Here is a 144,179-nt window from a genome sequence, read left to right as displayed (position 1 = left end):
AAACAGGTTTTTTTCCAGTTCCTGAGACTACATGTTCCAAATGAAGGTGGTTGATTGGTGGAGTACAGTTGCCAGGACAAAAAATTGCATGAACTTCGGGTTGAAATGCAGCTGTAGTCATTGAAACTGTTGGAGAATGTCACATGACACCTGTTTTCCACAGTGGGCCTAATGTAAGAACTATTCTATGTTGTCCTAAGGTATAATCAACACTGATATCAGCCTTTAGGGCAACACAGTCAAACCATCGGACAGAAAAAAGTCAGTTGATTGATTCCAAGCTCCCTCTCAGTGCATTATTTACCACAGTAGGTTTACTACAGTGACATTGTGGCTTTGATTGAACAGTAGGAATGTCATGTCATGGTCAGTGTTCTCCATGAAGAGCTCCTCCTTAAGCTTACAGTAATGTCAGGAATAGAGTTTATGTGACTGAAGAGTATGTACAGTCAAGAGATTGTGCAATATGGGTAGGAGGGTTTCAAACTGTTTTCAGTGCCTATTATTTATGGAGTTCAAGATTATGGAGTTATGAATGAAGGTGGATTCATTATGGTGTATTTAATCAGAATGAGGGTATCAGTGCAATTTCCCATCTCTGTTTGCTTCAGTGTATGCAGGTCAGAGGTGAATAGGACTTGTGCCTTTTTGAGCAGCATAGGACAGAGATTTTCAGAGGTGGAAGTGGGGTGGTAGGTGTCTTTTTCCCGGCAGAAAAATCAAGGAATTGTTAATTTACCTCTAAGGATTCTCACTCGATCACGGTTCCAGGTCTGGGTCCTTAGAATGGACTCCAGTAATGTTTAATTCACATGTTAAATTAGGATTGGATCTAAAGAGCTTTCAGTCCAAATTTTGTATTTACATCTTAAAGTGGATGGCTTTGTTTGAAAGCTCTCGAAGGAACCTCCATATGAATCCTGGAAAAACAATGAGTTTCTAATAATGTAATCTCGGATAACTGTTTCCAGCTATTGGCTGCTACTGCACAAGTGTGAGAGGTGACTGTATATTTGACCTATGCTGAAGTACAATCCTAAACCTGCATCTCGTTGCATCTCATGGAGCTGAGTTGACTGTTTCTAAATCCTTCCCCTTCCCCTGCAGCTGTCAGTCACTAGGATACAGGGGAGGGTGTCACCAGGGGTCACCGCTGATTCTGTCTGACATGTCTTTCTGCCATTTTCACAGCGTGGGTGTCCTTCCTCCAGCTGCTTGAGGTCGTCTGTGATTTCAGAAAGATGGAGGAAAGGGGCAGGATTTCAGTCAGTTCAGCTGCAGGCAGTGCAGTGGAATGTTTAATTGAAATAATAATAGTTTAATAATTTATAATTATGTAGACAAATTAATCAAATAGTTTGATAAAATATTCAGAAGATCAACTTTGCTATGTTTGTAGAGTTTTCAGCTACATCTCATGGTCTTCTCCAGAGTTTCCATTAGTGTCATCAACTGTCCAAACTGTGGATCAAAGTGGTTTTAAATGGAGGGAGGATGGTGATTTCTGGTAAACTCTGTCTCTGATATTAAACAGATTGAATTTTCTCCAGACTCTTGGTCGACTGATGTGGTGTCACATGTGACGTCCTGATGATGTCATGCACTACAATGCCAGTCTTCTTCAGTCTTCATGTCACATGATGAAAACAGAGGCATATCCATGACACAGACAGTATGCAATGATGTACACCATGAGATGTGGTTGAGAACTATGTAAAGTCAGCAGATTATTTTTTTATTACACAATACAACTCAAAGGTCAAAGCATGAACTTTCACTAAAATGTTGGACAGTTGGTTTGTCCCATCTGCCGACACCAGGGTGCTGCTGGGACATTGTCCCTGATGTGTGACGTGTCTGTGGACGGTTACAGATCATAGAGGTGCTGCTGCGCAAACAATGTAACATGTTGACTGAGAGCAGAACGGCTGTGTTTGTTTTTTTGCTTCTCATGTATTTTGCCAAAATTTGAGTAATGTTATATCATAGTATTTATTATAGTATTTTATATATCTTCCTCGTGCCAGTAATTTAAACCTTTGCTTATGCATCGTGACGCTCTCTGAAAAACAATCTTTAATTAGATTTGCACACAAACTTCACTTTCCCAACCACACAAGCCGTTTAATCACAAACAGGACCGTTTATTTACATGAAACTTTAAACTGGCGTATAGTGGACCTTTAACCTTTAACCTGCATGAATAAGCACAGTTACACTGAAACTACCAAAGGCTTACATGGACGTGGCTATTCAAATTTAGCCAGTCATGCTAAACAGATTCAAATGTTTAGGTTTTTTGGGGGCTGTGTGCACTTAAAAACACTCATATTTTTCAATATATGGGTTTCTCTTTTTCTTCAAACTTGTTTACAGGGATAGGCCATTGCTATTGTTTACACATAGGACTATACTCTGTACTATAAAGTTGTGTGGTGTATATCTGTACCGATATAATCAAATCTATGTACTGTAGATGTAAATCAGAGTAATATGTGGTTGAAACCTGAAATAAATCTGAAGAAATTGCTGTACAAAGTGTTTATTTAGGAAGCATTCTTTTATAGCTGAGGGAAACAAAGATGAGTGCAAGTTAGATTCAGTATTTAACAAAGAAAACTTAATATTTACATGACATAAACCAATAAGTTTGAATATAGATAACTCACAATGTTTCCTTCAATGCAGGTAAAAAATTAAATGTGGGGCAAAATAACCCACTTGTTTTTATTTTATTTGTTAATAGCAACTTGATTGAGAGCAAATATTATCAAAGTGCCTTAAACACAATTTTAAGTAGATATTCCAAATGCTTCTTTTCTCAAGATTGCGTAGGACATACAAATGTGATCTTAAAGCTACTATCATTTTGGTTTGGAGAGTGTTTGGAAGAGAGATCCTGGATCTGGAACCTGCAGATTCTGATGATCCTGAATGAATCCTCTGGTGTGTGCTGGGCAGATTCTGCTTTGCTTAGTTTATAATCCATCTTTCTGTCTGATGACCTCTAGATGTTGGCTCCATGAAAAGAGTGTGCAACTGTCCAACATCCATCCATCCATGGGCTTTACCTCTTATCCTTTGAGGCCCACAGGAGAGAGAGCCGGGGCCAATCCCAGCTGGCATTGGGTGAGAGGCAGCGACACCCTGGACAAGTCGCCAGCGAATCACACGACAAACATACAAGAGACAAACAGCCAGTAACACTCACATTCACTCCTACATTCAATATAGAGTCTCCGAATAACCTAATCCCAATCTACAGGGGTTTGGACTGTGTGAGGAAGCCGGACAAAACCCACATAGACCATAGACACGGGGACAACATGCACACTCCACACAGAAAGACCACGGCCAAACTGGGATTCGAACCGGCAGTCTTCTTGCTGTGAGGGGCCAGCCCTACTCACCAAATCAAGGATGATCAAATCAGGCCAAAACATGGTGCAACATCCACATACGACAATGTACATTCACCTGTTTATGTTCCATGAAGTCATGATCATATTGATACTATTAACGTATTGATAATGTATGGATTATTATATTCAGAATTGTTCATAACATATGTTATATGTGCACTTTACTGGCCACAAGTAATGGATAATCACTGTCCATATCCACATACAGCATTTAGAGTTCTTGATTCCTCTTATATTCTGAACGTATGGTGCTCACACAAGTAATGTAGGTTAAAACTGGAAAAGTCTGGCACCTATGGCTTAGGGTGGACTATGAGCGTCAGTCCCCCTCAAGATCTAAATCTGAATATCTGAGATCCTGCTGAAAGAGCTCCTCCTGCAGCCTTGCCAGCGCAGCCAGAGGTTCTTCTTTGAAGGGGGATTCATGCTGAGAGGGAATTTTGGAGATGTAGCCTTGATCCGAGCCACTGTTTGGACCCTTTCCACTGGGAACCAGAACCTCATCCTCCTCCATCTCCACAGGCAGGGAGCGGCCGATGTCAGACGGAGGGAGATAATCACTCCTCATGTTTGCACCTGAGGATTCTGAAGGGTTTGAGTTGTGAGAGTTCTGTCGGGCCGAGCTTCTCAGGTCCAACTGAGCAGAGGGTTGGCTTCTTTGCAGCAAGGAATCATCTTCATCATCCTCAGTGGGAACTTGACCCAGTGGTTCTCCCTCAAGCGATAGCCAGTTCTGTCTTGGCAATGGGGGATTGTGTAAAACAGGCTCAACTATGTAGACAGATCCTGGACTGGGGCGGTGAGGGTGCATGTGATCTGTTAACACTTCATCCAGGTCTGATGGATACTGATGGTTGTACTCAGGGTTTACTTCTAGTGTTAGTTCCATCACTGATGACAGTGGATGCTGGCAGCTCAGTTCGGGTGTGAGGACGTAAATACTGTCACAATTTTCAGTGATTTCTACCTCATGGATGCAGACAGGAGGGCCGTCTCTGATTAGAGGAACACACTGTAGGACTGGAGGGATCTGCAGCTGCTCAATCAGCAGGTTGGCATCAGTCATGACCTCCTCCTCATCATCCACACACTCCCTCTCAAACCAATCAGGATTCTCCAACTGGTAGGCCTGGAAATTGTCGATGGCGTTCTTCAGGGCTCTGCCCGAGGGACAGTTGAAATACTCGTCTCCGCCAATGCCCTCGATGTGGTTGACCTGACCTGGCTGGTACTTTTCGATGTCCACAATGCGGAAGTACAGCTCTTCAAAATGCTTCATCAGCTTGTATTTGACCGTGATGTCGAAAAACGATGGTATGTCTTGTTCGCTGCTGATGTCATCGAAGTATGCTGCCATGTACTTGCCCTGCATGCCTGCCTGGTGCATGTCTGGTAGGAAAAGGTGGAGAAAGGGGGTGAGCATGTCATCTGTGGGGGAGAGGAGGTCCTCCTTCAGCGTCACCCGACCTTGACCACACAACGCCCTCCACTTTGCCTGAACGCCTTGAGAGCACAGCACCAGAATTTTGTCAGACGGATTTTTCAGCTGTTGCCGTTGCCACTCCAGCCAGCGGAGGCGACCCACCATGCCAACCGAGGTGGAGTCTAGCAGGTCTACCAGCACCTTGGCGCCACACTTGACCTGGAGGAAGGCGCAGAGCTTTAGCACTATGTCCCTGTAGAGGTAGTGGTCCTGGGAGTAGATGACCAGCACTTTGGGAGGCTGTTCAAGCTGATGCTGTGCCACTTTGAAACCAGGCAGAGGTGCTGCAGTATCACGAATTTTGCCTGAAAGAGAAATCGACCAATAACTGTCAAGGCACAAATCAAAAGTAGGTAATTGAAGTTAGCACTTAATGAAGAGCGAGCCGAAACTGAATGTATTCGGAACTGACCTGGCTCCCTGCAGAGGACACATGAAATAACTGCCGTCACTACACACGTCAACAGAAACATCAGGATGACATATGTGTACGAGGGAACACCGGGGATGGCTGGATCTTTCGGTTTAACTGTTGGAAAAAAAGTGTTCATTGATTAGCTGATGCCATGAAAGAGACCACTAGTTACCATTTTCAAATGTTAATTTTCATGGCAAATTTTTGATTGTGCAATCCCACATTTTACAGGTGTCTTTCACTGTTATGTCGGGAGGAATTAGCCATTTTAATGTGTATTTCCAGGGGAGCCATCAAAACTGTGATTGTTTTAAAGAAGTACAAACAAGCAAGAGGTTTCTTATTTTGCCTATAGCAGAATAATAATGAATGCAGCCAGATCATTGTCCATCACTGACACTGTGGAAATTAAGTAAGTGTAATGTAATTACTAAACATACCAGTAAAATAACAAATTATCAGTCTCATAAAACTATTTGACAAATATTCTTTGCTGTTAAACAGTGATTTTTAAGATTTTTTATGGTCAAAGGTTGAGGTCACTGTGACCTCACGCCTGTCTCAACAATAACTTCAACAAAACCTTGATTGAATTCCTTTGAATTTGGCAAACCACTCATTCATTTAGACTACAGGGTGAAGTGATACGAATTTTTGGTCATCGGTTACATAAATCATGTTTTTGGCTTTAACTCTAGAATTCATATCGTAATTATGACAACTATGGATAAATGTCTGACAAATACATAATTCACCATGTATCACAATATATAAGTTCACATATGTTTTGGTTAACTGTGTAGAGCCAGATCTCAGACAAACAAATGATATTCACCGCAGCCTCAGCTGTATTTGCTTTTCGGCAAATGTTGGCATGATAACCTGCTCAACCAGAATAGCAATCAGGAGAGTGCATACCTCCACCAAGGCCCAACAGTCCCCTTATGAATCCACATTTGAATTCTCTAAATACAGACTTTTATTTGGATCTACACTAAATTACACACACGTATAAATATCGGTCCTCCAAACAAGCCAGGTTTTTTCCATCAAGTACCATGAATTGTTTTCTGGTAAATCTATGAAAATGTCAACAAAAATGCCCTATCTGGCAATGTTAAAGAAAGAGATAGAAAGTTCCTGGATCTGCCATTTTGTCAAGAAATTAAAGGGTTCTTTCTTGGCCAATACACTTCCCTTCAAACAAGTTTCAATAAAATCTGTTCAGTGTTTTTTTGCGTACTCCTGCTAAGCTACTTAGGTTAACATGGAAAACATATTAAAATGGTCATTGTACCCATGTTAGCCTTTAGATATTTAGTTTACCTATTTCCCCTTACCAGCTAGTTCCTCTAAATGTTGTCTCATTTCTCTCCCTTCAGTCTTAATCCCTCACATTCAACGAACAAGGAAGAGATAAGGTCAAGGAGGAATTAAGGAAACACATATTTTGATAAAGGTGACTTCCTGGACTTAAAAGTGACAGAAAGATCACTGCTCAGGGGGCTTGAACCTGTTCTGTAAGACCTGATTGTCCATGTTGTCATTCTGAATGTACAGTAGAAAAAGTTGTTGCTAATAGAAATCTATAAACATGCCAAAGTCTACAAGAAGTTTCGATCACAGGTGGCTGTATATCCTGGTATAAACTGAACAGCCACTGTAGATGTTTTCAAGAAACAGGGAAAGATCTTTCTGTACTGGCACCGATCAAGTACTTTGTTTTTATCTATTTAGTCAGAGCACACTTCCTCTTTGTAGCCAGCCTGTGGTCCAGACGTAAGGAATGAGGTTTATCTCCTTTCATGGAGATACTGCTGTCAGATAATGGTTTTCAAATACTAAAAGAAATATGGGAATGCTCTTCTTTTTTGACATGAAAATCTCTGACTAAGGTGAAGTTTAAGTACTGTGGAATAGGTGACAAGATAATGCTGTCTCAGCTGAAGTGAATCAATTCTTTATCACAATCTGAACTGTTAGTTTTGTTATTATTCTGACTGTGCTTTTTTCAATCTGGAGGTCCAGCGATACTTCTTGACCATGTTGTGAGTCTCAGCAACGTGGGATTACAATCACCAGATGGAATGTTCAGTCACTGTCCCGCTCGGCCATGATACTGATATTTCAAATCTGCCAACATACCGTCACAAATTTGCAGAGTTGTTTCCTGACGGGTACAGTCGTTGCCACACTGTGGGAAAAGAGGTTTGACCTGCAGGGAAGAATAAGGTCATGTTAACTCAACAGAGAAGGCGGAGGAGACCGTGGGAGCACCCAGCAGAGCATAGTTGAAAAGATTTACCTGAACGTCGAACTGGCAGCAGGATCTCGGCCATTTATCAAGGCTGAATGTCGCATTCAGAGTTGTGCGATTGGCCTGGAAGACAGTGAATAGTTACTGCAAGATTCTGTGAGAACATTTATCAGGAAAAGTATTAAATTATTTGAATGCAACATGCTGTGAATAAAGAAAGCATATGCAAATAGACAAAACACAGGAGAATTAAGAAAATCTATTTTGACGACACATGCACAGTCAATACTCAGACAACTTGCAGCACATTTGTCGTGTGTATTTGCAGTGCATGAGTTTTTCTGATGTTGCAGTGCACTGAGCCCCCATTTCAAGTTAACGGGGAATTATGGTATTTTTTACCCTGCTGTCACAGGGCTATATAAATATATATATATATAATAAAAGGCTCCAAAAGTTTCCGTTAGTACCATTCATACGACATTTATAAACATAGGGTACAGGCTGACAAACAGCATATGATTATATACAGTAGGCAGAGATGAGTCTTAGCTGAAATGTCACTAATAATGAACTGTAGCAAATGATGTACTCTGAATACATCTGAATAAAATTTAACACACCAGAGACAACAGTGCTGGAAAGCCAGATTTACTATGTGTGCGCCTGTGCGGTTCTAGTTGTTTGTAAAGTCTAATGAGCAGTCTGTTCCATGATCAGCAGAAAAACGCTGCAAGAAACAGTTTCCTGCTCTGTGAAGTAACGAAAAAAAACTGGGGTAAAAAGTAGGTTAAGATACAAAGCACAGGATGTTTTAATGAGCACCTACATTTCCTCCTGTTCTAGGTCAAATCGCTGAAAAACGAAAACTGCATTCGTCTTCTGTAAGAGACGGAGGCGGCCTACTGCGCAAGTACCCTTCAAATACTTTGTGCCATGTGGGTTTACCTTGTTTACGCGGTCTGTATGTTGATCACCGGAGCAGCTCACAATAACGATGTACTCCTCACACAGTGCGTCGGGCCTGAAGCTGAAAGCCAGCTCAGACCTGTCCCCGGCTGCTGGGACCTTAACCAGACTGATGTTCGCCCGCCACAGAGTCCCTACAACGCAGACCACAGGACCACGTGTTAGAAACGGTCTGTGTGATTCAGTCACTCACCCTGAACGTGGGGGGGGGGGGGTGTCGGTCACTCACCTCTCTCTATGCAAAATTGGGTCATCTGCATGGTGGGATCTTTACAATCTGAGAAAAAAACAGAAGCAGAGAATCATCAAAGTCATGAAGACTGAAAGGTGTGCAAATGAGGTAAAGATGAAACCACAAGCACTGGTTTCTTTACTCTCCCTGGAACTTACAGTAGTTGTTTTGAAAATTGTGCTTTTGAGATGCACTTGTTATTATTTACAGACCTACATGCTGACTGTCTTGGTTTTACAGATATTTCACATTTCTCTGTTAAGCCAACCCTGTATAATACTATATCTTCCAATCAACCATTTGAAAAATGGTCTATCTCATGTTAAAGAAAGAATAAATCCAGACCAGCACAATTTTTTTTTTATCACCCTGACGTCTTGAGGTAAACTGACCTCTGAGAAATCTTGCTTGCAATCAAACAGACAAACAAAAAAACTGACTGGGGGGAAACCATGACGTCATAAGCTGAGGTTAGCTACGCAGCAAGAAAGGAAAAACAACACCAGCAACACAAGTGGCCCAGTATGTCGCTGTTCTTTGAAGTTTCATGATCAAAGTAGTATGCACCTACATATAGTGGCTGAACAACCCATGTACTTTCTTACATGTCTTTCTTACTAACCAGTAATTAAACAAGAAGTCCACCTGGGTGCAAGTACAACTGGTTTTCAATGGTAATCAGAGGCAGGGCTGTGAATGGTTTAATACTGGTTATTCCCTAAACACACCTATTAGTCATTATTATGAACCATGCACTTGACTCTTTTCTCTGCTGTTGATCTAGAAAAAAAGTGCATTTGGACGTGTGTACTTGCTTTATGAACTTTAGACCATGAGCTTAGATTGTTTTTGAGGAATTTAAGGAATAAGGGCAATCTCTAAGAAATCATTGCCCCCCTTTTCATTAATATTCAACTTTATGCAGAAAGGTGATCAACTAGTTACATAGTCACAGAGGCCAGGATGATGAGTCCTGGCCTCTGTGTCCGCAGCAACAACTAAAATGCTGCCTTCCACATCAACTCACCAGGAACAATGACCTCCTTACTGATGTCGTAGTCGCTGTGGCCCACCTCAGGTTTTGGGATGTTGAACACAGATACCCGGTAACACTTACCAGGCTCCAACATCACCATGTTAGCTGAGAAGGACCACTGGAAACAAGAAACAGGCAATTACACTTTGACAAACTGTGAGCATGGATTACTATGTTACGCTGGTCATCCAAAATCAGGTCTTTCTCTCTAATCTGTAGCATTTAATGTTGAGTGTCTGCTGATCTGGTTAATCTGAGATTATATATAATTTTAAAATGTGAACTGAAAAGTTTCCAGTACTGAAGGTGAGAATTAAAAGTATGACTGAGTTCTTGGTCCTACACCTTTAACTTTGATCAGATAAATTCCGTCCTTTCTTCCTTTCTATCTTCTACAAATCCATCCATCCATCCTCCCACCCACCCATCCATCCAGGAGCAGCTATCATCCCTCTGGATGTCCAAAATCCTCGTTGAGCTCAGCCACATTATGGACAAATGTCATTTTGTCAGCTTCAAACTGCATTGCATTCTTTCTGTCTCTACCCAAAGCTCATGACCAGGAGGGAACTAATCACTGATCGCTTAATTCAAAACATCAATATGCAAAGGCAATAATACCATGGAGATGAAAATGAAACATACAGATCTGAAAATATGCACTATCAATGTTTCCAGAAATTTTGGAAACAATCTGAAAAATGATTTGGACCCACCAACCTTTTCCCCTGACGGACTTCTCATCGGGAGTTTGCCTTTGAAGGAATATCGAACACACAGGTTCTGATTTGTGGACATCACCAGAACATGAAGCTCTGTGGCCTTTAGGTAATTGATGCTTCCTGAGAAAAGAACATAGCAGAGTCACATTCTGTCTCACTGCTACTCAGACCCATCAAACAGCTTCGTTGTGATGTCAAGTCACGTGACCAGTGCGATAGAAGCCTGACGAATCAGCGAAGGCTACATCGTGCCCTTCCAGACGAAAACGTGGCCATCAGCATTTACAAACTTCTACGTTTTAGCAGCTCTAAAACTCTGAGTCGATGTTTTTTTCAATTGAAAATATACCAGTATGGATGTAGCCTCATCTGACCCCTCCCCCTCCACAGAGAACCTATGGCGGCTCTCTAAAGGTCCCTATGCTCCCTTTGAAGGACACATTCTAAGCTTCTAAGTGAACGTGAACACAGTTTGCAGTTTCAGCAAATTATACACTAACAAAAACATAATAATGAATATCACATTCAATTTCAGCGGATATATCCCAGTAAACCCTACACACTGGACCTTTAGCTATAGGATTCAAGTCATCATCATAACTTAAGTGTTTAATTGTTTAATCAAGTGTTTGATTTAAATAGTCATCATCAAACACTAATTTTGATTTATGAATCTGAAATTCTATCAATGACTAACTCACCATCATCCTTTATCTTCCAGTTGGCGTCCAGTACAGGCTGCAGGTGTCCTGCCTCGTCCCGCCTGGTGGCAACAGACACCTGCAGCTCCTCTGGACTGCTGGGAGTGTAGTTGTTAAGGTCCAGCCAACTTATGTCCATACAGTTACCTGCACACACACACACACACACACACACACACACACACACACACACACACACACACACCTTTATAAAGAACGGCCCTGTTTACATGCAGCTCGGAATGAACAAGAGCAGCATCTACTCACTTGTCGTGACGGTACACCACAACCCCTGTGGCAGAAGAAAAAGAAGGATTGTATATTATCATTCCTACAAATACACTGTACATTTCACTGTATTTCCAACATTTGAGCATTGGCACAAAGTCTGTTATTAAACAGTAAGCCCTGCTGAGTATCAGCAACCAAGGCGCTTAACACGATTAAGGATTTCATCTTCTTCCAGATTCTGCTTAATCTATTGTGACTACGAATGTTTTTTATTTATTTTTTACAGATTTGTATTATTCTTTACCCAATCTACTGTTACAGTTTGTATTAATTACCTGTGTCCCTCTTATTTATTCTCCTTTATCTCCTCCTTTGTTGTTTCAATATTTGTTTATTTTTGTTCACAATATCTACTGTTGCTGTTTTTTTTATCTTTTTCAAAAATAAAAAAAGTTACGTGGCTGTCACTTAAACTGTAACTATTCTGTATTTAACATTAACATTACTTTGTATGTTTTATTTCTGTTCCAGATTTTATCCATTGTTGTTGTTTTTTCTTTTTCATGGCACTCATAATAAATATTACACTTTATCTGTTGTGACTATCGTTATATTACTGTATTTTTAGTTTTTTCCGATTTTCCCCACATTATCTGTTGTTGCTGTTTTTCTTCTTTATCAGAAAAAAAAATCACATACCTCCTATCCTCCATATTTAACGACATTCTCTTTGTGTTTTTTTGTTTTTGGCCTTATTCTCTTCTACTTAAAAAATGGTAACTTTCCAGAGATAAAACCCACATTGGCACTGTTGATGTTCCTTGGTATATAATAATGGACTATAAAAGATCATTGAGAAACAGAGTGTTGAAGTTGAACTTGAAGAGCTGGAGTTACCTGTGTGGAGCAGTTGAGGGGGGGCCATGTCAACACCTTCACGGAGGACGACAGACCCAGACACAGCCACAGCAGAACTCCTCTGAGAATCATCTTCTGTCTCACTGATCCTCTCTCAGATTCGATCAGTAAAACGCCATGAGAAAAAGAAGTTACCGACTAACTGCGAGTTAAATTCAATGTGTCAGCACCATGAGAATGTGTCGACTGGAGGTGGATGAATGTAAAACTTCCTGTTCGAGGAAATAACCTGTTAACTGTAAGTTACCTCATGCTGCCTTCACAGCACATGGGAAATCACAAAACTTCTGGCAGGTGCTGCGTTTGATTGTTCACTTAATCACTGATGATCGCCTGATGCATAACATTTTAATGAATGTCTGACGGATTTGAAAAAAAGTGGGGACAAAACTTTGAAACCTCGTGAAATATGCACGATTGGAAGGTGGGTTATTTAAGGTCGGGGTGTTTGAAAACTTATGTCTGTCCTTTGTATTATGTCAAAAGTTTCCCCTGATCAAGGAAAACAAGCAAGCTTAACACAAACTCAACAATCCATTATACCCTTAGAATGGGCATCTTAAAATTAGTTTGGCCATCTTTCCATCCTTCAGACCAGTCAAAGACACCGAGAGCTCACTGGAGGACAGAGACTCTTACAAAATCCTACAATAAAAATCTGACAATAACCCTACCTCACTTCATCTATCTCAATAAATGGTTAGATGGCTCTTGAATGTGTAAAAAAAATTACTACTTGAACTAGTTTTAGTAAATTCAGCAGGTTTACCATTTCATAGTCTTTTTTACACACAGTAGTCTGTACCCAAACCAATTTCCAATTCTAAATATTCCCCTCACAGACATTACTATCACTAAATGTAAGTAATAACTTTGCGCATAATAAAAAGCTAGAAGAATACAGTCTCAGTATTATGTGTTCCTGTTGTAAAAAACACTTGAAACCTGCAGGATTTAGTCTGCGATATTTTTCCTACGGACCCAAATGCACCATGGAGAGTTTACTCAGGTCTCTTCCTGGTTGTGTGGGCTCACACCTTCGAAGTACAGACCTCATGGACTGTGACGCACAGGTGCACTGTGATACATTCACCACTAGGTGGCACAGGAACACAGTCTCGTTCACTTCAATCTGTTGTGTCTGTGCTGTAGCCAGTGTACATACAGTTTTTTGTTACCCTGCATAACAGTTTAGTGTGTGTGTGTGTGTGTGTGGGTGTGTGTGAGTCTTGACCTCTTCAGGTTTAACCGAAATGCTTCTGCTATAAGCTTTTTAAATTGCCTGCAATCACAAGCAGACAGCTGTAATAGAGTTTAGCCAAAATGTGATATCGCTGTATCTGTCTACACCAGAAGAAAAAAACCAAAATATTGTGGATTGGCTCAAGAGGCTGATTCATCATCAGGCGATAGCTGATGGCTCCAAGAATGATGATTGATCGATGATCTGAGGAACAAAGTTTCCAAGATGTCTGCTAATAATAGAGGATCTAAAACTTATTGAAATGATTCCCAATCATATGATGTTATTGATGTTAAGTGACATTGTGCAGAAATCACAGTGAAGTAAGAAAAAAATGCATGTTTCCATGTATCTCTGCATCCTAAAAATAATGATTGTATGGAAAGAATTATTTCGTTATGACATATATATTATATATATGAGATATATATATCGTATATCATCATGATGTCAGACAATAATGTCATATAATAGATTAATGCATTCATTTTTGCAACCAATACGTTTTGCGACAAAATCTACAGCCTACAGACCAAAAATTTAGCATCATATGGTATAAATGTAAATATGATGACATCATTATGTCATTTTTACATTGTAAAAGTTAGCATTGCCTGACTGGAGTATAAACAACGTGCACAAGTTATGGCTCCCTACTCTGATGCTTTTCAAATTTTAGTTGTGATTTGTTTTTTTTTTCTAATCTGGACAAACTAATCCCTGAGGTTTCTAAACTTCTTTGTAGTGACATCATCATATTCACAGAATTGATGTGAGCCCCATTTAAACAAGATGGTTCTACAAATAATAAACTGGTATCATCCTGTAGTATCCTCTTTGAAATGCATTTGTCAGCCTCATAAACCAACCATCACTAAATCAAAGAGAAGTCAGTCCCTCATGTCTTCATCCCGACACCTGGATCTGACAGTTTAATCCGCCACACCTGGATTAAAGGGCCCTCCGCCTGCAGGGACAGTACTGTACCATGGCGGCCGTGGACCGAAACAAAGCTCACTGACAGCAGAGGAAAGCTGAGTATCAGTCATGGATCAGTGTGGGCCTGCAGCAGCAGAGCAGGGGGCCTCTCCACGGAGGTATGAGCAGCAGAACGGCTGCTGGCTCACATCAAAAAAGGAAACTGCGCCTGGCTCTGCTGGATGAGGGCGGCCCCCAGTGAGTCCAGGTGTGTGTTTACAGATGTTTGAGCCGCTCAAACGGAGATCAGACCTACCAGAGATAAGATGAAGCTTCTTTTCACAGGAGGTGGGAATGTGGACAGTCAGTGACAACATGTGGTGGTGCCGTGACACGCCGATTTGTACCGAACAGGCTCCTCGAGCACAGGTCAGTGAGATGACGGTGAACTAGAAACGCTGTCCCATGCTACCACCAAACATCTGTTACCGCATGGGAGCAAAACACAAGGCGCCTGGGTTGCTATGTTCCAATCCAGTTCCAATCCCATGTCTCTGGATCAGGTTTGGATACGAATTCGAAAAAGCAGAACCTTTCAAATACAACATACTTTACAAAAAACACCACTAACTGATCAGTTGATGATAAAAACACAGTAAACCTAATCCAATATAAATTATGTTGTGGTGGATATTGATCAGTAGGCTGATCGTGGATTACAACACAATATGCCTATTCACATATATATTACTATTATTGGGAAGATCTCTATCATTATAACTGTCATTACTGCTTCCTTCATCTCTGTCAGACATGTTCGTATGTATGCAAAACCTTAATACACCTCTTCATTTGGGTAAGATGCTGTTTTTCTCATCAGTGTTGTAAATGTTGTTGTTTTGTTCAGTTACTTGCAGCATCGATTGCCCTCCTGTCCGTCCTGGGATCCTCCCATGTGGCTCTCTGAGGATTTCTTTGAGGTTTTTCCCAATCCTTGCTGAGGGTTGAGGGAAGAAGATGTTGCACACCCGTTAAGCCCTTTGATACAAATTGTGATTTGTGAATATGAGATATCCAAAGGAATTTTATTGTTTGTTTGATTTGACTCTAAACAAGGTAATGCTGGAGCACATGTGGTGAAGTGCTCCCTTCGCAAGGATCTTAAAAACCCAGACTTCCACCATTTCTGGGAATCACTTGTTAGCCTGAACCAGATGAACTAAGACTTCAAAAGAATATCAGATGAGCAGGTCAGGCAGGAATTGTGAATGTCATGGTTTTGTCTTCCTAGTGTGATTTTTGCCTTTTGAGTGTTTTCAGTTTAATAATTTGTACCGCCTCGTGTTTCATGTTTACCCCTGTGTTTATGTTTGTTTATGAGTTGTGTCTGTGTGTCATGTTTGCCCACTCCCTGTGTTCTGTTGTAAAGAAATCCCATTTTTTTTATCAATATTAATTGGAATGTAGTAGAGTTCCCTTAAATGCAATCAAGCTGAACAGATCTATAAATGATTCCCTGGGAAAGTTGGGAGAATTATACATTTGAGGATCCATTCTATTTAACAAGAAATTCCCCATTTTTAATTTATTGGTCAAATTTTGCTCATTTATTTCCTCTGTCTAGTCTTAACAATTTGTCAATGTTAAAATGTAAAGGATTGGAGGGACGGCGGAGCAGCGACATGTGAAGACGTGTCTTGGTGGGCTCTGCTTAGATTGAACATTTACTTAATATTCCTCCTCTCCTTCTCGTCCTTTCCGGTGCGAAAGTGTCTCTAAAGTGCCAGGTCCCTCGAATTAGTCGCTTTTTATTTATTTCTAAGCTGCTCAGAATGCCTAAATGTCAAAAGCCGAAGTCAGGGCCGGACGCCACGGACTCGCCTGATGTTGATCCGACCGCGGAAGCAAGTTCAGGGCCGGGTCTCGGGGCAATCATGGCGGCCATTAAGCAGTCGGAGCGGAGTGTGCTCACCAAGATCGAATCGTCTGTGACAGCGGCTGCAGATAAACTGCACAAGGAAATAGACAGCTTGGCAAGTGACTTAAAGAAAGAAATCCTGAAGGTGCGCGCAGAGTTTACGAGGGTGACGGAAGAAATTCGGAAAGAAAACGTCACATTCTCAACTCGCATTGGTGATCTCGAGGAGGAAGCTAATGGTCAGGCTAACCGAGTTATAGCACTTGAAGCTAAAGTTAATATGCTGTCTACACAAGTCGCCCGGCTGACAGATAAGACCGATGATTTGGAGTCCTGGCAGCGGCGAGATAACTGCAGGCTGATTGGAGTGGAAGAGGGACTCGGAAACATCCGACCGGAGAGTGCCGTGGCCGAATTGCTGAAGGAAGCGCTGGCCCTCGACTACACGCCGACGCTCGATCGTGCGCACCGGGGCCTGCAGCCGCGACCAAAGGATGGGGATGCCCCGAGGCCAATAATCATCAAGTTCCACTACTTTCAGGAGAAGGTGGATATTCTTCGAAAGGCCATGGGTGCAGGTCCCATCACTCACAAAGGCAAGCGTTTCTACATCTACCCAGATTACTCAGCCGCCGTCAGAAAAAAGAGGGCCGCTTTCACCGAGGTGAGGGGATTGCTTCGCCGGTGTGCGGGCGTGAAGTACGGTCTCCTTTTTCCAGCCACACTGAAGATCACGGGCCCAGCTGGCGAGCGGGGATCTTTCGACGACCCGGTCAAGGCAAAGCACTACATCGAGACCAATCTGCACCCACGGGAGATGGAGGGAGAGTGAGAGTTAATTCACGGGGCCATAACAGGTATCATATGCTGCGTGTTAATATTGCACTAGTCTGCACATGCTGAGTTTTTTTTTTTTTTTTTTTTTTGTTGACTGATGGTCGTCACCACACTGCAGTTGGATGCATTTTATGTTTGGACTATGGACAAGTTTAAGTGACATTTTTCAGTCATCTGAGGAATATAAATGAAAATGTAAAAAATTTGTTTAATTCACCCACCACAAGCAGTACTAATTCTAGTTGATTTTACTCTCTTTTTTTTTCTGGTGGGGTAATCTTCCAACTGTAAATGTTAAGAACCTTATCAGCCTGTGAACAAATGGTGCCAGCACACACGCAGCAAGAATAGTATCGAGAGGAAAGCCCTTTTACATTTTGTTCTGCCTTTGCAGAGTTCATGCAAGAGTTTAAGTTAGTGTAGACGTGTTATATGCTTAGAAGAGAGAGGAGAGTTTTCAGGGCAGTCTCAGGTTTAAGGAAGACCAGCCCGGGAGTCCAGGATGGTAAGGGGTTTATATATGTCTATTTGTTTGTTTTTGTCCGTTTTCTTTTGGTTTCATTTGTGGTTTATGGTTTGACTCAAACATGCACTAAAGTACTCAGATATAGCCAACATGCAGGACCGGTTCACTACAGACTGTTGCTCTATGATTCTGAATAATGCAAATAATCAACAAGGAGCAATTTCGTTCATTAGCTGGAACGTCAAAGGCCTGAATAACATGGTTAAACGGAGCAAAATATTTAGTCATCTGAAATCACTAAAACCTGATGTAATATTGCTACAGGAGACACATTTAAATATTAATTCCCAAAAAAGACTAAGTTGTAAATGGATTGGACAAATATATCATTCACGTTTTAATTACAAAGCCAGGGGAACAGCAATCCTGATTAGAAAGGGGATCCCATTTGAACACTCTGAAGTAATATCAGATGCTAATGGCAGATATATTATTGTAGTGGGCAAGCTATTTAATACACCAGTAATATTGGCTAACATTTATGGACCAAACTGGGACAATGCACAATTCTTTCTTAATTTTTTTTCAACTCTTCCGGACCTTAATTCCTACAAGTTAATTTTAGGTGGGGACTTCAACTGCGTCCTTCATACCCAGCTAGACAGGTCAAGTGTAAGGGCAAATAATACTCTCTCATCAGCCGCAGTGGTTATTAATTCCCTCCTCTACTCTTATGGCTTATCAGACCCCTGGCGGACAAAAAATCCAACTACGAAGCAATTCTCCTTCTTTTCCTCCGTTCATCATAGTTATTCCAGGATTGATTATTTCATTGTCGATAACCAGCTACTCCCCTTAATTTCCAGCAGTAAATATCACAGTATAGTGCTATCAGACCACAGCCCAGTACAGATGGATCTAGTTTTTCCAGCCAATGTAGCGCCTCAACGAACTTGGCGGCTTGACCCCCAGCTACTTTTATGTACACATTTTAGAACATTTTTCAACAATCAGATTGACTTCTTTTTGGAAATTAATGATACTCAGGATGTTTCAAGGGGAATTTTATGGGAGTCTATGAAAGCCTATATTAGGGGCCAAGTTATCTCTTATGTGGCACATAGGAATAAGCAGCGTTCCAAACAACTTAAAGAGCTTGCTGACAAAATTGCAGATATTGATAGGCGTTATGCTCTTTCGCCTACACCAGATCTTTTTAAGGAGAAATTACTGTTGCAAACTGAATTCAATAAGCTTATGACATGGAAAGCCGAGAAAAATATTTTTAAATCCAGACAGGTATATTATGAGCATGGAGATAAAGCGGGGAGACTCCTTGCACTTCAACTTAAACAGCAGTCAACTGCACAAATTATCCCAGGAATTAATACAGGCGCTGACTCGATATCTCGCAGTCCCAGAGTCATTAATGACCAGTTTAAGCAATATTATTCTACTCTATATCAGTCAGAGGTAGATGGTAGCTCATCTGAGATTTACTCGTTTCTTGATTCTCTTGATACCCCAAGGCTTTCTCCAGATGCTCAGTCATCTCTAGAGCAGCCATTGTCGCTTGAGGAAATAACGAGTGCCATCAGATTGTCTCGAACAGGAAGGGCGCCAGGTCCGGACGGATTCCCCACAGAGTTTTACAAGGAATTTTCTTCAAAACTCGCACCTATTCTGAAATCAGTCTATGATGAATCTTTGGCTAATGGAAGATTGCCGCAAACGCTTACCCAGGCCACAATTTCAGTTTTACTAAAAAAAGATAAGGATCCTGTACAGTGTAGCTCATATAGGCCAATAAGTCTTTTGTGCTGTGATTATAAAATTTTAACTAAAACTCTTGCAAAACGATTAGACCCTGTTATTCCTACCATTATTAATGAGGACCAAACAGGCTTCATTCCTGGGCGGCAATCATTTTTTAATGTGAGAAGATTATTTAATGTGTTATTTTCCCCCCATTCAACAGTACAACCTGAAGTTATTCTAAGCCTTGACGCTGAAAAGGCGTTTGACAGAATTGAATGGACCTATCTTTTCGCAGCTTTAGAAAAATTTGGAATGGGGCCAACTTTTTGTAAGTGGATCAAAGTCTTATATTCAACACCCATGGCGGCAGTCAGGACAAATGGCCTGATTTCGGAATATTTTCCGCTCCACAGAGGTACAAGACAGGGTTGCTGTCTGTCGCCTTTTCTGTTTGATATTGCGATAGAACCACTGGCGATTGCTATTAGATCAGATGACAGGATAAAAGGTATATCCAGGGGTGAAACAAACCATAAAACTTTGCTTTATGCTGATGATCTGCTTTTGCAAATATCAGACCCAACTGAGAGCATGCCCTAACTTCTCCACTGGTTGCAAAAATTCAGTAGCATATCGGGGTATAAAGTTAATTTGTCAAAATCTTTATTATTTCCACTGAATAATCTGGCAAAACAGATCACTTATGAAAATTTGCCTTTTAAAATTGAAAATGACAAATTTACTTATCTGGGAATAGAAATAGCAGGTTCAATTAAAGCTATTTTTCAGTATAACTTTAGGTCGATTTTGGACCGTACCACAACTGATTTGGATAGGTGGTCAAATCTCCCACTCTCATTGGCAGGGCGGATAAATGTAGTGAAGATGACTGTAATGCCCAGGTTTCTTTATTTATTCCAAATGATTCCCATTTTTCTCCCAAAATCCTATTTTGCTCGGCTGGATCGCTTTATTTCTGTGTTCATATGGAATAAAAAACCTGCACGTATAAAGAAGGCAAGCCTGGAGAGAGTGAAATCTGATGGTGGTTTGGGTTTACCTAATTTTTTATTTTACTATTGGGCAGCTAATATTGTCAAGCTGACATATTGGATTACCATGTTCGCAGATAAGGAGGGTCCGGTCTGGACTGATATGGAAATCGGAGCTACACTCCCAGTTTCTCCGATTTCGGTCCTAACTGCCCCTCTCACAGTAAATATCAAAGCACCTGTACTGAACTCAAATTTGGTGGTCCAAAATTCGATTAAGATCTGGCGTCAGTTCAGAAAACATTTTAATTTGACAAATATATGTAGCTTCTCTCCAATAATGTTTAATTATCTTTTTGCACCATCTCAAATAGATCAGGCATTTGCAGTTTGGCACAGAAGGGGCTTGGTCTACTTTCAGGATCTCTTTACCGATGATGGCTTTGCATCATTTAAATTTTTATGTGAAGATCATAATCTACCAAAGTCTCATTACTTCAGATATCTTCAGGCTCGTAGTTTTGCCTCTAAATTTTTCCCGGGGTACCCATCCCCACCCTCTAAAGATTTACTGTATTCAGTGCTCAATGTTAATCCACTCAATAAAGGAGCAATATCAAAAATATATGCTTTAATTCTGGATGGCTGCCCTCATTCGTGGGACAAAATTAAGGCAGCATGGGAGGGAGAGGTTGGAGAAGTAATACCAGAAGACACCTGGAAAAATACCATACAGCGTATACACACATCTTCTTTCTGTATCAGACATGGCTTGATTCAATTTAAGGTTGTCCACAGGTTGCATTATTCTAACGATAGACTGTCTAAATTATACCCTAATGTTACACCAAACTGTCCTAGATGTCAATATTCTCCTGTTTCTTTGGGACACATGTTTTGGTCATGTCCATCTTTGTATGGCTTCTGGTCTTCAGTCTTCCAATCACTCAGCAATATCTGGCAAAACACTGCAACCTGACCCTTTGATAGCTATCTTTGGTGTAGTAAGGGATGAGCTAAAGCTGTCCCGTCTCCATAAAAATGCAATTGCCTTTGCATCATTGCATGCCCGACGTGAGATTTTGCTGAATTGGAAGGGGAAGAATCCTCCTGCTTATGTTCATTGGATTAGAGAGGTTATGTTGGGATTGGCTTTGGAAAAAATTAGATATACAGTACACGGGTCGGAGGTTAAATACGACAGAACCTGGTCACAGTTCATGACACACATCAAGAGCTTGCCTTTTGCCTGAATCCTTGTTCTTATTTAATATGTATTTATCTTTCCCTCTTTCCTTCTCTGATTGCCGTCCTAGTCTTCTCAATGCTTATGTTCTGACTGTTGGGACTTTTTTCTTATGTTAAAGGTCCTGGATGTTGGTGTTATGAACATAATGATCAACATAGATTGGTTTGAGTCTTTTTTTCTTTTTTTTTTTAAATTGATTTATTTATTATTATATATATATATATTTTTTTTTTCCTTTGGCCTGTCTCTTTTTTGTATTTGTCTATATTTGCTTTCTTCTTTTGGTGTTCTGTCTGTCAGTGTGATACGTGAGTGTTTTTGTGGATTTATTTGTTGGGATGCCATCTGGTTGGGGTGGGGGGCGGGTGCGCAACTTTTGTAAGAAATGCATAACTAATGATGTAAATGTTTTCAACATGGAAAAATGATAAATAAAGTTGTAAAAAAAAAAAAAAGAAGTGTAAAGATCGGAATAAGGAACAAATGGAAAACCTCGGGCCTACAAGAAATTCACCAAAATGTAAGAAAAACAGCCTTTTATTGGATTAAATCTAAAGCGACAAAGCAGATTTTAAACAATTCTTATTCTTAAAGCGACATGAAAAAGGAAATAATGGTGAATTAGGACACCAACACATGTTTGTCATTTTGAATATTAAATAATGTTCCAACCCTTTAAAAAAAAAATTAAAAAAAAAAAAAAAAATGTAAAGGATTTTCAATAAAAAATTGAGCAGCTGGACCACATCATAGCCCTTTTGATCCTTTATTAGTCTATTTTATTCATAACTTGATCATTGTTTTACTCTAGTCAAGTAAAAAAGAATTGAAATATGAGACGAATACACAGTATTTGTCCCGGCTCTGGGCAGGTTTGTTTTGTGAAGTTATGCTTCCAGAAAATAATACAGGGCACTGACGTCTTATGGAGTAGTGCACTCCCTGATACAGTCACGACAGATCCTCGAGTGTCTGTCCTATTTATTTTCCTTTTTCAGAGGAAGATAAATGTGTTCCATAAATGGCGACCTCGTCCTGCAAATGAAAGAAGTAATGAGCTCTCTTTTTCCACATGTGAAAGGAGCATCTGGGTGAAAATAGTGATCTGACATTTCCCCTTAATGGACGTTTTTATTTCAGAGTGGCACTTGACACAAACAGAGAGCACTTGTGTCGTCATCGCAACTTGTCTCTTCTGTTGCTGTGTTTGTCATATTTTTGCTCCATCTGGCTCGGGAAATTATGGCCGGTGGTGGACACATGATGGGTAGAGCACGACACAGGTGGAGGAGGTGCAGCGATGTTATTAATAACCTGTATAGACAAGAATACAATCCTGTTTCAGCAAAACAACTTGTTGAAACAGAAAAAAATCAACAACTGGATTTTAGAAAAAAAATTGACAACAGCTTGTGATGAAATATTCGAAAGAGTAGAACTCGAGGTGCAAACTTTGAAGCAGGGGCGGCGCGTCCCATTGGGCAAGTCGGGCAGTTGCCCAGGGCCTCGGCCGCCAGGGGGCCTCGTCGTTTTACAATTTTTTTTTTTTTTTTAATAATTCAAATAAATCACTTGTCATTGCACATGCATGTGACTGGAATGTAATGTTTCTAGGGGTGTTCTTAATTTGTTGGGTCTCATACTGTCAGCTGCCAGAGTTGCCACAGGAACGAGCTCTGATTTCCCTGTGTGTCTCTGAGCGAATGAGAGCGGGCGGAGCCCCGGCTCCTGTGTGTGTGTGTGTGCTGTCTTGACACACACACACACTCACCCGCACAACACTGTACAGTGAGCCGCTGCAGAGCCGCGGGTTGCCGACCCCTGGCTACGGCGAAAGAACGATTTGTTTACAGTTCCACCGTTAAAGGGAAGCGGACGTCCTAACATTAGTTCCGCGGCTTCACAGTACATTTCACAGGAACGAGCTCTGATCTCCCTGTGTGTCTCTGAGCGAATGAGAGCGGGCGGAGCCCCTGGCTCCTGTGTGTGTGTGTGTGTGTGTGTGTGTGTGTGTTTGTGTGTGTGTGGATACTCTCTCTCACACAGACAGACACACACAAACTCACTCAATCGCATGTCTCCCTTTCTCTCTCTCTCTCACACACACACACACACACATAGGGTTGCAAAATTCCGGAAATATTCAAAGTTGGAAACTTTCCATGGGAATTAACGGGAATATACGGGAATTGATGGGAATTAATGGGAATTAACGGGAATAAACTGGAAATGTTGTGGGTAATTTATACTAACTGTATTTACCTTGTCATATACAGACATTAATATAAACATTTTGTTGTGTCATAGGCTGATTTGAGCCCTGAGGAAACTTTGGGCACTTGAATATATGCCTCTGCATCTTTGTGGCATTCTTAACCAGGGGCGGCTCCTGGCATAGGCGAAGTAGGCGGTTGCCTAGGGCGCAAAATGCCGAGAGGGCGGCACAAGGGACTGATTTATCATGACGTGACACATGCAATATAAACCAAAACATTCACATCACAACATCATCTTCTAAACCCGGGGACGCACCGGAGATAGAAGCGCAGCGAGGCGCCACGAAAGCTGTCCGCTTCCTTTCCGCGCCCATGTTAAATAATTGGGCTGTTCGCACCGGCAGCGTTGTGCCGGGAAGCTGCGGGCAGCGCCGCGGCCGGCTCGCGATCTGCAGCGATGGTTCCGGGGTCTGTTCTATTGTTTTTCGCTCGCTGCGAGCAAATCGGGCCGGAAAACACACTGAAAATTGATATATTTCAAACGATCTATCATGTCACTACAGATATGATGTCGGAAATGGCAACAGAGTTGTAAGTGCTGTTGTGGCGATCTCAGGGTATTCTGCCGTGACTTTAATCCAGGACACTGGCAGAGTTGTTTTCTCAAACATACTTTAAGGGCCGCCGTCATTTGTGATCTCGGGCAGCTGATCTTTTCCTTAAACAGACCTGCTGGATTCACCTGGTTTGTTGACAAATGGGTCCGACAAATACCGTGCTGGTTTGTGGTCGGCGAAAAAGTGACGTGACCGAGACGAGCGTCTTGACATGCATAAAGCATGAGTCATAACGCAGAGGATCCGGTAATTTTTCAAAATAAAACGGTTTTATTTTGAAAAACTACCGGATAATAGATAAAACAGAAAACATGTAAAATGTTTATTCTTTCTGTGCGGCCCGGTACCAAATGACCCACAAATGGGCCTGTTGCCCTGTTGATTACAATAAATAGGTCTAAAAAATATATGTATTGTGTTTGACTGTCCAGTACTGTTCATATTCATTACATTTAAAAAGCAGACATAAAGGTAACTTAAAAGTTACTTTCCCTAGTAACTAATTACTTTTGATATACAGTAACTGGTGGGGTAAATCAATTACTTTTAAAAGAAGTGACTAGTAACTGTAACTAATTACTAATTTTCAGTAACTTGCCAAACACTGCTTAATCCACACATTTGTCAGTTGTCTCTAAACAGACAGAAACACACAAGCACATACTCTCTTGTGTGTGTGTGTGGGGAGGCGTGTTAGACTGTGATAAGAGTTGAAGATGAGTCAAAAAAGGATTAAATTATCAGGTGCACGATTCAGAAAGCGCAGCAAAGTAGGGGAGGAGAAGAAAGAACAATATAGAGGTAGAATCACCCCAATTCATCATTAATGTTTATTTTTGTCGACATGACATGATATGCTGTCAGTACAGCTGAGTTCAGACTTTTTATATTTTTATTATATATTTTTATTATTTTTTATAGCTTACAATTTTGTCTGCCTGTGTGTGCATCTGTATACAGTCCAAAAGTTCTTGGGGATGCATGACAATTTGCGTGTGTATGTTGGGGGGGGCGCCATTCTGAAACCCCGCCTAGGGCGCCAACATTGCCAGGGCCGGCCCTGTTCTTAACATAGGTCTTTGCACAGTATTTGCAAATGTACACAGCCTTTCCTTCTACATTTAATGGGGTGAAATGTCTCCACATATGAGAGAGTGCACGTGGCATTGTTCTTTAGAATAAGATGAGAACAAAGTTTGTAAAAAAACACTAATGCAATACCAGAGATATAAATTGTTAGCCAAACAATTGGAATCGTCTGTAAAAATATTTTATAATTGATCGATAAATTAATAGAAATAGGCTAGATGAACAGATGAACACTACAGCAGGCCTCAGTAGCCCTGCTGTAGTGAGCAGGATGCTAGGAATGATCTGTGCATGTGATGGAAGAATGCTCAGTGGAGGGTTGAAATTCAACGTGCAGTGTGTGCTGCATTCCAAACATCTTTAAAATAGTGTTTTGAATTATGTTTTTATTGCTCAGCGTTTAATTTGCATAGTTTTTTTTTTTCAAAATTCCCAAAAATCCCCGAGCTTAATATGCCTGTGGAAAGTTTCCTGAAAGTTTCCGGAAATTTACCGGAAACTTTCCGCCCCTTTGCAACCCTACACACACATAGTCAAAATAGATGTTAAAGTCAGCCGTTTTGCTGTAAAGTTAATCATTATGAAGTAAATAATTGTTTAGTTGTTTCTATTCACAATAAATGTCAGTTTCACACTACATGGCTCATTAAGTGTGTGTGTGTCTGGATGGGTGTGGGGTTGGAGGGGATTGGTGCTTTGGTGGGTGGGATTGTTTGTTTGGTTTTTTTGAAGGGGGGGGGCCTCAAAATTGTTCTTTGCCCAGGGCCTCCAATTAGCCAGAACCGCCCCTGCTTTGAAGGCACCAGAGTTTCAAACAATCATGCATTTCTGCCTTCAAATGCAAGACCACCAAACGCCTGTGAAAATAACAGCTCCACCAGAGAGTGGAGGAGGCTGGTGTTAAAATAATCCATCACCCGTCCTGCAGAAGCAACATCTGCGCTGTGATAATCTATGTGTGAGATAGAGACTCATATCTCCACACTGCCTACATGCTCCCGTTCAGTGAAATGACACAGCAAAGGATATTTCAAAATCTTGAATAAATATTAAAAACTACAAACTGAGCAGCCACTTATCCTGAAAACGGATGATGAGCAGCAGAAGTCTTGGGGGGGGGGGGGGATCTGCCCCCTCAAACATCTCTGAAACTGAACAGAGCTCATTCCTCTGACAAAGCCTGTTTCAAGCTCGAATTATTTATGTCAGGTTGCTGCTGATTTACATTATGTGATAAGATGCATAATAGTCAGTAAACATGAGGGTGATAATGTAATCTCCAATGTCGGCCTCCCTCAGAGTCAGTCACAATCACACTTGCTTTAGCTACTGGATAAAGGTCCGGGCTGCCTATTCTTAGCCGTTTTGAGTCCAGACAGTCCTGTTGGTTTGCTGAGACTCTCACAGTTGACTAGGATGTTGTCACCATGAAGTTAGTAGATAAGTTGTTGGTGCTGGTTGATGTTTCGGTGTGGGCACTGGATGAAGTCTTTTTTCATCCAACCTATTTTTAGAATACTTTGTTTCATGGTTTTAACAGTTCTCCCACTTCTTCCCACCCTCGGTCTCATCCCATTGAAGTGTCTCCAGAAATGGCTCCCCAGGCATACCAGGCCTACATTGTCATGGTTACAATACTAAATGTGTGGTTAAGCTCATGGATTTTGGCACTACAACAACTTGGATAGGTTTAGGAAATGATCATTATCAAAGTAAATGCTTTCCTAATGTAAGAATCTCTGTCACCATGGTTACAGCAATAAACCTGCATGTTAGCCTGAGGACCAGATATTGTTAACACAACAATGAATATGGGTTTGAAATGGGGAACAACTGGTCTCTTGTGTAAAAGTATATATTTCCCCATCCATCTACTCTTACTGCCTCATTAAGTAGTCTCAGTCATGGAGGGCCTCAAGGGTCTGTTTATTTTCTATTTCCATGCTACTGTGAAGTCTTTTATCTCCATGTTTTGATATATATTTTTGATTTGTTATGATGATGACACTCAGAAGTGTATAGACTGTGAGAAGCTCACATCATTCTCACATGTTATTGTTTTTGTAGCACATCGACACTGGCATCGGCCCTTATCACCAGAAACCCTCATAACACCTTCTTCGGTGTCTGACTGTATGTAAGGCACTGCTTTTTCATCCTGACATATTTGGATTCTATTTTTATTTTACAGTTTTGCGTCTGTTTTGTGTTCTCCTCTGAATTATTTGCAGAATATATACAAGGGGTCCAGACGGAGAAAGTCTGGAAGATCTCCAGATAATCTCTGGAGTTTTTAAGACACATATTGGTACAGTAAATGTTGTTGGCTCCTTTAAAACAACTGACTTTAATCTCCCACTACTCCCTCTTGTCAACAGGATTATAGTAAGAAAACTAGATAATTTAATTTATTTGAGGTGAGTCTGCTGTTGTTGCGTTTTTCAAAGCAATCATTGCTGTTTTCAATGAGGCGCTGCAGTGAAACAGACATGCATCTGAACATGCAAATTATTTTCCCTCCACTCTCCTGGCCATCTTGGAAAATCGTTTTAAAATGCTCTACAAAAAAATCCCCCTTAATTTTGAAGATATTTACTAAATCACATATTGAAATGCTGACATTATAATTCATAACAGACTCAATTGCCCATGTTGCCTTGCTCTGTTCGAAGTGTCACTTACCTATTGATAAAAAACGTTATTTCATTAAGTGCTTTAAATTGCTTTACAGTATAGGTCAAAATGTCAGTTTTGTAAATGCCAGTTTTTTCTTATTTGTTAATACAGATAACCATTACCATACTCTTTACAATCACAATTCCCAATCTGTTTGCAACAACAAATTCCATACAAATTATGACAAATACTAAAATAAAAAAAGTTTGTCCAGCTGGATGTCTACGTACATTTCTGACCTCATCCTGACCAGTTTTAAGATTGAGGATGTTTTCTTTTCATATAAGATTTAGTCTTTGATTCCAAACAACGATGTAAATATGGAAACTGTGCAAGACTGGAGGCTGAAATTCAATGATTATACCTTTCTGGAGAAACCACAGATAAGGCCCCAGCAGATTTTCCTCTGAACTTATTGGACCCCCTGAAGGAACCTGTGCGCCAGGTGGTGCAGAGGGAAGTAAATGCCTCAGGAAATCTTCTCTTCCATCTCCAGCCCTTCTGCAGAACGACGTTGATCCAGAGGAGAGTGTAACTGGCAGCTCAGCTGGTCCCGTTGTCCACAGTGTTTACAGCTAATGGAAACATGCAGCTTATCAGCGCGTTATGTAAAAATAGGAATGCCAGAGGGGCTGTGGGCCTCAGAAGTCTGCAGTTACTTAACTGACTTACCTGCACATGTTAAATCCAGTGACTCTGTATCACATCTGGTCCCACTTCACAGGAAATGGTCAATTTGAAATATTGTGAATCAACACCTGTTACTTCTGAAGCACTGTGATATACTTGATGAGAAAAGAGCTCAGATGTGGTCTTGCAAGGGAACCTACCAGACCTGACAAATAAATCAACAACAACAAACCGTCTACTTTTTAATTAAATGGGAAATGGTTTTGTATTTATATAGCGCTTTTCTTGACCACCACTCAAAGCGCTTTACAGTACAGTTTTACATTCATCCATTCACACACACATTCATACAGTGCATCTAATCGCAGCACTTTGTTATTCTATGGGGGGCCATTCAGGGTTCAGCATCTTGCCCAAGGACACTTCGGCATGCAGATGGGTCAGACTGGGGATCGAACTGCCGACCTTCAGGTTGGAGGACGACCACTCTACCCCTCAGCCACAGCTGCCTAATTTCAATTATCACTCCTGGTCGGCTCGTCTTAGTAAGTTACTATCAGTGACGATGTGTCCAAGTGTAACAGTAGATGCATCAACCTTCTTGTATGTCCCCATCTTGTACGCATTAAATGACTAACAGTGGTACCAGAGGAAAGGTCAAAGGTCACCCAAAATGTAAAGAATAATTTTCTTGAGACTGTGAATACACAAGTAACATTTCAAAACAACTTGGCGTTTGAGCCCAAAGTGCTGAATGGACGATGAGAACATTGGTGATCATTTCACTTTTCACTGAGATTGTCAACAATGCAACCTTCAGGTTGGTAAATTCAATTTTCACCTGAATATTTCACAAAATAAGTAAAATGCAAACAAAGAAAGAATCAGAGACCTTCTCTTCAGTTTGTGTCAGGTGCTTAGCTACAGCCCTGACTTCACATACTGTATTGGAACAAAGACCTGAGAAAGTAGGTAATGGGCAGGTCCACAGAAAGCAAGGAACTGGGATTCAGTGGTGCTGTATTATCTGTAAATATTCCAAAGTATATATCATCTGTAATTCACTGAGCAGATGATAAGCCTGTTTGTCAGATAATGACTCTCCAAAGAAATGTTTTAAAGTTCTTATAAGCTTTTAAAATACAATCCATTTTGTTTGTTGTCTATTGTCCACTGAATTGTTTAAAGCAGGATAACATTTCCCCTCTATACTTTCCATGCAGCTCCATTAACCATCTTATGAACTTGTCAGTCTAGTTAAACTAGTTCCACCTCCAGCATTATGTGAGTAAAATGCTCATTATATTGATAGTGAAAGTCAAGTCAAAGTCAACTTTATTGTCAGACAAAACATATAAGTACGCAACATAATAAGTACTCCAAACAAAGTACACAGTACGACATGGTATGCAGTCAGAAGGTACAAGGTGGATTGGATGAGAGTATAGTGCAAACTGGAATAGTGCAAGAGAACCCTGTGGCTTTTAGAATTGATTTTAACATCATATGCTTGGTTTATAAATTACTTACTGGCCCTAGTTCCTCATCCCTTATGCCCCTGCTCTTCAATCTGCTAAGCAGCTGTCGCTCTGTGTACCCGAGACAAGACAGAGGGAGGTCGAGCTGTCACTGGCTGGAAATAACCTTCCTTTATCAGACAAGCTTTACCTCATAAAGGGCCTCTTAATTAGACCTCATCCATTATCAATCAATCAAGTTTTATTTGTATAGCCCATATTCACAAATCACAATTCGTCTCATAGGGCTTTAACATGGTGTGACATCCTCTGTCCTTAACCCTCAACAAGAAAAACTACTAAAAACCTTTTTAACAGGTAAAAATATGTAGAAACCTCAGAGAGAGCCGCATGTGAGGGATCCCTCTCCCAGGACGGACAGAAGTGCAATAGATGTCAAGTGTTAAGAAAACATCATCAGGATTAAAGTTTTTAGCAGCATCGATGAGGGTAAACATTTTTTCAATACTATATGTGAAGCAGTCCTGCTGCAATCATAGTCTCTGGTCAGCAGCAAGATCACGATCCAGCATCAGGATGGGATCCACTATAGTCCACAGTTATTGTCCACTGCCGCCAGTTAGAATCCATTATCAGCTGCCGCCTCGGTCGTGGTCCACCATCAGCCGATGCCAGCGCGACAAAGGATCCTCCATTACCACTACGATCAGCAGGCACGATACAGAATCCACCGAACTGGATCCACCATTGCGAGCTCTGACGCGCGATCCACAATCATATCCATGGTGCGGCCACAGCTGTGGCCCTGCATCCGTGGGCGCTAAGGCACAGAAACTCCGGGAAAGGGGTCAAGTTAGTAACATGTACTGATGAGATAAGAATTACCTTGATGTGTTAGGGATGGAGAAAAGGAAGGAGAAGCAGGAAAGAGAAGCTCCGTGTGTCTTGTGTCATAAATTCCACTAATTAGCTCTAACTATAAGCTTTATCAAAAAGGAAGGTTTTGAGTCTACTTTTAAACGAACAGAGCGTGTCTGCTTCCCTAACTGAAAGTGAGAGATTATTCCATAGCAGTGGGGCTTGATGGCTAAAAGCTCTGGCTCCTACTCTACTTTTAAAGACTTTAGGGACGACAAGTAAACCTGAATTCTGGGATCGGAGTGCTCTAGTAGGTTGATATGGTATTAACATCTCTTTAAGGTAAAAAGGTGCCATATTATTAAGGGCCTTGAAGGTGAGGAGGAGAATTTTAAATTCTATTCTTGATTTAACAGGAAGCCAGTGTAGCGATGCTAATACTGGAGAAATATGCTCTCTTTTCTTGGTTCTCGTCAGGACACGTGCTGCGGCATTTTGGACCAGCTGCAGAGTCTTTAACGACTTACTGCTGGAGCCTAATATTGAATTACAGTAGTCCAGTCTCGATGTAACAAAGGCGTGGACTAGTTTTTCTGCATCTTTTTGCGAAAGGACATGTCTGATTTTTGAGATATTACGCAAGTGGAAAAAGGCGGTCCTAGAAATTTGTTTTAAGTGACTATTAAAGGACAAATCAGGATCGAAGATCACTCCCAAGTTCCTGACTGTTTCATTGGAAGCAAGGGAAATGTCATCTAGCGCAGCTATATCATTAGATAATGTTTCTCTAAGGTGTTTAGGGCCGAGTATTATAACCTCAGTTTTATCTGAGTTTAATAAGAGAAAATTGCGGGTCATCCAGGTTTTTATGTCCTTGAGACATGCTCGAAGTTTAGTTAATTAATTACTTTGATCAGGTTTTATTGACAAATATAACTAGGTGTCATCCGCATAACAGTGAAAATTTACCGAGTGTGTCCTGATAATGTTTCCTAGTGGAAGCATATATAATGAGAATAAAATTGGGCCGAGCACAGACCCCTGTGGAACACCATGGTTAACTTTGGTGCGCACAGATGACTCATCATTAATTTGTACGAATTGGGAGCGATCAGAAAAATATGATTTAAACCAGTTTAGGGCCGTTCCTTTAATGTTAATTAACTGTTTTAGTCTTTGTAATAAAATTTGATGGTCAATTGTGTCGAATGCTGCACTGAGATCTAACAGAACAAGGACAGACACAAGTCCCTGATTTGAAGCTATTAGAAGGTCATTAGTGACTTTTGCCAGGGCTGTCTCTGTGCTATGATTGGTTCTAAACCCAGACTGAAAGTCTTCATATATATTATTTTCCTGGAGAAACTCACACAGCTGATTGGCTACAACTTTTTCTAAGATTTTAGAGAGGAAGGGGAGATTGGATATTGGCCTGTAATTTGCTAAAACCTCTGGATCTAGGGTGGGTTTTTTGAGTAGGGGTTTGATTACAGCTATTTTAAAAGACTGTGGTACATAACCTGATGATAATGACAGATTTATTGTGTTAAGTAACGAACTATCTATTAGGGGCAGAATTTCTTTAAGTAATTTAGTTGGAATCGGATCTACGATACAGGTTGTTGGTTTAGAACCTGAGATTATTTTGGTAAACTGATCACGGGTGATCAGAGAGAAGCTGTCTAAGTAATGGGAAGGATTCTCAGCCGTTTCTGAGATCTCTGTTGTTGGGAGGGTATTAGTGCCAATTGAGGGCAGGAGATGGTTGATTTTATTTCTAATAGTTAGAATTTTATCATTAAAAAAAGGTCATAAAGATATTGCTATCTAGGGATCGAGGAATACTGGGTTCGGTGGAGGTGTGACTCTCTGTCAGCCTGGCTACAGTGCTGAAGAGAAACCTGGGGTTGTTTTTATTCTCTTCTATTAGTTTTGAATAATAGGCAGCTCTTGCTTTGTGGAGAGCCTTTTTATATTCTTTAACACTACTCTTCCAGTCTAGTAGATTTTCAACACTGTTGCTGGAGCGCCACTTCCTTTCTAATTTTCTTGATATTTGTTTCAACTCATGTGTCTTGGAATTATACCACGGAGCTAATTGACTATGTTTTACACATTTCTTTTTTAGAGGCGCTACTGAGTCTAATGTTAATCGTAACGAGTCTGCAGAGCAATCTACGAGGTGTCAATCTCAATAGAGCTCGGGTTTTTAAAGAATTTGTTGTTTATGTCGACGGATAATACGGGTTTAAATGTAATCGGAATTATTTCCTTAAATTTAGCTATAGCACTATCAGGTAGACATCTAGAAAATGAGTTTTTTTATTAGGGGTATATATTCAGATAATGAAAAATCGAAGGTTATTAAATTATGGTCTGATAGTACTGGATTGCGCGGAAGTACTGTTAAATGTTCAATTTTGACACCGTATGATAACACAAGGTCAAGTGTGTGGTTACAACAATGAGTAGGTTGATGTACACACTGACTAAAACCAATTGAGTCTAGTTTTGAAATAAATGCTACGCTCAGGCTATCTTTACTATTGTCAACATGAATATTAAAGTCACCAACAATAATAATTTTATCGGTCTTTAGGACTAGGTTTGATAAAAACTCAGGGAATTCTGTTAGAAATTCAGTATAAGCCCCAGGAGCACGATAAACTACAGCAAATATGATTGGCTGTTGGTGTTTCCTGGATTGACGTGGAAGATTAAGAACAAGACATTCAAATGAGTTGTAGCTGAGTTTAGGTTTAGGATTAATTGATAGACTGGAGTTAAAAATAGCAGCAACTCCACCTCCTCGCCCGAGTTCCCTGGGAACGTGTGAATTTATATGACTGGGGGGAGTAGATTCATTTAAACTGACATATTCATCAGGATGCAGCCACGTCTCAGTAAGGGACAATAAATCTATATTGTAGTCTGAGACTAGTTCATTAACTAAAATAGCCTTTGAGGACAGTGATCTTATGTTTAAAAGACCACATTTGAAAGTCTTAGTTTCCTGTGTTGTTCCAGAGGTTGTGTTAATTTGTATAAGATTATTGTGAGTTCTCGCTCTGTTATTGTTTAATTTAAATAATTGAATCGGACGGTAGACAGAGACAGTCTCTATGCGGTTGGGTGACTGATCCAGAGGGAGCGCAGAGAAGTGTTTAGCACTGCAGCTCTGCTTCCTGTCAGGCCGGGCGAAAGGCAGGACTCAGACGCAGAGCGGATGTGTTCGGAGAATGTTTTATTCACACCTCCACACAGAGGAAACTATAGTACAAAAAATAAAGTCGCTCCAAAAAGGTGGACACAATCAGGAATCAGGGGAGACGATCAGACCGGTGACACATGAGGAAGGGCAAGTGACCTGAAACGAGAGGAGAGTTACTTTTCAAAATAAAACCGGAAATGACGTGACAAAAAACACAAAACAAGACATGATCTCACCGCGGTGTGACACTTCCTGGTCCCAACTCTCGGTTGTCATGTAATAGACTGGGAAATATTCCTAGATAAGAGAGCTGCTCCATCCCAAGTGGTATGAACGCCGTCTCTCCTAATAAGACCAGGTTTACTCCAAAAAGTTTGCCAATTATCTACAAAGCCCACACCGTTTACAGGACATTTCTGTTGTTTTAGTTAATGTCTTGCATTAACTGTGTAAACTTGTATTTGCACCATGTTTTACTGTTTTTATGTCACCAAAACTCTTAAACTATTTTAAGTTATATAAAAAGTTAATAATAAGTTCATTATTATGATTATAAATATCATATAATGATTATAGTTTTTGATACAGGGATTTGACTTGTATAGGGGGTTTGCAGCTTCTATGGCTGCATATTTCTCATTTTGATTTACTGACTTGAACCAGAATTCAACACCCTGTTGACTCAGTCTATCCTACAGTCTGATTCTGACACTAGGAGGAGGAGGAGGAAGAGGAGGAAGAGGAGGAGGGTCGGGCAGCTAATTGAGGTGCCGCCCACTGGCCAGCATGCAGCAGACTCCAGCAGCTCTTCCCCTGCAGATCATCAGCTCTGTGGTTCTTTACTTCCTCGGCTCCTCAGAGTGATGACATCTGAGGGAGATCACTGCTCCGGACACTGAACTGGTTTCCACAGCCAGGATGAATGAGATGAAGATTGCAGTGCTGGGCGGTGAAGGTGTTGGCAAATCAGGTAGGAGAGCTGGGACACATGTTACTGAACAAGTCAGACAAGTTTGTTTAATTTCATGGACCTCACCTGACTAACTGTCTGTACATTTCTGTTTGTCTGTCTGTACCTGTCTGTCTGTATCTGTCTACAGCTCTCATCGTCCGGTTCCTCACCAGGCGTTTTATTGGCGAGTACGCATCATCCTCAGGTAATAAACTAATTAATCAATTATCTGTGTTTTAAATACTAATAATAATTATTTGTCATATTGTCCATTATTATCCAAAATAATTCAATAAAAAAGACAATTGAATAAATAGGTGAATGCATAGGGAGAAGACCTGGATATATTAAATTTAATTTTACTTCTCTGTCTCTAAGTTTTCTACTGTAGCTATGTATGGGCAAGATTAACATTGTATAGAATACACTTTGAATGACTCTCGCTGAAAAGATTTCTTTAAATTGTCCAAAACGATCATTTAAACTATTCTAACCATGTCAGGACACATGTAAACGTGGAGATCCAGATGAATATCCTGGAGTTGAAACTGTTTTGCTGCATAGCTGGACTTTAAAATGTAACGTGAAGTAATGTTTACTAGCTGTTTGAGCTTCTGTAATAAAATGCCAAATTAAATTTACTCAACAGGCAAATGTATTTGTTATGTGCAGAACATGAAGTTTATACAAAGACTAGTCCTGATTGATCTACATTGTAATGTGCAAAAAGTAACTTTTCTACTTACTAACTAAATCTACCTTTTCCAAGTAGATCCGTGAATGATGCTTTTCCTGCATTATATCAAGACACTTTACATAGAAGGTCAAGACCTTAAAAACGATAGAGCAACCCAACAGTCCGGACAGTGAGCAGCACTTTATTCATTCTTGTATCAGATTGTTCCTGCTTGACTTCTAACTGCAGCTCAGTTTTCAGAACAGAGCCCTAAAACGATCTGATCCATTCATCTCTTCTTATTATTGAATCTGCCACCGTCTGCTCTGAGGAGCCAGGCTCCATGAGAGGTCATGTGACCTGCACAGAAAGTGACTCAACACTGTTTTTAGATAGAGGCTCAATATGCCTTTGTTTTCCTCGGAGTAATCTGGTTTCATGTGAGCGTGTTCCCTCTGAGTGTGTCACCGTTTTGCCTTCGGACCAGAACAAATCACCAGAGCCGAGAGGCGCTGCTTCAGAGTCTGTTTACCTTTGGCCTCAGTTACATGATTACACGTGAAACCTTCTGGCCTGATAAAACTATCTACTTTCAACTCAGAGAACACAGGCAGTTTCAGTGCTGTTGATTTGGCTCCACAGTTTATTCGATGCTGCACTTTGCTATTAAGAAGGTGCAGGGCTTCAGCCAGTGTTTTTTTAGCTTCACCACTTCTAAGCAAAAGGTCATATAACCTCTGTACAAATAGACTGTCACACAATGAAGGGGTTCACAGAGTACATAGCAGAAAGAGACACTACTTTCACTGTTGGTGACACATGCATTTTTGGTGATCTACAAAAACAGACAAAATATAAAAATGCGTGTAATTGTTTGTGAAGGATTTCTTTTTATCCACAAGTGCATCGATCCAATCAAAACATCGAGTATTAAAAAGTAAGCTTACAGATTTGATCAGTATTTAATATCCCTGATGGATTTACTACTGAGCGACGTCATTGTCTCCAATGCATCATCAGCCATGGGATGTAACTTTGGGGGGGGTCTGCAGACGTCCATCTGCCTTCTCAAATTTGATGTTTACAAACTGTACATGAGCCTCCTGACAACAAGGGATCCAACTGTGCTCAAGCTAAAAAACAATGAATTTGAGGAGCGGCGGCTGTAGCTGAGGGGTAGAGTGGTATCTCCAACCTGAAGGTCGGCGGTTTGATCCCCAGTCTGAACCATCTACATGCCAAAGTGGCAAGATGCTGAACCCTCAATACCCCCCCATAGAATAACAAAGTGCTGCAAGTAGATGCACTGTATGAATGTGTGTGTGAATGGGTGAATGTGAAACTGTACTGTAAAGCGCTTTGAGTGGTCTTCATCAGACTAGAAAAGCGCTGTATAAATACAAAACCATTTACCATCCAAGAGAGGCTGTGTGAGATCCGCAGCCGCCCTCGCTCCCAAGATTCATTTTTAAATAATACAAAGACCTTTTGGTTTGAATTGTAGTGAACGCAACCACAGTAATCAACTTTCCTTAGCTATGTAAACTTGTTGAAATCCTAATTACACTCTTTGATTCTGTGATTGTGTTCCACAGAGTGCGTGTACAGGAAGTGTCTGTCTTTGGATGGGAGGCAAGTTCACCTGGAGCTCTATGACCCCTGCTCTCAGGTGAGTTCATAGAGGACATAGAGGAAATAATAGTGACTATTATTTATGGGTTTTTTTTCCTATATTTATTCTATAGGGCCGGACAATTTAATTTGTCATCACCATCTTTTGGTTGGAGAATTTTGACAGACTTTTTGAACAAACAAATCCAAGCACAGGAGAAAATAAGATTAAAGACCAGAGGAGAAATCCAAAAGCAGATGTGTAACGCGCACACAGAGGTAACTTGAGGACAAGAGCTGAAGCTGGAGCGCAGAACATCTGTTCAAGCAACAAATTTAGCTGAGTGCAAGTGCACAATTCAAGCAAATCTAAGCACAAGCAGGGTCTACTTGAGTGCAAGCATTATAAAAATCGATCATGATATTAATAAATCCTTCTATAAAACTGAAAGACCATATTTTTGAATAAAGAGGTGAGGTGGCAAAGTGGTAAAGTCCTGGATAGTGGTATAGAATTGAAGGGATTTGTGAATTGTTGTTGTGTTTTGACTCTCATGGCCTCCATATAATCCCGGCTGTATGTTTGAGGCTGATCGGCAACCTCTGTCATGATAGATAAGAACCTACAGGGGGCACTTGAAGTTGTTTGGGCAAGTCCTCTCGCTGCAGTCATTCCAAACGTGTGATTAAAACATTAAGCCAAACCCTGTCACTATCATCCATCTTAGTTTGCAGAGCCAGTCATGCATGTGCCCGGCCTCAGCTGAACCACTGTCCAGTCTCAGGTCCATTCATCTGAGTTAGATATCAAGGCAAAATTGAAAGTCCCCTCACAACCACACACAGTAAACCCCCTTTAAAGTATTTATATTTACTCAGACAACAGTTGGATTTTTACGCAAATTCTTGTGACCACAAAATGTAACATTCATGTTTTGTATTTATTGACATGATTTGATATCATCAAACTGTGTTTGTCTCTGTTTCAGGCCTGTGAGGGTAAGTCTGCTTTAAAAAGCCAGATCCACTGGGCTGATGGTTTCATCTTGGTGTACGATATCAGCGACCGCTCCTCCTTCCTCGCGGTCAAAGCCATCGTGCACCTGATCCTAGAGCTGCACCATGGATCTGCCAAAAGGTGTGGACCAAGTGCACTGTAAAACTACCTCCGCCAAGGTTAAAGCCCAAACTAGCAATATTAAAAAGGACGAGTTGAGAATTTCCTGAATCTGCCCCTCTACCTGGATCTTCCCCAAATTTTAATGAGTTCCTTCTTGTCCGATCCTTTAAGCAAGATTAGTGGAAATCTGTCCAGTGGTGCTTGTACACAGAACTTCTGAGCAGAGTGTCCCATATTTCGAAATGTAAAAGTGATACACAGATTCGCCTGTGACCCTGCTCTGCTTCAATTCTTCCTGCAGGAATGTAGACTCGCCCATATTTCTGGTGGGCAACAAACAGGACCTGTGCCACATGCGAGAGGTGCAACGGGAAGAGGGTCAGCGTCTCGCCGCCGAGTTTCACTGCCAGTTCTACGAGCTGTCAGTGGCTGAGCACTACCAGGAGGTGGCGCTCATATTCTCCAAGATGGTGCAGAAGGCCAGCCTGAGCAGCAAGGCCAAGGAGCGCAGGAGGCGCCCGAGCGGCTCAAAGTCCATGGTCAAGCTCATCAACAACATCTTCGGGAAGAGGAGGAAATCGGTGTGACGAGGACAGCTGTCAGTCAAGACTGGGACCAATGGCTTCATAAATTCATTATGTTTAGTGTTGCTTTTGATTAACATTGAACTGACTCAGACGTGTAGCAACTGCCAGAATTAGTTTGGAGGTGGAGGGGTTAACCAAAATGTTCCCACATCACTTCCTAACTTTTTCTCTCACTTGATCACTGATCTTGATTGGACCAATATTGTCACATGACACATGCGGTTGATAGACAAAAGGTACACTGTAGCTTTCCTTAGCTTTAAATGATTAACGTTTGTTGGCGTACTGAGGTTCCTTCGTCCCATATCCTGATATTAGATTGTGGTGGTGTGTATCCTGGTTTAGTTTTCCGTTTCAGAATCATTGCAGCTCTAGTGTGCAAACAGCTGTCAGCATGATAATGCAGTAATACACAGCTCGTATTTACTTTATGACCTGCTTCCTGCTTTCTGTAATTAATTCATACTTTTAATCTTCGAGATCCTTGCAAGTCTTTTAACGTGAGATGTGTCTTGGATCGTTATCAGCCAAAGAAACCAAACCTAAGGAAAAATGTGTAACATTTAAATCAAGAGAAACAAATGAAGTTAAAGCTGTGATATGTGACTTAATGTCAGTGTTGCCAGATCGGGAATTGTTGAACTATCGTACCAGGAATTTAAAGGGAAATTATCTTACTCGATCTGAGTAGGGATGGGGCACTGAATACCAACGTTTCAAATTATTTTGAAACATGTGACAGAAAATACTTTTGTTAAGCTTGCAAAGGTGTAACCAAGAGATGATCACATTCATATCACTAAGATGATTGGCTGAAAAGACGTCATGTCAAGTCTGAAGGTGGATAAATCTTGATTAGATCATGTCATGGTATATAATTTCAATGTTTTTGCATCAAATACAGAGTTCAAAAGGAACTTGTAATGCTTTTACTCATTTTCTGTCATATATGTATTGTACAATATTTCATATCCATATTAAACATGGACAACTCCTTCCTTAATAAGCTGACGTCAGTCTTCAGCTCGATCTCCCACATTGGAGCAGTGTTATGGATAACAATGTGCTGCAGCATACAAATAACCAGCTGTTCAGGTTTATTATGCAGTCGCTTGTTGACATATTTTGCATGCATTTTAGCTGAATTCCAACACATATCTACTAACAGGAGCATATGTAGAAGAGTAAAACTACCACAACTCCAACAGCTGCTATAACTAATGTCTGCTATTATACTACATCATGTATGTATATTGTCTGGTCAAATTTAGTCATTAATACTTTGATTGAGCATCATTGCTGATCAATGTCATCACAACTGAATGACAGACCTGTTACGAGGTGCCATTGACTGTAAATAAAGATGGACGACACGTCTCCACTTCCTCCCACTATCCAGAAAAGAAGGTAAAATAATCTTATACTCTGCAGTAGTGATCGAGGAAAGCAGCAATGGCATCGAGGTCCCACCGATATATAGCTAAGTAGTAACTAGCTAAGATAACATAAACCATCTTCTAAAAAAATGGATTTAATGTCTTCTTTGACTTTTTACTTTGGTTCATGTCCCATCTACTAACATGGAGGAATCCAGAGTTATGACCCAGGTAGCAGCCAACCACCAGGGGGTGATTGAAATGATTTGACTTCACTTTGGGGAGCAGTCAAGTCCTCCATCTTTATTAATAGTCTGTTTCTGCTACCAACACTGTAACTTGGTCAGTGTTCTGCGAGTTATCTGAGGAGAACAGGCAGCTGGGATGTTCCAGATGTAAGGTCGCTCTGGGCTTTATTCACCCGACAGCTAATGACCAGATGATTCTGTGAACCTGCTCCGTGGAACAAGCCACAGGGCATGAAGGGTCCTCAGTGGTGTTGTTCACCACTGAAATTTGTACATTTTTATTTGGACACAACCAAAGGTTCAGGACCCGGGGTATTGAACTAATCAGACTAATTAAGTTAAATGAAACTATTTTATAATTACTTTATATATTAGTACTACTACTGTTCACTTTCAGCCCATTTTAGCTGTAGCAGAAACAGCAGAAAAGCCAGTCTTGTTTCTTGGGTCAACATAAGTGATGAAAAGCTTCCGTCTGTCAGTCACAATCACACAGGTAAAGATGAGGGGGGGGGGGGGGTGGGGGGGGGGGATCCTTTGTCCTTAACCCTCAACAAGAGTAAGGAAAAACTACTAAAAACCCTTTTAACATGGTAAAAAGAACGTAGAAACCTCAGAGAGAGCCACATGTGAGGGATCCCTCTCCCAGGACGGACAGAAGTGCAATAGATGTCAAGTGTACTATATATCAAGCAGTCCTGCTGCAATCATAGTCTCTGGTCAGCAGCCAGCAAGATCACAATCCAGCATCAAGATGGGATCCACTATAGTCCACAGTCATTGTCCACTGCCGCCAGTTAGGATCCGTCATCAGCCGCCGCCTCGGTCGTTGACAAACCACCATTATCAGATGCCAACGATAAAGGATCCGCCATTATTATTACGATCAGCCAGCACGATACAGAATACGTCAAACTGGATCCACCATTACGATCTCTGATACGCGATCCACAAATCATAATCCATGGTGCGGCCACAGCTGTGGCCCTGCATCTGCGGGCGATAAGGCACAGAAACTCCAGGGAAGGGGTCAAGTCAGAAACTTATATTGATGAGATATGAATAAGTTTGATGTGATAATGATTTGAGAAGAGGAAGGAGAAGCATGAAAGAGAAGCTCCGTGTGTCATGTGTCATAAATTCCCTTTTCACCTTAGCGTCATCAGGTGTTTTTGCCTTTTAATCAATGATACAATGATACAGGCGAACTTGAGGGTACACTGAGGCTCAAGGTAAATCTGACTGGCTACTGGTTTGTATGGTAGTACAATGAAAACCATGTGGCCCACTCAGTAGATCAGACATCAATACCTCTATGCCTTTTTAAACAAAACGCTTAAAGTGCCACATTAGAGGGCCAAACCACTTTTCTCTTATTCACATTTTTGGAACAACTCAGTTGATTATGTTTGTCTTTGAATTTCTCCCGTCCGACACTGATGGCCCATCGTTAGCTCTTGTTTGTATAATATAATAAATCATGGGCAGCACAGGCCAATTGTGAGCTTGCTATATGCACTTTATTAATGTTTTTTATAACAGATTCTGTTATATCTGTGGTGGTGCCCTGAGGTAGCTTCAATCAATTAAAGTTATTATTTAATAATATTTTTAGTATTAATATTCAATATTTTTGCTGATAACCAAATATATTGAAAGCCGAAAGGCACACCATATAATGGTGTCACGTTAAATGTATAAATTGCACAACATATATGAATGTAATTAAACTAATATACAGTGTATAGACAGTAAAGACGTGCAGTGTGAGAATATGTACAGTGAATTTATTGCACGTGAACTGTTGATATTGCACAGGCAGATGAATCAGGCACAGTTAAGAGTTAAAGTGTTAGAGTGCAGTCCATAAGGGTGGTGCATAGTTTTGACTGGAAGCAGAGCTGCTTTTACAGTTGTTTCGGGTTTTACAGGTTTGATCATCCAGAATCTCAAGCTCCACCCTCTCCTGACACACCGGAGAAACCAAGAAACATCTGTTCCTCCCGGAAGACACACAGGCTGAAAACCAGACGGTCACATTCACCTTCCAAACCAAACTAAACCAAACCAGACCAAACGTCCTGAGTGAGTCCAGCTACAGGAGAGAAGAGTCAAACTACAACCTGCCGACGCTCCACACACTGACCGTGAGTTTAACAAACATCTCGACTCAGAGAGGACGTAAACCTCAGTGAAGTTCATGGAGCTGTGACTGACTGACTGTCTGTTTTCAGCTTCACCTGGAGACTCAATGGCTTCCAGATTAGAAGAGGAGTTCTGCTGTCCCGTCTGCCAAGATGTCTTCAGAGATCCTGTTCTTCTGTCATGTAGCCACAGCTTCTGTAAAGACTGTGTGGAGAGCTGGTGGAAAGATAAAGAAGTAAAAGAGTGTCCACTTTGTAAGAGAAGATCTTCAATGATGGAACCACCTTGTAACCTGGTGTTAAAGAACCTGTGTGAGACCTTCTTACAGGAGAGAGATCAGAGCTCTTCACATGCTCTCTGCAATCGACACTCAGAGAAACTCACACTCTTCTGTCTGGACCATGAGGTGCCAATGTGTCTCGTCTGCAGAGATTCAAAAAAACACACCGACCACAGATTCAGCCCCATCGATGAAGCTGCACAACAACCCAAGAAGCAGCTTCAGGAAACTCTGGAGCCCTTGAAGATGAAGTTACAGTGTTTTGAACGTGTTAAAGTAGAGTTTGAACAAACGGCAGAACACATTAAGGTCCAGGCCGGACTCACAGAGATGCAGATCAAGGAGCTGTTTAAAAAGCTTCATCAGTTTCTGGAGGAGGAAGAGGAGGCCAGGGTGGATGCACCGAGGGAGGAAGAGGAGCACAAGAGTCAGATGATGAAGGAGAAGATTGAGTCTCTGAGCAGAGACATAACGTCTCTTTGAGACACAATCAGAACCACAGAGGACGTGATGAGAGCTGAAGACATCTCGTTCCTGCTCAACTACAAGGCTGCAGTGAAACGAGTTCAGCAGCACCCCCTGCTGGATGATCCACAGATGGCCTCAGGAGCTCTGATAGACAAGGCCAAACATCTGGGCAATCTGAGCTTCAACATCTGGAACAAGATGAAGGACGTGGTCGCCTACAGTCCTGTGATTCTTGACCCAAACTCTGCTAATCCAGAACTTGTCCTGTCTGAAGATCTGACCACCAGTTTGAGAGAAGGAGAGAAACAGAAGCTTCCTGACAATCCAGAGAGGTTTGATTATTACACCTCAGTCCTGGGATCTGAGGGTTTTAACTCAGGGAATCACACCTGGGCCGTCCTGGTTGGAGACAGTACACACTGGTTATTGGGTGTAAGAGCAGAGAGTGTCCGGAGTAAGGGAGACAAACTGTCTGGATTATGGGGTATATTGTTCTCTGAAGGTAAATACACATTAGTGTCAGCATCAGCATTATCTGTTCTTTCTGTGAAGAAGATCCAGAGGATCAGAGTGAAACTGGACTGGAGCAGAAGAAAACTGTCCTTCTCTTATCCTGATACTAACAAACACATTCACACCTGTACACACACTTTCACTCAGAAGATGTTTCCATACTTTAGCACTGGAGATCACTTGAGGCTGTTACCTGTAAATGTCTCTGTGACACTGGATCCTAGCAGTTAGAGATAAAGATTGTATTCATCATGTCTATTTCTTCAAGAGAAATCTGCTGAATTATAATGTTAAACTCGTTATTCTGAAGCTTTGTTTGTTTCTTCTTTTACTTCTCACTAATTTTTTATTTCTACTTTTGACTTTTCCACGTGTATAAAAAGATTTAATTATTTTCTGATCTGTATCTTTGGTTTGTTTTTTACTTTCATGGTTTATGTTGATCCATGAAGTTGTGCAAACTGATGAAAATCCACATAAAAACACATTTATCAATAACAGCTGATCATTGTTCACATTCAACAAACTTTATTAAAACTCACACATGAGACATGATTCATGTTTAATCACACAAAGTCTGTTCACATATGAAATAATCCAACATATATGAACATTTGTCTGTTTGATGTGATGAATCCAAAATGATTCTGTAAAAGTGTTTATTCAACAGCAGCCTAGTGATGTGATTTCAATATTGTGATAAAAACTATGAAACAGAAACAGAGTTCTGACATTTTTTAAGTTGAAATACAAATATAACATTAAACGAGCAAATGCATTTTGCAAGACATCAAAGATACAGAGCATCGTGTTTTGATGGCGTGCAGCCAAACTTTGAGGCCACACTCACACAATGTGATGAAAACGCGAAACTCAAGGTAGTTTATATCTCCATCTTGTTGCGATGACACTCATGTCCGTATGAATTTGATCTGATGAAAGCCCTGGGACAAGTACGTCAAAGTAAAAATTTCGAAAATGGGCAACATGGCCACTGAAGTCAAAAGGACGGGCTTCCTGTTGCTTTTTTCCCATTTGCACCTCTGACCTTTTTTGTTTGGTCATGATACACCTGTGCTACGATTTTTGTGAAGATCGGTGAAAGCTAAAGGCCGGCGCATGCTTCTGCGTTTTCAGGGACACGCAAGCGCAAGAGCCCTTGCATGTCCCTTGCGTGATTGCGTACCCCTTCTCGTGTACTTGCGTGGGTCGCCCAATTTTTCTAACTATACGACAAAGCTATGCAAGCCTCACGCAGCCCGCAGGGCTGTTATTGGTCTGCTAACCTCATCCTTTCCGGAGTCACATTTCCAGTTTCATGCCCCATAATACCGGCAGAAACCACGGATGATTTAGAAGAACAAATATGGACCAAATAGAAAAGCGTTTTGCAGAAGAGATCCTAAAGTATGACCACTTGTATAACGGAAGATATGGGACAAATTTGTCTGCCAGAAAAAGGCTATGAGGAGCGGCAGTGGCGATGTAAATAAACAGTTGACGACAACTGCCATACACAAAGAAGGCGTCTCTAAGGTCGTCTTCGACAAAAAACATAACTCCGCCTAGTGTTCTGGCGGGGAATTGCTTTGCAACACGCGCAACCCTTGGGGAACCATAAATTAAAACGAGTCCGTCGACACAACTGCGGGAAAAGCTGCAGCCGCAGTTCCTTAGATGGCGCTGTTGAGCCATTTTTCCACGTCCATTTCAGAATACAATTACTTTTTGGGGTTTTGAATTTCCTTCAAACTTGGGTAACAATTTGAACATGTCTAGGCCCTGAGAAAGCCCAAAAGGGAAATACAAATCCTTCGAAATACAATAAGGCCTCCCACCGGAGGTGCTCGGGCCCTAATAAACCTTACATTTTCAATAGGGCCTCCCACGTTCTCCTACTGTTTGGTGCTCGGGCCCTAATTAGAAAAAGAAGAAGCTGTAAAATGGAGAAATATAAATTCTCAAGCAAAGTTCTTCAGAAACTTAGGAAGACGTATTTAAGATATTTTAATTCTTTCTACGGCTCTCAAACATTTCAACTCCTGTGAAAATTACATAACAGTGCATGTTCATTAATTAAGCTGCTTTTAGCCGTCACCTCCTTATGTAAAGTCTCAGTAATGGTCACTCATCATGTAGACAGGAGAGCTGGTCTGAGGCTTACAGGGCTTCTGTGCAGGGGCGTTTCTAGGTTTCTGAAAGATCCGGGGCTTAGCCCAGGGCCAAAACGTAACTGCGCATGCAATTTTTGAAAATAATAACAAATAACAAAATAAACAATGTATGCAGTTTATTAATACCAATGGTAAAAATATAGATTTTCACAAACTTCCCTTTGTCTTAACAAAAAAGTGCCTCATTCATAAGCACCAACATTAAACATTTCGATAATAAATGAGTCACATAGTCATATATGTATTCTTCACATATTTGTATTAGTTTCACAATAGTAAACAATGTCTGAAAAAGTATACAATGCAGAAATGCAGAAAGATAAGATGTTTAAAAGGCAAGAGCCTTTTAAACATCTTATCTTTCTGTAGTCATGCGTTTGTCTTTGTTCATTTCTTTTCTTCTACAGTTTATCTGAGAGACTGGCTGCTGAAGTGTACTGACGCACTTGTTGCTCTGTTCTCGTGCGGTAAATGAGGGGCGTTCAAGGACCGTCGGAAAGTCGACTTTTTTTCGATTTTTTTTAAATTTATTTTTTTTACCAAAAAATTTGATTCGGGGCTAATCAAATTAGATCCGGGGCTTTAGCCCCGAATAAAACAGCCTAGTGACGCCACTGCTTCTGTGTATCATGAAACACCTCAGGTACCTTTAAATACATGAAATAAAGACAATAATGACATGGGTGTTCTCCTGATTCTGATCTAACCATGTTTAATTTAAGTGTCTTAACTCTTTTCTCGTTTGTAACACTTTTTATTTTTGTACTTTGTGCTCTAATGTTGTGTCATCTTCAAATAGATTGTTTTTGTTTCTTATTGTTTGCCTTCAATTTTTCTTTTTACCTTGTAAAACACTGTAACTGTGTTTTGAAAGGTGCTATATAAATAACGTTTTTTATTATTATTGTATATTATTGTTTATAATAAATAATTCAATTATAGATTAGTGACAAAATTATAGCACAGAAACATAGCTGCACCTGTGTGTGTTTCTTCATGATCCAGGAAGAAAATCCATAATGTAAAAGAATTCCTGTCACTGCTGTAGTTTATATATCAGACAAACAGAATGAATGAAAGATCCTGTGTAAACAGAGTATGAGTGAATCAGAGAAGTGCATCAGTGCGGAGAAATATATTCCAGGCTAAACTCATGCCCCCCCCCATGCCCGCTGCGAGGGTCAAAGGCTGCACATGACGCAGACACAGTGAACAGACGTGAGGGAAGTAACACAAAGAGAAACACTGACACGTCACAGACACAATGAAGGTGGTGCGTTCATGTGAGAGTCAGGGGGGTGAGTGAGAGTGATGGGAGACAACTAATGACACAATCATACACGTCAGTCACACTCTGATCTCAGAGGTGGTGAAGTGAAGTTTATCCAAAACGAAAGTGGAAAAGAACATAAAACTTTTTATTTCAGACTCACACTGAGGTTTGGGTCCCGCCGATACACACACTCGACCAATCATGAATGGATTTGGTAAATGGATTTGTATTTATATAGCGCTTTTCTAGTCTGATGATGACCACTCAAAACGCTTTACAGTACAGTTTCACATTCACCCATTCACACACACATTCATACAGTGCATCTACTTTCAGCACTTTGTTATTCTATGGGAGGCCATTCAGGGTTCAGCATCTTCGGCATGCAGATGGTTCAGACTGGGGATCGAACCGCCGACCTTCAGGTTGGAGGACGACCACTCTACCCCTCAGCCACAGCCGCCCATGAGTCAGTCTTAGCTGTCAATCATGATGTTCCACCCCATTTTTATAGCATCAAAGTAATTAAATCCAAACACTAGAAGATATATTATTGTGAATAGAACAACTGTAAATGGGACAAAGTATCTTTGATAAATGTATTTGATGTGTATTTTTATAGTTTGGTCAATGTCCCATCTACTAAGATGGAGGTTTATTAATGCAGGATCCGAACAGTTAGAGATAAAAGATTGTATTCATAATGTTTATTTCTTCAATAGAAATCTGCTGAATTTAAATGTTAACCTCATTATTCTAAAGCTTTATTTAGTTCTCCTTTTACTTTTCACTCATTTTATTTCCGCTGTCGACTTTTCCACATGTGTAAAAATATTTCATTATTTTCTGATCTTTATCTTTGGTTTGTTTTTTACTTTCATAGAAAATGTTTTCATTGTTCACATTCAGTCAGCCACAAGGGGTGGATGGAGATGCTGGGCTTCACTTTTATTTTTCACTTTAGATACAGTCTATGATACTCTGACATCATCATTTTGGGACATAATACACTTTTTTGCAGTGCATTTTCTGTTACAGATCCTCGCAGCCTCCTCAGCACCATTGACTTCCATTATCCTTGGTAGTTACTGGGTGTAGCTCCATGTGTGGCTTCAGGATTTACTTAGCTTTTAGGAATCCTCAGTAACTCATTATAAATCATATATATCTCATTTTAAATAGTAAATTTCTGGTTTCACTTATCAGCTACAAAAATTACCATGATGATTACCTTTAATGTTGCAATAAATGGTTAGAAGCTCCTGAACTAAAACTGTCGTGGACGTGGACAAATAAATACATAGCTGTTTTTATATTTCCTTGTGCCACCCTCGGGACAAACCGTGTTTAATGCTTTTAGCAAAGTTAAACTATACACTGTGAAATTACATATTTTCCAATATATTAAAAGTTTATCATTATGTCAATTGTCCCTGGTGTCCAATGGGGACGCTGTTGAGCTTTATCAGGATGCACTAAAGCAGTTTATAAGATGTCTTTGCCTCCACCCTGTGTTCATAAAGCGGTAGTGCAGTTTGGAAAGAAGCAGTGATGGAGGTGTGAGGACTGAAGTGACCACCGACCATCATCTGTCTTCTAAAATAGAAACCTAATCACTTCCTGTTCCCTGCAGTCCACATATAGAAGCGCTGAATATTTAAAATATCCTCATTAGCGTGACACTGGCCTGAGCCACCGCTCAGTTAAAGATAGATTTATATCAAACATCTTCAGATTTGTGAATTCACCCTCGAAACATATTTCTACTGTCATGTGGTTTAGGATTTTTTTGCACTATTTTTGCACTTTGGACTGATAAGTGATGGCTCAGCCGTTTACTGTGTGAGGATGAATGACACTAAAAGTAAACTTGCAACTTGATGTAATGTGACTTTTTATTCTTACTTTATTGCTCTTTATTCTAATGACCCTTCACTTCCATTTCCAACAATCTTTTGTTGCCCTGAGTGAACAGGAGGGACAAAACAGTTTCAGTGTTCATATGAGCTCCTCACTGTTATTTTAAAAGCATGAAACCCTTTAACACACTGGCCTCTGGTCCTTATCTGAGTAAACATGACGAGAAGTGTGTGGAATTCTTTGGATTTCTCTAATTTGACTTTTTAATTGACTTTTTGTTTATTTAAGTGTAAACTGCTGCTCTGTGTATCCATCTAGTGGAAAATCATCAAAGAGAAGAAAAACACAAACACACAGCGACTGCTTTAAGAGTTTTATTGCAAAGTTGCCATTAATTCCATTTCCCTCTATGATTTGCAAGCAGCTTTACACAGAATCTTTAAAAAACACAAAGAATAATATAATAAAAATAACCTGTAAAATACCCACACAACTTTTAAATACAAAAAACAGAGTTAGTAAAATCTATAATATAGAAAAGAAGAATATATTTGTTGATTGGCTGATTAAGGATATAATGGTGATAATGTAAAAATAAAAAAGGTATTTAGATAATCAGCAGAGTGAACATTTGCCTTAATGCCCAGATTTTCCTGCCTGGTTGTTCACATTTCACTGAAACCTCCATAAACCCAAGATGTAATTTCTAAAATACAGTGCACGTGATGAAATGCACTTATTTAACATCACGTCACCACTGTATGTCTCCCATGTGAAAGCTATGAATACCAGCTGTGTATTTGGCAACAAAACAATCAATCAAATCATACATTCTATAAAAATGTCCAAGCAGTGATATGACGTCAGGACAGGTTCTGTGGCTGGGATCAATAATGTGATAATTCATATATTCACATTCAGTTGGATTAAATGATGGCATGCAGAAGATGACAAAAATAAATACCTAGTCATAATAATTGTTTGTAACTAAATAAATAAAACATTCTGAAACAAATAATCACATTATTAAATATGGTAAAATGCATCAATGAACCAATAAATTGCTAAATAAAAAAACTGCACATTCTTAATTTTTATGAAGTGTTATTTCATTGTTACATTGGAATTTAGTTTAATTATAGACATGGTTATTTAAAAATTAACTAATTATAGGCGTTTATTTCTAAACAGCATTTTTCTTTGGAGGGTGTGTGTGCGTTCATGTCTTTCTATGGTTCTGAGGACAAATTTTGGTTTAAAACCATCATTGGGCAAACATTCTGGTGTGATAAGGTCACTTTGGCATCATGAGGACATTTTCTTATGATGAGAACATCTTGGCTGAACCTTTTGAAGGGCTACAATTAAATATTAGAGGAAGAATTAGGTTTAATTTAGGATGTGGATCAGTTTTAGTCCTTAGCGTTTAGAAGTGATGGTTAAGATGAGAGTGAGGGTGTCCTCACAGCTATAGAAAGATGAATAAGTAGGAGTGTGTTTTTGTCTTTAGAAAAAGGGGCATTGGGAAAGAAACTATTTTACTAAGATAAACTTCAATGTTAAAATGTTTTTGTGTTGGTTTATCATTACAATTTTTGGTTTATAGATTTGATATTTTACTCTATTAATATGATTAATCATTTCATAATGTTTATGGTCATTTTTGTATTTCCATACATAATCACTACTTACATGTTGTAACACTTTGGATTACAGAGAAAAGTGAGCGCAGGAGAAGATCAAAGCCACGCTGGTTATTCTTTTCATTTCTTGTGTCTACAGTCGGCCAGTAAATGTAATATAAAATCCAGACTAAAATAAAAAGATGAGTGGAAGATGTACATTTAGGCACAGACTGTGAATAAGGACAGAAGTGGTGAACATTCATCAGATATTTGGTTTTAAAGCAGCACATCGACGATACTTTATATTGCACAGGGTGAGCAGAGGCTGAAGCTGCTGTTAGTAACAAGCCAGACTTCTCCAGACCTCATGTTAGAACAGTGAAGGAATAAAAAGGAAGCTGTGAGCAGCTCAGACAAACAGTAGCATGAGTGTCGTGTTGCAGAGTGGAACACAGACGTCAGTCTGAAACGAAACTCTCAGACTGAACCGTCCTGGATCCACGGAGACGCTGAAGACCAGTCGCTCCATCAGAGGATCACACAGCCAGAGGTGGACGCCTCCACACTGCTGGACAAAAATATCAGGTTTCAAATCATATTCAGTCAGAAACTAATCATATTGTCAGCAGCCTTCACTTTGAAATATGCCTGAGCTCGGTACAGATCTCCTTCAGTCTGATTTGATTTCAACTTACAACCAAGTAAAAAAAATACTTTTTAAATCTCATCTCCCTCACTGAAACATCTGGAATCTTTGAATTTGTAGCTTTTGTAATTTTAAACGTTAACTGTAGAGTGTACAGTGTTGACTGTTTACTGTTCAGGTTATTGATGTCTGATATAACGTCTTTAACTTTCTCTAACAGGACAAAAGGCCGAAAAAGATGTCTAGGATTATTTCAAAATGGTAAAAAAACATAATAGATGAATCTCAAACAAAAGTGAAAAAACTATTTGTACCAAATAATCATTGATATTATGAATAAATCATTATTTGTAGTCCCCTGTTCTTAGACAAGTGGAGGAAAACATCAAAACACAGAGTTAAAACAACCAACAGTTACACAGAGAAACTTCACTTGTTGAGCATATGAAAGTGAAAAACTGTCTTAATACGGTCTGAATACTTCCTGAAACATTTTACACGGTGCAGCTTGAACATTCAAGTGAAGGAACAATGAGCCAAACACATTTTTAAATGGAATTAAGATTATAAAGCTGTCCCACCTCTGCTCTGGAGCATCAGACTGCTTCATCCTCTTGGGGGCGCTGCCCTCCCACTCAACTGGAGGCTTCTGAGCGTATTCCCTGTCCTCACTGGTCTCCTGTAGAGAGGTGGTGATGGCAAATTACACAGAGTCAAGATTAACGCTTTTGAAAAAACTGGTTTGAAAACTTCCTTCTTGCAGTTAAAAAAGTTGAATGACTAAATAAGCAACCACTAAGTTTAAAGTTTGAAAATAAATATCCTCAGGAAATTCACAGCATTCATGACTGTAGGTAAAGGTAGAGGCTCCATGAAATGACAAATTACATGTTTCTTGTTTTCTTTATCACAGTATTACCTGTAAAAATGTGCAATTATTTCATGACTCTGCGACACTCAGGGGCAATTTTTTGGTGTCCAATGACAATTCTTGAATTTTTTACTTTCTCCCCAGAATCCATGACAAAAAAAAGTCTCCCAGTTAGCGAAAAATCAGAAGATGAAATTGTTGGTGAGAAATCCTCGACAACAAACATCATCAATCCAAAATCCATCCTTTCCTCCATAGTTTTGTGTTTTTACCAGACACACCACACAACTGTCATCCCATAATCCTTCACTTCACTCAATATTATTATTCTATCCCATGAACAGTCAAGACTTCATCAGGGTTACACGATTATTATCACTATTACTATCATTACATCTATGAATATCACTCTTAATGGTTATTATTTTTATTAAAACCAGTCTGACAGATTTAATATGATTTTATGAATGTGTACAGTACAGTATTCCACCAAATAGGACGACTAAATTCAACCTGTGTCTGCTGTATTTGGTTTTATGCACCTGGATTAGGAGTCTCAACTGCATCTGTGGTAGTGTGAAGGTACCGTAACACTGTGTGTGTGTTGCTCACCATGTTTCTCTTCCTGACAGGGTGGCTGCTGCTGCTGCTGCTGCTGCTCGGTGTGTTGTGGCTGTCAGCGGCGGCCTGAAGGGCTCTCTGGCGCGGCGGCTCAGCTCTTTGATAGACCACGGTCTCTTTAGACTGCAGTTTCCTGTAGAGGCAACACACGCTCAGTTAGCAGCTGATCTGGTTCATACGGCTAAATGACATCAAGAAACCCTCACTGCAAAGAGCTTATAATGTTTCTGTTCAATCTCTGTGTGGTGGTGCTTTATGCCTCGTTTGTGCTTGCGTCCCTCCTTTCTCTTAGAGGCTGCTTCCAATGTTCAGTCCACACAAAAGACATGCCCACTGGTAGAAATGGGGGACATCCAAAGGGGAAAGGTGACTCACCTGTATGGGTTTACAATGTAACAAGTGTCCCCTGGTGGACAGACGTAGTAGTGGACTCAATGTTTCTACTGAATTGTTCTGGACAAATTAAGGACAAATAAAGAAAAATTGGCCATAATGCAGTGAAATAGGAAATATGCAGTGGCAAAAAATGTCATTTTTGTCTCTTTGATGTTTTTCTCTGATGTTCCTGTACATCGCCCTGAATCAACCTGTGTATTTAGATTTAACATACACAGATAAAAATAACCTACACCAAGTTAGAGTAGAGTGTGTATTGTTACATTAACGTGTGATTTGAACCCTATTCTTCAAATTGACACCACCTCCACTGTATATCATACTGGAAACTAAGTCGCGCATTGTGAGCTTGATAACAATCAATGATTTCAGTCCTGGTGCGACGTCACCTTTTAGTTATTCCTGGTAACAATGAATCATAAATAAACAGATGAAATAAGTCTTCTCTGTCTACAAACCCCTCAGTTCAGCAAAGAGTTAATAAATGATAATAAGGAAATCGTGACCTGCTACACGATTATGAATTTATCTTTTCGAGGTCGGCCTGAAGACCCTCTCCACCTTGTGAAGATGAGAAGTAAGTCAGAGTTAAACTGTCTTTAGCCTTCATTACATCCCTGGTGGTCAGGCCTCATCCTGCCCCACCATTCACTTAGTGTCACTGAGCATTGATCTACACACTAATTAAGTCCCCTGGCTAGAAGATGTGTGTGTCTGTGTGTGGATACGAGGTATTAGTGCGATTTTTGTTGAACAAAAGGTAACAAAGAAAAGAAATTCAATAAGGAGCTAAAGGGAAGAATGTGTGTGTGTAAAGTAGATGTTTCGACTTAAGAAATAACAAAACCTTGCCCACCAGTCTAATATGACCCAACCACACAAAAATAATAAATGTTTGATAATCACTGAGAGCAACATCCAATAGATTCAGAGATGTCAGTCCAGAGAGTGTGTGTAGTCTTAGTTAAATCAATAATTCAGCTGCGTGTAGACACACACACTCACACCCCTCCGCCCTGCACTTCTCCCCAGTGGTGTGAGTGCTGCTGATCCCTGGTCCTCTCAGCCTGTCCCCTCCTCGGTCCTCCATCACGGCTAATTACACTCCCTGGAGTTTAGAGCCATCAGCCTGCAGCCTCGGCCCCCATCTGCTGCTGCGGCGGCGGCGTCTGAGCTCTCTGACAGCCTCCTCGCGCTCTCCCGCTCTGACAGAGTGATAAACTAATAAGCCTGGCTGGGCACACAGAGGTCGTGGTGAGGGGGGGAGACCTGAGCAGAGCTGGACCCTTCCACGTAGCCAGGCTGACTCGGACCGTGCTCGGGGGAGGTGGGGGCCAGGCGGGCAGGGAGTGGAGTTACTGAGGTCTGGCTGATCAATGCTGAGAGACAGACAGGCCTGAGGTCCGGCTTCAGTGTGTGTGGAAGTTTTATTAAGAGTCATTGTGAGAGTGGAAACACTCGGCACTCACAGATATTCATATTTCTGCTAATACCTCATTAGCTACATGCTTCTCATCAGATCATGAGACAACACATCTAAGTTGGACACTTTCCTAAAATGCAAAACAATGAATATACACCATGCACCATACTTGTTTAGAAAATCTAAACTACACATTAACTGAGCTCACAGCAGCTTAAACCCTGTGGACATCTCTGAGCTCAGGTGTGAGCGTACTCAGATCGGACAGCGGTCCAATCACGCCTGGCCACATTCGGAGGTGGTCCGGGTCACGTGTGTCTACATTCTTTTAGCAGTGAGAATACGAATGTGGCCCTGGGAACATTGGTAGACCACCAACTCAACTGACGTCCTCTGTGTTAGCAGACATACACACAGAGGATCATACAAACTGTAGCAAGAGACAACAACAGAAGCGATTTGCTCTGTTTGAACCTCTGTGTTATTAGAAAGAAAAACACAGAAGAAAACATGACCTCCTTGTTTCAGGTAACACAAAATATGAAGCTACAAATTATGAATATTGTAATGAAAATCATTTATAATATGTATTGTTTGTGCCATAATTATTTTGAGGGCATGTAGGCTTTTTTAAATATTCCATATTTTAGGAAATTATTTAATGAAAATAAATCTGTAACGTGTGTTTTTGAAAGAAGAGACACCAAACACTGTCTCTGTGCTGACTTTAATGTATGTGACGCAATAGACATCTCCAATAGATACATTCGATGGAATGGTGCAGACATAACATTGATGGGTTTTAATTCTTAATTCAAAATGAGCCTCACTCTCTGCACAATCCAAACAATACACTATACATGATGTTGCTTTGTGCTGCGTTACATTTAAAGAACCAAAGGATGAAAGGGCTAACTGAAGGAGAAGAGTTTACATTTAGAAATGCATAAGCTGTTCTCAGGTGGGGCTGCGTGGGTTGAGGACCTGTCTGGTGTCTTATGACCATGGATCGGTCTTTGACAGTTACTGAAACCTGGCATTAAACAGAGCCCGGGGCTAAATTATTAAAGACTGTGGTGCTGATAAGCTCTGACGTTATCTGTACCGCTCTCTGTACCGCAGAAATTAAGAAAATAGGTTTCCATGTTTATTATTGCTCAATAGAAGTTATCTTGTAGGTTTTATCTCACCAACTCTTTTTTTTTAATTAAGACATTTGTCTAGGATGTTTTTTCAGTGTTACCAGCACAAAATATAGATCACACTATCTCTCTCTCTGAGCCACATTTAAAAGTGTGGATTGTTTAAGACCAGTTTTCAACTGCCTCTCTAATAGTTCATCAGTCGGTTCCTCAGATATGTTATTTTGTATTATTGTGGCAGCCCTGAGAACACGCATGTAGATCCTTCATGTTTTTATGAGAGGTGTAAAACATTTTGTTAGATCATTATGAAACTGTGGTGGGAGTGGGACCAATGAGACTATGGCGAGGCAGCCTAAGTAATTAGTGTAAAACAGGGTAATGTATGCGAGCAGCCTGGAGCCCAAACACCAGGAGTTAACTCATTTATACAAACATGGCTTGATGTTTAAAAGTAACTGTTAAACTGCTGATCGTTATGTGTGCGTTCACAGATTCAATCGGAAATCGTCAGAAGTGTCGTTCAGAAAGCTTCTCTTTGGGTTTCGCATCATTCAGAGCTGGAGTGGATTTGGTGCAGTGAAAAGTCCTGTGTTTAGTTTTTCACTTAAGATAAATTATGAGCCATTTTTCAGACATGACCTCTGGGTAAAATCCGGAGAATCGGCTGGGGAGTTTCCCCGCAGTTTGCCTTTCACACATGCACAGCACAGCGGGAGGTTCTGAACACAGATGCGTTCACATCGTCAACAAATCCTCCACAGTATTCAGGCGGGAGGTGGAGCAGCCAGGTGCAGCAGACAGAAACAGGAAGTGACCTATTAACTCTGCTGCGTAAATCACGTGATTTTGTTTACAGCACCCCGACACCGCCATCAGCTCTTATCACCGCAAACTCTCCTGACGTCTTTGTCGATGTCTTCTACTTTTGTGACATTGTTTTTGAACAAGGAGTGTCTTTTTGTTTTTTTCATTTTTAAGTCCGTCACATGCTAGAAGCGTCATCGCCCTCCTCCAGAGAAAGTACGGAGGAACTGCGGAATCCAGCGCAAGTCTGAAAGCAGCTATATGGAATGGATCTATTGACTTAAACAGAATTAAGAATTTATGTTTTCATTAGTGTATAACCACTTTTAACTACGGAAGGTAGAGTTTATATTCGCTTAGATTGAGCCAATAAGAACCGATAAGAGTATAGGATCAATAAGGAGTGTGTGTGTGTGTGTGTGTGTGTGTGTGTGTGTGTGTGTGTGTGTGTGTGTGTGTGTGTGTGTGTGTGTGTGTGCATACCTGATTGCTGAGCTCAGGCTTTGGTACCAGTCATTCAGATCCTCCTGGTTGGTGGACATCAGCAGGAGTTTGGCTTTGGGGAAGGTTAACTGGAGGAAGACGAGGTAGAGGTAGAGGAGTTAGGATGATTGTGTGAATGTGTGTTGTGATACACAATGCCAGGAGCAGCACAGCAAACTAAACATGAGAACAGTAAGATTGTAGTGCGAGGAAATGTAACTCAGGACAGTTTCATAATTTGAGGTATTTAAAGAGGCACAGGAACCGTAAACATTGTCTATTTATCTGCTTTGTGTTGTATTTTAGAAGCCTCACCCTCTGTCAGTCGTCACAGGCTGAAACTGCAGTAACACTATAAATACAGTAGAGGGTAGGCCACATTAAGCAAAATTCTTCCCACTCTGTCACCTCATCATCCCAGCAAAACCTACGGCTGCTCCTCGCAGGCATCCATCAGCCCTAAAACTGTGAAATGTGAAGGTGGGAAGACGGAGAGGTAAACAGCGGGGACAGAATCTGATGCAGTCAGGTCACATTTAGTGGGAAACTATAATCGGCTGGACAGAAATGTGTTCTCCGACGTCCTGCCGGCTTGTCAGCGTCCTCTTCCTTTGAGTCAACAGTAATTATCAACTCTCTGGCGCACGTTGTTAAAGCCAGACTGTGATTGTACTTGTCAAACAAGCCAATGGGAGACGTCTGGGCCCAAACAAAAGGGGCTTTTAGAGCAGCGTAATTACACTGGGAAAGCTATTACAGGGGATCAAAATTAGCCCTTCACCACATTTAAATGGCCTCTCCGATTTACCTGTGCCTCCAGCCTCCACGCGGGCGACCGGCGGCGGAGGAGAGCGGGCGGCATAAGGTATTGATCATTTCCATGTGTATTTAGACAGAACTTTAGGCCCGAACAGAGAAGCATATAGCTCATCAAACATAATGATGTTTTAACACAGAGGGAGGGGAGTGTTTCTCATTATGCATTAAATAGATTAAGATTTCAAATGTACCATCATCAAAAGTATTATCTAATTACAGAGTTCAGTGAATGGGGCCCGATTTTGAGTGGCGCATGATATTAGGCACTCGCTACTTGGGGGACGGCAGCTGATTTATGCACAAATGCATTCCACTTCTATTGGAATGCAGTAATTAGGGATTTGTCAGGAAATCTGACCCTCTTAGGTAGAAATTACTTTGTATAATAAGAACGGCAGAGCATGGAGCCTCATCGCTGCACATAATTTAGCTTGATTATTTATACATCAAAGAGAATCTGTCAGGGATGTGGGAAAATATTCAAGTAGCGGGGGAATATTAGCAGGAGGAAGACTGCAGACAGAGAGGGAGAGAGAGAGGGAGAGGAGAAGGAAGGTCGAGGTAGACAAAAGGGAAGAGAAGACAGAAAGAGAGCGAAACGGGCCGAGGCACATGTAAAAGCCAGCTCTCCGCTAACATGCAACCAGAGAGAGAGCAAAAATAACAGGAATTTTAATAAAAGCATTTTTTTCCCCCTAAACTTTGCATATAGATTGCCATGGCATTTACAGCTGTCAAATTTAATTTGGCATTAATTCTTCATGGCCCTGGATGACGAGGGCCCTGGAGTGCTGACAGCCCTTTTCTTTGAGCTTAGGTAGGGGCCCAGGATCAATAATGTGTCCTTATGAGAAATTACATGTAATGCTATTGAGTATGCATCTGGGCCTCGGCGGGATAAGAGGCTAATGAAATGCCATTTCTGCCATTAGATAATGTGCAGCGCGGCCGGCGGAGAGAGCAGCGACAGGCTTGAGGAAGATGTATTTACTGGAGGGGCCGGAAGAGATGGATCTGCAGCCTAATCTGATCCAGCAGCTGAGAGATTCTGTTGCAGCTGGCAGCCATCACTGCACACACACACACACACACGCACACACACACCATCACCCCAAATAATACAGCTCCGACTAATCTCCCCATCAGTATCCTTTTCATTCGTCACTTGAAGGATGCTTCTAATTCCCACTGCCTTTTAAAGATGAAGCCAGGCAGACTGAGCTGATGAGACCATCACACATGCAGGACACGCCGGAGTCTTAAACACTGAACTACTATTACCTGCATCCACCCTCTCATCTGTGTTTTGTGCTGCACATCATCCGAAAATATATAAACTACACATTCGCAAAAACCCTGGACTCCACTGACTCGCTATATCTGAGTCCATAAGCACGGCAAGGTTTTAAAGTTCTTACTGCCGCCTGAACAATTATTAAGTGTCCAGATATTTTTTTATCAATAATTAAATTTTCTGCTAATTATAAGTGCTCAATTTTCTGTCTGGTTTTATTAAGTCGCAAAGTGTGTGAGCCAGCTGTGTGAGCAGACAGAGGAGGAACCCAACCTCTCCGTAGCCGCTGTGCATCACGGGGAGGCACATTAGAAACACAACATAAAGAGCTCTTTGAGCAAGGGCGCATCAGCTGAAATGAATATTGATACCGCGCGGCATTGGCACTAAACACTTGCTGCATAAACGCTTTGGTTACTTGCTCAATGACGCGCGACTCGTTCCCTTTGAATGTTTCACGACAGCAACTACATCATTTAGACACAATTTGTCAGCCAGCAGCTGCACCGAGACCTGGAAGACGGATCAGACTGAGAGGAAAGACGCAGTAAAAGAAAAAAAAAAAAAAAAAAAAAGTTTAACTTTTGGGGCGCCATAGACAAGGGTTTGAAGGGATTAGGGAGAAAGGAGGCGAGGTAACCGCAGGTCTCCTCTGACAAGCGGAACTAAATGACATTTCATTCAGGGAAACTGGAAAAACATTCAGGAAACCTTCGTTTGGCAGATTATACAACAGGAGCCATCAAGGCCATAAGTAAGACAAATCAAAGCAGCATTCATCAAAGGAGGAAATTAAATAATGCCTCTGCTAAGGACTCACTCATGTGTATACTCAAACCAACGAACAGATGTCTCCCCACCTGCTGCCCGACAAACACTTTTCTCTTTTTCCCTTTCAACTTTTCTACAGTTAGTTCCCCAGGACATCACAGAGCCTGTATCAGCCTATGGCTCTCTCTACAGTAGTTCTGTTACACACTAAGATCTTGTTTGTAAATGACCTATAATATAACTGTCACCCAGTGATAGTCAATGACTTCAAAATTTGACTCAACAGCATTATATTACCCTGTGTGCTAAGAAGGGTATTGTTTTGTGTGGACAATGCACTAACTTTTTTGGATTATTACTTGTATTTCGAGCTAAACTCGATTGATCAAAGTATAAGGTCAACAAAAGACATCTCTGCAAATAATAGAAACATGATGATGATGGCTATACAAATAAAATAAAATGTATTTGAAATTGTTTAAACACTGGTTTTAAAAACTGCCTCTTCCAAAATTGAATTGAATCAACGTCAGAGAGCCGTTAAGCACGGATAGTGCTTAGACCACGATCTAATGATGCTGGTGATTGGCTGTGTACCATACCCTCACAAGAACGTGCACTGTGATGAGGATTTTTAAACATTTCAAACAACATGTTTAAGAGCAAAACGTTGCAAGAAGAGCAATCTTATTTACATTTTACAAATCTGCCTCATGTTACCAGGCCTCATATTTCAAAACGTCCTACATCGGAACCCCCCTCATCGAAAAGCACAGACAACTGTGCTGTGAACATATAACATTAAGAAAGCATAACAATTCAACCAATTGATAAATGGTTGTTTACTAAATTTAACAAGACTATAAAATGCGCAGGGACTTAAACTGGGACATCAATGCAACATAAAGAATTAAACCACATTGTGGTAAATCGCTTCATCAATTTTAAATTAGGAAAGTGCTTTGGGGGGGTTGAAAAATGTCGATGAGAATGTTTCTTACAGTATATGTATGGAAAGGAGGAATGTAATCATTCACTTCCTGCTGTTTTCCTTATGTATTATTCTTTTCTCTACTATCATATTTCAGCTTCTGTTCATAAATGAGTCAACACTCCATTATTTTCCCCTTCCTGGTTTGTTAATGTTGTTTCTCAGCCTGCATTCTGCCAGATGAACAACCTTAATAGAATATTCTAAGATATCCCAGACACTCCCTGATTCCTCTTATGTCACATGGGCCACACAGGTACAGTAAGTCCGCTATGGGTCTATGTGGCTGATACTCACGCTGAGCAGGCCTCCTTTGCTCTTGGTGTGTCCAAACACCTTCTCCACAGAGCAGGCCTTCAGGGGGAACATGTGCTGGCCGGTGAACTTGTCTCCATTGGTGGGATCCAGGGGACTGCAGCGTTTGGCCTGCAGCAGCATGTCGGAGAACAGGAAGAACATCTTGGGCTTAGCCTCCTTGCCTTTCGGAGGAACCATTTTCAGCCAGCCCTCCCGGATGTACCACCTCCCTGCGAGAGGAGGGAAGAACAGACAGAAGCATGACTGATCACTTTCGTCGGCAGCTAAGACCATTTTTGAGTTTCATGGAAGCTGAGGGTTTTACCGGCATACACTTAACTGCATTGGAACAAAATAAGTAAGGACTTCTATAATTTACAAATTACAAAAATGATATCAACAATGTTGCTGATCTACCAAGCCAATTTTGTGGCATATAGTCAACCAGCAATGGCCAAACTCGTCACCAAGTATATATACATTTAATATATACTTAACCACTGCTGCAAAGCTGAAATGTGTAAATACAGTCTATGGTTTTGACACTTGACCAGTTCATACATGACAAAGCTCACTCTGCCCATTACCTATTTTACATCACTGTTTAACCAGGAGTGTGTTACAAATGGCATTGAAACAACATTAAATCAAATGCCATGGTCATAAAATCGGGTTTGGTTAATGCTAAGGTCCAGATCTAAGATGAGATGAAGAGTCCAATAAATATGCAATACTGATAATTGCAGGGAAATGTAAAAAAATCTAGTTCTAGAGTTGGTCTCCAGTGGGTTTAATGGTTAATTGTCTGTATTTATATCTCACTTTTCCAGTCTTATTGACCACTCATTGCTATTTAGAGTACAAGTTACATTCACCAATTCACACACAGATTCGCACAGCCCTTTGTATGCACTGCTTTCTCTTATACACAGTAATCATACACTGTTGGCACAAACCCCTGTTGATTCGGGGGTTTAGTACCTTGCCCAAGGACACATTGGAATGGAGACTAGTGGTGGCAGGGATCGAACCACCGACCTTCAGGTTAGTGGAGGATGCCGAGCAGAGGAGTTAAGCTCCAGATTCCATTAGCTCTCTTTATCTCTGCAGACTCTCTCTTTGTTAGCAAATAAAGATGTGCGAGGACCTTCTGGTTAGATTAGCAGGCCTCTCATTTGAGTGTTTTCCAAAAGACACAGCCGGCAGCTAATTACATCACCGGTAGCTAATGGTCATTGATCCAATTTCCAGCTTTCTCCGAGTCTGTGCATCAGAGTTTGGAGAAATGACTTGAGGACATGACTTGGAAAAAATATAATTTAGCAATCAACATTTGAAGATTTACGCTGCTTAGCTTATTTTAAGGTTTTCACTATACGGCGCTCAAAACTATTTTTGCCAGCAGAAGGGGATAGAGATCCTCAAGTTTAAATTCTTTCTTCATCCAAGACCGAGGGTATGTTGTTGCAGCTGTCCTTTTGTCTGTTTGTTGGTTGACTTTCACCAAACCTGGTGGCCGGATGGGACATGGGCCAAGAAAGAACCCATTCAATTATGGTTCAGATCCAGACAAAGGGATGGATCCAGAGATAGGGGATTTACATTTTCACCCATTTCCTAGGGAGTAATTCATGGTCTTGATAAAATAATAATAATAATGAAAAATAAGGCATATTTCAGCGACTGATATTTACGCATGTGTGCATCTGGTGCAACTGGTCCAATTGTGCCATTCTAGTTACCTTAAGGCATTTGCAGATTTTGAAACCTAAACCAGATATAAATTCAAGAATGATTTCAAAAGGATTCAGATTCACTAAGTGGATTTAATATTGACTTCGGACTTGATGGTTGTGAATCCCCAAACCAATGCAGGTTTATCTCATTGTACAGATTCAGTATAAAAAGGCTAATAACCCTTTGTCTCCCCAGCATCAAATTGACGGGAACAAAAAAATTATAATAATGAGACTAAGCTGTGCTGACTTGGAAAGATAAATGAAGGCTAATCAAAGGGAACAAAAAAGACAAGAGAGAATCTAAGACGGACTCAGTGGGAGGCAGGCATATCAGGGTGTGGCTACAGAGGAGCGCTCTCATCTCTTTCGACTGTGATTGGCAGCGGCGTGATGATAGCTAATAAGCAAAAGGCTGACATTTGGATAGATAAAATGAAAATTGAGCCAGAGTTCCAGGATGTTTTTGTAATTGCCCCAGCCAGTAGCCTGTGATTGCAGCTAGCCTGAGTGGCTGGAGCTGTGCCTCTGGGGCTTAGAGAGGACATTTTCAGCTACAGACAAGTCTACTGAGATTAAGTGGCACTGCCAGGCGGGGGTCAAATTGCTTTTAAAATGCCATGGGTCTCAAACGGGAAAAACAGTTGAGAGACATGCCACGACTCTCTAAGGTGCTCTGTGGAGATTGGAGCAGTGGTTGTAATTGTTCTATTAAATATGATATAAATAAAGCCCTGTTTGAGCCTTATACAACTCTTTAAGGACACATTTACTGAGTGTGTAGTCAGTAACCACTCAAACATGATCAGTTAAAGAAATTAAGATTTTTTAAAGTTGAAAACAACTGTAGGGGAAATGGATGCTGCCCTAATACCCCAACCTAACTGACAGTCCTGGGTCAGTCTTGGGCCATTCACCTAATTCACAATCAAGTAGATTTAAAGAGGTACAAGTACAAGAGAAAAGTACTCCAATGGGATACATGTGTTGCCCTGGGCAGCGACCCATTAAGTATGAAAACACAACTGTCTTATATTCATTACTCCCAGTAAGAGAAAGGTATACCAGGAATGTATTACTGTCTTTTTTTTATGTCTTCAGCCTGCAGCCAGTCAAATATCTTAAGGCTTGCATTTACAGAAACAGTCAAATAAGTCCCCCTTAAACCAGGGGATTTTCAAAAAGCAGATTTAAAGCTAAAACGGCAATTAGGCCAATCGGGCAAATCAATTAAGTAATTTCATCTTTAGAATGCCCAAAAAAATAAATGTTACTGGTTCCAGCTCATATATGGGATAATTTGCTGGCTTTCTTTAGGGGATTATTTTATTGTAAAGCACTATTGATTGGTTCATCTATAAAAGGTCAGACAATAGTGAAACACGACTGTTGTAATTTCCAACAGCCCAAGGAGGTGTGTGTTACGACTGTGTAGCAAGGCTCCAGATTAACTCTTTTTCCACCGGTGCAACTAACTTTTTAAATTAGGTGCACCAGCATATCATTTAAGTGCACTCAAAGTTCCCATATGCATTGGTCATTTCTTAACTAGGGTTGGGTTTGATTCCATTTGATTTATTCCAATATTGAATCAGTTTAGGTTATTTCATTGTACAATACCAATTTTGTCTGAAAATGAAAGAAGTTCTCAGTGAACTCAAGCTGTAAAATGAACAAGGAAACCTCTAACTCAGTGCATTCTTAAAAATATTAAGTATTACAATTTGTTGGACTATATTTTGTCCCAGAAAGTATTGCAATAAATTATATTATTGTCATCATTGTGAAACCATTTTATAACAATGTTACTAGGATTAATATTATAGTGTAAGATCAAGGGGGGAGCTGTTTCAGGGGCACCAAGTTAAAGACCCAGTCTTATGTCCAATAGACACTGTGACTCACAGTTGGAGTATTTTGACAGCTAAGGTAAAGATGATATCACTTATGCTAAATTTAATCTGTATAATATCTCTTTCTTTGATAGAAAGTCAAAACCACTGGCCTGTTGCATTTCTACTAGAAAAGTAAAACTTTCTCAGAAACAATTCTTTAGACCTTTGTTGCCTGGGAAATGCAAACATCTCTCGAACTATACAGCCAAAGCTTGAGAGATACATTTTCTGTTTGGCTACTTTCAAATACGTCTTCACCAAGTTCTGACAATGATGAGTAAAATGGCATCGGAGTAAAATCAGCAGAAGGCCCCTTTAAAGAGTTTATTTATAATCTCACTTCTACCTCTTTCAGAAGGATTCCTGTAAAAAAATCTATGAATGTATTGTTTATTGATTGTGGCTATTTAAATAGCAAAATTTGTTATCTTCATGTATGTTTGATGAATGTTCTGACCCTGATTTCAAATTTACGGTGGCAATAGAAATGTGTTAAATATGATTAAATTATCTCATAAATCAGACTGAGATTGTACGGTTGCACAGGCTTGAAAGGAACATAACAGCAGCATTCTGTGATAACAGTGTGTTATCACTTTTAATTCACACTTGGGCAGTTATGTGTTAAGTGTCTGCTCAAGCATCCGAATGCTGCCAGGGTCCAGTGTGCCGAAACTGACATGTTTCACTAGACATCAAGTCTGCCAGTTACCCAGATGTGTTTGTATCATCTTCTGCTCCCTTCACTATTCAAACGATACCAACGACTCAACTATCCAAACGGTTGCATCTGACCAGGGGATGTGTGCTAGAGGTCGACATCTGTCCTGTATTTCGCAGTTTACGAGGAAAGGTGCTGACATTCATACTCTGAATATAATATCACTTGTCATAATTCCTTACTATCTGTTGAACAATAAATATTATTTATTGATTTATATAAACAATTGATAAAAATGTTTACTTTTCAGAAATGTTGTTGTACACACTTACATGGAAATATTAGGTGTTTATTAATGTAGAATATATAAACTTACAAATACATTTATTAATTAGTTGAAACTAAATTTATTGCCACATTGGAAAGTATGGCTGTGGTGTCAGTTTGGCCGATGCTTTGAGTTCTTCCACACCACATGGATTCAGGAAGGGAATTTGCCACGAGAGGACGACTCCAATCAGCCAAAACAAGGAGCTCGCACCTACCAGGGCGATATCTGTCTCACAAACGTGGTTTGGTATAAATAGTCTGACACGGACCAGAAAACCATACATTGCAAGTTATATTGCAAACCGTTCCCAGCCGAAGACTCAAAAACCACAAAACTTTAGTAAGTAAGTGCAGTGGAGTGCAAGAAACACATAACAAGAGAAAATAAAGTTATGGGGATGGAAGGAGATTAACAGCTGCTGTTGGAAATCAACATCTGTTAAGACATGGACCTGATTTACACAGTAACATTTACATAAAACGTGCTACGTCGTGATGTGCGTCATTAACTGGTTATGAAATTACCTATCCCAGGATATGAGAGTTTGGTGATGTCACATGACCCTACTGGAAAGTTATGATTTTCCACAGCTTTGAGATGGTATCAGATATTCCCTATCAGACCCCCTACCTGGGGGAGTTGAAAGGGGTCAGACGGGGTTGGAGGTGCTCTCGATGAGGAGGAGTCTCTTTGTGGACCAGGTTCCCTTTAGACCCCCTGCCTACATCTGACCAGCCACAGCACTTTGAGGCGGCGGCAGGTTCAAAGAGCAGGTGGTGCCAAGCACTCCTCTCCATGTCCAGGCCTTTCAGCTTCCCTTGTCAAAGAGCACCTCTGCACTACTACAAAGTCTTTTGGGCTGGACCGATCGAGGGGGGGGCGGCTGTGGAAACTGGGGCAGGAAATAAAGGTTGATCTACAAAGGGTCCTGTTCCTCCTGGTGTGTCAAAGGCCAGAGGAATAACAGGAGCAGAGGGCTGCCAGTGTGGCAGAATGAGGACAAGTCAGGTTGGGCATTGTTGAGTTCGGAAAAGTCAGAAGACTTGTTTCCCCTCACTTATATGGACTATAACAGAGGTGTGCTGTAGGTCAGAGGGCTAATGGAAACGTGAATATTGAAGTGACTGATGACACCCAGGTTAACAGGTGGGCACAGGAGGGTAGATGAATAAACTGCGGCTGCAAAAAACATAGTATTTCACCATCAATTATCAAATCTGACTCAGGTGCAACAATTCATCAAAATGTTTTAGATAAACAACTCAACAGTTACAGATCCTCATAACACAACCTGGTTGCAACCAGGTCTTCTAGATCAACTAAATTGGTGAGAAGAACAACTAATAGCCGCCAGATTACATTTTCTATTAGAATTTTAGGGAAATAGTGTCAATATCTGGCAAGTCACAAAAAGTATTTTAAGAGAGCAATGTTCATTCTCTAAGGTTACAGGCGAAATAATTGTGTTAGTAGCTATAATCACATCAGGACTGTGACTGAATTCATCCACGTAGAAGGAAATTGCATAAACATTAAATGGAAGCAAAATGAAGGGTATTATTATCATTATAAGGTCATGTTAGTCAGAAACAAGGGAGAGAAGCTTCAGAGAGGGCAGCACTTACCACCCACAAGGTCTTACTTAAATGACATCTCAATCAAAGCATCACATTCTAAAAGGCGGTTGGAGAAGTCGAACACTTGGTTTAAGTGGGCTGGGATGAAGGATAAGTCAGAGAAATCAAAGAGTATTTCAACTGTAAGTAAGAGGTTTTATGTAGATGAGGAGGCAATTCCAAAAGTACCAAGAGAGGCCGGCTGAAGTTAATGTAGGTGGTACGATGCAGCTCTTAGTGATTACGATAACATTAGGAGCATTTAGATCGATGGAAAAGACGTCGGTAAATAGGGTAAAAAATTGTCGTTGACAGGAGGAAAAAGGAGAAGAGCAATTCTTCCTCACGTGAGAACCTCAACAGACGCGCAAACGCAAATGTCCAAGTGAGAGCCTCCGGCCCCCTCGTAAAAAATCAGCAGAAAGTCTGCAGAATTTGATGTGAGCGCACAGCAGGGGAGGTCTAACCCATCAGGAAACTGGCGCTTTAATATACTGTTGGGGTCTCTCCTAGAGCGACAACTCTCCCATCCACAGAGGCTGAGTCACTGAATGGTTTGATGAGTAGGAACATGATGTGAACCATGCACTACGGCCTTTACAGTCACCAGATCTCTACCCAATAGAACACTTGTGAAAGATGTCGGTCAGATGTTAGACACCCATCTCCGCCACCAGAGTTAAAACACCAAATAAATGAATATCTTTTGGAAGGTGGGTTATTCCCAAACATCGTCATGGCATGTTATATCAAACACTGAGGTTTCATTAGGCCAGCTTTGTTTGGTTATAAAAAAAAAAGTAAAACATGCATAATGATTCTTATATGTTTAGATCTCTGTTTAAAGAGGTATTAAATATATTATATCGCATTAGAGGTGTTGTTGGCAGGTCGGGGGAGCAAGCTAGTTAGCATTGCCTACTGTTAGCATGCTTGTTAGCCCAGGGTGTGGTTTTCACATCCCTCATGAGAGATCTCATCACAACTGGACACAACCCTCAGGAGCCCAACAGAAATAAAAGCCTCCAGCCTGCATGGCCCACCCCCCAAGACGCTCAAAAGTCTGAACCCGTTTTCATTTTGACAAAAGAAAACATTAAATCCTCGCCGGAAGAAGCCAGAACCAGAGAACGGTTGACATTGCTGCAGTGACTTACATTATTACTGGTCCGAATTGCTGTGAATTAATTTTATTTGAACTGACTGTTAAATCATTAAAATGTTTAAGATCGAAAATGCGAAAAAACATCCGTGTAGGAAGAGAATTTTCCAGGGAAATGGAGGAAACATTTCATTATTTCTGCCTCTCCAAGTTTGCTTAGACTCACAATAATGCTTAATTGAATGAGGTAGTCTTAGCCCTCGACACCTGAGACAAGAAAAAGGAAAACGCATACATATAAATGACAAAAGACGAAACACAATTATGTGCAATAGTCAGGGGCATAAAGTGACATACATTTGAGAAAAATCAATGTGAGACACGATGCAGAATGTGAAACATCTTTGTTCTAAATTGAAGGAACAGGCTGGCAGACACAAATATGCAGCCTCCCAGGAAACAGGCCGACTGTCTGCTGTATCAGTGTCCCATTGATTCAGGCTTTGTGTCTCACAATCGCGCCCCCCCCCCCCCCCACCCCCACCGTCTCCGACAGAGCTACTTAGTATGTTTGAGGGGCTCCGACGCCTCTCATCTGTAAAAGGCAGAGCTTTTCTTTTACCCACATTAGAAGTGAGGTTGGTGGGAAGGAAGTAGAATGGGTCTGCATGGGGTTACGGGTTGGGGTGGTGCTGCGGCTGCTCTGAAGTCTGCCTGGTGGGACCGAAGCTTTATTGGCTGGAAAGGAAGCCGGCGGAGTTGCAAGGGGCCTGAGAGCCTGGATGAGAGGAAGCTTTTGAAACTTCCCACATCGGCATTAGAGAGATGAGCAGCTATTCAGCACTCGCTCCCAGCCTACAAACCAACACATCCGTAAACACACACACACACACACAGAAAGGCAGCCTGCATATATCTGAGCAAACACACACTCTCGCTCACTCGCATCCAGCAAACACACTTTGGCTTCCTTTTTATCTGCTGGTCCATTAGATGAGACTGGGCTCTAATTGGTCCTGGGGGAGATTGGCAGGACGAGCAGATCAACGAGGAGGCCGGGCCCTCTGGAGACCAACAACAGGAGAGGGAGTGGCAGGAAGGAGAGGGCCACAGCTCCACAAGTAGAGAGTGAACCGTGACAAACAGGGGGGGGGGAATAAATGAGCGGGAGGGAAGGCAGGATGAGGTGGAAAACCACTGGCAAGAGGGACAGGTAACAGTTAATAGAAAGCCATTGATTAAAAACCATTCAGACTAATGTCTCCATACTTAGCTAGTTCTACTTCAGTTTATCTATACTTCTATACTCACCCCCCTCCCATGTGTCCCATAGGACATAGAGCAATGGATGCAGCGGGGGGGATAGAGGGGTGATGGAGGTGGTTCTTGGACGAGATGAAAGGAATATGTGATCAGAGGCTCTAACCTGCAGCCAGCACCTTTGTACTCCGTCCTTTCAGCAGTTTCTGCACACGGCAAAGCTGCAGGTGGTTCTCATGGCGCCTGGTATTGTTCTGGATGCGCTGGGACACATCGCTCACCGCGGTCACCGCCCCTGCAGCACACATGCACAAACACTTTTACACATACCATACATGTGAGGACAATCACTGATGAATCATATGATACAGATGTGGATCAAAATCACCAAGAATGACTGATTGACAGCAAAAACATTTGTTAAGGTAATTTCACCTGGTATTTAATTTCACAAAAACAAACATTCCTGTATGATCACATGAACTTTAAACAGACTGAACATCAATTCAGGAAATTGACAACATCGCAAGTAATAATCACATTGCAATAATACATTACAGACATGATAAAGAGTATTCATCTGTGCCACCCACTCAGAGGACACAGCCCCAGGTTGTTCACACTGGCCGTGCCCTCAGAGAAAATTTCAGACTTGTCTTCGAAAATATATGGTGATCCTGACCATAAAGGGGCTTGAAGTAGTCAGTGACTTCCACTGGCAGTCATCCGAGATTTCAGAAATGACTGAAATTAAGTCCCTCTACAAATGCTGCTTTCTGAGCCCACCGCCGGTGCTCTTTGGTTACAAATGCCCATAAATGACAAAAAGTAATTCCCTTTCATTAACCGCAAGAGGGAAAGAAGGCCTGGAGCACATATGATGTACAGTATATATAGAAGTACATGGTTGGAGCTATGAAGTGCTGAACCCTCTTCTTAACCTGAGTCACTGAGTCTTAATTTGTTTACAGTAAAAGACTTTATCACAGGTAGTTTTAGGGAAGGGTTCTGTTAGGATGTTATCGCTTCAACTTCTCTTATCAATACTCCGTAATGGGCCGGCACTTTATTGATCAGGGCCAGACACCTTTAATGCATGCTGTTCTCTAACTGTATTTCCTCATTTACTGCCATCCTTCCAATACTGCATTTTTATCAATTATGTAATGATAACAACAAATATGCTATGGTCCTTTTGTCGTTATACACTTAAGCCTATTGCAGGCTAGCAAATGCTGCGCAGAAAAAGGGAAATGTCAGGACTGAGAGGTAAGAACCTTTGTTTTTTCGAGGCCCACTCGGCATCGAGGCCTGATTGTGCTTGATTTCATCAGCAGTGCACTTGCAGAGAACTTAACCGAGCTGCACAAATTGAAATATCCAGACAGCCCTGATTGGGCCTGATGGTCTGCTGTGTGGCTCAGACTGGGCTGGGTCTTGTGTTTGAATGCGTGTGCAGGGGCACCAAAGCATGGTCGTACTCATTAGGGGCTGCTCGTCTCCACCACGGGGGCCCTCGTAGCTTATAATGCATTGCCCTCCTGCAAATCAGCCAAACTGTCAGTCTGTAATAGTATGCAAACAACAGCAGCCCCAAATAAGCTCAGCTCATTTGGTTTAAGTGTTCACTGCAACATCAGACAAAGACAAGTCCCCTTCCCACCTTATCTGCTGTACAACACCCATACTGAGAGTTGAACATATAACGCTGATACTAGCTAAATATTTTTAATCAATAAAGTTGCCGGCAAGCACTAATTGACCACAGGAGGAGCAAACACACTCTAAGCAGCTACAGGCTAAAGCCACACTAACCTGTAGTTTTAAAAAGGATCACTTTTGTTACGAGTGTGTTAGCACCTAAAACAGACACTTTGAAACAGTTCAGGCCCCAGTTCAGGCCCCAGTTTTATGTGTTTAGTACACATGAGTTGCACTTTTGTCAGGACAGCCAGAAACTCAGACTTTTGGAAATTACTACATGGTCAATTTTTTTCCGCTTCCTAATTGGGTCTTATCATTAATGACTCAAAAAAGTGGTGACTGCAAAATGGATAATGAATTACAAGAATTAAAAATTTCACTAACAGTTTTAGTACGTTGTCAGTCTCATAGTTTTGAGCCTTTTCTTCGAAAGTAGAAGATTCCGTTTATCCATACTTTATCTTTAGGCCTCTGCATATAGTAAGAGAAATTACAATATTATGGAGAAACTCAATTTGCCACAACGAGCAACCCTTTTACTGGAAGAAACCTCTAGCAGAACCAGACTCAACCAGTTGGGGTTGAGATGAGAAAATGGCAGAGAGGTGGGTGAAAACTGGAGCCTGATGGCTTGTCTGAATGAGGAATGTTATGGTCTGAAGCATCGTTTTAAAATGAAAACATATTAGTGTGGACACTAATTTTGAGCCAAATAACAACTGATGTTTTACTTGATGTCACTTTGTTTCAATCAAGAAGGATAAAGAAGTCTGTCAAAAAGCTCTGTAATACTATTGAGTTGATGGTGTATCTGTTTCCATCAATTGGATGTTGAAATAAAATATCTCTTGCAACCAATGCTTACAATTAGAGGACAAAAGGTGTTTTTGGATCAGTGGAACTTTTCTGGTCCAACGAAAAGTTGGAAGACCCTGCATGTTTTTCAGAAGTGGTGTTTCTATACCAACCGCCAGCGAGCTTACCACACACAGACAAAGCCCTCGAAGGTGCTGAATGCAGTCATAGTTCTCGAGTTGTGAAAAGATACTGAAGAGATACTAAAAAGTAAACTAAGCCTGCTGTACAATAATATGCAAATGAAGTATTTTGGAGCGTTTGAAGAATAGATTACAGTGAGAAAACAGCATCTTGTTTTGATAAACAACTACATTTTCTTGCATTTCTATTATTTTAATCAGTTTCTAACAATAGGCAAAGTGGGCCTCAGGATAAACCAGCACACTGAGGAGAGCACGGAGGCCCAGAGGCAGCTGCAGAAGAAGAAGAAGAGATTGAGGAGGGAGAGAGAGATGGAGGGAAGGAGAGAGAGGAACGAGGGGAACACATTGTTCTTTCTTTCTTTTTATGTTTTTAGACTTTTTGATTGCAGAGAATGGCACATTCCACAATAGTATCTGTTAAATGACCAGGTTTAGAATCAGGATGTTCACCACTTTAATGTGGCAGCTTGTTAATTGGAGCCCAAAATGTAAAATAAATGTAAATATAATTGAGTAAATGCAAAGTTCAATCAAGTGCTAATTTGTCACGTTGGTTTTTATTAGTTATTTGAAGCTATAAAACAAGTTGTCATGATTGACAGGTGAGATTGACTTGTGATTGGTTCAGCATATGTATCGATGGGACGTCTATCGAGTACAGGATGGCATCACCTGTATATTTCGGCTTAATTTTTTTTAAATGGGAAGCACTGACATGTGATCTGTCTGTTATATACAGACATCTGTTAGAAACTCACAGGATTATCCCTTTCACATTTAATTAACAAACAATCCTATCTACGCATGTTTAAATGGCAAAAATGACAATTTAAACATGAAAAAAACATTCCCTTATATTTAATTATGGACAGAGTTAAGCTAGTTTTATATCAGCTCTACTCAATTAATAAGCAGAAGAGCAGAAGTGAACAATTTTCAATGAAACTCCACCAAACTAATGGATCTTCTATTAACGGTGCTATTCCAAACCTAGCTGTGTGAAACTAACTCGCTCACAAACTGCATTTCTTACTTATTTTTGTACAAAGCTTTCAAAATCTTTGCCCCAGAACAAATAGGCAAATCATCAAAATAGAGAGAAGCATCCAATTACTGTGTGTCAGCCATAATAACTGCTGTAAACATTTAGAACTACATCATTAACGCGTCCAAAATAACAACAAACAGATGGATTCTAATTTCAAGCTCAACTTTCCTGCTTTTGTTCTGAGTGCTGAAACTCGGCAGATGAACTTGATCCTCAGGGCGACTTGTCTACACTAAAATAATCACGGCCTAATTGGCTCGCTTAACTTCACAACAATTACAATGTAAACCAAACAAGGCATCCGTGTAGACTTTTTTTTTTTTCTTCCTCCCTTTGTTGTACGTGTTTGGAATTTTTTTCCACAGCCAGCTTAAGAAAAACAACAGCTCCTAATTACAGTATTCTTGGACTGAGTTCTGGCTGAGGCATTAATAATACAACTGGCCCATTACACATTCTGAAGACGACTTCCTCCTCTTACAGCTCTTTATTCCTTTTATTCACTGTTTAAAAAGTGTTCGACTGAGGGATGAGGACTGTTACTGTTACTTTTACTGTTAAGTCTCTGACAGAGTGGGACAGTCGCCTCTTCTCCGCTCAGAATTGGTTATGGTTACGACAGCGGCGTTGGGTTGTGAGAGTGTAATATTAAAGCTGCCGGATGAAAACTGCTAAAGTGATGTCATTACTACAATTAAATCCAACCTGAAGGCACTGCGAGGGAAAGAGGGAGGCTTGAAGGGAGGGAGAAAGAGGAGAGAGAAACAAAAAAAGAAGACAAAGACGAGAAAAAGCAGGAGCCCGACAAGAAAACAATAACAACAACAACAAAGCCTCTTGTGATTCTATTTGCTCGTTTGCTTAATCAGATACAATGTGATTTGTCTGGAAATTTCTTTTTTAAATTATTCCCTTTACAATACAAGCTCGCTGACTGTATGAAGTTTCTCCTCTACCCCCAGCCCCCAATAAAAAAGCAGAGGAGTTTAAAAAAAGGATCTCTAATGAGAAGAGGAAGAGGCGATGGTGGAGCGCATTTAGAATATGTACCTTCATCTTAGAGTCAGGGGCTGTTTTAATTTGTAAGCAAAGGCAGCACACCCGCAATGAGATTTTAATTGATACACATAAATAATTCCTTGTGTACATCCGCACTTGAGTCAGATTTGCTGTTTATTTGACGATTGAAATTAGTCATTATCGGGATTCGTGTTGATGTTGGAGATTTTATTTATTAATATAGCTCCTGCTTAATATCCTCTGATCCGCTCCCAATTAATTATGTCAAAATCCACATCAAACTAGAACTTTACACGCGCATCTCGGCTCGCCTCGCTTTCATTTATCCGCTCGCCGCGCGCTGCTGTGACAATAACAACAAATGAGGAATGAGAGGGAAAAATCACTTTCCCTTTGTTCCTCAAATGAAGATAATGAGGGCTGTCTTTCACTATGAGTCTGACTGGTGCGATGAAAGTCTTCACAGGTTGCGTTTTTTTCTTTTTCTTGTTATTGTTTGTTTTGCTTTCCCACTGTTGGAGGGCTGGACTTTTTTGATGATTGTACAGCTTTGCTTAACTCTCCTGTGCGCCACGCTGCTTGTTACAGGTTGCAGGAGTCCCACTGTGTGCAGGCCAGAAGTCTCTGTGTCTATAGGGATGCAAAGCACATCATCACACAAACACATCGCTTGTTGTTAGGTCGCTGCCACAGCGGATCCTGACAGAGCGGGAGAGGCGACAACGCCGACCTCGGGTTCACGCGCGTGCAGCTCAACAAACGTCGCCCAAAACACACGATAAAACCCACACAGGATCAATCTGCAGGAATTTTCCTTGAGAAGCAAAAACAAAATTACGATAAGGGCAGCAGTATGATCAGAAGAGACACTTACTTGAAAGCTGCTCAAACTCCGGGTTGTCTGGAGTGGTGTTGGCAGTCAGGTCCTGTAAGAAATGCATATACCTGGGAGAAAACAGAAAAACAAGCAAGGTCACCGACTAAAACACGAGCTGAAATTAGCACGACAGACTTTTTGAGTCATGTGGCTTTGTCCTGTCACTCAAGCCTCAACGCGGGAGAAGCACCAGCGGCGTCTTACAAAACACACTTCAGGAGAAATCAGAAGTAACAGGCAGGAAGATGCACACAGTGAGGCTCCAGACTCGTGGTGCAGATGGGGAGAACGGCGTTTTGCTTTGAAGACTTGTTGATGGTGACAAACCCTGACAGATGCAGCTGGAACACCAGGAGATGGAGATCTCCACTGGTTTTTACTTTGAGTCCTCCCCAGACACATTGCCTGGCAGAAAACAAATTACTCGAGTGAGTCAAGAGACAGCCTGGATGTAAAATTGACTTTTTCACCTTTTTAAATAAAAGTTATAAAAATCTGATGAAGTCAATCAAACAAAAAGCTGGCAGAGAGTAGATAACAATCAATGTATTGTGCTCTTAAGACTGACAGCCTAGAAGCATTCATAGAACTACTAAGAAAATAACCTGAGAGTAAATTTAACAACGAATTATCCACAACAATAGTCATCATTGAATACAGTGTTTTGCTAGATCATCGGTTTTACATTATCCACTGTGGAATAACGAACGCGGTTTATCTTGGTTCTCAGTGCAGTTGCCTGACAAACTTTTGCCGTGATATTTAAAACATTTCTATGACTCACTTTTCCACAATGGTAAGATACATTTCAGATATGTTCTGATGTTTCATCCTTCACAACATAAAAATAATAGACTTTTCAGTTTTAAAGTAAGACTCAGAACCAGAGTTACACAGAAATTGTGACAATGCATTTCTGGCTAAAAGATCCAGAGCCATGCTGCGTCATTATTTTGTTCAATAACAACACTGGGGTGGGGATGGGGGGATGTCAGATTTTTAATTTATATAACATTTGAATGTCTCTGGCTACATCCACAAAAGTGTGTTTTAGTTTAAAAAAGGCATCGCTGTGTTTACGCCTGCTGGAAACACTATTCTAGAGTTTTGGTAATTTAGTTTGAAAACTACAGGCTGTGTTGTATTCTGAGTCACATGAACTCGCTGAATGGTTCTTGTCAGTCAGAACCTATGCAACATGTTGTAAACACATACTGTCAGAAACAGTTCTACCTCATCGTCCTTCAATGAAAATAAATCCCTAATCTTAATTTTCATCATTGTGTTCCTCATTCGTACTTTTTAGCTGTAACTAAGCAACCAACTATAGAAGATCTGCTTTCTATTTACACTGGTGCGCACATGCTGAGTGTCATTGTCAGGTTCTGTTACTTTTGTTACTTCAGAACTCAGGTTTCGTTACTTTAGTTACCTACTCTTCTTATCTGATGGGGGCAGCTCTATTCTTTTCTTTTTTAAGTTAAGTAAAAACTCAATTTACATTAAGTCTGATTAATAAACTTGCGCATGGAACTTACGAATAAAAACGTCCTCTTCCGAAGAAAACGTAATCAATTTGTGGCAGATTGAAGTAACTTATCGTCCTAGGTTCAGCCTCAACCTGAAGTAACAGTTGCGAAGCACCGGCTTGCTCTGAAATCTTTATCCTTTTCACTGGGATGATGTTACCTTGAAGTGCATTGACAATTGACATTGATTTCCAGTGTCTGCCTGTGCAGCCCTGTGTTTGTGCAGTCTGGGCCTGTTCCAGAGACACAGCGGTGCCATTGAGAGAGGCCATTATTGATACCAGCAGACAGATACACCACTGCTAGTGGGCTATTCGGTGGCATGAGTGGGACGAGACATGTGTTGGAGAGTGACAACTGTGTAGTGGGATGGTGTTTGTGTACAGTGTGTAGAGGATAACAACAACACAATGGTGGTTCTTCAAGCTGCTCGTAGAAACCTGCTTTTTTAACTCAATCTTTGTGTAGTAATCCTGTATATTGAGATCAGGGAACTACATGGAGATCTGTCAAATTATTTTCATCATCTAGACTAGTTAAGTGATTTGTACTTTAGGGAGGCAATTAATTATTGTCATTCCCAATTTATCTTACAATTATTTTCTCAATTAATCGAATATTTGCTTTGTTTGAAAATATCAGAAATTAGTGAGATGTATAGCCTCTTTAATTTCCCAAAGGTGGTGTATTCAGATTTCTTTTTTATTTGACTAATACTCCAAAAATCACACCACCATGAAAACCTCCCTTTACAGAAGCTATAGCCAGCAAATGTTGGGAATAATTTATTGAAAATGTTTCTGTTAATGAACAAATTGAATTAATTGACTTGTATTTAGTGTTTGAATCTCTAAATATTAATAATAGCCAACATTAATAAACAATATCAACAATAAAACAGTTTGCATTCCGTGTGCGTGCTTGTGTTAAATACCTGCGTGTATTGGAATGTACATGTTATCCTGAGTGTACTTTAGTTTCACGCCATGAATACATATATAAGATATTTTCTATCTTTATAAATACTGAATATAGTCATTAGCACAGATTTTTTCTGAATAATCTCCATTCTATTTGATAAACACATTATTCACTTCTTCTGCTTAGTTACAGCACAGTCCAATGAAGGCAGAGTGGGCGAACTACGTATTTAACTGGTAACAGCTTGTATGAATCTCTCTCTCATTTTATAAACTTTAACACTTTTAACATACTCTGACACGTTTAATGTGTTTGCTGGTCATCTGTGAGGTCATAATATTGGATCCACACACTGTATCGGCATCCGAATTCAAAACTTTTGCAGTATTCAGCACCAGAAGCTAGAATGTAAACTCCGACATAAAGAATCCCACTCAGGCGGTTTTCAACACCCCTCTGTTTACCTTTCAGTTACATTACAGTACAGTTTCTGTGTAAGTGAAAGTTAACAGGAAAAAAAGCAGTTTGGCCTGAAATGAATCTGATCGTGTGTGTGTATGTGTGTGTTGTAGCTTTTAGAGGAGCTGAAGGAGGAAGCAGCAGGTTAGCATGGTGGTGGGTCTGTGGGTGGAATAGGAGAAATGCCCTTGTAGTCGGCTTCTCATTGGAAATGAAAACGGAAGCTCCAATAAGCTCCAGTTATGCCTCCTTCAATTAAGAGACACTTAAAAGGAGGAATAATTTCACATCTTCCTCTTCTTGTCTCATCATGTAATAACAAATACATTACAGGTATTATTAGCGTTGGAGACCCTCTTTTCTTATAAAGGAGTGCAGACCAAGAGCTAATTAAATCAACCACGTAACAAAAAAGAAACACGCTGATGAGCATTATTAGGCACATCGCAAATAATGTAAAACCCGACTCTCCCATTTAGCTGTCCTGTCCCGCTCATTAGCAGCAAAGCAAAGCAAAGATAATTAGACAATAACATAATCTGAACCATATTTATAACAGTTAATATATATTCTAATAATGAGTGCAGCTTCAGAGAGCGTGTCCTGGTGAGGGGATGTGCCTGCCACCGCTGCAGCAGGAGCTGCTAATTCCTTTGTAATATGCAGATGATATGCAGGCTCCCTCCTGGCATACACATCAGGTCATTTGGGCATTTACACACAAGTCGGTAAAGGGGAAAAAAAGAGGAGGAGGAAATATCTGTCTAATTATTTTGCTTCCCATACATGCATTAAGGATTCAAATTTGTAATTAAGAGACAAGAGGCACTGGCAGGCTTCTGCATGGGTTAGTGAACATGGCTTGGGCTTGTGGGTAATTACTCAACTTTAATAGCTTAAAAGCAAAGGAATGCACATTCGCGGAAAATACAGAGGACTCGAGTTACTCCGCAGTCCAAACTTAAGCAATTAATATGTAATATGAAGTGAGTGAAGAGAGCATGTTATCTCTCTGAAAGTGTGACTAAAGCAGACATTAGAAAACACTTCAAAGTGCACACGGACTGAAGCTTTTATTACTTTGTGCTGCAGCATTAGTCAATTTAAGGCCAAGGCTTCTACATCAGCCTGTCATTAAAAGGCTGGCATGGGTTCACCTGAAACAGGGCTCCAGGCGCACCTTTTACATTGGCTGCACCAGCACATAATTTAGATGCACCCAACATTTTTGTATTCGCCGAATGGCACCGCAATAATACACCTATGATAACTTTTCTTGGCAGTTCCCATATGGATTGGTGATTTCTTAACTAGAGTTGGGTTCAATTACATTACATTTCTTTGAATATCGCTTTAGTTCAGGATATTTCATGGTACAATACCAATTTTGCCTGGACATGAAATAAATTCTCAGGGAACTTAAGCTGTAATCTGAACAAAGAAACCTCTAATTCAGTCCATTCTTAAAACTATTAAGGTAGGCATGTCACAATAAAAACAAATTTGGGGTGACATTTTGTCCCAGAAATTATTTCGATAAATTATATTGTTGTCGTCGTTGTAAATCCATTTTAAAACCACTGGTATGAACTTAATTCTTAAGAATATTCAGCCTGACATTTGAATTAAATTAGGATTAAAAATATTAATATATCCTGAATAAATAAAACATAAACCACAGACAACCAAAACAATAGCTGGCTCTGTTAATTGCTCCTGAATAAATATTAAACATCTGTGTGTGTCTGCAGTGCACACAAAATTATCAAATCAAAGGAACACAAAGTAAACTTCAGTATTATTGAGGTCTTAATAACTCCTGATGGGTGCTGGTGTTTTTTGTGACATGAGACTCTGACTCTGACTTTTGTCTAAATGTCTAAATGAGCAATTTGATCAAATATTGTATCGCATTCATATGTGCTGACAGGAAGTGAGTAGATGCCTTCATCAGCGTTTCCAATTAATTATCTAGACTGTGGTGACCTGTCACATTCTAATTTGACCACAGTTTCATTATGAACCAAAAAAATGTTTTACACTTCTCATTTAATATAATAGATCTCTTACACTGTGTGTTCAGCGCTATTTGCTACATGCTCCCTCTTCCTGCTCCACTACGGCATACTTGTGCTATGTCCATAGCATTTTTACCAGTCAATCAGACCTCAAGATTTCAACTGCAGGTGTGGCATCAATGCAGTTTCTTCTCTCACGTGAGAAGTTACCTTTCACTCTTTAGTCTGAGTGTCCGTCTTTTAGAAACTGTTGCGCATAAGAGGGTCCATTCTGGGTTTGCATGTTCTCCCCTGCAAAAGTTTTAAATAATTCTGTAAGAAACGCTTCCTTCATCTCTTATGCTCTCAATCTTCACTGTGGGAGACAGACTCTACAACAACTGATCTTTATTGTCCCAAAAAAACGATAAATGTGGAGGTTTTCTCAGAATACATTTTCTTTTAATCAAAACCAACATCTATAGACAAGAAAGATGTTTTTCTTTATTTTGAGTGGGAAAAAAATGTATTGGCTTAGGCATTAATTACTATTCAATAATATTCAATATTCATATTCAGTGATGAGAATTTTGAACTTGGGAAATGTGGACTCTAAGTTCAGGGTCAATAGAATTAAGAAAAGATTCACCACAAACCACTGTGGCATGCAATAATTGCAGCACTTTACTGCCGTCCTCTCTACAAACTGTGTAACACAATGAGGTGGAATTCAAGCTATTCACTAAAATACAACCCAGTGCCTGTAGACCACAGAATGGAGTCCTTTCAGAAACATTTTCAGAATTCCTTTAAAAATGTTAATCAAAAGACCAACCTTGTGTTTTTTAGAACCTCACTGTGTTTGGCTGAAGGAACTGATGGAACTACCTGAGCACATAAAGCAGTTAATGCGAAAACCAACAATGACAAATTAAAGACAACATTAGAAATGTCCATCGACACTGCTACACACTTACTGCTTAGCAAGTATGTCAATGACCCCACAACCTCTGGAGAGTTGCCGCCTTTGCATTCAGGAGGCGAACCGTTGGGTCGTTCCCTTGTTAGACTAAGTGATGCTCATCCTAGAGCAGATAAATTCCCAATTGCTGCCGTCTCTATGAGAGCTACATCTCTATTATCGACAGAAACATGGCCAACACAGGCTGAAAAGGTTGCTACTCAGTGCCGCAATCAACTCAAGGCCCCATCACTGTCATAATGGCGGGCTCAGTGGGGAGGACACCAATCCAGCTGGCTCCAGTGAATGCCACTTAATAAAAGCAAAGATTTTATTCCTCCCCTGGCAGCAACATAAGTATCCGCACTCAACACATCCTGCTCGCCATCCATCATTCTTGAATGGTGATAAGTGACAACAATCTCGTGCTATTCCCCGCCACAGAGTCGGAGCAAGGTAAGACACCCGGCGTTGATGACTGTCTGCCCATGCTACTTAAAATCATCATAAAATTATGACGTGTCCCTCGAGTCTCCCGTTTAACAGATGAATCAATAATGATGATGGTGGGAAATGTGGAGCAAAAGGCAGCGTGAGAGAGGGCCGAGATATTTTAATCATTCACTAACACTTGAACGACCGGGCCACACTGATGCGTGCATAGCATTGGTGCGTGTGCAACATGGAGATGGAAAGAGTTACCTGCTGGCTGTTACGACTTAAGCTGATTTAAAAAGAACACGACTTTCAAAGTCATCGGAGCGCTGCGTAGTTTACACGACTTGTTGTCTTGTGAACAGGAAGTCTTGCAGTTGTTACTGACTGGTGACAGGGATCATAAACTATGTGATCTTTCACCGCTGGCTAGTCTGTCTGGTCTCCAAAATATGTTTGATCTCTAAAACACTTGCAAGTAAAGACAATGAATTTGACTGACCCTTCTGCTCTTTTGTGCCATCCTGCTCATAAACATTCACACAAAGGTGAAATGCTTCAGTGGACATCACTCCCTGATGCACCTCAATACCTCATGTACCCTCACCCTGTCCTTTGCTCTGATTAGCTGGAGTCGTTGCAGACTCTTACAAGATTTCCAGCAGGCCTAAAATGGGATCCTCTCTGCATCTTTGAAGAGTTTGATATAGGTAAGTTTGTTAGTTTGTTAGTTTGTTAGTTTGTTAGTGTGTTGTGAATGTGAACATGGCTCTGGCATCTGCAAAGACACTGCTCCAATTTACATGGTTGAGAGAAAATGTAGTATTAAAGAGTTATGATATGTAGTGTTACCTCAATATGAAATGACCTCGACCAGGTTATGAGAAAGCTTGAACCCAAAATGCCCTCAACAAAGCTGTCATGAAGTCCTGACATAAAAATGTTTTAACATGGCGGCAAATCATCTGAGTATCAACGGTGTAGATGCACACAAACGTCTGATCCGGCCATTCTTTGATTGCATCAACTTTACAGTGCCCAATCCATTTTCATACCTGTTTTCCTTTGCTATGCCAGCAGCCAAAAACAAACAGCGACCATTCCATTACAACCCTTCAAATCACTGCAGTGTTGTGAGTGAGTGACCCATGGATGACCTATGGAGTTCACAAAAATAAATAAATACCAGCCAGCAGTTTTGAGTAACCCAGGGCTGTGTTTTCCTGCAGACGCAATGCAAGTGCAAGGGCAAACACAATTTGTATGCAATTTTCCTCAGGCGCGAGTCTTGTTTTTTTGTGTCTACCCCTGACTGAAGCTCAGCCCGACTCCACCTGCTGATTCTGTATTCCTGACTGTAAAATTGCATTCAGCCTCTCCTACATGTTCCAACCGGCTAAGCCTGGTTGCGCCTGGTTTGCCGCAGCACATGTAGTCACCAAAAATGAATAGAAAATATAATTAATTAATAAATAAGTTTCTGGTTAAACCCTTTTGGTTTTTTTGCCTGTCTCTTTTTCAGGAAAATAGAGCCCTAAATGATATGACAACATGCATGCAAATGTTGAAACATCTGAGGAAATAAGGCAGGCACTCAAAGTGGTTAGAAAAACGTAAAAGGCCTTTATTTTAATGGGCTTGAAGCTTTGAAATACACCAACCAGTTTGGCTTATGCCTTCATCAGGGTGTACTGGATGCACTGCATGCAAAATGTATCTTACGTTAACATAATACCCTCAGTACTCACATAATGAGCCGCACAGATTTTGAATATGTGAAAAAGAGAAAACTGGTTGATACTCATTGTTGGAAATACCCCGAGTTGAGGTATGAAAAGAAAAGGTGGGATTAGCGCATCCCTATCATTCTCCATGGCTTGGAAAAGCTGCATGGAGAGTGTCACGTTAAGCCTTATGTGTGGGACTGTGAGGAAATAAAAGGGAAACCGATCCTTTGTTATAGAGGAGAAAGTGAACATAAATGAGATATACAGCAGAGTGTCTCCGATTTGAAAGGCGAAGAGTCAGCCCATATCCCTCGCATGATGGATAGATGTAACATTACGCGTGCTCGACTATACATCTGGAGAGATGAGAGGATGAGGAGGCCCTTAATTAAGACACGAGGCAAGCAGCTTGATAAACCAGTGTCATGATATCCGCAGCATTGGGAAGCACGTTTCAGCCCGTTTCTCCTCCTTGTTCCACTAATTAACGAGCAAGATCAAGACCGCGTGAAATTACAGCTAACAAATACTGGTGTTTAACAAAAGGGATTTTGACAGTTTCTGGACAGTCTGAGTGCTACATGTGTGCTACAACAAATAATAATCATTACATCTGTCACGGGACGCTGTACATTGTGCAGCGTAGCGGGTGACTGGTGAAAAATAAACAACAAACAGCCACCGAGGAACTCGAGTGTGAAATCTGTGACCCGTTTGTAAGAGAACTCGTGATGGTGGAACAGCGGCACCACAGCGCTTCCTGAAACATTTAAATTAATAAAAGAAAACTGTTTTTATACAACTCGAGTATGAATTACGTACAGACAATTGGAAAATGTACAGGAAACATTTTCTGGTTGTCAAATTTAAGCTCTTTAGGAGATCATCAGTGTATGGTGTGTTTTGGGGGAGATATCTTTCTGTATAACAATGGAGAAATCAGAAAAGTTTTCATTGATGCTCATAAATTGTAGTCCAGTGCCACAGTTGATCAACTTAAGGTAGTATTTCACAACGAACGGACCTAACCCAACCTGTGGTACCTTATCAAACCTACGAAAAAGAAAAGGGACATCTAGACTTCCTTCATTTACACAGTAGGAAGAGGGCGGCTTACTGATCAATCCGGTGAACAGGAAGTTGCAGTAAATCCTCCAGGTTGTGGTCGTTGAACTCTGCTCGGGATTCCTGCAGTTTCTTGAAACGTCTGAAGGCCTTGTTCTTCTTCAGCTGGATCTGAGGCAACACCCAAAAAACACACATATTCTTAGTCTCTAAGCCATACAGGCACATTTACAAGTCATATTTTGTGACATGCAATACGGGATATCCTGGTCTGTCCAGTATTTTGGGGTTATGATGGCATAATATCTGATTAGCAGAAAAATAAAAAAATAACCCCCCCACCCATCAAAGAGAAACTACATCCAAGTAAAGCTATGACAGATATCCCTGTTTACAACCTGAATGCTCCTCATGTCTTTAGCCATGAAAACAGTAAATGAAAAATGTCCTGCACACACTTGACTTCATGTAGTTAAATGGCAGTAGGCCTCTCAGACTACAAGAACATGACATACTAATGATCTGTGTATATCTTGTCTTCTCCCCCAGGCAAAGTATATATTTAGCTAAAAGCAGTAATACAGCCCCTACAGCAGACAGGCATTAGAAATAATGCCTGTGTTAAAAGCTTAATGCACCATTTCTTGTCTTGTTTCTGCATTTGAGCCTCTCTTGTTTAATTAAATTAGGGGGAAATGTCCGTACATAATATTTATATGTTGTCATATTATATCATGTCATAATATTAGCTCAGGCCTCCTTACGGGAAAAAAAAACTATGAAACATCTCTAAAATTCGAAATCCTGGTCCTTTGTTAACATTGCTAAAAATCCCAGCCCACAAATCCAGGATGTAACATTTTGACAATTCTGATGCATATTTAGGGAAATATGCAAAATGTCTTGCTTGACTGACTTTTGTCTATGAAAGTTTAATGTTTCGGATTTAAATAATGTAAAGAACAGCTTGTCAAATTCTTATAGGTCTGACACAGAGGTTTGATAGCCACGTGGAAAGAAAAATGTTGAGTTCCTACCCCGAGCACTTTGCTGGCATTATAGATGTTGTCCACATACGTGTTGTAGTGCTGCAGATGTGGACAGAACTGGTCGAAACCTCGGCCAAAGTAGCCGTTCTCCAAATGGACCAAAAGTGATCTGCAAAAAAAGACACAATATTACCATTCAGGAACTTACCAGGACTATGAAAAATGCAATTTGCAAATCTAAAGAGCACACTTTTAAATGTACCAAGGTACAAATGCACCAGCTGACACATTTATGCTGTTTCTGATGGCAAATGACCATGAACCCACAAACATTCTTCCTCATTGCAAATATTGGTTATTCTTGTCTTCGTCAAAAAATTTGGATGTTTGACGAACACACACACATACACACACACATATTTATTCACTTTCACTTAACTTAGAATGACTTAACTGCAATAGTGTTATTGGTCCAACAAATTGTGAATTGAATATTTCTTTATTCGACCAGTGTATACATGAATATATATATAATATTGATAATGATGATTTCATTAGTGTTACATCACCCGAGGATACTCCCTGAGGAATGATCAGAGATCCCCACAGAGATAATAAGAGGGAGGAGGGGATGAAGAGCTGGAGGTAAGTGCTGGGAGAAGAAACCGTGTAGAACTTCTGTGATTATTGGGAACTTGAGATCTTTCCAGTATGAAATGGAAGAGCTAAAGGCGCTAACCAGGCTGCAGAGGGAATGTAGCATTATGTGCTCCACAGAGACCTGGCTGGGTGAACTCACTCCGGACTCACTCAACTCTCTGCACGGCTTTCAACTGCTGCGGGCCGACAGGAGAGCAAAGGGGAGCAGTAAGAGGAAGGCTGGGGGAATAGTGATGTTGTAACCTGGGGATGTTCACCTCAACAACAAACTGGACTGCTCCACCAACATAGACGTCCTGTACAAGAGGGGCCAGAGTCGTCTCCACCTGCTGAGGAGACTGAGGTCCTTTGGAGTGTGCAGGACAATAATAAGGATTTGTCTGTTGTCCAGAAAAGTCCAGCTTGGACTTGGACTTCCCTCTGGATTCCACTGAGGACTTGGGTGAGAGGTGGAAGTGAGCGAAGCTGAATGTCATCATGGACAACACCTCTCATCCCCTCCATGACACTGTGGGGGCCCTGAGTAGCTCTTACAGCAGCAGACTGCTCCACCCACAGTGCAAGAAAAGACCACTTCCATAGGTCCTTCATTCCCACTGCTGTCTGACTCTACAACACGCAGAAAAAAATACTGCACTGGTTTTTCAGTCTTTTTCCGGGTCATTCCACTTACTCAATAACATCTCAATAGAAACCACTTCTCCAGTGAATGTGTATATTATGTACATATTCTGCATTTTTATTTCCTTTTCCTAATTGTATTCTCTTGTCTACCTCATTCTGACTTGCCTGCTGCTGTAACAACTACATTTCCTTGGTATGTGGATCAATAGTTTTTTCTGAAACCAGATCTTTTTGTATTTTAGTTGTCTCAGAATTATCCCTTTATTTCTATATCAGGAGCTGGTCTTCTTGCCAGGACCAACACTGGCTCTACAGTCAACTTTTTTGTGTTGAGGCGGAGGCGGTGAGGCGGTGCAATACACAACTTCACCACTAAACTCCACTAAATCCCACACACTGAACCTTTACATCGTTCAGCCCTGAATCAAACACAATCAAACATTTGCAGAGTGTTCGACTTACGTTTATAATTCACTGGGTCAATGTACACTGTGACCGGGGTCGTTCTCCCCAGGTCAACCCACACTTGAGAGGATAGCAGTGCATCATCAGTGGAAAGACGCCGCTCAAATACGGCGAGATCACAATCTTCAAGATATCTTTTTCGGCACAAGGCACACATGTTTAGAGAAAGTGCGGAGGTTGAACAAAGTTCAGAGGATTGCTCCCCTGTTAATGGGAGGTTTAGCAGGTGGGGTGGGTGGCTCTGTCATGTCATTTGAAGGCCCCTCTCCCTGTGGGGGACGCACTTTCTGGGACCCAGATGGTGGGTCTGTCTTCGGGGCACATGGGGCCACTTTGTAGTGAGAACATGCCTCCAGAACTCAGGAACAAAACAACTAGATCAAGGCAGAGGCAAAGCAATCGTTCAGCCTGTCAGGCACATTACAGTAACACGGACGCAATTGGTTGGGGGTGTTGACACTTGTGAAGGAGCTTGTTATCCAAACTTAGAGGAAGTACCACACACACACACACACACACACACACACACACACACACACACACACACACACACACACACACACACACACACACACACACACACACACACACACACACACACACACACACACACACACACACACACACACACACACACACACACACACACACACACACACACAGTCCTACTCTCTAATGATGCTCCCAGAGACTTCTGTTCGTACATGCTGTAAAAAGGAACACTTTGCAGCTGAAGTTGATTTAAATAGATTTTAATGAAGTTGCGTGCCAAGGTAGCCTCTGTTCATAATCAGGAGATGCAGGAGCAGCCGAGAGAGTTCTAACGAGGGTAAAGGGCGGGAAAAACTGTGTTTCCGTTCCCCCCCCCCCTCTCTCTCTCACTGCCAGAGGCTATTATGATAAATATGAAATTATGGATTACATTTTTATACTTTTTTTCCCCCCTCACACAGCAATTAAATTGTCTGGCCATCAGCGGCAAGGAAGGAGATAACATTAGCATGCTGTGCGCGTCGTGTTAATCCACATTAATTCCGAGCAGTTGCGACATCTGGGGTGGATACAACCTTGACCAAACAATTCAGGGTGAGACGCCTTCATTTGGGGAAGGCTTGAACAGAGGAATACTAATTGTAATCAGGGAGCGAGGGCATCCGCGAGACATAAATGACTAATTATTGAAATAATAAACATAACCAGGAATCACTGATAGGAAACAGTAATAGAGATGCAATTGTGTGGTTCTCTGTGAACTACGGGTTGTGCTTCACGCTGTGTTGACACATATAAGCTGCTTTCAGACATGAAATGGACTCTGCACTTCCTCTTTAATTTTTCGACGAGAAGGTGCATGTGTGAACGCAAATGTCCAAGTGAGACCCTCTGTAGTTTGTGGTGGGAATTTTAACATTTGGGCATTGATTGATGGAAGGAACTACTTTGATGTATAGAAATATGAGCAAATGGATTCTCTTAGTTATCAGGGTGTTTCTCAAAGTAACTGATGTTATATGACTTCCTCACTTACAGGGTCACCTAACAAAGAGGTCACAGGAAAGGGGATGTGAGGGGGTTGTAAAATGTTGATAAGAGATGCTTGTAAACAGATGTTCACTCAAGGAGCCTGAGACCGAGGAGAAGACAGGATACTGATCACCTATTTGTAAAGATCAAAGAGGTTAATTGATAAACATGTGTTCCTCTCACAGGAGGAGCTTGTGAAGGTTTAAAACTGCTGTGTCTTCTGTATGTCATTGCTCATTGTATGAAATCTTTGCCGTGATTTGTACTGTGATGCCCATCTGCAGATGTAGAATTAAAACTCCAGAAAGAACACTTGCTGACTTGTGCTTGATTATTGGTAAAATTCCACGACAAGTTTCTGCAGACTTTCTCCACCTGGCCTCCTGGTATAAAGTCTGTAGAAATCCAGGATGTGTCGATGTGTGAACACAGCAGGGGATCCCCCGCCGGATTCATCACTAGCAATGGCTGAGCATTCATTCATAATTCAGCTGACACGCACTCACACACGCAAACAGTGTGATCGGACACATGTGGAAACTCAGACTGGGTAAAAACAACAGAAGTTGCAAACTTAGTCAAAGTATTGAGAGCCAGAGGAAATGCAGGGTGCTCTTGGTGAGAGGAGCGGTAAATTACCGACAGAGCCGGTAAGAACTGTGAAAAAAATAACTTTTTTACCCTCCAAACATTTGAAAAGACCCAAATGAGCTCCCTGTGCATGGCTCCCTGGGTTGCTGCGCCATTGACTCACCATTGTTCTGACTGTGTGCGCTGATTAGAAATGAGCTTGGCTCGAACACGTTCCAGGGTGAGTCACATTGTCTTGCTCTCTTGCTCTTCATCTAACATATACTCTCTCTTTCCCTCTCACTCACGTGTACATACTCTCTCACCCAGATGTGCTCACAGGTATCGAAATTTGGCACCGATTGATTCAACGTGAATCGTACCCAGTTGTACTGACGTTATTCGGTCAATACCCTTAAAAGTACAGAGTTTGGTTCCCAACCATAGTTTTGAAGTAGTTATTTAAATCAATAAACCCAAGATGAAATGTCATGATTGACAGGTGAGAATAGCTCACAATTGGTTGAACAGAAACGTTGTCACTAGCACAACATGGCAGCCCCTGTAATATTTTGCCTTCATTATTTTGTATGGTGGGAAATTAAAACGCATTGATCCTATTTATACACGATCATTGGTTTTCAGACAAGAACTCAACGAAGACTTCTGAGAGCAAATAAGGGCTGGCATAGAGCGACGGCGCTTAAAGCTAAATTTGCAAACTGCTCATGGACACAGATTTCTAAAAGTAAATCATACCCATATCTTCCTGTGGTAATTCAAGGTCTGATATAGTAAAAAACATATTTCCTTATTACGGCTACCACTGCACTGAACTTAACATTATCAAAGGAATAGTATCATCAGGTAAAAGTTTAACTGTGAAATGAATGATGCCCTAAAATCTTTTTTTAATATTGGGCTTAATTTAGGTTCCACTCAGTGATACTGATCCTTAACTTTAATTTGTACTACTTGATTTTTTTTATTTCATGAAATTCTTACTAATAAATGTACAATGTATTTGAGTAAAGGGCTGAAAGATAATTGTTAGAACTAACAGTCACTATTTATTGGTTAATTTGAACAAAATGATTAATTTACTAATTAGAAAAAAATCAATATATTACAAAAATAAATAGAGACTGATAGAGAAACCCTCCTCGTGCCCATCACATTACATTCATTGCAGATTGTTTGCTCCTCACTGAATGCACCGACAGCTCTCTCCTGTCTGTCATGTTAGTATCTGGGAATAATTGGGATCCTGCTTCGGCTGCCTACTCTGTTTGACACAGACAGTTAGAAGCAGAATAAATGGCACGACCTATCGATATATTCAAATATCTTTCCCTAATGAGGACAGAGGTCATTGGCCCTCTTTCCACTGAACTCTGAATTTAGATAAGTAAAGACAGAAAGATCCGATCAGATAAATATACCTACTGCACTTGCATTTAGGGTCAGAGAACCGGACTGTGTGGAGTTGAAAAGCACAGTTCTCACAGAGTTTCTGACACTGGCAAGTGGTTCCTTGCTGGTGCGTGAGGACCAACAACTCATTTCAGGTATCGGTGCCCTGCTGCAAAAAATCAGCCAATTAAAGTGCAGATTACCTCAGTATTGGATTCTTCAGAAACCACACAGCACACAACATCCATTTGGAGCTCCGTCATATTGTGCCCTGCTTGTTTAGCCTTTCATGTGCATGTTGTTTCCCACGGTTTTAATTTGATTAATAAATGTTTAAAAAATCTCTATTCATAATGTAAAATTTCTGTCTATGTTGAATAATAATAGCTTTTATTAAAGTATTATCGCCACAATTGTAGTTCAATGAAATGTGAAAATAAATAACTAGTTAGTTTAATAGATGAGCCGTTTTCTCTGCAGGGTCAAGCCACAGAACCGACAACGACAGGACCAGACTCAGAGGCTCGTCCACAAAAGAAGTCGGCCATGGAGGAGCTATTCGGGGAGACCTTTGTGAGCAAAGACACAGACAAGAAGACTTTTGCCAACACAAACTGTTGGGTTTCTCTATACAGTAAGGTCTCGTCAAAGACATATAAAGTACCTTGGAATATTGTGTGTTTGATTAGGTGCAATACAAATCAAATGTAACTGAATCGGAGACGTCTTCTACTAAATATGATATGATTAAGTATAATCTGGAGCTGCAAACTACTGCAAACTCCATACAGAGTATCAGTATGCTTGCAAGCAGAAGCAGAAGCAATATGTATTTTTTATCATTATCAGCCTGTTTAATGCAGTAAGACTTGCACTATATAAGACTTGATGTTTTACGTGTGACAGATAGACGACAAAGTCAAACACATATCCATCTACGGGAGCTTATTATCACCACTTACTATCAATTATTCTCGGCACTGTGACACCTATATTCAATGAATGCCAAATGTCAGAGTGAGAGAAAGTGAAAAGAATATGGGAAAATCTATAATCAATCACTTAACAGTGGTAAATAAGTCTGGCGCGAACACATTGTGTCTCCATGGACCATTTTTTAAATGGAGTGCTTGCCATTATGTTTCCACCATTGATTCACTGAGGGACTCATAATGAAGATGTATGAGATGTGCAGAACCATTTATCCAATACATGAGACTGTGTAATTCATACTTCAATCTTCATTGTGGAACTCTCAACAAGAAAGCCCGTCAGTCTGCAGGAGACGTGAGCTTGTGGGAACCCACACAACTCATTATCTGTCTGGAAATGGAATTCTCAAAATCAAAGGTATTCCAAGCTCTCATACCGCAGTTTGTCATGCCGTCTGATACTGAGCTGTGTGGGATTTGTCCACGACACATGGTGCAGACTGCAAACCTGATGGGTTTCTCAAATCCAGAGCCGTCACTTTTTACATTGCAACACGGTTTATTTTAATCAATAGGGAATTCAGAAAGTGTTCTAATCCTTTCACTTTCTACAACTACTTGTGCTGTAGATTTAATTGTAAGTTGATAAAAACAATATTTAACAAGAACTTTAAGGGATAGTTCACAGACATATTTAAATTCACTCATTACCGATTTGCCAATATGCCGATGGAGGGGTTGGGTGAAGAGTTTGAGTCCAAAAAACACTTTTGGAGTCTCTAGGGTAAACAGTGCTGCAGCCGAATCCAATACAATCGATATTCAATTGCGACCGCTTCTTCAGACGTCAAAGTTACAACAGACTAACAAACACTTCACTAATAGGCAGCCACACATCCCTCCATCTCTTCCTTTGAAAACACACATAATGTGCCAGCAATGTCAGCATAATATATCCAGCAGTCGTCTAGAGTTAATCGAACCATAGTTGCACATGTAACTTGCTTTAATCCATAAACTGGCAGACCTGCTATAGTCTGGGGTTGTCATCATATCTAATCTTTGGTCTAGAATACTGATTAGTTTTTGTTTTTTCAACGTATGTTGCAATGAATATCAAAAAGTGGAACAATCATCAATTAGTAGAACACTTTAAGTACTGTGCATATCATTTACTAGCCAATTTTATGATAAAACATCTTTCTAAGTCTTTTTATGAAAGGGCTAAAATATAATATAATATTGAGAGAAAACTAAACATTGTTATATTTGACATAGGAATGATCAAAGTTGAAATACCCCTTTGAAACTAAAATATACATTTTGTTATCAGCGCTTAAACACCCACTCCTACTATAAGTTCTGTTTTTCTTCTTTATCGATTCATGGATACCGTCACTGAATCCAGCGCCTCGGCCTCTACACAGGTATCAACTTTAAACGTCAACCTTTTATTTGTTCAGCCAAACTTTCTGAAGTCTTTCAAGTGCATTTGGTGATTTTTTACTTTAACAGTGCAAGATCAATATTCACTTTTGGACATGCAGTCAGCTTCTATCAGCTCGGAGTTCTAATCGGCCGACCGTTTTCAACAGCAGGTCGGCTACGTAACAAGCTCATGAATTTTCAATGTAAACAATAATGCTCTCGGCTTGTGATATCACCTGGAGTAATTCAGCCTGATATGCAGTAATGTATCCATCAGATAGGAGAACACCTCGATGGTGGAGAACAGCATAACTGACTTGTACTTATGGTGAAGATAAGGACTATACTTATGCAAGAGTGTAGCTTGACTTGACTCTGTAGCACAGATATTCTTTAAATTATTCATAGGATACTTACTGGTTTACGGAATGAATTTCTTTAATTGAACTGAAGATGTTTTCTCTAATGTCCGGCCTCAGGGTTCCTTTGGCCTTCAGGATCTCCACAAAGTACTGTGAGAAACAAGAGAAGGAGAAAAAAGGTTTCCTCAGCATCTGTATGAATAAACTGGAACCGGGTTGAATCTGATGAGCTCTACCAGTAATGAATGAAAACGTTCCTTTGAATAAGGAGTAGCTTTCACTGCTGACATTTTAATTACTCTCCCAGAAAATGTAATATTTAAGGGATAGTTCACAGAAAAATGAAAATTCACTCATTATCTACTCACCACTATGCCGATGGAGGGTTGGGGGAAGTGTTTGAGTCAACAAAACACTTAGAGTAACATGCCTCCATACTGCTCGTGTGGTGTCATCCAAGTGTCCGCAAGCCACGACATTCATTTTTGACTCAAAGCATAATTCACACCAAGTTTTAAGCCTGCTGATATCTTCCTATGAGATGCGTTCATGGACCCTTGTACACACCATCGTGTAGCTACGTCTGCTAGCTTAGACACTGCCAGTGTCATTTTAGCCTAAAAACATGGTTTGGAGACACATATGCAGACACTTACACTTACATTACACCACACAAGCACTATGGAGGCATGTTATACGTCTGAAGTCTAGGTCACCACTAACTTCAATTGTATTGGATTCTTCTGCAACAAAGTTTAGTCCTGAAACTCCAGAAGTGTTTTGTGGACTCAAACACTTCACACACGCCTTCATCGGCATTGTGGTAAGTAGATGATGAGGGAGTTTCAATTTTGCTGTGAACTATCCCTTTAAGCAGGACTGCACCAAACATACAAGACCCATAACTTCTAACAACAGGGACTTGTCGTGCAATTGAAGAACAAACACAGAGACAAGTTACACGACAATGTTCACAATACACCAACAGCTGTGCAAGTCCTAAGTCAATTGAAGTGAAAATGAGATTAGCAATTCAAATGTGCATTAGGCCTAAAATGACTCCTACCAGGAGTGAACTGGTGAAGGGAGTTATTGTGGTTACAGTGTGGAAAAGTTGGTTCTCTCTACAGGGAGGAAGATTACCATGAGTTCCACCTTGAGTCTGTAAATATATACTGAACAGAACATTTCATAATGTGGCAGTGGAACACATTGTTCAGAATCGCCTGTTTGCAGAATCTTTTCGCGCTGAGAATGTTTGACATTGAGGTTTTGTATTCTTTCTGTGAATATATTTTGAGGAAAAAATATTAGTAAAACAGACTTTTTAAAAGTTGACTAAAGCCGTGTTTCGACCTAAAGTTGCCAGAACTTTTAGTCCCAGCTACTTTTCTTTCAAAGAACAGCGTCTCCTTCACCATGTAAAGACCGGGTGCTAATTTGCCTGCTGTCAAGGACTACAACAATTCTTGTTTCATTCCAGTCCAGCAGACGGACTCTTTTTCCTTCAACAGAGGCCATCCTCTCTCAAGCAGAGTGCTCTTACTGCCATCACTAAACCAGTGTCATAGACTTTGTATAATTGTGACACATTAGCAGTATGGCTGTACAACAGTTAGTCAACTGGATCAAGAGTTCTAAAACTTACCACTCAAAGATCTGCATTTGGGTTTAAGGCCAGAGGTCTAGACAACAAAATCACTTTGAATCAACTAACTTATATAAGTTTTATATATATATAAGAAACATACATTTGAGTTCAATATAGTCCAAAACTTTTGAGCTTAGTGGATAGATTGCATTGTGTCCATGGAATCCAATGCATGAGCCTGAAGTCATGAAAGGTGCTACTGCTATACAAAGACATTGATCACTGATGAGATTACAACTCAAATGTCTCATCGCTTGTGATGGAATGGCATGAAACCGATGCAGACATGGGTCAGACCAGTTTGTCCACATTTGCTCCGGACTCAAAAATATTCTTATAATTATATTTACACTGATTGAAGAAGTTGTCTACTAGAGAAAATAAGACATCCCATGCCTGAGATTTAGCAGCCGATTGCAAATTCTCTGATGTGACATTGATGTGTGAACCTGGCACTCTCTCCAACAGTTAATGTCGCAATGACAATCTATATCAATGATATAAAAATAAGCTGCATTCTTCTGGGGATAGGATTTTGTTGTAAAAAATCTCAAAATACAGTGTAGATTCTGTGTCACTAATTTACTGATCATCAGAAATGTTATTTTAAAACAGAAAATGTTAAACCTCATAATATATTACATTCATTAAACAAGGTGTAGGCAGGGTCCTGACTGACTCGCTTTTCGTGCCCAGACTTTGACAATTCCTGAAGTAGATTATACCATAAATTTCAGTAGGTTCATTATAAGATATTAAAAACCTAAATTAATAATTATAGGTTTTTATGAGACTGATTTTAGGAGACTGATTAGATAACCCCATTGCACCTTTAAGACTGAGTGGATTTGTTAACTCTACCTGGTCTGTTTTCATCAGAACATTTCCAAAAATTCCCCTAATGTTACAGATATATGACACAGAGGGTAAAGTATGACTGTGTGTCCTCTCCGTCTCTTGTAGCCACAGCCAGGGGAAGGCAGATCAGTATTTTATATATATTGGTGTGTATCTACAGATATTTGACAGAAAAACAAAAACAGATAAAATAGATATCATGTTCTGATTGGAGCATAATAGCCCATAATGGACTAAAAATGTAATGCCAAGAAAAGTAGGGACATAGAAAATAAATCCCCATAGAACTTAAAAAGAAAATCCTCAATTAAAACTCATAAAACCTTTTAAATGCTACACTGTTATGAAACCTTTCAGCAATTCCCCTTGGATTGAGGGTAATCTGTGGTTTTGGAGAAGTTTACCAAAAGAAATTCATATTCAATACAAGTATAAAACTAACACTGTGTAGTGTATATAAAAGCAAATATACACATCACTGTAAAGTATGTCAGTTTAAGGTTCCTGTCACTAATACTTGGGGGATTTCAGTTCAGACTAGGGCTGAACGATTAATTGCATTTGCGATTTAATCCCGATATGAAAAAACGCGATTTCCTAATCGCAACGTGCGCGATTATAACGTGCGAACGAGAGTAGCGCACCGGGCTGCCGTCCGCACCCGCAGCCAGAATGCCGCAGGACAACACAACTCCGCTGATCCAGAAGACAGCGAAGTATGCCTGCGTCACCTACGTGGCGCAAACATAGAGCGAGCTCATCTTAGTAGGGTCAGGAACGTCAATTCCGTGACCATTCTCTGGCAAATATGTTTTGACGATTGATTTGACATCTATACAACATTTATAAAAAATTTAGCCCCCATGTCCCTCGCAAAAATGTCGGCATTTTTCGCTAGAGGGCCGAATCCAAAATGGCAGCCGGCACTATCTTGTAAAGGTTACTTTTTTACCAGAGCACCTAGAATAATGTATGAATACACTTTTTGGGGTAAATTGACCATAAGGATTGTGATTCTGACATAATTTTGCCATTTAGACATCATCTTGACCCCGAAATCGAAGATGGCCACCATCGGGTAGAGCGAAAACGTAATTTTTGATACACAAATTAACTTTTAACCAGAGCACCTAAAATAATGTATGAGGACACTTTTTGTGGTAAATTGACGATAAAGATGGTGATTCTGACATCATTTTGACATTAAGACATCCTGTTGACCCCAAAATCCAAGATGGCCACCATCCGGGAGAGCAAAAATCTAAAGTGTTATACACAAATCAGCCCCCAGGTCTCCAGGAGATGGGTGATGTATGTTCTTTATATATTACTTATTATAGAAGGACAAAAACAAAGAATATCAGAAATAAGTTTTATTTAATAACTGTAACTTAAGAAAGGAACGAAAAACACTTGAAACATGCAAATAAGAAATCATTGCACCCCAATCATTTTACCTTTTGGTCATTAAAAAAATACATAAAATTGTTAATTACAGGATGCTTTCATGTTGTTAAATGCTACACATTATTCTAACAATGTAACTGGTGAATAATAAGGACATTGATATATAAGATTAGTCCAAATCAGAGCATTCTGCCTAACTAGAATCTAAATCACCACTATCCGATGAATCCCATCGCCTACTCTGCACATCATCATTTTTCTTCTCATCACAATCATACTCGCTCTCATCTTCCTCGCTGTCTTCAACTGGCCTTGATGCAGGTAAATGAGTTGGAAGAGCAGGTTGTGTGTAGCGGACAGGGCTACAATGACCATCCAGCAACTCCCATCCATGTCCGATTGACAAGGGGTGGTGCTTCAGGGAGGGATAGCGTACTAGATATGCCAAGTAGTTGGCACAGAGGCAAGTGTTGACTGCAGGGGCCTCAGCCATGGTGCTACTCTTGTGGTCACCATAGATGACATGTCTTGTGAACTTGAATAGCTCTTGTAACACCTCCTCAGCAGAATCAATGACAACAGGTCCACTAAAGCATGAGTTCTGCATCGGTAACTGGGTTGACAAGTTAGTACAGTGGGAGCCAACAGAGTAAACAATCTCTGCATCAACAGTTTGTGCAATGTCAGTCAGGTAGCTGCATATCAATTTTTGTAGACGCTCCTTGTTACTAACACTACAAAGCAGCATGTTAAATGCTCTGGCAGAGGGAAATGAATCATCCAATTTCATGTAGGTGTTGGGGATATGTAGCTTACCCTGTGCCCGCATTTCTCAGTAACTTTCGAAAAATCTAAGCGAGAAAACACCGAAAAATGTACATTTACATAAGAGCAGTGCTGCGAGAGTCAGGCTATAGTAGACCTGTTGTCATTACGCCAACACTTGCCTCCGTGCCAACTACTTGGCATATCTAGTACGCCATCCCTCCCTGAAGCACCACCCCTTGCCAATCGGACATGGATGGGAGTTGCTGGATGGTCATTGTCGCCCTGCCCACTACACACGACCTGCTCTACCAACTCATCTACCTGTATCAAGGCCAGTTGGGGGACAGCGAGGAAGATGAGAGCGAGTATGATTGTGATAGTGGTGATTTAGATTCTAGTGATGCAGAATGCTCAGATTTGGACTAATCTAATATATCAATGTCCTTATTATTCACCAGTTACATTGTTAGAATAATGTGTAGCATTTACCAACATGAAAGCATCCTGTAATTTACTATTGTATGTCTTTTTTTAATGACCAAAAGGTAAAATTATTGGGGTACAATAATTTGTTATTGGCATGTTTCAAGTGTTTTTCGTTCCTTTCTTAAGTTACAGTTATTAAATAAAACTTATTTCTGATATTCTTTGTTTTTGTCCATCCATAATAAGTAATGTATAAAGGCCATAGATCAACCATCTCCTGGAGACCTGGGGGCTGATTTGTGAATAAAACTTTACATTTTTGCTCTCCCGGATGGTGGCCATCTTGGATTTAGGGGTCAACAGGATGTCTAAATGTCAAAATGATGTCAGAATCACAATCTTTATGGTCAATTTACCACAAAAAGTGTCCTCATACATTATTCTAGGTGCTCTGGTTAAAAAGTTAATTTGTGTATCAAAAATTATGTTTTCGCTCTACCAGATGGTGGCCATCTTGGATTTCGGGGTCAAGATGATGTCTAAATGTTAAAATTATGTCAGAATCACAATCCTTATGGTCAATTTGCCACAAAAAATGTATTCATACATTATTCTAGGTGCTCTGGTAAAAAAGTAACCTTTACAAGATAGTGCCGGCTGCCATTTTGGATTAGGCCCTCTAGCGAAAAATGCCGACATTTTTGCGAGGGACATGGGGGCTAAATTTTTTATAAATGTTGTATAGATGTCAAATCAGTCGTCAAAACATATTTGCCAGAGAATGGTCACGGAATTGAGGTTTCTGACCCTACTATCTCGCTGGTGATCACGTTGCGGGCGGCGGACCTGAAAATCCCTCCCCGGAAAAGCAAGCCGAGCGCCGGGGCGGCGGGGCTCCAGAGCCCCCCGGTCACCTACACGCACATCTGCGAGACGGTGGTGTTCAGCATGGGGGTGTTCCTGCTGAGGCCCGGCGCCTCCGTACTGCTGCACGACCACCCGGACATGAACGGGATGCTCAAGGCTTTACACCGCCTCATGTCTGCTGTGTTGTGGCTCCACACACACTCTGTCTGTTACGTGACTTGTGTTCGAAAGGGTTAAAAATCACAGTCTGAGGAGTGGGACCATTTCATTAACTTCAGGAAACTGTTCATACATGCAGTTGTACTGTTTGACTTTGTGGCCTGTGCATTTCTCCGTTTTTTATTTATAACTTTATTTACTTTGATTTTACAAAATATTTTCAAAGTATAGTAGAGGCAAATTCTATGTTTCAGTTGTGTGAAATGTTTCTGACTTGGGAGCAGTAAGACACCTATAATTTTAAATATTATTTAACACTAAATGTATCTAATATTGTGTTGGTCATATTTAAATCATTCATTACGTTTTGTTGGGGAAAAAAAATTGGATCAAATAAAAAAATCGCATATTAAATCGCAATCGCAATATTGGGGAAAAAAATCGCAATTAGATTATTTCCCCAAATCGTTCAGCCCTAGTTCAGACAGTGTGTAGCACCTCAGAACTACAAATCAAACCATAGCTCATGACTGCTACATTACGTACAGTGGTGACCAGCTTCAACTGTTCGCAGTAAATCTGTTCCGTCTTCACCAACTCTTTGGCTGTTCGGCTGCGTTTCCTCTCCCAGCGGTCCCTCTGCTCCTGGATGGTGCTGCATTGACCAGTTAGGGAACTCATGGTCACGGTGACGAGGACACTGCAGAGAGACAAGCAAGCAGAGCAGGCCAGGTTTACAGAAAGGCATTGCATTAAATAAGCTGTTAGTTTGGATTTGCTTAAAAGATCATTACACGATACACTGAAAACAAACCAACATATCCAAATGTATTTGTTCGTTTTGCAGGATTACACAAAACCTACTTAAAAGATCCATCAAACATGGGGTAAAGGGGCCTGGGGAGAACCCAAGACATTTTGGTGCAGTCGCTGATTAAGTGGCAGGTCCAGTTTGTTTATTCACTCAAGTAGGACATACAATGTTATTATGGTAATTTTCCAGGGAATGACTGTTGATTTTGATCGCAAAAATATATATTTTAATGGGCTGATTTAACTTGTTTTTACAATTGCAGATCCGGTTTGTTAAGCCTTTCCTTTTTTTGTTATGAAAATAAATTTGTGCTCAGTGCAAAGCAGCAAGCTAAAAACATAAAGCTACAAATAAATACATTTACTATAAAACTCAGATGAGAAGTCCCAGGAGCTTTGAAGTTTGATCTTAAGGCATTTTGTTTCCTTGAGCTAATAACAGTATCCCTGAGTTTCATGACACATTGTGTACACCAACTGATTATAACTGAAATATGTATTTGGTTCGTGAAACTCTGTGATAAGCAGCTCCAGCATATTAATACATTAAAAATATGTACACCAAACGTTTCTATATTTATAGCGACTATGTTACTGTTAGCCTACATAAAAGCTGGAGGTATTATTTAGTCAGTATCGCTCGAATCTGTCATTATAGACGATAAAAGGAGACGTCGCAGAAGAAGTGAACATATTAACGTTATTTTCCCAGCAGCGCAGTTTCGTTAGAGTAAGAAGAGGTTTGTATTTACATGAGGAGTCTTCGTGTGGTTTCTGCCTCGCGTGTTGAGGCGATCAGCTGCTCCTCCTTCAGGTAACGTCTCCGATTTTTGATCCAGGCGCTCTTTTCTCACTTTGCTTCCTGCTTCCGGGATGCAGTGTTCACGAGCACGCTGATTGGCCGCTCAGTGTTGACAGTAGGAAAGACCGCCCACTTTGTGACGCAGCTGCACAGAGCCGCACTGATACCATAGTAACTACCACAGACTGTATAATAACAGTATTACTTAGTTGTAGTAACTACACCATAATATGAGCCGTATTTCACAGTGCACTGTATCTGCTCCACATGTTATGTTTCATTGCAATGGGTTTGTAAAGGATTTATGTCGCAAAAAAAAAGTGTGGATGCTTCCCCCAAAATAATCTGGTTAATAACTGTAATTTATTTTTTTAGGTTTTCTCTTGAAGTGCTTGTGCCAAATTAAACCACATCTGCTCAGGAGAAGCTACTTAGGATTTGATGGACCAGAGGTGTCACAAAATTGTTTTTCAGTTTTATTCTGAAAAAGGCAAAAGAAAAACACCTTTCTCTCTCTTTTTTTTGCTGACCCCAATGCTTAAGTAAAAGACAGCACACTCTATGTTGCATTACCTTTGTTTTCCCTCTTAGTAAGATTTGAAGGAGTTTAGTCAAAACATATGGGATTTGCCCTTAAAACCACCACAGTCAAATGTGAAAACTCTTCTTTATGTAATTAAAAGCGCAAATTCCCAGAGATATAACAAGAGCAAGACCTCATTCTTCTCAGTGGTAGGACAAGCATCAGGTTTGCAGTCTGAACACAGTGACGTGGATTACAGTTTATTGTGTATTCAATACAAATAAATCAAGGGAGAAGAATACTTTAAGATTTTATACCATTTTACTTTTTAGTTTAAGCAACTATTCTACAATCAGGAGAAACACCGCTTAATTCATCTCACACGTGTTTATTCTGGGTTCTTTTATTCTGAGTAGTTTTGGGAATTGTGTTTCAATGTGAAGATTTTGAGTTTAGTGTCTATATTTGTCACGATTTAGTCCCTGATCATTAGAAATAGATCAATCCATCTTTCCATGTTGTCAGTCAGCAACTTCATTACAAATATGAACAATAAGTAAGACTAAGAAAACTTTGAGAAGGCTATTGTAAATGAGATTTCGTTTGAGGTTTAAAAATGAATAGACAGGATTTGACCCCTTGTGTTGTCCTTGCTTCCCCCGGCATATTAGGAGGCACACATAGGGCAATAGACACGTGAGCAGCATGCACACACACACACACACACACACACACACACACACACACACACACACACTCGGGGTCAATCTGACCCAAGAACAACACGAGGGTCACCAAGTGAAAATTGTCATAGTAACATTTATCTCCTAATATTAAAATAGGAAAATGTACTGATGAAAAAATCTTTCATTGTGTTGAATAGAAAATTGGAACAAGTTTAATTATTTTTCCTTCAAACCCAGTTGCTCAGAAATGAATTCCAAAAATTGCAGACTTTGTGATGAATAGGTATTTTCTTTTAAGCCTTATAATTTTAACAAATAATTTATCTGTGTGGTCGATTCTATTTTAATGTTTAAAATATATTTCAAGTATGAAAATATGTCACTTTTACCAGTGGATTCTTCTATTATTGGGGGCAAAATGAGCTCCTGGTCCGCGATATTGCATCACTTTTTATACAAGTTTTGCTAGAGGTGGTGATCTGATTCAACATATAATATGGGACTAAACAAACAAGCACAATAATGAGTCGTACATAGACCTGAACAAATATCCAATTAAATTTGCACAAACCGGTTGACACATGGTCTCCCAGGAGGTTTAAAGCCCCCTGGAATTCTTGTGATCCAGCATCCCTTTTTCACTCAGGCTCCTAAATGTAACTATTAGTCATATACATGTTTTTTTATTTTATAAGACAAAACAGTTGAGTGAACTTTTGGTCAATCGTGTTTTCTCGGTTCTCTTTTTGGTTATTTTTTCTGACTCATTCCTAGACCTTCAACAGATTTTTTCCTGTGGACTTGTAAAGTTGTATCTTTTATTTATTTATCTATTTGAGGAAACCTTGAGGAAAGATACAACGTTCCTGGCAGCCAGTGGTGTGAGCCGGTGAGCTGTGTGAGACTGGCTCCAGAAGGAAGTGCAGCTCAAGCACTTTGTAGCTCATTAAAGATAAAAGTGATGCCCTCAGTAATCAGGCTGTGACGCAGGAGGCTACAGAATGAAATCCACGAGGACTGAGGACTTTCAAGTGAAAAAAAAAAAGATGCATTTCTTTTCTGCAGCGTATCCCAGGCTGCAGTTCATGTTGCCTGCAGCTCCTCAGAGCAGCGAGAACACTGACATCTAGTGCTGATAGAGGCCAAGTCCTGCTGCAGGACAGGACACGTCTGAGAGGGTCTGCAGTAGTTACCAATTGTTTCTCACCATTGACCATTTATATTATTAACTATTAGTAACTTTATTGAATTCACATCTGGACAGTGGTTTGAGTGGCAAAAACACAAACTCCAGGGGTCAATGACCAATCAGGGGTTTCTCTATAAAAGGTACTGTGAAACATATTGTGATTGAAAATCTTGGTTGAGATGTGTAGGTGTTTGTTTGTTTATTTGGATAAACAACTAATGACATTTGAACTGTTTTAGACTACGTTGCTTTGCTCTTTCCCGGCTCTAACATTTTCAGATGCTCAAAGTCCATTTATTGAAGCTTTTCTCGGGAACATTCCTTCCAATGTGACCCCCCAAGGGTATATAGGGACATACTAATTTACATTTGTTCACGATCTTAGACAACATGTAGTGATTACAATGATAATTACTACGTTTTGTCCCACTTCCTGTCTCAGTGGACAGATGTCCACCAGAGGTCACTGGATGTGACCACCACCAGATGTCGTCACTCGCCACCCATCATTAGTTACCTCAGCAGCACACACATCGGCTAGCCTCCTATCTGCTCCTGAACTAGTGATCCTCCTGGACACTAGCCACCTGTCACCTACCACTGGTTCTTAAAGGAATTGGCCAGCTCCTGTTCCCAGTTGGCTAGCATCTGGCCTGCTAACCTCCAACGTGTTTAACAGTTGCATCATCTTAGTGTCCAGCAACAGTGGAGCATCCGACGTCAATCTAGCACCTGCTATCGGCCAATCGGCCACCCTGCTAGCCTCCAGTCTGGATTCCAGTTAAGTTTAGTTTATGAGCTGCTTTCAGACATGCACTGAACTCCAAATATACTCCTGACATTATCCAGAAGGGCTATATAATAGGATGCAAATGTTCAAATGAGAGGCTGCTGACATTCCCCAGAGCTTCTGCTGCCAGGCCCCAAGAAAAAAATGTGGATATTGTCCGAATTGTCCGAATGAGACCTTCTCCAAAGGGGAACCCTATTGTTGGACATTGTCCAGAGTTCATGTCTGAAAACAACTAGTCTCCAGTCTACTTTCAAGCCGGCTAGAATCACACTTGCTAACCTCCTGGCTGAACCATAATCAAAACTGAGGTGGCCGTACTCGCAAACACCAAGCCCAATGCAAGGTTTCCAATATTCATCCTTTCCTGCCCTCCAGCTACCAGCCTCCACCAAGCTTTCTGGTTTCCACCTGCTGTGGTCTTCAGCTGTCCACTTTAGGCCTGATGGAGATCGAGAATTCCAGCTGCCACCCATTTCCTCTGGACTCCTGCATATGGCTGATGGACCTGTTCTCCACTCTTCTGCCTGTCCTGGATCTCCTGCTTGCTTTCCTGCTGTCCTCCTGCTGATTTTAGTCACCATAGAGTCTTTACAATGGATTTAAATGTTTCTAGCTTCAATGCTTCCCTCAAGTGTGTTCATCCTCACCCCATTTGTTGCATCCCTCCCCAGAAACTCTTCCAAACATCCTTGTTTGCCTCCCTGGATTTGAGGCTGCCGAAATCTCCTGCTTTGCCATTTTACAGCCCTGAGTTCTTCTGTTGAACTCGGGAGGGTCGTCCTTTGTGTCTCTGCTCTGTCTGGGAGGTATTGCTCAAAGAGATGGTGGGGTGGTCTTACCTATTTTTGTTCCGCTCCTCTAACTGCTTGTCTGCGTCGAGGTCCTCCCTGTCTCTGCCCCACAAAGTAATTTTACGCTTCATCTTATAAATCCTAATCAATCAATCAATGTTTTGAAGCCACAGTGTAAATGTAACATCAATAAACATTACAGTTCAGCATGTGATGTTAAATCTATCCAATCAACCTTAAGCAAAATAATTATTTGAATTAAATTATTTTTAGAAATAATACATGACATTATACAATCAGTATAAAGGGAAAAGCACTACTTTACAATGCATCATTATTAACTATATATTTACCCTTTTTGTACACATTATCTTGCTTAATTGTCAAAGGAAATATTAAGATACCAACCTTGTTAGATTGTTCTTAGAATTTTTAAGACATAACTAGTATGACTGACTGCATGTAGACTGTGGAATAAGCCTGCAATTGGTCATCTTGGGCTTTTTGTCGGCCATGATGATGGTGGTTGTCTTTTTTGTTTTTTTTTAAATAAAGCAAAAGTGCTTAGTTCCCCCCTGAGCTGAACAATATGGGTGCAGCCAGACCTTTCTCTTGCTATGACACAGCACTGAGGAGATAGATCTGACTATGTGAGACAAAGCATGGCTAATTAAAAAAAATGTTTGGCAAGACCATGAAGAGATCACACGAAGAGGTACATTTCACATATGAAATAAAGAATTAGATGAGGAAGTCATTACGCTGCGACAATAACTTCATGTGACAATGTAATATGATCCCTCAGTCATTATCCATAGAAGAAGAGGTGAAGATTAAGTCACGAGTTGAATATGTATTTTAATTAGATTTAATTAAAGTTCACACTCATCAGTTTCATGGTGTATGAATTCCTGTCTTCATGCAATTTTTCACGTGGATTTATACTGAGGCAGAAGTGATCACCTCTCAGCAGCCTTCTACAGACCAGGAGCAGGATGTCCAGGCTCTGCAGGTATTCTGGCAGAGTCTAAAGAGAGTGAAGCAAAACTGTAGCAAATTGCTGAACAGATAAAATGCATCTTTAATGAGTTGATTATTAAAATGCACGATACTGGTAGGCCCATTCTTTATTGTTTTCAATTTTATTGTGTTTCCACTACATTTGGTATTATAATAATTGGCCCCATAACAGATCGGTGCAAATTAGGCTTCTTTTGCCTCGAGGCGATGGAGCAATGAACAGTGCAGGAGACCACAGACAAAGGGTCCTTTTTTTTACCTGAGGATAGGAAGAAAAAAAGTAAAAGCGTCAATAATCTACACAAGTGGAGGAACTCTCCCAAGGTTCTGGAGCCCTCTGGTGTATTATTCATATCAGCTATTGCCAGAGGACTCATAATTGACCTATGCACTTTGTAAAAAAAAAACTTCATGAGATGAAAGAATGTGATGTTTTGTAATTCAACTTTTGAATTCAACTCTCCCCAATCCAATAGTATTGGATTGTAAACCATGAATTATTCAAGAGATAGGAGGCAAGGCTATCTTAGCTGGAAGATGTTATATGAAACAAGGTTTCAAGACCAAGAGATATCAAATGATTTGGCTTTAAAAGAAAAAAAACCCAAAACAAATAAAAGTCACATCAAAATAAATAGGAGCACTGTTGGACAGAAATCTCCTAAGTGACTACAGGGGAAATAATTCTGTCAAATAGCACTTTTTCCTGCAGGATGCCCACACGAGATGTGAACACAATCTCTTTAAGTGTTTATTGATGTGGAATCCCATTATCTGTCTTTGCTGAAGGGGGGCAAAGGCTTCATTTATGTATCAATGCTTCCCCGCCAGCACTTCACTTAACTTCTCAGATGTAATTAACAATGTTTTTGTTAAATTGTAATCATGGCGTCAAGTGTTGACACTTCAGATGTGTTTCTGGGCTGTTCCCAAGTACATCTTTGTATCAGTTAGATTTAAGTAACAGAAACTCTCATGTGTTTGTTTCTGTGTTTGAATGAGAACTCCTCAGAGTAAAGTATCTGTTGTCAAGAAAAGCATGAAGGCTTTAAATGTGTAACTGTCACAGATTTGTTGATTTGTAAACCTGAGGCTGTAGAAGTGATAGAGCTTTGTCAGGGACATTACATTCCAGACAAAAACAAAATCCCAAAACACAAACAGAGTGCAAATGAAAGAGGAGAGTGTTTTTTAGCGATGTTCAAAAGCAATTAGCTGTAATTGTTCATTGTGTGCCTTTAGTAGCCTTGGTTAAAAACTCTCTATCAGCATTTAGAACCTTGCACTTCACACTCCTTTGCTGCTTTGTGTTTCATAGAACGGTGAGCTCATTAAAGCAAAATGACCATTTGGCCTTGGGAAAGGAAAAAATAATCCCATGGTAACAAACAGCTGCACAATATTAAGTGACACTCAAGTGATGGAGGACCATCAAAACAGCAATGTGTTTGCAAAACCCAGCGGTTTTCATGGATAATGATAAATTGTCATGCCCGCAATTACTGAAAGCACAGGATGGCAGGGTTTTTTATGTGTGACAGTGAGGTCTGCTGCTAATTGATGGTCAGGGACACTAACTCACTCAAGAGCTGTCGATCAAGCATCAGACAGACAAGGTCTGGGGGGCTGCAGAAAAGCTCCAGGATATTATAACACACCACTGAAGACCCTCTTTGTCCTCAGTGTCTTTTAAATCTGGCTCCAAATAACCACACAAAGGTGCCGCATACTTTTCCAAGAAAAACATGGAGGGAGGTGGGGCAGAAGAACATTTAAAGGGTTATTTTCCCTCTCAATATAACCAAAAGATACTGACGGTCCACTGTTATAGCTGCAAACTCTATACCTTCCCACTCAACTTATAAATGGAATGAGTCAACAGACTCATTCCATTTATAAGTTAACATATAACTATGTTATAATATATATCAAGTCACAAACCCAAGGCATATCCTGCAGAATATATATATATTTCTGAAATGATAATCTATCTGTCCATTATATTCCTCTCATCCGGGTTCAAGTCGTGGAGAGTAGACTGCCAAGTAGTGTGTCCCAGACATCCATCCATCCCCACCCCCCCCCCCCCGCCCCCCCCCCCCCCCCCCCGCCACGCGTTCCAACTCTTCCTGGGGGATCCTGAGGCGTTCCCAGGCCAGATGGGATATGTAGTCCCTCAAGTGAGTTCTGGGTCTGCCTCGGGGTCTCCTCCCAGTTGGGTTTACCCGGTAAACCTCAAATGGAAAGCGCCCAGGGGGCATCCTGACTAGATGCCCAAACCATGTCAGCTCCCACCTTTTGAAGGGTGAAGGAGCGGCGGGATGTCTGAACTCCTGTTTATGTAATTTGTTCCTGTTGACTATAATACTTTAAAATGTAGTTTTCACTTGTGACCGTCTAACAATAAAGCAGTGTCTGTGTGGGGCCCATTGTAATTGTTCAGGGTTGGGGTTAAAGATAGCACAAGAGGGTCATGTTTTTTTGAGCTTGCAGCTTTTTGTTTATAGCCTATTTCTTTAAAAAAAAAACTCCCATATTTTCACCCCAAAATTAGGCAGCTAATTTGGATATAACATAGATACATTGTTGGACATATGAGATTTAATGACCACTTAATCCAATTGCTCCACTGGGTTCCCTTGCTCACTGGGAAAGAAACCACAAAGCACCATATCCTACTTGGTGAGACCTCAGGGATGTTCATACCCTCAAACATGTAAGCTCCATATACCTGGAGTGCCTCACCTTCATGGCTATTGTTGCAAAAGCGTTGCACAACATGACTCATTGAGCTGTACAGGTCAATCAGCAACATAGAAACCTTGCACCATGGGGCTGCTTTTGGTATCCTGAACCACTGCTAGTCAACCTTCCACAATGCTGTCCCACTCCCTCTCCGCCCTCCCGTTCATCAAATCAAATCACTCCTCAATCGTGCTTCTGCCCACCTATAGGCAGAGCATCTTTCGGGAGATAAGATGTAATATGAAATATGATAAATATGATTTTAAATGCTGTAATTTGGCTTGTAAAAGAGAATGTTTCCTTTAAGTATGCTAGTATGCGGAAAAGTGATACAAACAAATAGTAAAGGTTTACTCAAAATTATTGTTATAATCTTATATATGTTATCATCAGAACCAGACAAACGTGTTGGCCTGTCTTCCCCTGGGTAGTTGATGATATTGAATATTAAGTAAGAATATGGACCATTCATTACAAACAGTAATGTTAAACTCTTTAAAACCAGAAATTGACTCCCTCAGGGCCAAAGATTATGTAAAACAGGTGGCTGTCCCTTAAATGCCTTATCTATTTCAAATTAAAAAACTGATTTGAACTGTGGAGGTACAGACGACTGGTAAAAACCTTGAAAAAAACCTGCATGACACTGCAGCCTGACTATCAACACTGGGGATGAAGCAATGGGACTAGAAAACCTCTTTTATCCCAATATTATTGGTTTATTCTCCAGAGATTTTGTTTATTTTCAAAGCCAATCTCTTTTTATTCATTCCATTCTTTGCAAAGAGAATGTGGTGCTACTGATAATATTCTCATAGTATTCCTGCCTCTGATGTATCTATTGTAGCTTTCATGATTCACCAGTCATCAAATTTAATCAGTGATTGACAGTTACATTATTTCACATGTTTAAAAAAAATGTATTGAATCATTACATATAAAACAACTGACAATGTTTATTGTAATATTTTAATAATTAACACTAAGTGGTAGTTAAAAAATGCTTATACGTAACGCCAGGGCCACCTTTGGTGCGTCTGCAGCTGATAGACACTGAAACTGTGGTGAAGATCATTAACACTGTCTTTTGTGCTGTGAACCGTAGGTGGTACGCAGTAAAAATAAGCGACATGTGGTCAAATGTGCGCTGAAATGAAAAGCAAGTGCGGGACACACGTAACTCAAACAGGGTTCAGTCAGCATGCCCACCACTTTGTGCATTTGTCATCAGCACAACAATCGTAATATTATACACAACATATCGTGCCGTGCCAGCTGTCAATGCAATAAGAGGTCTGGCTGAGAAGTACAGGGAGATAAAATCCACAACCAGATGAACATATATCAAGTTCACCAGCTGCCTCCGCCTCCTCTTCACAGGCTTATTTTGACAGTTGATGTCAGGAAGTGCCTGTATTTGCATTTACACAATTTATTGGCTGACCCTGTGCCTGTGCTTAAGTACTTGTCTTAACACGGTTTGATTGGCTGGTGCCTTCGCTGCTGTATTAAAAGATGCTGCTCTCTTACTACCGCATGTAGTACGAGTAACGTGAGGCAACAAGACCACAATGCAGTTCAGCAAAGAATGATGTCACCGCATTCACAGCCTTTGTGGGAGTCCTGCATAAAAAAGGTGAATTTTGTGAATTTTAGGTAGCTACTAAACAATATGATGAAAACAGCCAAGTCATTGAGTAACAAACTCATTAATAATGCAACAACAGGATGGCCGGTTCCTCAAATATTTAGTTTGATGGTGAACACATCCTGAAACAGGAGTGATTTCATTTCAGGGGAAGACACAGTTTATTTTTACTCAAATTTAACCCAGCTTTATCTGCGTTTCCTTTTTCGTGAAGCTTATCTGTTGTGGATGAAGCAGTGAAGGAAATAATCACAGAATAGTTATATTACTAATTAGCAGTATATTTCATTTATTCCATTAATTGGCTCATTTGGACTTGTTTCTGAGCTGAAAAATGCTTCAATTCAAATGATGTAATTACTTTTTATGGGTTTGCTCCCACATCCTAATAATTACACATTTCCATGAGTCGCAGTTTGGATGAAGGCATTATATTGGAATCAGGGGAGCCATACAGACGAAAAGAGCCACTCCTTTAAACTGGAGAATTTCTACACTTCTCAATCAGACAATATCAGATGCAACCTGGTAATTTAAATCATCATATTATCTCTCACTGTTTTGCGTGTTATGGTGTCCTTGCTAATGAAGGGATTACAGGAAACCGGTGAACGTATGTGGATGGAAAGGCAGAGTTGGCCTGGAGGGTACAGAGTGGTAAAAGAGAAATGTTGTGTAATGGCAGCATAACAGCAAACAATTGACAAACGCGGTGATATAGTAGATCATAAACCTTAATGAATATAACATGGGAAGATGTTGACTTTGAAATACTAAGAGAGAAAATGGACCTGAGCTACACAACCCTCTCTCCATCATGGGATAGGACCTGGATATGGAAAAGAGGTAAAACCTTGCAAATCATTTACATGTTTCGGAGAAGGAAACAAACATAGAGCGAGGGAGAGAGAGAGAGAAATAGAACATCAGGAAAGAAGCACCGGCAGTCAGGAGAGAGAGAGAGAGACGTCCCAGGACGGCCAATTGTCCAGCACAGAGTAAGAGGTAGAGTCAAAAGAGAGGAGGGAGGGGAGACAATAGGGGGATCGAGGGAAGGAGACACACACACACCACAGTGTCATGTGCTTGAGGGAGTAAATAATCAAAGGGTTAGAGAGATGCAATGCTTATTCGAAACCTTACAGCAGTTTCGTCAGCAAGACAATGTAGACTGCACTCTACGTAGTAAGTTTGATGGATTCATTGAGGCTGCTGTCAGACCTTCACTGAACTCCGGATAAATCTCCTTAAATAATCCGGGGAGGCTTTATGTAAAAATGCAAATGTTAGAGTCGGAGGCTCCAGACCTTTATCGGAGCTTTTCCTGCAAGCCCACTCATAAAACTCTTGATAATGTCCAAATAAACCCATATTAGAATACAGCAGGAGATTATCCGCAGGATTCACTGAGAGCGGGAGGGCATGTTGATGATGTTTCTAACACACGACAGAAGCAAAACAAAACTAAAACTAAACTCACAAACAATATCTCAGGATTAAGTGATTTATACATGTAGAAGTTACTACCGGACTTGGAGAGTTATGTCTGAATGCTGCACCACCCTTCACCTAAATGCTTGAGAGATTTTTCTGTTGTTGTGAACGTATCTGAGCAGAGAATGTACTGCGTTGTTCGTCATATGTGTCCGGAGTCCATATCTGAATATGACTTGTTATGGCCCAGTGGTAGGAGAATGGTAACAAGTATCAGTCCTGAGGTAAGAGGGAAATAAGCCACTAACTGAAGGTTGATCAATGGTTAATCCAAATGAGTCCCAGAGAGGAACAGATTGGTCTTCTTTGACGGATGAGTTGAAATGTCTGCTCATCTGTCTTACATTTGAAAATTTGTAAAAATGGTTCTTTCTCCTGGAAACTCCTAAGGTGCTTAAATGGATATATCGTCGATATATAACCTTTCTACACTCCATCTCTACTCATCAACAACTAACTCTTCTGATCTGACCACTTCCCCCTGATAGCGAAACCCATTTGTTTTTGCGATAGAGCCTCTTTCCAATGTTCTCTAATGCCCCATACTCTCCACTGGTATAGAGCTGGACTGGAACATCTCTCTATGCTGATGACCTTTCGCTATATATCACAGACCCAGGTAATTGTGAAGAAGATATCTTACAAATCTTGAAAACCTTTCGATCATCCTTGGGCTATAAGGTAAACATCAGTAAAAGGAGGTGGCTCCCTTTTATTAAGTGTTTCCTTGCCAAGCAGATTCCATCAGAAACTCTACCATTTCAATTGGTTCACAATTGTTTCTGTTGTTTAGGTGCTAATATTACTCTCCCTCCACTCACTGTCCATGAAAATAATTTTCTAAAGTTGGTTATGGGACTACTTTATCCCTTATGGGCAGAATCAATTCTATTAAAATTGTGTCCAGGATTCTGTCTTGTGTCTTGTATTTGAGCAAAGTAGTTCTTACATTGCATTTTGTATGCTATATAGCTTATATGGAATGTAAAGAATATTGAGGGGAAACTCTTGTTTTGCTCCGTTTCAGCTTTTCAGAAAGACATTTTAAAGAAACTGTTCATGTGTTAAGTCCTGTCTATACGTAACTATTAGGTTTTAAATGAAAACATTCCCTCAGTGGTATGTACTTAAGAAATACTTCCGACAGCTGAAGCTCTCTAAGAGCTGGAAAAATGTAAACAGAAGTTATGATCCTTCACTAAATGTCAGCCTGGATTAACTCTCATACAAACCAAAAAAGGAAAAGTGGCATAGCTAATAGGGATGTGGCAAACCCAACCACCAACACTCCGTACAGCCGCTGAAAAAGTAGCTCACCACTTCGAACTAAAAATAAATCCAGTTGTGCGAGTTGTTGTCAGACAAGCTTGTGAGGTCAGTGCTGACTGCTTGTTTGCATCATGAAGCGCAGCCCCCCCCCCCCTTTCCCATCCCTCGCCTAATGATTTCTCTCAGGCTCAGAGTATTTCCCCAAAGCTGGATCCCCCAATGGGCCCAGGAGCCTTTAAACTCAGCAGAAAACCTATTTACCCGCAAATGAAAGCACTGCACTGGGGTGGCGCAGGAATCCGTAGTTGCTGAAAAACAGGGCAATTACTTGGAAAGAGTGAGGCGGGGGAATACGCCCCATCCAGAGAGTAGGCGTGGCATGTAGTCAAAACTTTGTGTTTAGAGACGAACGGGCTGGAGGTTGGAGTGTGGGTGGGGCAGACTCTTAAAAACTTCCTCTCTTAAAATGAGTGAAAAGTGAAGATGAAAAAGAGAAGATCTGAGAGTGATGAGAGGAAAAAAGGGAGAAGCCTTGCGGGTTCATTACATCATAGAGGATGGAAGATGTGTCTGTGTTTGTGTGAGTGAGTGAGTGAGGGGAAGCAGGAGATACTGTGCATGCATGCAGGCAGTCAGAAATGGCCGCTCTCCAGCGGGAATTGCTTTGTTGTCTCTGATAAATGTGGAGATCGACAGGCTCTGGGGAGGGAGCCACGAGTTTGATTGGGTGTTTCGGGCTTTTTATAACAGTCCCAAACCCCCACATCACCCATCTTGCATTCGACGTCTCACCTTTTCAGGAAAGCTTCCTAGAGACGGCATGAGGGAAGCTGCTTCCGATGTGCCTTCCCCTTTGGAAGTATTCGCCCATGGGGAACTCGAACACGGAGGGTTGTCAACAGGGATACCAGCCGCTGAGGGAACGGTAGAACCTGCTGTACTGGCTGGCTGAAAGACGAAGATGTGTTTGATAATGTTTAGGTGTGTACATGCATCTCATTTAGACTTCCTCCACAGCTCGAGGGCTTATTAGCCACTGAGGGAGGTGCTGTGGAGCCTGGCTGTGATTCGCTGGAGATTTCTGTACGTACCTACTGTATGTTTATTGCTACTTGTTATTAAATCCATCAGCTCGGACTGATGCTCAGTAGCTCTGGTTCTTCTGGTATAGGTGTAAACCACATTGTTGTGGACAACCTCTCGTGCCAAAATCGGGGCTATTTGCTTGATAGCACTTTACGATGCAGTACATACATTGTGTGTAGTAACTGAGGAACTATAGTTAAATAATTCAGGAATGACCTCACAGTTGTCAAGTCGTCGATAAGGCCCTGACTCTGCAACAGGGCTATGAAATGGATAATGATGAGATGACACTATATTGATTAGTCATGAGATAATAAATAGTTCATCCTTAACCTACAGATGAGCACATAACCACTGATGGATTACTTATGACTATGTTGACTTTTTGGACATTCTAAAGTGAAATATCCATCTGATTACTTACCCTGTACTCCTGTACTGCATAATTAAATAACCTCTCCGGTACCTAATTTTATTGTGCACCTCAAGGTATAAAAGTAGTTACTGAGTAATCCCTCATTGCTTCATCGTTATCTTACCATCTCCTACCATTTCTCTGCACCAAAAACTAAAGTTGTAACTGACATTTATCAACAGAAGACGGTGGTGCGCCATAGCAAATCATCATATGATGCACAGACTTGATCAGAGGCCAAGAAAAAAATGCACACCTGAGCTTGGAACATCAATGTTGAGGTATGTATGCAGTGCACCCTGCCAGTCAAGACCACAACAGGTTCTGGAGGGATCTGTTGTTGCACCCCTAAGTGGTAAGTGGCCGAGGAGATCCTTTCATAGAACTAAAAGTTCAGGGATGAGTAGATATTGTTGTGTAGTCTAATGGCTAAATGTATAAACATGTTTATGTGCAACATTGATGTAACCCAGATGAGTTGTTAGAGATCTCACAGGTCACAGATAACACCTTGACAAGGAAGCAGAATCTTTTAAGGGAGTCCGGGTAGAGCAGGTAATCCACAAGCGATCTTCTAGGAAAGAGAATGGGAAGGCAGTATTAGTGCATAAGATAATGAATTTAGTTGTACTTAACCACAAAGGGATGAGAAGGGCAGGGAGTAAATGTTAACATATACATACATTTTCCAAACAAAGAACATTTAATTAAATGCTTTTGAAGACAATGGGAATAAGAAATTGAAGAGGGCCAGATGTTGATTCCTGGGGACTTTAATCAGGTGCAAGGCGCCCAATTAGATCGAACAACGCATCATAAAGCCGCGCCAAGGGAATGATTAGCTTTATAGTTGATGATGAAAGACCTTGGTCTGGTCGACATATGGAGACATGAAAAAGAGTATTCCTTCGCTTCAACGATGCATAAATCATTCTCAAGGATTGACTATTTCCCGGTATCCAGAGAAATGATTGAGGAGGTGGTGGATTGTAAGATCATTGTAATATCTGTCGGAACATGCTCTGGTGGAGGCAGGCACAGTAATAAAGTCAAGTGGAAGGTAAGAGGATGAGAATAAAAGCACTGCTGCTGCTGGATCCCACATTTAAGAATGCAGTGAAGACTTCTCTTGATTATAATATTGATTTAACAGATACTCTGAGCAGTGTGAGACGATTCAGAGTAATGAATGGGTGGGATCATTCACAATAGATCTCTGACATACAAGGTGATTGATTGATGATTGATTGATTAAAAAGGTTATGGATAGGGTGACAAAACAAAAAATGAAAGAGCTAAATTACAATTAAAATTAAGGGACACGAGCATTATATGAAGGTGGATAGAAATCAGACAAACTGCTTGTGGGACAATTGTACAAAATAAATAAAAAAAGGCCACCTTCTTAATCCCGTATATCAATGATGATAGGGTGGACGATTTAACAGTAAGAAAATCAACTAGGTCTTCAGACGTTTTAATGGAAAATGTACTTCCGGAAGTTACTCTGGTAGATTAGATCAATATTGCAAGTAACACCTACTCTGAAAGTGGTTTACACAGAGCACTAGCAAAGGGACAGCTGCCACTATCAAAACATTATCACGGTTTTGTCTTCTAACGCCGGGTTTACACTGGACGCTGAAGCGACTCGTAAGCGCTAATCCCTAGCGCACCGGTGCTTGGCTGGTCACACTGGACGCTGAAGTGCCGGGCAGCGCTTATAATATCACCTGTTGACCCAGTAGTATAAAAACATATAGTCACTTGTTGCTCCAACTGCAACAGCGTCCCAGCATTTGTCCTTTTTGGGGTTGTATTTCTACAACATGTGCCGAGGATCATACAACTCACTGTACTTCTCCACTTCAATTATTAATTTAATGTCATCCATCTTCAATAACTTCTCCGCTGTTTGCTCCGTTTAATGTCGGGTGTCGAGGGTAAATTACGTATTCTCCACTCAAGGCTATGGGGAGAGTACGTAGACACCCCCCCCCCCCCCCCTCTCTTTTTATCTTTATGACTGCTTGTGTGTCTGTAGTCGAGGGGCAGAGGGGGACATTTAATAATGTGATTGGGAAAATTGGGAAAATTAAATCTCCAGGACAAAAGAAGGGGAATACAAACTATGGGATGCATATTTGATAATTTATATCAAATAAAATATGTCATCAATATCATTTAAAATCATTTTTCAGTGTGTTTCCTGGCGCGATACGCTCGCGTCAAGCGCAAGAAATAGACTCGACGCCTAAACGATCGCTGCTCGGCGCTAGGCAGCCTTGGCGCAGCGCTGCACTTCAGCCTCTGGTGGGACCCGCACAGAGGATTAACATGGGAGTGGATGGAAGCCAGCTGTTATTTAAGGCTTGGCACTGCGCTTACGCGTCGCTTCAACGTCCGGTGTAAACCCGGCCTGAGTGTTTAATTTTCCGCCTCTTCTTGAAGTGAACGTATAGTTTATTATTACCTCCTTTGTGTTTCATGTATATCCTTGTGTTTGTATGTGTTGTTGTTTCTGTGTCTCCGGTTTTCCTACTCCCTGTATTCTGTTTCCTGTTTTATTTTGTAGGCCCTGCTCCTAGTGTGTTTTCTTTCTTCACTTCCTGTCTTTTTGATTGCCTGCACCAGTCCTCATGTGTTCCACCTGTGTTCAATTGCCCCTGCCTTCCCTGTGTGTATATACGCCTCTGTGCTTCCCTTTGTCCTTGTCGATTCGTTGTCTTAATGCCTGTCATAAATGCCTTGTCTCCTGTTCTTGCGTCCTCTGCATCTTCTTGTCTCGTAAGGCATGGTGGTCCCTTGTGCCGCATTGCTCTTCACCCTGTGTATGGAACCCTCACAGTGTCAATCAGAGCATTTGATTGTTGAGGGTTTTTCTGGGATTTCAGGCCAAATCAACTGGCACAAATCAGAGATAGCGCCCGTGTCTTTGGGCTGGTGTTCACAGGGCTGTTTCAGGACGGATCCACGGGGGTTGATACATACAGTCACTACATTTGCATGACTTGAGAATTTTAATGCACACGACCACAAGTTCACAGCGGCCACAGAGCCCAGTCCTGAAATTCATGTGGCCCACCTTGACTAATGTTGCTTAGTTTACACAGAAACACTACCACTGCATGCACAAACTGTCCAGCAATGTATTCTTTATCTCTTTTAACAAATTAAATCACAATGATCTGTGCTTGGTCCTTTAAGATGTGAGCGGAGTCTATGTACAAAACATTATGAACAAGACAGAAATATAATTTCACTGTATCACATAGACAACACAATGTCAACACATTCACACATAAGGCCAATTTGGCATCAATTACCAATGCAGAATGGTCAGATTCATAAAAAAAGTCTGGATCCGGGACCTGCATCAGTGTCACTTTTCAATGTCCTTACATAAAATACTACAGGGAGTGGTAGAGATGGCATAACACATCACAACACAGACTCCCGGCCATCCAGGACGTCTACTACCAGCTGTGTCTGCGGGCAGGCGGAACAGGAGCTCCATGCACCACCAGAGTTCACAACAGTCTTTGTCCCTTGGCCGTCAGGCTTTTAACTTGTAAATTCATATCCAACAACCCTCTGTTTACCTGCATGTTTATTTTTCTCAGTCACCTTATGAAATTTTAAAATAACTTATACACACACATTCCATACAGTTAAAGTTGTCACTACATTTGCATCCTTGAATGTTACACTGCACCTTTGAAAGTATACCGTTTTTAGTATTGTACTTTTTCATACTAAGCTCTTTCTACTTTGCATTTATTTCAATTGAATTATGTCACCGTCTCACCGATGACCTGACCGGTCCTCGTCCAACACCTTTCATTGCACTGTTGACCCTGTGTCACTTGAACATCAGAGTGTATTTCTACATGCAATGATCTTGCTTTTAATCTGGCTGCTCTGCAATGACAGCAACATCTGTCCTGTGTGATGTCTCTGTGCTGAACAAAGAAAAAATGTGTTGAGAATCTTTACATGTGCACATGGCCGACAAATCAGATTTCTCAAGGAGACGTCTGGCTGGAGATGTAATATTTCCCCTATCCTGATGACAGAAACCAGCTTTCTTCTTTACACGACATCGAACAAATTAGTTGTCAGCGGAAAGACGAAGGAAATATACTGATTATTTACTGGATAAACAGCATCTCTCTCCGTGAAATCCTTGACTGCTGCAGAATTAACATCTAATGAACAACAAGCACAGCTTGCATATATAATGCAGCGCAACACTTAGTCTCCTCTGGACCTTTGTCTCACTATTATATTCAATTCCATGAAGGAGGCAGTCACAGATGCAGTAAATGCCTCGCTGTTTGCATCATTGGTCTTTCCCCCCCAATCACTGGGTTTGCATTGACTGAAATTACATATCTGCTAGCCTAACAACCCCCCCAGTCAGATGTCTTTTGAATGTAATAAATTGCCTCCTGAATTGCGGCTTCATAAATGGCTCTTAAATGGAGAACAGGCATTGGTCTGATGATGTTTTAATTGTAACTTGCAGAATGTATTAGCTGTGACCTACAGGCTTTTTGTGGCAGCTTCCATTCAATATGTATGTGCGTTCAGACACCTTGGGTTTAGAAAGGTTAATTAACCTCTGGTGGAAGACCTTTCCCTTGCACTTAACTCGGTCTGTGTCCTGATAGTGCCATTAACCCATGCCCTAGCCTCTTAACCTCCCCTATCATTACCCACATAAAAGCCATTAAAACTTCCTATTGATTTTCTTTTTAACATGCAACTTGTACTTGTTCTGCTCGGCTCTGTAACATTTTCCATACTCCGCATACATAAAATTAGAATCTTAATAGCAAGTAGCAGTGCAGTCGGCACGGGGTAGTTTTAGCTAAAAAGATCAAACGTAAATCCAATTGGCTGTGAAATGATTATACTTTTTAAAGGTACTTCAACAAGATGTGAATAAAATGAATTAAATGGCTCCGAGAGTCTGAGTTGAAGTGTGTGAAAAGTGATGCTGGAGTACATCTGAGCAGCGGTTTGAGAATGTGCAGTCTGTGTAGCCTGGTTCCGCACATCTCTAGGAAATTATTATCAGGATTCTATTGGAGTCACATGGTGGAGCCGACCAAATGTTTGTGCTGGTGAAATTCAGCACTGATTAAATGGCTTGTTTGAATGGATGATATACTGCGTGTGTTTCAGGGCATCCTTTGGTATCTATCTACTAATTCTAGAAATCTGTCCGTCTGTTGCCTGCGTATCTCGAGAACCCTTCTTCCTATCAGCTTCACACTTGGCTGGGACATCAACGTTGACGCTCACTGTCGACACCAAAACACCAGCAGGTTCTCCAGTTCGGAGTCTCACCGAGCTTTGAATAAATCGGTGAGCAGCAGCGGTGGTGCATGATTTCATTTTGTAAGGACACATTCAATAATGGGTTACACTCATTAAAGCCTGTTTAGGTCCCTCTCTCTCTCTCTCTCTCTCTCTCTCTCTCTCTCTCTCTCTCTCGCTCTCTCTCAATGTGTCAGAAACAATAAAGCACAATGTCATCTAACTTGCTGTCCGCTCTGTTACCACAGTAACAGCATTGATTCATTCCTGAGCAGACATTAACAAATTAACAAAGTGAAAGCGGCCACACGCAGCTCCTTCAAAGAGATGGATAGATCCCAAACAGGGATGACATATCAGTTTTGTATCAGAAATGATTATATAATATATATATATAATAATATCGATGAAAATCATTTTCTCTTTTTTGACAAATTAGTTACAATAAAGATACTAACATGTGTTACCTAGATAGTTACAGCATCTCATCAGAAAGAAACTGAATTTAGAAACAATGCCCTTATTATATGATTATTTATACAGTATAATTGTATGTATTATATTTTTTATTTATTTATTTATATTACAGATAGATAGATAGATTACTTTATTCATCCAGGAAGGGAAATTAGGTCGTCATAGCAGCCGGTATATTTGAATACAATAAAATACAATACAATTACAGTTATCATCAATATTTACATTGCAACACCCCTGTTGTCAATGTTCTCCTTTAACTTTAAGGATTTCAGACTAAAAGATACAATACCTGTTCTCTTTCACGGCAGCTTGGTTCTCCTCGTCAAACAGAAATAAGGATTTTATCGCTCTTTGTCTCTAATGATAGGTCAGTCAATCATTTCTAAGAAGCCTTGAGCCTCATTTAGCTGATCTCCAGGTCTGTTGACCGAGGAGTCGCTTCTCCCCTCTCCTCCTAAGCAGCTCATTTAGCAAAGTTGGGTCAAGACTCATGGAGCCTGTAACAACACGACAGGTAGGTTGTGGTATGAGACAGCTTGGCGGCAAAGGTTGACTCTCATTAGGGCCGCAGAGTCCCACTGTCAGCCTGAACAACGCTCATCTTCACCTGCAGCTGCTACCTGCGACAACACTGCATGCTGCGGCCCAAAGGAGGGGCATCACTACAATGTTCTACTTGGACTGAAGTCCTCACAGTTCTCTGACAGTCTCAGAAAGTTTAGATTTGAGTTTAAAGGGAAGGGAAACAATCAAATCTGCCAAAGCTGCAGAATAATTAATGTACATGAAGATATGAATGATGATTCAATCATTTTCCAAAATTCGGATGGGTTGAAACTGAGGGGAGAGTGCACCTGTTTTCAGACATTTGGCCGTGTGCATATATTTTAGGAATCTGTAATTTCGATTAGCCCCAAATGGCCACTCTGGCCCCTGTAACCAGTGCTTTCACAAATAGGGAGTGTTCTGATGGCATGCAGAAGCATATTCACAGAACTCCAGTTGTTAATTGTTGCAATTGTGACGGTCGTAGTTAGCAAAACCCAGGAAGTGCTTCTACTGCCTTAACAAGGATGGAAAGAGCTTATCTATGACTGCTGGGAGAGGCTACTTATTCCTGATGGCGATGTCATTGACAAATTGTAGTTCATGTGGGGACAGAGAGATTTAGAAGACAAAGCCAGTGTTACCCCCCGCCAGGGAGTCATTAATATATCTCTCCATGACCTGAGTTGATAGATGATGGGGAGGGAAGGAGTTGTTGTTAAAATCCTCCTTGAGATCCAAATGCTCATGAGGGACTAGAGAGATGTGGGAACTTGGTTACAGGAATAGGACTGGGAGTTGGAGACAAGCAGGGTTAAGGGAAGTAGTAGAGCAGTGGCTATAGTTGAATCCAAAGTAATCCCAAAAGACCAGCCTTTAGCCATTTTCAGACATGAACTCCAGAAAATGTCCAGTCAAGGGGATGGGGACCTTGTTCTGAGTTTTCCTTTCACATATGAAAAACACAGCAAAAATCAAAAGGAACAATATAATGGGTGACAGAGCTAAGAAGAAATCTATCTATCATAGGCACTGGCTTCCAGGCCAGACAAGGTAAACTGTTGTATGAAGCTGTTATCAGAGCAGAAATTGATGAACTCAGAGTAATTTCAAGTCTGTCCAAGGTGAGATTGGAAGGGCACTTCTGGATCTTGAACTTTGAACCCAGCAAAGGTAAGCTCATTGATGTGGTGCAAAGGCAGCAACAAAATGCCAGAGTTGGCCAACGTGCATGCAATCCATTCTCTGCCTGGCGGTGCGGTCGCTCTTTCGGTATAAAGCCAGGTTCAACCTAAATTCATCGACATGGAGTATACAGGGCAGGTAGTATCAGAAGGCAAGAAGGATATTGTAGATGCAAAACAGAGAGAAGGTGGTGAGTGGAGGTGGCTTGTATATGTTCTATGGAGCTAATGGGGGATGGGGAAACCAGTGGGCTGGCAGAGAGGCTCAGGTGAACAGTGTTGAGCCACAGCAAATTGGAGGTGACTGGATCTTTACTGGCAGAAAAATTTGTTGACGACTACACATTTAGAATAATGAAGTTCTAACACTGACATTGTAATGTTTAACTAGTGTATAAGCAATTTGTATCAAATATTTGTACATACTGCATGTGGACTGCACAAACTGAACTTGATTGACAACTCCCTCAGACCCTTTCAATTCATGTGTGTTGCGTGGGCTGGATAACTACCCAATCTGAAAAATGCTAGGCATAACTAAAAAAGACGTTAAAGCATCTGCCTCTCCAAGATACATATGTAATCTTTACTCCTCCCAGCTGTGACTACATCAGTTCGTGCTCTGTGGAAATGGGAGCTACATGCTGGGTACCCTGTGATAACAGCACATGAAGTTACACTGAAATTACACTGGAGCGACTGGGAGAAAAGAAGCTCTGGGGGGGTGCACTGAGCTGTTATAGTGTTAATCTGATTGGATTGGCCATGGGGGGTCCCAGTCTACAGTTTTTTTTTTTTTAGATGTAGCCCCACCTGAGCAGGTCTGACGCAGTAATTGGAAACACTTCAGTGCATATAGGGTTTTAAATTGATAATCATGCGTGACATTTGGCTCAAGATATAGTGGAGTTTTGCACCCGGCTGAGCACATTAGGTTTGTTTATTTTATTTATTATTTATTCTTTCTGTTGGATAAGAAGTTTATAGTAGGATCAGGGGACAGGGAGAAAGGGTGAGTATTAGGTAGGTAAATACTCTTGAAGGCAAATTGTCACGGCTCGGGTATTTTCCCTTCTCTCTGTGTTCCCCCACCTTCCCTCCTCTTTCCCTATGCGAGTGTGTGTGTGTGTGTGGGGGGTGCAGTCTCCACTCCTGGCACCTGGCGTGAGATCCACTCTTGGCTTCAATCATCAACTCTACAAGAACCCGGTCCTCGTCGCCAGATTGCTTCTGTCACTTTAGTGGTACACTCTCTCGGCCGCTCTGTGTTACTTTCAGAAAAAGATTGTTCTATATGCTTCTTGTGGATTCTACTAATTCTATTTGTTTCCCTGGGGTCTCAGGATCGGCAGAGCCAAACTTGCCTGCCCTTGATCCAGCTCACCATATCTCCTGCTCGCCCTCAGCCAGCCATCAGCCCGTCACCTGCTTGCCACAGCTCAATAATAAAGACCCTGTTCATTCATAACCAGTTCCTCTCTGTGTCTGCTTCCGGGTCCAGTTCCAAACAAAACCCTTGTAGTTAAATAGAGTCAGTGACTGAATTGAGTTTCGGTCTCTTGTTCCACCACCCAGGAACCAAACAGGAGGAGTTTGGATTTAGACTTCCTGTTTTGGTCGTAACAGTCTGACAAGTTTCAAATTGTAGTGAAAGAGGAAGTTAAGTGAGATGGGTGAGTGTGTGGAAGATGGACACAGACAAGTGACTTGAACAGTATATAGCTTTATAATAGATGTTCTGGACAGGAAGTAGGAAAATTATAATTGAAAATATTATGTAGGATTAAAATATGAGTAAAAATTGTTTAATTTCATCCTATCATGTCAATCATGAACTTTGTTGACCCATCTACTTCCTCACTTAGCTCTTACACACAGGAAGCATAATTCAAATCACCACTAGAGGCCACATCTTAAGAAAATAAACAGACATGTTGTTTTTGGAAAAAATTCAATGAGATCATTTTGACCCTCACATCCAGCTCATTGAAAGGCAATGACCAAGCTGAGCTCTCATATATTGATATTGATTTGAGCTCTCCTGGTATTACTAACATAAAAATTGGATTTGAAATTGCATTCAATAACACAACTGTTACCAACAAATGTGTTTAAATGCGTCTCTGACTTTTGCATTACTGCCCAGTTCTGTTGATCACTCATGACAATATCATCCAACTATCTCCAATGTGAGCAATTACTCATTACTGACCCACCCACAGATATAGGATTAGTCCTATTACCTTATATCCTTGAAGGTACATAAAGGTTAAATTAAAGGTTAAAGAAGCTAATTTAAAATGTACCCAGAGAAAATATGACAAAGGTACAGTCATTAAAAATAAACCTACCCTTCTTATGATCGTCTCAGACAAATGTATTGTAAAGTCTGTGACCTTTTTACATACAATTAACACCGTGCAGCTATCCCATAGATTTAAAAGATTATCATTATGCACAATCTGGGTTATCTGGTAGTTTTTCTTTACTCTTGTTGAGGGTTAAGGACAGAGGATGTCTGACCTTGTTAAGCCTAGTGAGACAAATTGTGATTTGTGAGTATGGGCTGTGCAGAATAAATTTGATTTTGATGCACAAACGAATAACATTGATTATTAAAACATAAGGAAAAATATCATTTTATATTAAGATATATTTTAAAATAGTCCCAATCGGAGGATTTATCAGACAAAAGAACTTCAGAAATGTCAAACATGCTTTGACATTTCTGACTTTTTAATAATTGTTTTGAATTACCAACAAGGAAAATGTAGTTCATGTACATTTTGTGAAGAGAAAGAAGAAGTCGATTTTCATCTATTTTGATTTTGCAAGAACGAAGCCTCTTTTTGATTCAAGTCCAAAAATGGATCCATGTTTACAAATCAGATGTTTACAGCCGTCCTCCGACCATGTTTGGCAATTTAAGTGATGATGTTAAAGCTACGATTTAAAACAATTAAAAACATTGATGAATTCATTCATTCATTAATTAGTCCATCCTTGGAGGGCCTTGGGTTGATTGAGCCCCAGTTAAACAGACTGCTTTCAAATGCTCTTGAAGTAAAAAGGATGTTATAGGAATATTTTTTTAAAGGATGGGGTGACGGCTGGAATTAGAATTTGCACTGGAATCCATTAAAGTCAATTAAAGTAATAATTAAATTATAATTTACTTCATTAACCTAAGTGATTTTTTTGTTCATCTTTCATAGTATAAATTAACTAATATCACTGGTGTGTGTCTGTGTGTGTTAATATATATATGTATACATTTATATTTATATGTATGTGTCTGTATTGAAATAATATTATGTTGTAGCAATCAATCAAATAATAAATTTACTATTTATTTTTTTGTCAATTATCCAATCAGATTTTTTTGCTTCATGAATGTTGTGTTCTCTGTAACCCAATTAAAAAAAAATAAAAAAAAATACCAACAGAATGTTATCACATTGGATTTGCAGTATGCTTTGCAATAAGACAATAAGAGAATGAATATTTTAATGTTGATAAATAAAGTGCATAAAACGAAAAAGGGGGCAGCTCTCCTCGGGTATTAAGTCATCAGATCTACTTTTATCTTGATCGCATTGTGGGGGTCGTGAATAATTAATGGGGGGAGCTTATTAGGAAAAGATGATTAGGCAAATTACACAGGTGTCGGATGCATTTTTCATGATGAATTTTGCCGGGACAATCCTGGATTTCCATCTGTTCTGCTCCCATCAGAATGTCACTGCAGGGGAAATTAATATGACACATTAAAAACGCAAATTGCAGCCTGGCAAAAAGAGAAAATAAAAGTATAAATAAGACTTAAGGGTTTGTGCTGAAATAAACATAAAGTGGGAATTGCCACTTTCAGAAGCTTCCCAATCATCAGCAGGTTTTTGGCAACTGGGACATAATAAGGTGGTTCTTTTTTAATGGACACTGGGAATTTCATTTTATGATTACACCGTGCGAGAAAACGACTTTGTCCTTCGCCATTATGTATGTCTGAGCTCATTCAGTCCTCACTATATGTAGACCATGACTGCAGGTATTAATTAAGACTCACCTTTCATTTGGTCTTTTATTGAGGAAGGTTGGCGAACAAAGCTCAGTATTATTCCCTGGCACTGTTTATCACCGCCCTAAACATAGCTGTCTCTGCTTTCTGCTTATCACTGGTAGCATTTCTTTTAATCACCGATGCTTAGAGACCTTCGCTTTAACTGAGCGGTTTTTTTTTCAAACACCTCTCTTAAAAGCAACCATAAAATAACCCAGGAATTGGTTTTTATTTACACCTTGACACATTCTGAATAGTTTACCACCTATTCATGGACATTTCAATGCGACGTGGCAAATCAGACATTGAGCAAACCACTTACACTCAAAGCATTTATACATATTTACTGTGGTAAATCTGCAGCGATAACAGACCGAGAAAAGACACATTCAGACTTATAACACCAGGCGTGTCTCTCTGCAGCATCCTCTCCGACGATCAAACCTCATCAGCTCCTGCATTATTGAAAGGAAAACTCTTCTCTCGGCTCAATGTGGCCACCTCGTCTTTTCTTGGTGTGGTCCTCCACTGCTTGCCTTTATTGGGGCTCCCGAAGGAGTACTTCAAGGCCCCTTCAGATCAGGCTCAGGCGGTCGGGGTTTTCACCTCTCACACCTGTGAACTGTCTTCATAAATTCCATCCTAGCACAAGCAAATCAGCAATGCTGTTTGTGCCGCTTTCATCCTGGCCTCCTTCTCTTGCTGTTGGTTGCCGAGCTGCTCATTTGTCAGAAGAGGAGTCTAAGAGACACCTCTGAGTGAGCGTGGGTGTGGTGTTCGTCCAAGTTTCTGTGTCTTTGTGTGGTTGTGGGTATGTTTTACGTGTGACTGTGTGTCTACTGAAGGTGCCAAGGGTTATCAAGTTTTCTATACCCCTCTGCATTGGTATCTTGAAGGGCCATAAAGTGAAACAGAGGAGGATGTCTGCAGGCCGTGTTGGGGGTTACTTCTGTCCCTAGCTTTAACATCTAAAGGAAAGGTTAGGGTTATCTACAAAGCGGACGCCTGCTTAATTAGCAAAAAGCTTATCAGATCTAGACTATCCCCATAAGAATGTTTGATATTTAATGTAACTAATCTAATCCCAGTGTTATAATGTAATATTGAATAATTTTTAAATTGAGCAATAACCAGGAAAAAAAGTAGAAAATAAATGCAAATGTCATTCTTTCTACAGGCTAGATATTTAGCAAAATAAAGTTATAAAGTTCCATGAAACCTTGCTGGTCGTCTCCTTCGAATAAGAAGACTGATTAAAAAAAGTATTTTCTTAAGTTTTTCTTTGTAAGTGTTCCCTATATGAAAAACCAAGTCTTTATATTTGTTTCATTCTTACTTTCTGTTAGATGAGATACATTCGTACATGTCAATACTGAGTGATACAGAATTGTTAATAAAATGTCTCCTATAGTGTCGAATGATAACACATCGTTTCAAAGCACAGAGTGAGGACAAGACCTTACAGGAGAGAAAAATACGACTCAAACCAGTTTAATGTGGTTCCTTAAATCCCAATGACATGTGTCAGTCTTTGTAATGAAAATGCAATTGATGGAGACAAATGCAGTACTGAGAAAAAAGTTCTGAGGCTTTGAGAGGATCACTAGCAACTTTCCCCGGTGCATCTTGAAAAGCTTCGAAAACACCATACCCGTGCCAATAATGACACTGAAGTTTCTCCAAGGATTTTTCCTTTGAAATGAGGAGGTTACTGAACAATGGTTAGAGTTCTTAAAGGAGGTGTTGGAGAAGGTTCTTCTCAGTGATGAGGGTTCAGTTCAGACACGAGAGACAATGCTTCTCAGTTTGAATAAAACTCTGGGTGAATGTTCGTTTCTCAACATTCACTCAAGAAGAAATCGACACAGACAAAAAGCTCTGCAGATTTTATACAGCTTATATATAGTTTATATAGCTCTGTGTGGTAACACAAACTACACCTGAGATATGACTCATGAGACACTGTTAACTTGTTTCTTTCTGGACGTAGAATGGAAAGTTTTCAGCTTCTCAGAAAGAGTTTTTTTGACACAACCCATGGAATCCTCTTCAGCACATTTCGGTCATGATAGATGTAACCTCAAAGTTTCTAATGTATGAACATGATGAAGAAAAGAAAGTGTGCCTACAGTAAATTATATTTGGTCAAAGATATATGTATATATGTGGTTGATATCAGTATGCTTTGATATAAATACAAATGCACTCATGCAGTATGATGAAAAATCTTTGAGGGAATTACTGATATTTTTGTTGACAGAATAGCTAGATCCAAAAATGTATGAGAATGGATTGCATATATTTTTGGTTTAACTCTAACCAGGTGGACATTTTATTACATATGGCTGCGTTCCTTCATCTTTGGATTTTTTTTGCTCTTTTATTGTTTCAATAATCAAAACAGCTAAATGTAAAACAGCTGCTAAACAAAGTGAAATTTGCTTCCAGTTTATAATGAGCTCCCTCCAGCAATGGTAAAAAATGCATGCCTCTGGTTCCAAGGATATCTCCCAGTTCACAGCAATAACACCTCACGCGGGTCATGTTCTGTGGCAGAGAATTCAAGGAGAGTCAAAATCTAAGTTTACTCTCAATTTGTAAAACTTTCTGAGGATTTGAAATGCTTTTATTAACTGTTTTTTAAATCTATTTATTTGTACAGCCCGTATTCACAAAAAACAAACTGCCTCATAGTTGTTAAGATTAAGGAAAAACTACCAAAAATAGAATCACTTAGCAGGGGAAAAAGGACAAAACCTAGGGAAGGACAGAATTGCAATAGATGTGAAAACAGAGCACATCAACAAAATAACAGTGTGATGATCCAAGTGAAGAAAGACAAGTCTAACAATTCAGCCAAGGTGGATTTGCATCCACAGAGTAGGAAAACGTGAGCAAGCATAGGGCCCTCAAGATATTAAAGCGAGCACGCAAAAAACAGCATCCCTTTGCAAATGAATACTTAAATTTAAGCAATTTGACAGGTCAAAGGTCAATCAGATTTAGCCTGTGCAAAATGCATGCCATGGATTAAAATTAATTTGCTCTCCTGTTGGCGTGAGGCATGGATCTGGCCTCTGATTGCCTCCAAGTTTTCCTATTTCATTACTTGAAGTGGTGCTTCATGCTACAGGGCTGACATATTTTAGGATAACACACTCATTAATCACACTACAGCTGATTTAATATGCAGTCAACTGAAATTACAGTTAAATACTGCTGTGCAATATATTAAATTCCAGTAGGTTTAAAACACACATTTTTATGGTATGGTTCACCTTTCATTATTAACTTTTATTGGAGGTTCTCCAAACAGCTGGAAGGGAAGGCGACAAGCTGTCAGGACTTGGTGGCGCTGCCGGGTGGCTTCCTGGCCGCGCCGGATCCCCTCCGAGTCGCACTGTATAATGTTCCAGTTAGGATGATGATGAGGAGGGTGACAGATAGCGAGAAGTTTGAAGGATGGCTGAGTGGACAGACGTTTGACCTGAGAGGAGAAATTGGATTTGGCTCCTGTCTCTTGGCACTGGCAGCGGGTGGCGACAAGCTCGGTAAACTACCCTCCCCTCCCACACACACACACACACGCATACACACGCACACCTCCCCTCCACGCCATTTCCATTTCATTTTCCGCAAAGCATGAAATTAAAGCTATTTATAACCTGGCTGATAATTACATTATACTTATTCCATCACGATTAGGTTTCTGGTTTTTATGATACAATGTCACAGTTTTAATTAAACCATCTCTGGCAGCCTGCTCGGCCAGCCGCGCTGTTTATTCACTTCTCCCATGCTACAGGAGCAACTCAGGCCTGAGATGACCACCTGATGACACCTTCACCACAGCCGGCTGATTGACAGCGCCGCTGCCGCCGCACCACCTATGATTACACTGGTAATCTGTCTAATTTGACTTGAACATATCCCCATTTGATTGTGCGCCTTAAGGGTGGATGTGATGGAGTTTGACATCGACGGATCATGTCACCTTTAAAATGTCTCAGTGTCTGTTTAATGGCTAATTACATTACCAAAGCAAAACCCTGACTGGTGGAAGTCCTCTGTCACCTTGGACGATTTAATGATTGAGTTATGAATCAAAAGTCCCCCGAGGGGAGTAAAAGAAAGTTGAGATCTAATGTTAGCAGTGATACTTTGAGAAAAAAAATGAATGTGAAAATGTACCCTCTAGGTATTGTGCACCGAGACCTAACTTACGGGTAAGAAAGGAGAAGTTGGTGAATTATTTAGCAGTGATATATCCTCAATAATAAATAGGTGATAAATAAAATATACAAGCTTGTCTTGATTAAGGTGTGTGTATTCCCCTCCCCTGACGCTGACAGGCCTTTGATTCATGTATCTGTGTTTGTGCAGTCCTCCTTCCCCCTCATATTCAACATTTCCACTTTGTGAAACACACTTGAAAAGGCACTGGTTCTTGGCTGGAGGGATGTTGTATAGAAAGGAGCCAGAGGAACGCCTTGCCTATGGCATTGGCTCCGGGCATAGTTAGAAGCCAAGACCACCCTGGATGCTCATTCATGTTTCATTGTGGAGGGAGAGACTATGACTGTAAATGTGTCCCACTTGAGTGAATTGTGGGTATGGCAACCGAAAATTGCGGAGAACATTAATTAATACCTTGTGGATATTTCTCTCTTTTTTCCCTCCGTTGATTGATTAAATCATGCAAAACACTCCTAATTATAAGACTCCCCCCAGGATGATGTGTCTCTGAGATGACTGAAAAATATCATGGATGAGTGTTCGTGGCACCAGCATTGACTCCAAACTCCACTGGAGACAGATGGGAGTGAACTTTGTATGCGTCTCCGCATCCAAATGAGCCACCAGCCGGGCCATCTAAAACCGGCGTTGGAGCCATTTATCACTGTGCTGATATTGGCCTTTCAATAAAACTCATGTAGTGGCCAGGCAGCGCTGCCCGGTGGAATTGATCTGAGCGAGGATGGGACATGACTTCTGGTTGCAGCTTCAGAGGTGTCAGTCTGTGGAAGCCGCAGTGAAACATGCTTCGCTATTCATTAAGGATCAAAGTCAACAGCGAGCCGGCAGGGTCGTTTGGGGATTAAACGGTGGTATCATGGTTTCCAGGAGCAGAAACAACCATGTGTTATTATGTTTATAAAGTAGAAATGTCCACTTTTTTAAAGAGAAAGTGCACCGCAGATTGCATTTTTATCAACAAATTAAAGAAGTTTTCCTAATGAGCACATCAGAAGGGAAAATTATAGATTTCATCTTTTTTGGGACCTCTGCGTGAAACAAGAACAAAGAGTGCCTCCTTGTGGAGTCGGATAAACAGATGCCAATCAACAGCTCAGGAAGCGACTTACTTTCCCAAGAACCAACTTTGGAAAAACCCTTTCGTAAAAAATAATTAGTGGAGGCAGGGTTGCCGGTAGACAACAAGTCCTCTAACTCGGACAACAAAAAACTGGTCAAGATTTGGTAAGATTGAGGCAATAAAACCATTATGTCCAGTTTTCACCTGCATTGTGTAAAATGAATCAATGTTGGCTGTTGGCAGGCAACTGTACAAATGTGTCCATCCACATCCCGATCAATGGAGGCTTCACAAGGTGAATCCTTCCCGGCCAAATATATCCCATGATTCACTGATTCTGTGAAAGACAGTTTTTCAAAGAGGTAAAGGCAGCAACAAGAGAGGCGACAATAACACAAGAATTAGGTTTTAAATGTTAATGCTCAACTGAATAGCTAATAGTACACATGCTAACAACAACTTTTCAACGTTTTTAATGAGTTGAAGAACTTTTTCTTGCGTAGCTCTGTTGCTAGGCTGTAGTGGCAGGACAAGCTGGTAATGCAATAATAAGACCAGTTTTGTCACGGTTTGTCGAGGGAGAGATGGACGATGTGTAAACACGAGTAATTTATGGTTTGTCTTGTCTGCTGTCTCGCCCAGCTTTCCCGTCCTGGATCCTTTGTGTTCTCTGTGCGCCTTGTCGCTAGGGTTATGATCCTCTTGTTCTTGTTTCCCTCTAGTGTTACATGTTAGTGTTTTATGTTTTGTTTGTGTCTTGTTAAAATACTTTTTGTTATATTAAATACTCTTTCTTTATAACCTCTGCATCCTGGGTCCATCTCTCCCTCGACAAACCGTGACAAGTTTACCTAATTTGGGTTTGGCAAACGCGGTCTACATCCGGTCTACATACAGGGGCTACATCCTTGGAGGATGTAGCCCCTGAATTGAGACACAGCTATGGACACAACATTCTTTATCCTGTTTGTTCTCCTGTGTTTCCTCTTCCTCCTTGTGTGTTATTTGTCTCCTGAATGTCTGTATGTCCGTCCTGTCTTTGGCTCAATTTTATCTGTATAGTGCCAAATCATTATATACATTATCTCAAGGCACTTTACATAGAAGGTCAAGACCTTCAAAATTATAGAGAAACCCAACAGTTCCCACAATGAGCAGCACCTTGGCGACTGTGAAGTGAAAAAAAACACCTGTGTCATCTACTATCATCCACTCAACATGTTGCGCCCACTCTCTGTTTTGCTCTGCAGGGACCAGTTCGCCTGTTTGCGCCTACCTAAAGCTCTGTCGGGTTCTTGCTGTTCCCAGTAACCCGTCACGTCCAGAAGAATCCATATGATGCTCCCCACTTTAGTTGTTGGGATGTGTTTGCCTACTTTTTTCTTTGTAATTTTATAATACATCTGAGGAAAATGTTGATATTCCCTTACGACCTCATCTTTTTGCTCATTCTGTCATTAAACTTTTGCATTTCCTGTGTTATGTTACCTGATTGCTAGCTTGCTAAACTGTACCTGTGGATTCTAGATGCCTACAGTAACATTAATACTAGTAGCCATGCTTCCATTGCCTAGCAACGGTGTTCTCATGACTTAACACATTAATGTTGAGCACACTGTCGTGACTTCTCATTTCATGACCATGGACTCCTGAGTTCCTTTTGAAGGGAACACATGTCGACCTCAGCCAAACCTGGCTCATATTATTCTAAAGTATTTAAAATATAGAACCTCATAAGTCCAAGTCCACACTTTTAAACACCTTTAACAGAACTGCTGCCATTGTCTTGGTGTTGAAGTATGGCTGAGAACCATCACAATCAGTTTAGGATTATATTTTATATTCAACTTTCATAAGACGCATTCTATTTAGCATTTCTGCTTGTTGTTCTTTACTGTACAAAGGTTGACGTTTCTGTGACAATCACAGTTTGAAATTTGGCTTTTGATTGAAAGGCACCCTGGGACTAAACTGAGGAATACAGTATGTGTGCATAAAATGTGGAAATTAAATTTACATTTTCAAACAAAATGTATTAAATGCCACACAGATTGTGTTTCAAAGAATGATTTAGGACTGGAAAGGCCCTGATATGAACAAGGTGAAAAGTTGCCTGATGTATTGTGGCAGTATCCCAACATTAATCTTTAGTGAAACATTCAAATGAAGTGTTTTTGTACTTCAGGATACTTTCATGCCTCAATAACTGTAGGGGCTCCCGTCTGTTATATATGGACCGTGTGTGCTCATAAATATGCTGGTCACGCCTCCAGCCAAGGAGACAGCAAACTAAAGGGTAAATGTAAAGTGTAAATAGTACACATGGCCTTTAAAGCAATGTTAAGGTGAGAGCGGTGGTGCTCCTCAATGCCAGGACACTAAAGGTTGCACACCTCTCTGTTGGCAGAGCCCTCATAGTTCTGACAGTCCCTCAACACGCCGCTCTCCCAGTGGCGAAGTAAACCTTCCACTAAAGGTTTTGGAAAGTGCTACGTCTGACCTTTTCCCATCCGCCAAGATATATGTGTGTTGGTGATGTTGATTGTTGGCTTTGGGTCATAAGTACAAGTTTAAGGGTGAGTGGCCCTCTGAGGTGCGGCTCTGTTGGCATTGTTTTCTTGTGTCGACACTGGGGTTAATTACCAACAATAGCTGCTTGACCTTCTCACAGTTCTTTCTTTGTGTGAAATGCTGGAGATGGGTACAAAGCACCCAGCAGGACTGTGGCTGTCAGGTTACATCGACACCACTACGTTTTAGTTTGAAACTATGAAACAATCTCTGTCCACACAAGCATTTTGGCTCCCATCCATACTAACACATCCGGAAAATGCACGTCATCTTGTTGTTGTTGGTTGTCACAGATTGCTTGAATAACAGCTGCACATGTAAACCAGTTGTATCATTGTAAAATACAGAATTTAACTACACAACAGCATCAGCAGCGCTTGTTATTGATTGTCCATGTTGTGTTCTACAGTGGTAGCCGATGCTTATGCCGGTTGTTTTTTTCTCTAGAAATGTAAGCGATAGGAGCCTGATAAATCAGCTACATCGTGACAGAAAAGACCCAATCAGCAAGCGGTTGTGAGTGACTTCATTTCTGCCCGTCCAGATGAGAACGCAGCCCTGGAGTTTTCAAACTAAAATGGGGTTTGCATAGTTCACAAAATTCTCAGTTTTAGCAGCTCTAAAACTCCAGTGTAGCGTGGATGTCAGGATTTTCGGTAGAAGAGTTGATGCATTTTTAAACGACAATGTAGTAGCGTGGATGTAGCCTTAGATCCAATTTCCATCACCTACAAGCAATAAGCGATGGGTGCACTATATTCAAGAGATTTGATGTGCTATTTTTGATACTACTTTTCTAAGGGTAATGGTACGCAGCAAGCTCTCCTGACTGGAATTGTGAACCCAGGATGTTGCAGGTATGTGTTGTATGACGAGGCCACCAGCCTCCTCAATCACATCAAGGCCCATAAAAGTGCAATTTCAGAGCTAAATGTAATTTCTGCATTCAGTGAATTTGACAAAGTACCAGATCTTTGATTCACAGCCCACATCTACTAGGAGCCATAGAGTCGTCTCAATTATAGGCTCCGTAATTAGTAAAAGCTGTTTCCCCCAGTTGGAAAGACAATCAGAGTTTTGTAGGCAGGATTAAGAATTTGGGAATTCTGTCGTCCTGTGCCAGAGCCAAAAAAAAGAACAACATCCAGGGGAAAATTGCAGAAAGACAAAAAAACAATGCTGAAAAAGAGACGGATGCAGCTACTCACAGAAACAAAAAGAGACTCCAGATAAATGGTGCGACTGATGTAATGTAATACAGGGCTTGTAGCTAAAGCTAATTTGCAGCTCCCCATCATTTGGTCTTGCTTTGGAATGGAGTTTTAAAACATCTGAACAAACAACTCTGTAACACTGAAACGACATGTAAACAGTAGAACGGATAAAGAACATAGCATGTATATGTGTTGGTATTTATGAACAGTGAATTTAACGTAGCTGTTCAATATTCTCATCGTTGTTGTGCGTAGAGAAGACTGTGGAGAACATGTTGATGAACATAATCGACCATTTCAACTCCACTGTTCCCTCTGCTCTTGAGTCCTTCCCTCTTTTCTATTCATCAATATACATTATAGATTGCATTGTGGGCGGGGCCTTTTACACATGCTGTTCTTATGAATGAGAACTTCCTAAAATTGTCATAACAAGGCAAATTGTTCACAAAGTTATTGAAGAATTCGACAGTGGGGCCATTATATTCATGTCCCATCCATTACCTTTAAGGTTTGTTGGTATGATGATGTTATTGACTCCATTACTGTGTGGGAGGCCTGGTTACAGATGATGGCACAAGAGGCTATATGTGATGTAAGCTGCTGTGATTCATGTTTTAACATACTGTACGTAATCATATATGATAGAATAATACCATGTTCATGTTTATGTCGCGTGTTGCAATTTAGTTTGAATGGCACATTTTATGAATATGTCTGCAAACATTGGAGACACTGTCTATACAATAGTTCTCGGGCTCATTTTACTTCCTGTCTCTGTACTCTGCAGAATAAATCACTGTGCAATTCAATTTCTCTTAATGTTCCTTTAGAGTAACAGGAAAGGGTGTGAGAGTGCCCCCCCCCCCCCCAATATCCCAATATGTCCTTGTATGATCAAATGTCTTTTTTCATTTACCAACTTGTTAACAACTGCTTTTAAAAAGAATTGGGTGCATCTGTGACTTCGCTTGTGAAGGCCTTGAGCTGCTGTCAGGTTCAACCAGGCATTTTCACAACATTCCTTTATTAAAAACTCCGTCCATGACTCTCATTGTTGCTTGACTCTGCTTGATTGTGTAGTTCTTTTGTGTTGTTATGCACCTATGTTGTGTTATTTGTTAGAGGTTCAGCTAAACTATGCGGGGAAACAGTTATTTATCAAAAACACCCTTGTGTTCTATAGTCTTTTAGAATAACTGGTAAAATTCAGCCGATTTTGATTCTACTGAAATTACAATGCCTAAATGCTGTTTATAAATTAAGTATTCTTTGTCATTATTTATTTATACAGTATATTTGAAATATCCTCTTAATCAATTTTTTCAATTCATATGAGGTAAATACTTAGCCCAACAAACTACATAGAGGAAAATACTTATGGTTAAAGGAGAAGACAGACACATTACTGTAGACCCTCTCACTATTTATGATTTTAAACTGATTTCTACATATTTTTTAATATATATATATATATAGTAAGTTATTATTATTTTATAACAGGATGAATATTTATGCATTTCTTCCTTAAGAAAACTAGTGTATTCAAAAACAATATCATAGATTAGACAAGAATTATATTTAAAAGGATTGATCTCATTAATCTAATCAGTGTGCTTACAAATGGGAAATCTTCGCGCAACCATGGTTTTCTTGGAGAGATTTATAGACTTTTTTCTACTATGCACATCTTTTAATTTAAAAACACATAAAATTCCCCGGCCGTTATGTATGGCTTGAATTACTTTGTGGAAAAAATGGTCAAAGGTCTATTCTTATGTTCTTCATTTGACCATTTTCCAGCAATGCTTTTGGCAGTGAGCACTTTGTGATCAAACAGGCTCTGCTCACAGCCGCTCATCCTTTTATGATGGAAGGAGATATTTCAGTATTTGGTTTCAGACTCAGGACCGCCTGTCTCAGACAGTTATAGTCCCTGTTGACGCTGACAAAGCAAAGTTTGACAGAGTAGAGTGGAGATATCCTGTGTCTCTCTTGCAATATTGTAACTTTCGTCCCATTTTTTTGATTATGGATTGAAATACAATATAAATCTCAGATGACCACAGACCGCAGTAATAATCAATATTTGGATGCTTTCTCTCTAACTAAAGGAACAAGCCATGGTTGTTGTGCCTTACCTGCTCTGTTTGCCCTTGCAATTGAACCTCTTGCTGTTATCAAAGTGGCGAAAAATGGGAATGACTACTAAACTATATTCCACCCAATTAATTCCATTCAATAATTAATTAAGAGAGGCGGTGGACTATTGGCAGAAAACTTGGACTACTGGCAGTGAAGGGGTCTCTGGTTCGATGCTGGTTCGACTCCACGGTTCGTCTCCTCGGAGTTTCGGCGGAAACTTGCCTGGATGGTGTAACGAACCTTGACCTGTCCAAAGTTCAAAAAGACTCTTCTCCCTACCCTGTCTAGTGCCCCTGAGCAAGGCACCTTACTCCCCCAACATCTGCTCCCCGGGCGCCGTACCTGGCAGCCCACTGCCCTGCTCTGCAGTGTGTCCTGCACCAGATGGGTGAAATGCAGAGGACTAATTTCCCCAATGCATGAGTGTGTCTTTGCATGTTTGTGCATGTTTGTGCATGTGTGTGGGATTAATAAAAGTGTATCTTCTTCTTTACTGTTACTCAGGGGCACCACCAGGGGTTTTGCCCTCATTTAAAGATGCAGTATCACATTGAGACCTGACACAGGCCACGCAGAACCTGAGAATATAACTGTACATGGATTCACTATTTAATTGAAGACCGGTAACCTCTATGAGAAATACAGTTAGCCTATATTTATGTATTATAGCCTATTTTGCAGTGTCAATGTAAAACAAATAGTCTCAACATTAATGAATACCTTAGACTAGAGTAATTATATTGTAAGTATAACCTTAATTATTCAATATAAATCTATTCAATTTAAAAAAATTAACAATAAAATTTATAGGATGATCAAAAAAGCTTTTAGTTATAACTAGAAATTAGCAGCTGTAAAAGTTTTCGCAATTTTTGTTTCACATTATGATCATTATGTGTACAGATAACAGTGTTGTTATGATTGAAAATTACTTGTTTACATGTTTTTTTCTAAGTGATAAAAAAGAAATTCCCACAGATCCCTGCAATTATGCCAACAGACATGGACGACTGATTCACTATGTCTGATAAATGATTATTTCAAAATTAAATGACAAGATGTAATGGATTTGTTCTGGTCTAATTCGGGTCTTTTACTTACAAGTTGGAGACAGTAAAATCTGGTGAGCAAAGCAACAGTGGACACAGACGCAGTAGTGGGGGACAATTAAATGTCCAACATCAATACACAGTTCATGAATCAGTTGAGCATTTAAGTCATTCCTTGTTTACTGTTAGCTCTCTAGCTTTGAGCAAAGCCAAACTTAATTCAATAAATTTTCTTAAATTGTTACATGTTCAAGCACCTTTGGTACATTTAAAAAAAGCTTTTTCAGAATTGTTTGTATTGTTAGTAGGTGCCTAGTTTATTTAAAAAAAAGAACCCTCACCCTACTGACAGGACAGGGGCCAATAACATTTCAGCTGCTGTGGCTCAGGGGTAAGAGCAGTCGTCCTCTAACCAAAAGGTCAGCAGTTCAATCCCATTCTTCCCTAAGCCGAAGTGTCCTTGGGCAAGATGCTGGACCCCAAATTGCCCCTTCTCATAGAGAAAGTGCTACACAAACAGTAGATGCACTGTGTGAATGAATGGGTGATATGTTATAAAACTGAACAGTTGAGTGGTCATCAGGACTAGTAAAGCAATATATAAATATAGGCCATTTATTTAGCAGAGTCTCTGCAAATCTTTAGAAAAAATATGTCTTTGCAACTTCCCTTTGCTGACAGGGTTTTGTTGCTTCAACTTCGAGGAAGGACATATGTGGTCAATATTTAGTTTCCCACTTCTTTCTTCTTTTCAAATTCTCTGTGATTTTTGGGATCATTGTCATGTAGAAAATTCCTCTCAGGGATTCCTAGTTTCATCTGAGCAAAGGATGCAATGCGATGACCTTCACACAGCCTGAGACACTGAAACACATACTTCACTGATACTTGTGCAGAGAACCAGAGAAAGGTTTTGAGGACGACCACAGAACTTTCCGGTAATGGTTGTATTGGCTCCTCCTGTAACTCCTAACCACGGTTGCAACTGTGTTTCGGTCTGCTACTGATGGCTTTGTTCCTCCTCCCACCTTCATGAAGTCTCACACTCTAAGTTGTTATTTGTTCTGGCAGTTACTTACCACATTGCATTAGACACAATCCAGACTAAAACTGTCATTGCTCATTGGGCTAGTCTTAACTGGAACTCACAGTTGTAATCACTTTTGCAGTGAAATTAATTTTACTGTAGTTATTACAGCCTTGGTTGGATTGAGATTGTAGTTTGTGGCCCACATTTTCAATGTATTTCATCTAACAAGTTATATTTTTAATTAAATAATGAAAATCAGCTTTCTTTCAACTTAAATATAGTGTAATAATTTGAAGATGGGGCAATTTTTAAATATTCTAACACTATTGATAATGCATAGGAGTCTACTCAGGTTCGTTGTTTACTGCAGAATCTGTATGGCCCCATTCACATTTGACTGGGAGAAGACTCTCATGAGGAGACAATAGAGCAGTTCTGCAGCATGAGCAGGTAATCTTTATGGGAGTCCTGGAAACAATGGGAGCCAGGAGGGGTTCACGTGGTAATAAGTGGACAGAGCCAGGAGTGATTAACTGTGTTGTAATCCTATTGAGTTCAATCAAAGCAAGCGAGTCGTACATTGAGAAAAAAAAGGGAGGATAAGGAGCCAAAGGAAATGACTGACCGGGTGTCGTGCCTGTAGAAATGGATGCAGGGCACTGCCTTAATGAATGAACCAATTCAGGCACTAGGGAGATATTTGAACCTGTGTGAAACGCTCACAGAGGAGAGGGAGCTGAATCAGCCTCAGTCACAGTAGGTTTTTAACAGTTTGGCTCAAGTTTAACACAAGAATCTGCATCAAAAAAACAAAACCATCCTTTAAAGCCGTAATGTTTGGGTTCTCTGTAACCACTCTGAAATAAGTCATTTTCCTGGTGGTAAATTGATCTATGGGAGAATTATACCGAATGACGACCGAAAAACGTTTCATTTCCTGTTCAAATCCGCATCCCAAAAATCGGCAGACATGTTATATCGATGAGATGGCTTTCATATTTCCAGAAAATTGGTCAGCACAGCTGTCATTCAATAACATAATTTACCAGGTCTGTCCAGGACAAGTCCAAGATCCTACAGTAAAGTGTCATATGAGACAGTCATATTATGATGTTCCCGCTTTTCCCAGAGCTGTAGAAATCCAAATCCAGTTATGGATTTAGTGTTTACTGAAATGAGATGCTTACAGGATATTTGAATATGTGACCAGAGCATCTGTCATATAAAGCATTCCCATAAGGGGAGGGGTCAATAGGTAATCATTGTCCGGTGCAATACATTGTGAGGATGTGATATTGACATGGAGGCGCTGAATACGGAACTGTGGAGACATGAATATGATGAGAACACAAACTGTTCAACTGCATTCATTTTCTTTGACGTGGAGGGTAGAGTGATCCCAAATCAATACAAATCCAAAGAAATGATTAGAGGGTGATCATAGTTTAAAAACGCCAATTTGCCCCCTCCAACAAGCACAGGAGTGTTCTGGACTGGAGGTCACTCATTGCCGACTATCTGCCCAAATAATCCAGAAGTGTGGGGGTTTTAAAAAATAATCTTAATGCTACAGATTGAGATGTAGCCTCCCTGATCTTGAATCAATCGGCAATCAATCAAACAATCGGCGCTGAAAGAGACGGGGTGTGTGGAGGTTTCGTCCTGGTCCTCTGGCTTCCTCCCACACTCCAAACACATCCAGGTTAAGGTTAATTGGAGTTTCTAAATTGACTGTAGGTGTGATTGTTAGTGTTGTTTGTCTCTGTATGTTGGCCCTGTGATACACTGCTGACCTGTCCAGGCTCCTGTCCCCCACCTCTCATCCAATGTCAGCTGGGATTTGGATTCTCAACAAGGAACTTATAAATGCATCTTCCTGTCATTTTGTGCATGCAATTGAATTATCATATATATGTTGCTAATTTTGCTTGTATAAATTAATTAATAACAAACAATAGCTGGCCCAATGTGCTTGTTTCATCATTTATTAAATCAATACATTTCTCAAGTAGTTAAAATAAAGAAATGTAACCCAAGTGATACAGATTTTTATCTTTTAACTCATAATATTTTAGGATGTATTGTTGTTATAACCAAAGGTACAGTTTTGCCATTCACTGATTCACAAACATTCTTACAGTGCATCTCTGTGCAGCACTTTCTCTTATATCTCACTCATACATTGTTGGCACAGCTGTCACCACCAATTTGGGTTTCAGTTTCTTGCTCAAGGACACGTTGGCAAGTGGAATTGGGGAGCAGAGGATTGAACCATCGGCCTTCAGGTTAGAGCCTTACCTCACAGTCGCCCTTTTATTGTTTTTTTTAATTTGACTGCTTTGCTATTTCACCTGGAAAAATACCACTTATCCTATGTATACAGATTTTATATCAATTTTACATCCTGATGCACTGATTTCCAGCGTAAACAAAGTTACTACATTAAAATGTGAGTTACACACGTGACCTTTAGACTCACAGTTTGAGAACCACTGTGATAATCCATGACAAATTGTGCATTTATCTCATATAAACAGGTTATCGTGGATTATCATGCCTATTTAAAGGCAGCTTTGAACTGGACTTTAGTTGTCTTTGATTGAGAGGATTCAGTTTGACGTACTTCCAATCCCAAAAAAGACAAGTACAGAAAGACGTTCGCTGCTAGACCTTTTTTTGGTGGTGGTGGGAACAGAGTGTAAACTTTCCCTCAATTAAACAACTTTAGTTAGAGGATTTGTCTTTGCTTGGGCTGATCCTGGACAATGTTTCAAAAACTGTCGAGAGATGTGAATGAAGACACTAATGAAGAATTTAAAAAGTGTTCAAATGAGGAGGATTTCAGTGGAGCACAACAAAACACTCATGTCCTCAGCCACCATTGATCTCTCCTTCACTGTTTCAAATATGTAGGTATTGGTTAAATCTATTGTATTTAGAGGTAATACACTCTTCAAAAGGCTCAAACCCTCCGGCTGTTGGCATTTATTTAAACTGTGATTTAAATGCCACATCAGATGATGACCAATCAGAGTGGAGTACCCTCTGTGGCCATGGTATATCGGAGGTTAATTTTCCTTACAATGAGATGATATTGTGCTGATTCATCAAAAGTGGACTGGTGGCAGCAAGTCGCCAGTGTTTCCGGTAAGAGCAGGGAACTAGTGGAGAAGGACAGAGACTGCAGAACAAGGTTACAAGAGCAGGGGCGACAGGTTCGCAGCAAGGCGACAGAGCAGATAGTATTGATAATATGGGAAATGTGATCGCCTTTAGTCTGCGCTTTTTCATTTGGGGAAGGGAGAGCAATCAGAGGGAAGACAGACGGGAGCGTGTAAGGGATCCTGCCAGTCTCTTAGTGTCTCGCTGGAACCTCCTGCAGTCTGCCGTTCTAATCAGTGGAGCAGCGACAGCCATCCTGTCTTACTGCCGCCTGGCTGCCACTCCGCAGCCTATTGATGGGGGTTTGGGGCGGCCCAGCCCGGCACTTTCTCATCTGCCACTGGAGTCAGGCCGTCTGTCCGG

The 144,179-nt window shown here is 40.6% G+C and overlaps 3 protein-coding genes across 3 annotated transcripts; 1 reads left to right on the top strand and 2 right to left on the bottom strand.

The window, feature by feature from the left end:
- Positions 1-2,546: 2,546 nt before the first annotated feature.
- On the bottom strand, positions 2,547-12,610 carry il17ra1a (interleukin 17 receptor A1a). The gene is made up of 11 exons (XM_061069620.1): positions 12,366-12,610; positions 11,505-11,529; positions 11,238-11,384; positions 10,535-10,656; positions 9,806-9,932; positions 8,776-8,823; positions 8,526-8,680; positions 7,626-7,700; positions 7,466-7,535; positions 5,318-5,434; positions 2,547-5,210 (listed from the first exon to the last, which is right to left on the bottom strand). Exons 1-11 carry the CDS (start codon positions 12,456-12,458, stop codon positions 3,742-3,744), a joined length of 2,448 nt encoding a protein of 815 aa, XP_060925603.1. The 5' UTR covers positions 12,459-12,610; the 3' UTR covers positions 2,547-3,741.
- Positions 12,611-35,394: 22,784 nt separating this feature from the next.
- rergla (RERG/RAS-like a) lies at positions 35,395-40,425 on the top strand. The gene is made up of 5 exons (XM_061078174.1): positions 35,395-35,512; positions 35,643-35,699; positions 37,766-37,839; positions 38,771-38,919; positions 39,203-40,425. The coding sequence occupies exons 1-5, from the start codon at positions 35,461-35,463 to the stop codon at positions 39,486-39,488; spliced, it is 618 nt and encodes a 205-aa protein (XP_060934157.1). The 5' UTR covers positions 35,395-35,460; the 3' UTR covers positions 39,489-40,425.
- Positions 40,426-51,487: 11,062 nt separating this feature from the next.
- On the bottom strand, positions 51,488-102,086 carry arhgef39 (Rho guanine nucleotide exchange factor (GEF) 39). Its single transcript, XM_061075663.1, has 12 exons — positions 102,025-102,086; positions 101,006-101,159; positions 94,379-94,473; positions 86,394-86,514; positions 85,409-85,527; positions 76,260-76,330; positions 70,779-70,907; positions 62,012-62,241; positions 57,840-57,928; positions 53,580-53,721; positions 52,678-52,775; positions 51,488-52,015 (listed from the first exon to the last, which is right to left on the bottom strand). The coding sequence occupies exons 2-12, from the start codon at positions 101,138-101,140 to the stop codon at positions 51,979-51,981; spliced, it is 1,266 nt and encodes a 421-aa protein (XP_060931646.1). The 5' UTR covers positions 101,141-101,159; positions 102,025-102,086; the 3' UTR covers positions 51,488-51,978.
- Between the last annotated feature and the right edge of the window lie 42,093 nt (positions 102,087-144,179).

The sequence above is a fragment of the Limanda limanda genome, chromosome 1 (assembly GCF_963576545.1).
Source record: "Limanda limanda chromosome 1, fLimLim1.1, whole genome shotgun sequence".
Classification (NCBI taxonomy): Eukaryota; Metazoa; Chordata; class Actinopteri; order Pleuronectiformes; family Pleuronectidae; genus Limanda; species Limanda limanda.
The sequence above is the reverse complement of the archived record's forward strand: the minus strand, read 5'-3'. Positions and strand labels throughout refer to the sequence as shown.

What these genes read in the sequence shown, in the direction of transcription:
- rergla (XM_061078174.1), top strand. Translation starts at nt 35,461, where the DNA reads ATGAATGAGATGAAGATTGCAGTGCTGGGCGGTGAAGGTGTTGGCAAA. An exon ending in CGAGTACGCATCATCCTCAG is followed by an intron (nt 35,700 to 37,765) that starts GTAATAAACTAA and finishes TGTGTTCCACAG; the next exon opens with AGTGCGTGTACAGGAAGTGT. An exon ending in TCTATGACCCCTGCTCTCAG is followed by an intron (nt 37,840 to 38,770) that starts GTGAGTTCATAG and finishes TCTCTGTTTCAG; the next exon opens with GCCTGTGAGGGTAAGTCTGC.
- il17ra1a (XM_061069620.1), bottom strand. Translation starts at nt 12,458, where the DNA reads ATGATTCTCAGAGGAGTTCTGCTGTGGCTGTGTCTGGGTCTGTCGTCC. An exon ending in GTGGTGTACCGTCACGACAA is followed by an intron (nt 11,385 to 11,504) that starts GTGAGTAGATGC and finishes GTGTGTGTGCAG; the next exon opens with GTAACTGTATGGACATAAGT. An exon ending in AACTCTGCAAATTTGTGACG is followed by an intron (nt 5,435 to 7,465) that starts GTATGTTGGCAG and finishes TTTTTCCAACAG; the next exon opens with TTAAACCGAAAGATCCAGCC.
- arhgef39 (XM_061075663.1), bottom strand. Translation starts at nt 101,140, where the DNA reads ATGAGTTCCCTAACTGGTCAATGCAGCACCATCCAGGAGCAGAGGGAC. An exon ending in GGAGTTTGAGCAGCTTTCAA is followed by an intron (nt 70,908 to 76,259) that starts GTAAGTGTCTCT and finishes TGTGTGCTGCAG; the next exon opens with GGGCGGTGACCGCGGTGAGC. An exon ending in TCTGATGCTCCAGAGCAGAG is followed by an intron (nt 52,016 to 52,677) that starts GTGGGACAGCTT and finishes TTTGTCCAGCAG; the next exon opens with TGTGGAGGCGTCCACCTCTG.